This window comes from Scomber japonicus, chromosome 3 (assembly GCF_027409825.1).
Source record: "Scomber japonicus isolate fScoJap1 chromosome 3, fScoJap1.pri, whole genome shotgun sequence".
NCBI lineage: Eukaryota > Metazoa > Chordata > Actinopteri > Scombriformes > Scombridae > Scomber > Scomber japonicus.
The window spans coordinates 25,508,802-25,652,980 of record NC_070580.1 but is presented as its reverse complement, the minus strand read 5'-3'; the positions used below and the strand labels follow the sequence as shown (position 1 = coordinate 25,652,980).

General features: G+C 38.3%; 1 protein-coding gene across 1 annotated transcript; it reads right to left on the bottom strand.

The window, feature by feature from the left end:
- Nucleotides 1–51,070: 51,070 nt before the first annotated feature.
- LOC128355311 (uncharacterized) lies at nucleotides 51,071–140,154 on the bottom strand. The gene is given in 5 exon segments (XM_053315556.1): nucleotides 51,071–51,683; nucleotides 51,718–51,822; nucleotides 51,824–51,939; nucleotides 137,475–137,637; nucleotides 140,015–140,154. Coding segments are annotated over 5 exon segments (1,080 nt in total). The 3' UTR covers nucleotides 51,071–51,127.
- Nucleotides 140,155–144,179: the final 4,025 nt, after the last annotated feature.

Here is a 144,179-nt window from a genome sequence, read left to right as displayed (position 1 = left end):
CCCCCGACACAATATTTACAGTGATTTCAAAGACTCTGCAGTAGTTCTCAAGACCATAATTTGACTTTCACATGTCAAATCAATTACATGCACAATTAACTTTATACATTGCATTTGTGGTTTGTTTGCACAATAAAGATTGGTTCTGCTCTGACCCATACCCTTTCCTTTAGTACCAGACATTACGACTCCACAGAGACAACTCAGCAGTCAGGGATCAATTTGTCTCCTCTTTTGTGCCCTCAAATGACTGATTGGAATGGCAGACCAACACCAGTCATGCACTGAGCATGCCACTACCTGCGTTCACTAACAGGAGGGGTGTGCTTTTTGGCAGTGATAGGCCTATTTTCCAGCATACTCCTCAGATTGAGCTTTTCTCTCACAGCACTGAGACAGAATGTGACCAGGCTCTTCTGACTAAGATCCACCACTTGCCCTGCAGAGGATGATAGCCAATCCATGCTGCCTGGCTGTGGAGATGAAACACTATTATCATCCTCTGCTGAGGCAGAGCTGTGTCCGTCTGCAGCCAGGCCACCCCCATTGTGATGTTAAAGAGTAAATTCCAATATCTTCCGTTCCACATTCATGTCAGACAACATTTTGGCTGGCTGTCTCCAAAAGTCACTAACTGTCATATCACTGCCTATGACCCACCTATTGCAGTGCATCCCACCAGAGAGGCAAAGAAACTTGGGGTTAGTTATCTGGTGAAAATCTGAACAATGTCTGGCTTCTCTGCCATCTGGTCAGGTACTGTGGATGTGCCTACACCAGTGTGTGTGTCTCTGTATGTGGTCTTTCTCAGCAAAAAAGTACCACCTGCTCTGCAGTGAAGTGGCAACTGATGGTAGCATTAGGACATTCCTACTTGCTCTTGGACTACAGTCTCTGCTCCGGGAGAGATGACATATTCTGGTTTATAGGGGACATATTATGCACATTTCCATGTTTCCATTCTAGTGCTCTCCTGGAAGATCTCTGCATGGTTTAAAGGTTTAAAAAAACACTCCTTATCTTATACTGGTCCTGCATTAACTGAGTTCAGCAGCTGCCTGAAAAAGGCCATTTAGCTCATGTCTCTTAAAGGTCCCACGTCCAAAGAGCTCACTCTATTCTGCTCTGCCAGGTTTGCAGCTCAGGTGTCTATATAAATAAATGGAAGTAATAGGATTTCACTTATTTTTCTCATTCTTTACTTGAAATTAAAACTTTTCAAATGCATGCGTACAAATTCAAGCCTGAATCTGGTCCGAAATATGCTAGTGGACAACAAGAACAACCTTAGCAACAAAGGCTATGGAAAGGACAGCAACATTTCAACATTGTTTAAACACAAGTTTTGGACCATTGATAATGTTTAACATAGAGAACCAACATTATAAAAGAGTGGAAATAACAGAAAATCACCAAAAAGCCTAATATGTCCTTTTTTAAGTAACACTTCATTGGCCACTCAAATAAAAACAGACCCTAGGTAGATTACCTAGTGTGTGAATGGTGTAGCACTGTGCTAATTCTACCATTTACCATGCAATCATCAAGCAGGATTAGTTGAAGGATTAGCCGTGACAAGTTTCTAGAGACGTAAAATTCTGCCTCATAGGGGAATAAACTATTGTGCAGTGTCTGGGCATCTAATAACCCTTCAAACTTGACTCCCTGGATCTTATTTCATTTTATCACTGTTACTTGTAGCAACACACCCACACCAATTTTTACACGGGACTCCTTAAAGCAAAGTGAACTAAAAAGTTGTTTATTAACATAATTTTTGCCTTAACCTAAACATACAGGAGACCTCATTCTTAATTCTAACTTCAAACTTGGATGAGTTTTTGTGATCATCGATAAACAAACATAACAATTTTTCTCCTTATGCTCTCATGGTTGCAACCGTGAGTTGACTTCCCTGCAGATTTTCAAATTTTTTTAATTTAACTGCTGATAAATTATCTTGACCATTATAATGTTATACTGGAAAACTTGTACAACTAAATATTGCTAAAAATAATAATAGCATTTAGTTGGACTAAATTATATCCAACAACAAAAATCTACTCAGATTGGGTACCTGTATTCTGAAGTCAATTAAGCATCTTGCATCAATTGATACGCAGCCCAAACAAGCTTACAAGGCACATCATCAATTTTCAATGTAATGTAAGTTTCATGTACATCGGTATGAGACTAAATATACAAATCATGGGAAAACATTTTACACTCTGTCAAACTTCTTACTTTTCATCAAACCACTATAATTCAGGATTTTTACTCTTCATTCTTAAAAAAGTATGTGTGAGTCATCATATAAAGTAGCTTGCAATGAAACTAAGGGCAATTTAATTTCAACATCTCTCAGGGTACAGACTAAATACACTCTACTCTCACACACACACTCCTATTACCAGATGTAGGTTGCCTCTTCTCAGGCAGACACAGTTAAGGGATCCACACCAAAGGGTCCTTAGCATGGAAAAGTTTGGGAGCTACTCATCAAACATACATTTCAGTACTGATGAGAATATTACGCATATGTTCATATATGGCATACATGCACAAATAATATCTCATTGATTGTATGTATTATTCAGTGTAGTTTGACGATTTCACACTCTGATGCTCGCACATGACTCTGGATAGAGAGACACATTGCATTGTTTTAATGCTGTTTTGTAAGGCAGTACAATTTTGCATCCATGTCCTATTCAGTACAGAATAGACAGCTCTGGCTGGTTGTAACATGAGTTAAATGCTTACATAGTATAATAAAAACATATATATATTTTTTTTTTCTTTTTCTTTTTCAATGTACACAATGTTCATAACATACATGTACTGAAAATTGTTTGAGTGAATTTCTTGTTGCACTTTGAATGACAGTCAATCAAAAGAAAAAAAAACAACCCTCATCTTATGTCCCTCGCTTGACTTGAATTGATCAAAATATATTTCAAGTTTCCAATTAGATATGTCTGAGCTGTGGAGTGATAACTTCAAAGAAATAAAAACATACAGTACTGTTTATTCCTCTCTGCCTCAAAGGCAAACAGCATTGGGAGGATAAAATTAATTCGTTTTTGCCTATCTACATTTTCCCTGTTCCCTTACAGTAGATGACTTAACAGTGCAGCAGGCAGCTTGAATATGTTTAATTAGTGAGCATTTGTATCAAGTATTTTCCCGCTGCACCATCGGCCCAGAAGTTGCCTTGCAAACTGAAACATTTGCTCAACACTGACTGCTTGGTATGTAAAAACAAAATTCTCACTCTTCCAGCAAATTTCCTTCGCCTTCCATTCTGTTTCCCTACTTGGGGAATTTCATTAAGTGTGTACACATTTACTCATAATTAAGCCTAAAAGTAGGGAACTCTAATGAGTTAGAGAGGGAGACTGAGACAGGAAAGATTTATGTTAAGTGCGCTCCGGTTTCAGTCAAAGTTGGCTATCAGTGCAGTGGAGTCAAGGCCCCCACTAGCTGAGGCAAATTAGTGGCATGTCAATTACCACCCTTTCTTCTATAGCAGTGGCCAGCAAAACTTGTTGTTGGGGATAAAAATATGGCTGACATATCTGTCTCTCTCTGTGCATCTCTCTCTTCCCTCTATCTCTTTCCACTCCCTCCTCTACTCATTCGGCACTCCAAAAGCTATTGGCAAGCACTGTGCAGCCATTCGTGACCTATTAAGAGTGCTGGATTGATTCTAGAGCATGGCTGCAGCCTCTCATCAGTGGGCATGCCCAAAGCAGGCCGTTTGACAGCTGGCAGTGGACAGACGACAGGCAGGCAAGACTGATCACTGCGAACTGATAGGCATGGGGCCAATGGCCAGCAGACAGCCCCCTCTGTCTCTTTGACACACATTCTCTCATATGCACACACATGTGCAAACATTCACAGGCATGCAGGCACATAATGTAACTGTGTGTGTATATTACAATCCATTTGAGCAGGCAATGTCCAAAGTATGGTGGCCATAGTGGCTCAAAACAATGACTATTTTCCATCCGTGGTTGAGTTTCCGTTTTGAAGCAAAGTAATAATAAGAATAATAATAAGAAGAAGAAGAAGACGAATAATACTGATGATGAGAATATAAATAATAATAATAATAATAATAATAAAAGTGCTAAAACTAAATTGATTAAACAAAGCATTATTTTAGAATAACAAGACAAATACAATGATTAAAATTGGTCATTATTACTATTATGATTCTATTGCATAGGATGTTCTGTTCATAATGTAGGTGATGTAATCATCAGTTATGTTTGGGTTTGAGTTTTTCTTGAAACTATAATGTATACACACTTTTCTTTATTAGTTAAGTTTTTCTCCCTTTTTTTGGTTTATGTGATTTTGTTTCACTGTTTGCCAATACGTCTTTGTAATATGTATTAAGATTTATGAGCATTGTGATAGCTTTTATTTTGTTGACTACTGGTTTCATTACAGCTAGTTGCTCAACACCGTGACAAAGTGTTTATTGTACGTAGAGGTTACAGGCTAATTGTTGACTATAGGTTAGGTAAGGTTAATGAGCTTTACAAATGAAGCACCGTATTGTTTATAGCAGATTGTTTACAGGGATCAGCAAAGCAAACAGGTGGAGGATTATGACATATCTATTAGCCAGTTTACAAACTATATCTGGAGTACATACTCTTCTCTCTGTGCCTTTTGCTCATCTTTGAAATAAGAATGCCTTTAAAGACTAATAATAATAAACTAATAGTAAGTTTAATATACCTTTTATAATATAGCCTTTTTTAATAATTATGTGGTTTTGCTTATATCATACTGTAAGTGAACAATGCTGTTTTATGTGGTGATGAATGAACAATTCTGTGCAGTATTTGAAACTCTCATCAGAGTGGGCAATTTGAAGGCAGTGGAGGAAAAGTGGAATATATACATAAAGTATAGATTAAAAAATACCTTTCTTTAATCAGGAAAAATGATCAATATTCAGGAAACCCAATATTTAAAGAAATATTGGAACATAATATATTTGCTTCTCTGCTCTGCCATTAGTAATATGGCATACTGGGCATTTTCCTAGTTGGCCAATACACCTTGGGGGCGAGTATAATTTTGACGTAGAATTTTATTACTTAAAAAAAAAGAAGAAGCCAGCTCATAAAGCAGGGCAGCGGCCCATTGGTTCATTTTCCTTTCTGTCCTCTCTGTTCTTTCTTGTCAGATGCCATTGTTCAGAGCCAAACGTGTGTGAATGAAGGAGGGTCTTTGTCACTAGTTAAGATGGATAAGCAATAAACGAAAAAAGGGGTTTGTGGAAAGTTGCAATGCAAAAAAAAAGAAGAATCTAGATGCAGATGCTGCAAAATATGCAATCACAGATATGTTTGCTTCAGGGGCTGCAGCAGTACAGCGACAGCAGTACCCACTATTATACAGCAACAGGTGAAAGGAGGAGAGGTAGCCATGGCCACTGTTAGGGAGAGGAGCAGGCATACAACATGGAAGCCAAGGAGCAGAGTGAAGCAGGGAGGCTGCTGGGAGGCAGTGTGTATACCATGCCATAATGACAATTATGAATGTCCATTACTTTAATTAATGACGATAATAAAATGCCATAATCATAACGGTATCATAAAGTGACACTGTTAGCTACTGGCGAGGCTCACTAGTCAGTCAATGCCATATGATGGATTACTATTATTACTATCTGTGGAGTAACAAAGGTCTACATGGAGTCTACTCCAGACCTTGATAATAATAAGGATCTTTATTACACACAGAAGTGGACCGTTTGAATGGTATTTATGAATATGACTTTATATAAATTCCTAAACACCATTCACACTTTCCACATTTGTGTTCTTGCCTTTGATATTAAGGACTCTTTAATATTCTTGGTTGCTAGTTTTATTCATTATTTTAAAAAGGGAAGGAAGAGTGACATACAAAATGTGTTGGCCTTTTTTTCACCTGTATGTTATCTATGCATCCAGCTCTTTTTTTTCTGGTCATCTTTGTAATTCTTGACAGCCTGTCTTTGTTCTCAGCCCTCAGATGGTCATACCATGTGCACATATTACAGGTTAAAACACTTTCAACAAGTATTATGTTAGTAGTCTCTAAAATGTTCTTGCTTATATTATATGAATCCAATTTCCTGATTAGACACAAGCACTGCTTTGCTTTTTTTGTTTTTTGTTTTGTTTTGTTTTAAGTATTCTGCGTTGGCTGTAAAATTTAATGTGCATTCAAAAAGGGTCCCTCAATATTTAAACTCCTCCGCTGCTCCAATAGACCGATCATTAATCAAAATGAATGAAAAATAATGACAGGCATTGTGATGACTCATAATAACCTGCTCCTTAGTCTTTCTTTTGTTTATTAAAAGGCCAGTGTGTGTCTTCACACCACTTAGTAAGCTCATCAGTATGGTGGACATATGTAGACTGATTAACTGTCCCCTGTCTGCATAAAACCAACTAACACTATGTCATCAGCATATTCATACAATGTATTTACTGTTTAAACAGCAGTGCATTGCAATAGTCGTCAATGTCAATATTTGGACATATGAAATCTGTATGAACTGAATGGTTAGTCTAAATCTAATAAGACGGAACAGCTGCATGCATTAATTGAGTAAACCAGTATGGTATTGTTTAAACTACACAGCTTTTGCAAAGATGTTATAGAATTCCAACAGTTCTGGATTTTAATATCCCACCCTATTACTCATTTCTCCCTTTTATGTGAAGTGAAGCCAGGTGTTTTAGGGGGCAATGCCTACTGTAGACTACTTTGCCCGTCCTTAGTCTGCTATGATGCAGGTGTTCTTAAATCAGTCAGTCAAGAGTAAGTGAGTACACTAGTCCACAACACTTACTGTCCTGTCTTTGTAGTGTTTTAGTTTAGTGTAGTACAATATGCATATTTAAGGAGACTGCAAGGATGGTGTACTGGTGGATTTAGTTTGACCGATTGTGTTCCAAAAAATGCCAGATATTTTTAAAATATTATTATTTATTTATTTATCTATTTATTTTTGTCGCAGCCCAGACCTGCATTAGCCCAGACTATCTTCTCAGGCCTCCCATCAAATGAGATTCTGTGTGGAGTGAAGCAGAGGGCACATGACTAAATTACTAACTGAAAAATACAAGGTTGCTTCTTTTTTCATAGAAGCACCTTTTTAACTTGGTTTGAAAATGATGAATCAATCTCTGCAATGTTTTGTACCAGTTGTCTGTGATTTCAGAGTGAACAGATCAAGCCGGCTCATTTTTAAAGTACTGACAATTACAGCAAACACACTCCCCAGCTGTGACAAAAGCCGGCAAAGCAGGTAGCTGACAACACCTCATCAAGATCCCATAATGTTCTGGCAAGACAGAGAGAGCCCTACCTGCCTCAAGAAATTCCCATATTTAGTGTTCCCTCTATGTTATTGTTTATAAGTAGATTTAAAGAAAAGCTTCAATCAGTGCATTACAGGGCATATATTTCAAAAGCAACAGGAGACCGGATTAAAATATCTCAACAGATACGTCATGGCATGCAATAAAAAGAGTGGCAGCTGGTGACTCAAAAAATGGACAGGAAAAAAACAACCCACAGCTTCATGTTATTTTACAATAGTTGGTTATCTTTTTATTGTCACGTTATGCTTTATTCATATGTTCAAATGCTGGGCCGTGCAGAGATCCTTTGAGGGCTCAAAATGAAAAAGGGGCACAGGAACAAGATTTTCTAAAACACCATACACCAACAAAATCTATAGCCAGGGATGTCAATGGTTAATCAGTTAACTGCTGATAATATTTATAACATGTAGGGATATAGGTTAATATGTATATGTGTGTTATATATGTGGTTGTAGCCAAGTGCTTCCTTTGTATTTTCTTACTGTAAAAACCACAAAGCTTGTAATCTGATTGAGGTACAGATCAGTGCTGAATACTAGAAAAACATTCATTAACATATCTAAAAGTGTAGGTTCACATCAAAGTATTAATGCATGTATCAAATGCATGATTTACACACTCTTCGTCTATATGCAAGACATCATACGACATACAACAAAATAGCCTACAAAGCTGACAGTGTTAACACTCCAGTTACTTTTAGTATGTAAAGTCTTAAATGTAGTTACTTTAAGATTATTACTCAATATACACCTCCGCTTAAAAATCTGACAAGAATGAAGTAAAGTAAGCAGCCAGACCTTCTGCACACTCATTACACATTCACAAATCAACAGGTGACTGAACAACCAGCCAATTAAAAACTGGATGAATACCAAATGAGTCACACTTTCCATCTGAGTCTGGACAGCTCACTGTAACTCTTCAACAGCTTCAGTGTCCAGATGAACTACCTGTGGCTGTTGGTAATCTTGTTTGTTTACAGAAGATTGTCATTGCTGGTTAAAGCTAACTCTCCCGATTGTTCCTTTTATATAGTGCTAAATTTGGACTCTGTTGAAAAGGCCTAAATATAATATTATCATGATTTGTAAAAGTAGTTTGCAATTTGCATTTTGTAATTTCTTTTCTAATATGCATCCGTGTGAAATATGAATCAATCTATCACTTTACCGCAATTCAGGGGTAGAGGACATCATCATTGGACCAATATGAGTGGTTAAGGGAGGATGTTTTCCATTCGAATGACATTTTACATGTTGGCCAATAATAGATCAGTATGAAAAAAAAGGAAAAAAAAAGATATGAGATCCCACCCTCTGGTCTACTTTCATTGCTTCATACACACGCTGCCCTTTCCCCTCTTGCCTGCTGCAGTTGTTGCTGTTTAACCATTTGATCAGAATTTCAGTAATTGATTTTATCCAAAGATAAGACAAAAAATATTTTATCAATGATACTGAGGTTTGGTAATGGCTTATTTCAAATGTATTTTCATCTGCCTCTTACCTCTCAAAAATAAAGGAGGACCAACCTCCTCTGTCTCTATGGACCAGTCTCTAGAGGAACATTTGTAGACAATTCTGGTCTCAAGAGGATGAATCCAACTGACTTTGCTGATTCTCTGACTTTTTCAGAGATGGAAAATGTTCACTTGTGCAGTGAAATAATATAAATATACTTGATGGGTTGACACAAACTTTGGTATAAGCATTCATGGTTCCCAGACTATGTATCTTAATGAGTCATGGTGGCCACATGACTTTAATCTGGCGCCACCAGCAGGTTTATATTTGATGGATTGCCATGACATTTGGTTCAGATATCCATGTCTTCATCATGATGAATAGTCATAACTTTGGTGAACCCCCCCGACCTTTCCATTCCATCACCAGGTCAAAATTTCATTTTGTTCAGCACTTTGAATTATGACCAAATACCTGCAAAATAAACATTGTGCTATCAGCCTTGGCTGTACCTTAACAAAGGAAATACAAGTTTGAGTAACACTACCTGCAACCCCCTCTCCACTATTTATTGTGTTACAGTCAGATTGTCTTTATTATGTATACTACAGTATTTAATACATTTGCTTTCCTTCACCACAACCCTTTAAATGGTTCTTTTAAATCATATTCTTAACGTTATTAATATATCATTCATTCATATTCTTCGGAAATGGAGAATTGTTCCCTCTAAACAAACAGTAGCAAATTATTAGCAAATACAGTGTATAATACATGATCAGGCTTTGCTAAAGATTCTCATCCTTCCATTTGTGCAGTCCTCATGTAAAAACATATGCAGTTACTCCCACAACTGGCAACACCAGCCTTGTGTGTCTGTTTAATAAATAAAATGTGTGTTTCGGTCCAAGTGCATCACATCGGCAACTGAAAAGCAGACACAAAAACCTTAAGAAATCTTTTTTTTAATAGACTCAAAACATTATTACTAAATGGCCATGTACCCTTAAAAGCAAGGAAAAGTCTTTAATCTAGTTTTCATACATTTGGCCCTGATCGGTCTCATTGACATAATAGAAAAGGGAATGCTACGACATTAATAGATAAAGTTTTTAAATCTTTTAAGGTCATTAAAACATGAGCTAGAAGAGAGTCACATGAATGAAAAATGGTGGTGAATGTGTCCAATTTATCCATTATATAATTCACTACATGGGAAATACAGCTGTAGTGTACTGGAGATAGTGTGGTAGAGTTTAGTGATGAGTTTCACTGGCAAGCCAACCCATCTGAACTTGTAACCCTAACAACAGTATTGAGTCTATACTCAGTTCTTCCCATCAGAAAAAGGTAGAGAACTGAGTTCTTACACGACAGTCACTAACAGCTCAGCTCAATCAGTCCAAGAGTGCAGTGCAGCTGTGAATTATAGCCTGTAGAACCAAATTTCAAACCATGAGATGTTTTGAGGTAGGGAAATATTAAACTCCCCACATGATTGAAATTGCACATTAGTAGAAAACGTCATGCTTTAATTCATAATTCATGTTTTCATAGATATTAGCGTGTGTTGGAACCCGTCAAAAATACAGTGTTTTCCTGCTGGGCTGAAACTTTTACCTTCCCGGGAGGCTGGTACCTTTCAAAGAACTTAACGCATGCAAAGACGCATATGCAAAAACACACATATTCGTGTTTGCACATTTTTAGAATAAATATATTCACTGAAAAATGTATGCAAACTTAAGCACAAACATTTGATTTTGATAATGCAAGCATGCACACCACACATTCAGACACATTCTCCCTACCTCACATTCAAACTTTAGTTCTTTCCCTCACTCTTCCCTTCTCATCTTCCTTCACTATCCTCTTCTGTATTCCCTGCACTTCTTTAACTCTCTCTGTCTTTGTCTCTCTCGGCCTCCATGTCTAACTCACTGTCAACAAGTTCTAAAACCTATTGCTTTTCAGCCCTGCACTTTCTCCTCTTTCTTTGTCACTTTGTTTTGTTGACTTTTCTTTTGGCTTCTACTCAGTCTTTTCCTGCATCAACCTGCCTTCACACCTTCTCTTTCATCCCTTATGCTGTCTGCCCATCCACACTATCCCTCTCACTTATTTCTCCTTTGCACTCCTATGTCACTTTTATTTGTTCTTTTATTGCCTTTTTTTGCCTGTTGCCTGCTTAACAATCTCAGCATTGCTCCCTCTGCAGTTGAACTGTTTGTCCTTTTTTCCAGCTGTTTTTTCTCTCTCTCCTTTCAATCCTGTATATCTTTTCCAGTTCTGTATTACTTTAAAATCAAATTTTCTCGCTACATTATATGTTGCTAGCTTTTTCAAATTAATGATCACTGCATTTAAATGAAAAAAACATGCTCATTTGCACATATCTTCTTTTGTGTTTTCAGTTTCACTCTCACAGATATGTATAAGTGCACACATATATTTCTCACTGCACCCACAAACACACACCCAAACATACAGTGTGACTACCCAGTTGTGCCGGGTATCCTTAGGGAACATCGTTGCATCTCTCTCTAATAATAATGTCTCATTTCAGGGGCCACGGTGACCAAAAAATGGCACAAGTGATTACTATCTGAGGGAAGGAGTTTATATTCGGAAGTTAATAGCCTGAGGTTAAAACATGGCCACATCTAGTCCCCCCAGGCCCACTCGCTCGCCACAGTATATCTCTGCCTCAGATTGATGTGTGCACTGATTTTGCATTGACTCAAAACCGTCCCTGTGCACACAGCATGCACAGCTTAGCGCATACACGCACACACACACACACGCACACACACTATAGATAGCGAGACAGACCCGGCTCCATTTTCCATTGCCAGAATCTCCCCATCAGATGGATGAAAGCTGCCATCAAAGCTGGGCCCAGGAGGAGTTCAGACAGTCTGCTTATTCGAGTGAACCCGACACCAGAGTCCAATCCCCTCCGCCATGCTTATTAAATAGCCTATTTTGTCATTTCCAATCCCAATTTGTCACAGTCACTTGGCTCAGCGGCCCCGTGCCATGTCATAGAGGGGTGAAAAAAAAGGGGGAAAGAAAACCTAAAAAAACAGAACCACAGGCACAACAGAAAACATGTCTGTTTCTGTAAAGTGTTTATGTAGCAACAGTAAAGTTTTAATGGGGTGTTTACAGTTAGACTGACAAAAAAGAAAGAGAGAAAAAAAACCTTACAATTTGCTTTGGAGTACAGTAGGGTTGCCATGAAAACAAGTGTACTGGCTCATGGAAGTTGTGTAAATATTCAGAAATGGGCAGAAATGTTATGCCTGCTATTCAGGCAAACATGCAGTAATGAGAAAGATATCAGCATTCTGCACAGAATGCTACAATGCTAGATATAATGTTGTACACTGTACATGATGTTGGTAATGTTTGGTAACATGACATACATAATAATATTTTGTTACTAAGCACAGTCATACATAAAAACAAATCTAAAACATGGCGCGTAACATTGTTCAATGAACTACAGATGCAAATCATTTGCAGCTTCAAAGTACAATACAGGTCCAGTGCTACTATTGACTGAACATCAATTCCACCTGACCGCAACATAATCCCCCTATTCAAACCACCTTTGCACAAACATCTAACACATTACATCTATCTGAATGAATCAATCGCCCTGTAGAGTGAAACAGATCAAGACTCCTTTTCTGTTTCACTGCCAAATATCCAGCTCGTCCTCACAAGAAAAACAACACTATAGATTTAAAATGCAGGACAGCAAAAAGGACCTATAGTCACTACAGTCATTTATGTCATCAAACAGCAGTAGTGTGATCCACGGAAGTGACGCAGTTCAGATGACGTCATTATAAAGATGATGTGGACACATTTTTTTAAAAACTGGAACATTGAGGTGTTTACTGTTGCCATGACAACAACTATTTTGTATTTCCTTAAAGCGTAACTTTAAGGAAATATAAAACACATTTTAAGTGATCATTTTAACCCAAATCTTGATCTTTACCTCAACCTAACCAAGTGGTTTTGGTACCTACACCTAACCAGATCTTAAGCATAGCATTGTCACTCCACACAACGGTAAATTGTAGTAGCTTTGGAAAGCGAGAGTGTGTTACTACAGCCACTAGATGGCGTAAAAGTAACTTTAGGTTGTTTTTGGCGGCCTGAATGTTAAGCCTAAGCTGTTCTTTTATGAGGCTGTGTTATGTTTTTATCAGGATGTGTTGTCCCATACCCTAGCAGCATGCTAGTTGGACCTTGCTATTGTTTGGGTCTCTCTCTCCTGGACCGGACTCTATATTCTGAATCCAAAACCCTGTGTCGTATTGGCAAGTCAATGATATGCAGCCGAGCGTGACTGGGGAGAACAAAATCTGCATTGACACAGGGAACTGTCTAGAGAATGGGTGCTGCCTTGCATTAGGCTGCTGTGTTTGCTTATGGGTTATAATGAGAGGTGACATATTGTCAGTGCCTTGCTAAAGCTGGTCTCCTAATTACACTAATTGCTGCTTTTCCACCCCCGTCCTGCACTCCCTCCCTTTCTCTTCAACCCCCCCACCCCTCCACTTTCTCCCTTGTTCCCTCTCTCCCTTGCCAATACTGCTGTTACTCTTCAAAACTCAAAAGCCTCCACCCACATACCAAGATGAGCCTGCACCCACTCTCTTTTTTTGCTCGCTTTCTCCACACATCTATTAATTTTTCTTAAATTTCTTTTTCAAGAACTGCCACTGTTTCCAGTCAAATCTCTCTTTTCTCTGTCTGTCTGCCTCTCTCTTCCTGTCTGTCTTTCCCTATTCTCTCCCCATTGGACTAGTCTTTGTGCTCATACATGCCACAGTGTCCACTACTGCTGCACAGGCCTGGCCTGCCAGCTGCACAATTACTAAATCGCTCATCTCACGGGTGGCTGGCGCTGTGTATCCCCAGCTTTGGCCAGGAGAGAGAGAGAAAGAGAGAGGTAGCATATAAATGAAACAAACGAAAAGAAAAGGCCAGTGGGATCTGGAGGGGTAGACCTGACTAAAAAACACAGCCAAAAGCGTGCTCCTTTGTGATTCTCTGTGTGTGTTTCTGCTTACACTTATGTGCTTGTGTGCAAAGGAAATATTATGCATTCGGGTATGTGCGTTCTGTGAAAGACAGGTGATGGCCAAGGTAGTTGACAGCTGTCAGTACACATGGGGCCTGGGATGGTAGAAGAGCGCTGGTGTCTGTCAACACACTGATCTGACTCTGCCCTTAGCTTCAGGCCCACTTCACTTAAGACCCTCTTAGGACAACCTGAGACCACCAGTACCTTTCAGAGCAGCTTCCAGCCAATGCAAATGCAAAACTAGGTACGTTAGATGGAGTGCCAGGATGTCAACAAGTTTAGTATTTTGCAGAACAAATAAGTCAGGGTTCTCTGCTCTTTGATGGCAGGCTTGTTGCATCGTGGATCATGAGACCAGTCTGGAGCGGGGGGATTTGTATCATACATAGAGCATTTTAAAGCAATGTTGTTGTTGTACGCTATTGCAACAGCTTCTGGTTCACCTAACATAGAGTCCTCATAACATCTACTGTACCATGAGCTATCGTTTCTGGTGTATAAAGCACAGGAAAGACACCAGTAGACAATTTTTTACAAAGTTTGTTCCACTGTTTAAAAACATATGTTGGTAAAATATGTAGGAATGTAGTACCCATTTAGTCCACCATTCCAATCCACCATTTTTCCCAGTCATTTTTAATCCATTCCACTAGTAATGTCAGAATTCATCACATTTGTCACTGGCACTGGGTATTCTCACCTGCAGGTTTTGGTCAGTCTGTGTTTTTAAAGAGCCAAAAGGAAGAACTGGAGGGATAATATTATTGGTTTTATTCCAGCTATAAAATCTAACAGCTAAGTGAGGAAATTAATGTATAAACTTAGAAGCAGGGTTTTGGGAAAGCAAATAAGGACTTCACTAAATGACTGCAGTGTTCCTTTATAATCGTATAGGCCTGGCAGGCTGCCAGACAACGAGAACTCCTGTGAGGCCAAAAAAAATATTGTCTTTAATACCAAAAATAACGCCAACTATCCATTCACTGGGAAATCAATAGCATTTGGGAGCGTCTGTATAGCGCTGTTCCGAAACGTGAGTCAACCTTTGTGTCATTGCAAGGGAAACTCTTGGTAGTGTAGCTCCGTTTAAGGAATGGGCAGTGTGATATTTGTGTGTAACGAGTGAGAAAAAGGATGGTGAATGTGAGCGGAACAGTGGAAAAGGTTGGTAAGTTTTCAATCTAGGAGTAAATGTATAGTACAAGCTCCAGTGTGTCAAGACCAATAGATCTCTAGTGTTTCCCTACCTGCTGGAAAAGTGAAGGAGATTAGCTCCAAAGTTAGCGACAGTGGGTTAGCCTAACCTGATGATGCCATACAGATACATGGAGAACAGAGAAATGTGTGGCTGTTAATGAGACTGTTAATGTGTGATATAACCTCATCTTGCTGACCTGGCTGAAATTCACATATAACGGCACTCTAACCACACAGAACTGACCTCACCTGTATTTTTCACCATTCACAGATGAGATGATGACATGTTATACTTAGATGCATGAGCTTGAACCCTCTAGCCTATAAAAGGTTCAACTCAATACAAAGAATATACATAAAGACTGCATGAACTACAGGATTATATTTTATTTAATTAATGTAAAAGCAGACAAGCAATAAGCAGTGGAAAGCAAGTGAGTGAATGTAGATCAAAGGTTAAAATGAGAAAAGTGGAATAAATGCATATTAGCTATCTTAACTCAGTGACCAAATCTATTCAGGTGTATCTATTTAACCTCTCATATGCCAGTTAACATTTCAAAGCCAACTACAATTATACTGTAGATAGACCATAATAGTTCACTGGCAATGGATAACTAATTAAAACCAAATTAAATGAATAAAACATGTATCCCTTTAAGTCTTTACTTTCACTCTTACAAAAAGACTGCAGCCCTGAAAGAACACTAGTGACAATAAAAAAGGTTAGGTCATGTTGTATTATTGTTCATTTGACCATTTTTAGTTAATCTACTCTCACCATATTTGGCTTCTGAGCCGGATCAAGAAAATCAAAACACTTCATTGTGGTTTTCAGATCATATCTTGCTTTAAAACTTAAATGAATGCTTGCACTGTGTACTGAACGTGCAAGAGTGGTCGTATATCAATAAGAGCTACGGATATTTATTAAGCAGAGCTCTCATAACTTTTCTAAAAAAAAAAAAAAAAAAATAAGAAAATCACACCAGCCAAAACCTCAAAAGTAATAGCAAAGTATGCTGCTAATGTTTTGTTTTCATTAATGAAAAAAAAAAATCTAATTCTGGAGTAATCTCTTAATCCGTCTCATAATTTCTCTTTATCCCTCACCTTTTCCATCCTTCTGTGTGTATATGTGTGTATATGTGCGTGTGTGTGTGTGTGTGTGTGTATACTCTGTCTTACTTTGATCACACTTCAGCTGCTTTGTTCGTAATCATGTTACATACAATCTGTAATCCTTTCAAATATTCAGAGGAATAAACATTTCAAGAAGACTTCAGCGGCAGTAACATGTTTGTTTTACTTTCCTCTTTATCACAGTGTGAATCTAGAGGAGCAATATGTTGTGACAACAGCCCATCTCAAACCTCAAAGCACAGAGTAAATATGTACAAAGTAAAAACAAGCAAACACTGTACACAGATTCACCCCAACTGTGTACTGAGGCTTTCGCTGCCAGCAAAAGCAAAAAAATAATCATCTGTGCCAGAAATGAATGTGCACAGTCAGTCCAAAGAACCAATTAATGACCATAATTGATTGTGTATGGTACATATGTGTGAAAAGACAATCTCAGATTTAATTATGTCCCAGAAAGAGAAAAGAAACACATAACATTTGACCACTATTACCAACCCAATAATGTTTCTCTTCCATGCCTCCTTTTCTCTGCCCCCTTCTCCATCCCTCTCTAATATACCCCTACTTTTCTTCTGGGTGAAGTTCATTTTTCCTTCTGTAATCATTTCACTGGGTGACCATACATCCTGACTGTGAGGTGTGTGGTGCACTCACCCATACAATTCCCATTAGGCCAGATTGTGGTCAGAGAGGACCAAATGCAACTTTTTGTGTGTGCTTATGGTTGTGAAATTGTGTGTGAAGACCCCCCTCAAATGCCTCTATTTACCAAGACTGGACAATCATTAGAGTCCAAAATAGATAAAAAATAAATTAGAAAAAACAACATATCACCCATATGTTTATTTTGATTTTTAACTACTTAATTATTGTGTGATCATATAATTTAGATGCACTATAATTCAGTTATTATTGTAGATGTTGCTGGCTTCCTTTCCTCCTCACATACAGAAAGACACATTACCACACTCACAATCCACACAGTTCATGTGAGATGACATGTGTTTTTGTGTTTGGAGTGCACAATAGGAAATGACATGCCTGTTTTCACATTAAGAACACGCTGCAGAAAGGTCAAGCCTCCAAGCCCGGGGACACTTTGTATAACTACTGTAATTATTATGTAGCAACTCAAGAATTAAAGGGAACTTGATGTCAAATGTCAACAGCCCAGGACACCGGCTGTTTGAGTTCTTTGCAAATGTCATTGTTGAAGAAGTATCTGCGGAGTAAGTAATTAATTTGTCAATTGTCAGTATTGTCATTAAGTTGTAATGGGATTACTTTGCTTGGTACTCAGTTCATCACATTATTCATTCCTTTTATTCTGCTTTATGTTCCAAAAGCGTATCTGTAATTGTCACTCACATCACTCGAAGAATTAGTTTGAAAAATGTGCATTTCCTCCCTCACACAGACACACATCTCTACATTTACATTCTACAAAACTGATCTTTGCAGCACCTGTGTTTGTGTTTGTGTGTGTGTGTGTGTATATACAGCTTAGACAAGATAACTACTTAACACATATGGACACAGGTTTGACTTCAGTGTGTTGTAATTATTGTAAGATTTTATTTCTAATGCACACGTTTTTTTCATCAGGCCAGTAACTGTAATTTAATTAACAATTAAACAAATTCAATTGTGTTACTGGGGAAACAATAGACCATTATACATTATTAGTATTTACTCATCTGCAAGTTTGTGTTTAATATAGATTAAATAGACAGTTTTTCCAAGTATGTCATAAGACAATAGTCAGGTGTCCAATTGAACTTTAACTTTTTTTTTTTTTTTTTTTTTTTTAACTCTAATCATTCCTCATTTGCATAATGGCCATTAAGATATCATTTCATAATGCACTTGCAATGTAACTGATGGGGGACAAAATCTTCAGCCCTGCTAGTATGAGACTTGAGTCATCCAGATTAGTCAAATCAAGTCAATAACGCTCAAAGTTACTGTATTTTTTAGTGCCATTACTTTATTACAATCCGTCCACTGCAGCTGAACAGGAAAACACTGTCCATCAAAACACAAAGAGGGTATTTGGCACTAAAAAGACTATAAATGTGGAAGACATCCATTTCATTTGATTAACTCAGACTGAATGAATGATTACAGCAAGCAAGTTTTCAGCAAAAAAATGTTTCAATGTTAATACGGGCGCCTAACTATTGTTTTAAGACAGGCTATATACAATTGTAAACATATCCTATTAAAATCGTAAATCTTTAAGTATATGCAATAGTCTGAGAAAGTGGCCTAACCTCCCTCTGCCTTGTATTCACATTGGTTAATATTGAAAGTCTCCTGCAACTGCTCAGAATTAGCATTGTTACAACCATAAACTTTTATTTGAAAACACAGGAAATGGTGGATTTAAAATTTTGCGAAGGGCCATGAAAAAAAAGAAGACGATTAAGACAATTCTTCTTGGAGATAGAGCAATTATAGAGGATGCACCTGTAAGCTGTGTTGAGGTACTAGTGTTATACAGCGTTTATAGGGGATTTGAATGAAATTGGGTGCATCCTAAGGAGAGATGCAGTCTAAGCTGTTATGGAGGACTAGAAGCAATGACTATAGAGCACACACTGAATCAGCCAATGACAACTGATTTCACATAATAGCCACTTCACGGGACACACCTCCTCATCATCTCAGTGAGAGCCTTTTCCAAAATCAATAGTTGGCTGAAAATTCACTTCTTCATAGTTCCACACACATGAACACAAATGCCTCTCTCTTCCCTCCTCTCATGTCTCTGCAGTATACACACACGCACACACAAATACACACTCAAACATACACACCACTGCCAGAACCATTATCTGAAAAACACACCTTTAAAAATGTTCTGAATTTTATAACAGTTCTTTTGAAACCCTATAAATATTTTAAGTTGTTCCCCCCCAATTTCTAACAACCCTCTAAGGAAATGGTGAGATCCATGTAAAGACATAAGGACACAAACACTGAGACACACAGGGAGAGAAACTCACTAGTTATCCACCCTCATCGTAGATAAACAGGGCAAACATTCTTGGATAAATATACATAGATCACATCCTAAAACTGATCTCTGCTGGAGAGGGTCATTACAGCACCCATTTGTTTTCTGTAGCAAACCTCTTCTGGGTTAGGAGAACCAGAGTTGACAGTTTATGGGGCGAGAAGTCAAATAAAACAAATCGTTGCAGCTTCGGATACAAGCGAATTTACTCTCCATGCCCAGCAGCAAAACAAATGTGATGGCATGCAGAGGGTTTCCTTTCCTTTTTTTTTTTTCTTGTTTTTTGTTTTATAATTCACTTGTTCACACTGGAAATGACTCGGCTCTGCACATGGTCACTCATACAGTATGTGTATGCCACATGTAAGGCTGTACTGTAGTGAAGAGTAATATAGTGTAAGGGTTGTGCATGATTTAGAAATACAGCATGTGAACTGCTATCACAATGTGACCCTTAACCTGCAGGGATATCTGACATCACAGATTCAAGGAAAACAACCACAAAAAAAAAATCATCTAATTATGTTTTTCCTACTTGTCAGTTTCTTGCACGTTAATAAAGATGCAACTGTTCATTCTTGTCATTTGGAAGCCTTTGTTTTCAAAAGAGGATTAAAGAGCTCTTAATTTCACTGTTAACAAATCCAACAGCCATTCCTTTGATGTGCAGTTTGAGTATTTAAGTAGACATCATTATATATATATATTCTTTTAGATGAATGTGTACATAATCAACACATAAATAATAGTTAACAATAAATTAATAAACCCTCAAGTGTGATGTGTGACTGTTTAATTCTATAATATTTCAGTGGATCTTCTTTGACTCATCCTAGAACAGTTCTTTTGCCCTTATGTGCCCATCTATGAGGAAAGTAATTCTGCTGCCTGGGCGCATTTTCTCTGTCAGACACTGTACGCTGTATGATTGACAGGCTCATTACCCTATCCCCATTACGATATTGCCTAATCAATCTATTCATTGTATTCTCCTCGAGGCACAAAAGGCAATCTTTTGCATGAAAATGACCGGGCTAGTGCAGGAAGGATTCCAAGGAGAGAGAGGAGTGGATGAGTGTTAGGGTTCAATTTGCGGCTGAGCAAAGTAGTGGCGTTTACTGGCGAACTTGATCAATATTAATGTCAAGATGAGCTCAGTGTAACTTTCCTTCGCTGTCCAATCCAAACGGGCACTGCAATGCATGCCAAAGATCGCCTTGATAGTGATATTAAGAAATGGATGGCCTATCTGAAGAGACATTATATGCAAGTATACACCCCCCCCCTAAAAAAAGTCAGCCTTTAAGTACGACCAGTTAACTGTGCTGATATTGAACTACAGGATCAAAAAGGAGATGTTCACCAAGAAAATGACAGTCACCCACGTGTGCTGCAATGCCCTGCACTCCACTGTGAGGTAAATCATACCTTTGAAGTCAGCTTGCTCACTCCCCGCTGAGGTTGCCGCACGGCTATCAACACACAGTTGGGAGAGTGAGTTCCCAGCATTATGATCACTATCATTAGGACGGTATTGAAGTTATTATTACCATCATAAAAAGAATAATGTCCATCAGAAGTCAATCAGAATCCCGGCATGCAGCCAGAAGTGGACCGGCGGGAAGAGGGTGACTGTGTTAGTGAGGGGGGTTGGGGGGGGTCAAATTCAGATGGAGTTAGGTTGACTTCTTGGACTTCATCAGCAACATTTCAGTGGTGTGTATAACAGTATGCAAACGGAACATTACTCTATAGATTGCAGATACGGTGATTCTGTTTTTCTATTGTTGTAAAATAATCTAAGGGGAAATTGAAATGTTCACATATTGTTCTACAGCCTTCAGAAAAATACAAGAACGGAACTACCAACCATGTACAAGGGAGACATTAGTTGAAGTATATAGTACGTGTAGTCAAATGTGAAAGAACAAGCTGCAATAGAAATTGTAATAGGAACACAGATGGAGAATGGATGCATGGTGTGCAACTTTTAGATTGTCATTATTTATAAGAGGAGTATAGAAGAAGAAAACTGTTTAAATTACACAGTGTAGTTGTCTTACTTAATAATGGGCTTGCAAATAGAAAAAAAAACTACTGCAATTTACACACTAATACCCTGAAATGAGGGGAAGTGTTACTAAATTAAGACGTGAAAATATTTCTAACTGTAATGCAAAAACTAAAGGTCAAATATTACACTTGGCACTGAGTTAGTCATCCATTTAAACTCTCTTTAAAATGGAGCTTACACAACCAACCTATTCCCTTTGGGATATAATAATATGCATAGGATTTGACTTAACTGTTAATTGCTTTGATTATCCAACCACCGATGGTAGCTATTTTTTTATATATATACTGCCGTCCCTTTTAAATCCTTGAAAAACAGAAATATAACTCTATCAGAAAAACAATGTAATCACACAGCCAATAACCACTGTGATTCCTGTCATCTAGCAAATGATGACTTCATTTATGGATAACAACAAGCATAAGAGGCTATGGTCTAATCTGTGCTGTTCAGACATTAGTTAAGACTAGTAAAAAATGTAGTAGTCATAACGAAAGGGGTTTATGTGGTTGGAGTAATCATGTGAAATTACATACACTGTAATACTTAGTAAATGTTGAGGTGTTTGTTCTCTTTTTTGAAGGCTCTAGAGGATACATCTAAAAGCTTGTCAATGAAAACATAACTGAGATACAGAAGAGCATTTTGAATACAAATACAATTGTGTTTCCATTTTCAAGGACAAACTCTAATACTGCTAAATGCTTAGAAAGTAAATTACCATAACAATAATAATATACCTAGTTGTTTGCACGTCTATATAATATTTAATACTCCAAGGTACATCCTTTTCTTTCTGAGGAAGGTCAGGTAAGCTGAAAAAAAAACAATCTTTTCCTTTCTTACTAACTCTTTTAAACCTCTGGTTGACTTCTAATGAATGACTTCTGATAAGGAGGAAAAACACATAGGAACATATTTCCTGCAGTTCTAATGGACATAATCCTAGGTGACTCCTAATACTTTTTTGAACATTTACACTAAATTGAAGCTTATTTGATACAAGTTCTATATATGTTTGTGACTGTATGAATAAAATGAGTCTGGATCCACATATTATAGGCACCCAGCATTGTCAGGAAACAGTGTGAAAAATTGGTACCTGAGGCCTGGGTTGTAATAGTACATTTCTGAACACTTTTCAAGAATTCCAGCTGTGTTCTTGACAAGAGTGAAATTTCCTTTATGCTGCACCAGCAGTTGAGCACAACTCTTCATTCAGAACAACATAAACAGTAGCATATTACTGATCATCTGAGGTCAGCATTTCAGCCTTGTATGTGGACTTTAAAAGCATTTGTTGTAATAACTTTCAATTTAGTGCCCTTTTTCCGTATTTCTGGGTATTTATTGAGAAATCTGAATGGGTTGCGAGTGACCTTTAAGACATTGTGTAGGCTGGATGTTCACCATTTGTCTTCATAAAAAAAAAACAACTGCGCGACTGTCTAAGATGAACACATTCAACGGGAAATGGCCAACTCCATTAGCTTCCTTTTTCACCTGAGCTGACAAAAGCAATAAATAAATGCTTACTTGACTTCAGACTCAGAAGACTGGGAGCAATGAATGAGAAAGATAGTGTGAGATAGACAGAGATCTTAGGGCTGCAAAGACTGAAAAGCTAATGAGACTTGAATTAAGAAGAGTGTACTAGAAAAGTATAGCCTACGCCATACTCCCACGTCAAGGAGAGGACAATTATAGTGTGCATCCGTGTCAGCTTTCAAACTCCACTTCCTTTCATTTTTCTTAATTACTGGGCAAATATTCTCTCCCCTTCTGCTTCATTAGCTACTTTGTTGAGCGTTGAGTGATGTCAAAGAGATGATGGAGGGACAAGGCACTGAAGCGAGAGGGGGAAAATGATATTACCAAGAGCCCTTGTCTTTAGTCTGAGATTAGGTCCCTTAAGAAGGCCTTCTGAGTGCCGCCAGCCTCTATAACTCAACCAACAACTCTGACAACCAAATGACTATAGATTATGGTTTTGATTGGTGACCCACTCCTGTCTGGCTAAGTTAAAGGGATGCTCGGGCTTTATAAATTTTTAGTGGGTTATCTCTCCTCACCAGGCGCTTCTCTCATTGTGGGAAAAATGTCTTTATATTGGTACTTAGCCATTGTTTCGGATGAGGAATGTAAACAGCGCAAACAAAACATATAAGACAAATACAGAGACACCCCACACCAAACACACACACACACACACACACACACACACACACACACACACACACACACACGAAAAAGCATTGCCTTGTAAGTATTAACATTCAAATTGCCTATTGTATCCTATTAGAGAACAAAAGATATGGTCAGCAATCAACCAAACTTATATCAAATTCAAAATGCATCAGGAAGGAAAATAACTGTTTTAGTTAATCAGTGCTACTTGTCTAAAAATACTAAGCTTTATCTTTCCTCAAAACCCACAGGGAGTCTGACTATTTTCTCCAATTTAGAAAAATCTTGTTAAGTCGGCCGCCCCTGGAATCTGTTCACTTATGTCTGCCTCTCTTTCTCCCTCTCTTCCTCACTGTCTTTGAGATTTTCTTTGTCTGTCTCTTCTCTCTCTTTCTCCCCTCTGTCTCTTTCTCTCTTTCCAGTGCCTTCCCAAACGGTGCAGCAAAATTGTTATTCCCAAGTCATTATCTTATTTGTGCGTCTCCACTCAGCTGTAAATCCTCTAGGTATTCCTCTCTATTCTCTATTAACTCTACGGCAGTCAAGCTTCAGCTGCCAATCACAAAACACTGCTGAGGGAGAAAGGAGGAATAGAGACGAAGACAAGGAGAGAATTGGAGGGAGAGAGAGAGAGACAGAGACGGAGAAAGAGAGAGAGAAAGAGGGGACACAGGAATGTGGTCAAGAAGAGGAGAGGCACAGAGGATAAGTTATTGGAGTTACAAGACAAAAAAAAAGAGAAAAAAAAAATGACCAAGAAGGAAGGAGAACAAGAGCTACAGAGAAGAGAAAGAGTATTTTAGGGCTAATAGGGGCTGTAGGGCCAAGTGAGAGTCCAAATTAGGGGTCAGAGACACAAGTTTGCTGGCTGCTATGGAAACGACTGGAACGGGAGATAACTCTATTCCTTTGCGTTTTCCACATTTCTGTGGTAAAGATAAGACTCGGCGTGCTGCAAATGCAAAGAATATTACATACTAATTGGATCCTGGGTAAATACTGGCATTAGGGGGGCTCAGGAGACTAAAACATTAAGACTGTGTGGGGCTGGGTTTTATGCACCGGAGAGATGATAGGTGCTGCCTTATGGTTTTGGAAATCAACATTCAATTTCATTCACATGAGATAATGCTGATGTCTGCATGTGTGTGCGTGTGTGTGTGGAAGGGGGGGATACGATGAGAATTGCTTACAGCGTGAGTCTACACCACGTAATGAATCTCTGTTTAGGAAAACACTTAGTTCCATCACACACAAATACAAAAAAATAATATAATGAAGACAGCCGGAAATCTATTTTCAGAGCTAGCTATTAAAATGCTTTTTCAATTGTTAACCTGTTATGTTTCTGTCACATGTTGATAAGTACCATAATAGAGCATTGACCTGTGCAGTCTAAAATAATCCAGTACCAATGTTTTCATATTATATTAAAAGCTTTATTTATTTAGTTAGACACTGTAACATCTCAAATGCATCATACTGAACCAACACCTCGTCCATGTCATTTTGTAGCTATCTACTGTATTTAAGGGGACATATACTTTTTGTGGTTTTCTGTCATTTATATACTATTACAATGTCACATGTCGATGTTAAGCATGGTGAATGTTCCAAAACTTGAGCTGAACATAACCTGCATGTTTCATTTCAGCTCAGACATGTACAGATGCATTTGAGAAGTTTATATTATAAGTAAAGAACATAAAAAATAAATAAAATCCAACTACTACTGTTTCTGCTGAGGGGTGGGTGGTGTCCAGAAGCTAATCAATCAGAACAGAGTGGGCTCAATGGGACAGGGGCTTAAAAAGACAGTAGCCAAAACGGCCTGTTTTAAAAACTTGTTGCAGACAGAGACTGAAGCTTTTTTTTTTTTTTTTTTTTTTTTTTTTAAGCATGCAAAGATATTCCAGTAGCGCAATAAAATGAATTAATGATTTGTTTGTTAATGGCTATGGTAGGAATTATGTCTGTATTAAAATGATAGAAATACAATTATAGAGCCAAAATGAATGTAGCTTGGTGTACACACAGTAAGATATTTTAGTGTGTACCAGAGTTTTTCATTGATGACTTCGTGACAATAAAACAACAAATATAATCCAGAAACTCATTCAACTATGTCTACATTTGATGATGTTTGAAACTGGCGAGACAACATTTCTGCAGGCTCCTCAAAAGTGCTTCAGAAGCCAAACTCAGAGAATCTCTGCCCTCACTGCCAAAAGGATTACTAAATTTAGGCAACCGATTAGCACCGCAGAGAGCAGAGGATTTTGAGAACTAATGACCTACATAGAAACTGTATATATGGTCTTCTTTTGGAAAAGCATCACCTTTTCACAAATAATTAAATAAATATTTTTAAAAAGTACCCTGCATGATGCACATACCAATAAGAAGAGACACCCAGAGCTCACTCACGGTGGACTCATATATTCCAGAGTGTAATATACTGTAGCGGTTCTGAAATTCAAATCCAAGGTGATGTTTCTTTTTAAAAACAGAATGTGTGGCTCTGAAACCCAGCGTTGGTTTCCACTGCATTTCAATACAGCACAGAAAATAACATGCGCTCCAATATAAATGAATGGTTTGTGCAGCAAGACAACAAAAGGATCAACATTTTCTTACAGCGTGGTACACAGTGGACATGGGTAAACATCTCTGGATTTTATTCTTTGTTATGATCAACTACAATTGTTACTTCTCAGAATAAACTTTAGAATAACTACTGTATATCCCCCCCACAACCCCAACATCCTAAAAAAAAAAAAAAAAAAGGAATAGGGTAATGGTAGCAACAGCACGAGGAACGTCTTTAATCAAAGCATTAAGCAATTAGATAATAAAAGAAAGGTTTAGCTCATGACATATCTTAACATATACAGTTTTATTCTGTATAATATTTGTTTTTTGTATCATCTCCCATCAAACAGTTTAGCTAAATGTCTAATCCTCTGATTTATCATCTCCATTTTATAGATTTGGTTTTGTGTCCTTCCATTTGCTTAGTTGTAGTGCCGCTGGTTTCAGCCAGTTTTTTGTTATCTGCTTAAGTGCCACTGCTCTTAAATTCTAAAGAGATAAATATCAGTGTGTTGAGAGAGCGGCTGTGAGGTTCAACCAAGTAATAATTGCTTGGGCCCCAAAAGGAGTGTGCACTGAAATATGGTGTCCAATTTCTGCAAAACAGGACAGGAAAGAATATATGAGTGTAGTTGGTTTCTACCTCTACAAATCTTCTCCAACAGTGCAGTGTTACCTCATTAGAAGGCAGTGCTTTAATAACAGGTGTCTAAAAAATCCAAGAGTGCTCTTTCCAAATTAATGAACAGTTCTTTCCCATGTATTATTACTCACATATGTCCTACCATATTTCTGGTAAATGTTTTTCTTTCTTTTTTTTTTAAATATATATTTCTGACTAAATTTAGTTCCTTCTGCCAGCTGGTGATTACTTACATTTTCTAACTTCTGGATTCCTCATTCTTTACATTTTTTTTGTGTTAGTTGTTATTATACGAGCTTTTAAAGGGCCTTCCTTCACTGTATTTAGTACTATATCTTTTAGAACATAACTTTTTATTTATGAATGTCAAAGTTTGGTAGGTTATATAGTTTTGATAAACATCTCAAATGTATCAATTTCTTTATCTGTAACTATCTGATTATATCCAGTAAAGCATTTACCTGCCCAGTTTGTGTGTGTTGCTGTTCAAAGTTTAACTTGCCTGAACATTGCAATCTCTTTCATGAATATTATATATTATATATTCCTTCTGAATATCATTTGGTTTTTCATTTTTTGTATGTCCTTAATAGTCAGTGTAGCATATTTATACATTTCAAGTGTTTACCCATGTTTTAAATGTATATCTCTTTCCCCTTTGCTACTGAATAATGGATAACCAGATGGTCATTGGGTAAATGAAAGCAGCATAATACTAACTGACTCAATTTGGAAGAGCCAGTTCCCCATGTAGTTTGGTTGATTTCATCATCTTAAGTGCTGTACAAGGTTTTCTTTCTCCCCAAATGAACGTATTAAAAGTGTTAACACATAAGTACTTTTTTTTTTTGGTATATGAATTTGAAGTTTTCATATATCTTGGCAAAAAAGTTGTTTTATTGATCTCAATTCTCCCTGTTGTTGTGATCATTATCCATTTATTTTGGTCCCCTTTTAGTTTATATTTAAATTATATAGTTTTCAATATTGACAGCCATGGACATCGCACCTGTGGACAACAAGAAATACAGCTCCCATCCTGACATGTTTACATCCTAACAAGTCCTCTAAATTGAATAACTCATTTGTACCTACCCTCTAGAGTGACCCACTACCATGGCTTTTGATTTAAACATATTCAGCTCATATTCAGACATTGTGCTATATTGTTTTATTGCCCCCATAATTACCTCCAGCAATTGTGGCATGTTCATACTGTAGTTGATAAACAATTAAGTTCACATAATTACTTATTTGTGTTCTTCTTGTTCCATTATCAATCCTTGTATTTTAGAAGTGTGTCTCATTTTGTCTGAAGATGGTATCATGGCCAAAATGAAAATTTGCCTTCTTCCTCAAAAGAGATGGAAGAGATCTGAGATTGTATTTATTTGTATTCTTGACTTTGATATATTATGTATTAATATATCAAGATATTAATGATAATCTTAACCAATTTCTGAATGTATTAGAGGTAAACACATTTTCATCCTGAAGTCCAAATAGAAGATGTCTTTATTAACTTCACTTTGAAGTTAATTAGAATTATAATTTTGGTTGCACATTGTGTCATATATGTTGTTTTTTTTGGTCAAGAAAAACTATGTCCTCAGCAACAAATGATGTGACATATTTAGGTTCACCTGGTGCTGTTTGTTATACACTTACTGCTACAAGCCACATCATCTTTGCAGATGCACTGAGAAGTGTTGTGTATTAATCACTTTACAGCTTATATTAATGTTTCTACCTGAATTTCACTCTTATTCTTTCACATTTAATGTTTTTGTTGTGCTTTTTCTGCTTGTGTTTGATCTGATTAAGGATTAGATTAATGCATTGATAGTACCTTCATTAATTGCTGATAAGCTCAAAGAGAGAAGGCTATAGGGAGTCTCCAACATGTAAGTAAACTTGAAGGTGAAGATGTTGAGGCCAAACAGATGCAAACAACACTTAGAGATATAATGTTTTGATCTACAGCAGAACAATGTGATAGACAAGGAGAAAAAGAGCTGCCAGGGTAATCTTAAATGTGTGGTAGATGATGGTCAGAGGAAAACAGTGGCAGCCGCAGAGATCAGCACAAGGACAAGGCTGTAAGATATGTAAGGAACACCCTTGAGGAATATGAAAAAGCCTCCTGAGTGTGTGTGTGTGTGTGTGTGTTTATGAGAGAAGCAGCTGAGCAGAGTTGCTAATGTACTGCGCTTCCCTTATGCAGTGTACTGGAATGGCCCCTAACGAAGAGCAGCCGCAGGGTGCAGTGGATATAGTCCTGTCAAAGCAACAAAAGCAGACAGGCCAGGCCGTAGGACTGCATACTGCCTTCTGTGTTGTTTTTAGATTTCAGATTAATAGATTGAAAGTTGGATTATAGTATTTATTTATTTATTTTTGATTTAACTTCAGTCTATTAAATACAAGATGTGTTGTGTAAAAAGAGATGGAGTCTTCTTGGACAGTACACAACAGGATGCTTTCATTTCTGTAAAATGCTTTTTTTCCCCCACTCAGTAGATCACTGCCATTGTCCCAATCCAATCTGCACAAATCAGATTGTCATTGGTATCTACACTATTAAAAGGTTCAAACTGGGTGATGTGAGGAAAATAGAGAAGCAGAGGAGCCTCACAGGGATATCTGTATTTGTTTTCATATTGGCAATTATCTTTCAAGCAAACTAAAAAGTTATGTGGAATTACAACAGTCAAATATTTTATTTGACTCCTACTCTCTCCCATTTGATCTAATTGACACTGTTACTTAAAAAAAAGATCCATAAGTGCTTTGAACAAATGGTTGAAGGTGCCAATTACAGTAGGGTACATTTTCTTTGTGCCAAGAGAGAGGGTGAAACTTTCTCATCATCTAGACCTCCAATCACAGAAACCCCAAATCAGATACCTGGTGCAGTTATGGTTTTACAGTTGAAAAGCCACGTCACAAAAATTACAAAACATGGACCAGACGAGATTACCAAATTAAAAGACTGCAAACATTAGAATGTTTGTGTTGTGTTATTATAAATTATAAATTATAAATATATAGTAGACACACATGTACATTTCTACAATGCTTTGTTTGTTTGTGTTTGTTTGTTTCTATGCTTTGCTGATATCTACATATTATATAATTTGCTCCCATTGAATATGCCATTAAAACTATTGCTTTTTTCTGAAGATCAAGATTGAGCTGGGACAAAATTATCCATACGAGCCAATATAGGTTGTAAAAGCTGAGCCCCAATGTCAGCCCCTCACAAACCTATCTAATACATCTTTCTGTCTCCACAGAAAGTATTTCACTTGTGTTTTCCAGTCATCCATCTCAAGTACATCTGACTGAACGGTCCACTTCTATTTTAATCAATACAGTTCTGTACACAGGACATGTAACATGTAACTTTATACACATATAGGGACCCAAAGTGTATTTTCCTGCCTCAAGTCTATATTTCTCTGTTTTATGCACAGTGTGTTGAGCTCTGTTAAAACACAGATGAAACACTCAATACTGTACCTGAATGCATCCTGTGCACACACATAGATGTAGCACTGAAGCTGCTGCTGCTCTGCTAACATGCTGCTCATGCTACACCTCCTGTGTAGACATGGTGTTAGTGTGGCCCACATGGACATGTTGACTGGGATGTTTGTGTTCACTTTTAACCTTTTGAAAATATCACCAGGCACTGGATACACACAATGATGTAGGTATGTTGACTTTACACACTGGGGCCCAGTGCCCAGAGGACAAAAGAAGTGCCCTCTAAGGTGCCCCTACACTAGGGCTGGCCGACATTTAGAAACTCTAATCGACTTAATCTTGCTCATGTCAATTAATGGTGGTGTTCACTGTTGCCATGACATTAAAGGTTGCATATCTTTAAGGAATTTGAAAACTTGTCTCCATTGATCATTTTAACCCAAACCATGATCTTTTCATAGTTTTAATCAAATGGTTTTTGTGCCTAAACTAGACATTAACCACAGCGTCACACCTTAAAACATCATTATTTTCACTCCCTAAAGATACTCACGTGCGAAAATATCACAAAATATTGTGTGAGAGCAGCAGTGTAATATACAAAACAAAAGAAACTGTGAAAATATGTAATTGTTCATCAAGGGTGGAGATAATAGTTCATTAATTGTAATCGAGGTTAAAAGTTCAATTAATTTTGATTTTTGCCATAATCGCCCAGTCCTACCCCACAGTATGACAAAATGCCCTCAAAGGTGACAACACAGTATGAAATAGAGCCCTTTAAGGGGCCTCCACAATATAATAGACTGCCCTCTAAGAAGCCCCAACAGTATGATGAATTGTCCTCTAACAGGCCCCTACTGTATGATCCAACATGCTCTAAGGCCCCCTGCAGTATGAAAAAATACCCTTGAAGGTGACCACACAGTATGATAAAATGCCCTCTAAGGGGGCCCCACAGTATGATAAATTGCCCTCTTAGATACCCCCAGAGTATAATAAAGTGCCCTCTAAGGTGCCAGCATAAAGAAGAAAGTAAGTAAGAAAGTTCAATACTGACTGTCGGTATTGACTGTCTTAGTTATGGGTAAATATAAGTGACAATCTGGAATGAAGTGCCCTCATGGGTGCCCTTTCAGTGGAAGAAAATGTGTCGTGTGAAGAGCCCACAAAAACAAGTAAACATGTGCCCTTTAAATGAAAAGGATGCAATAAACTGTCCTATGAGTTGCTGTTGTATCGTGGTGAAGTTGAGGTTCTGTATGGGTGCCCTTCTAGTGAACAAAAGGAAAATGGGAGTGGCATGTGCAATTTAGGGTTCCCTTGAGTCTAACATACTGAAGTGCATTGGATACCCTTTCAAATGAAAAAAAGTGTACTGTATGGGACAAAAAAAGGTGAAATGCACTTCCAAATGGTAAATGGAATGTACTTATATAGTGCTTTTCTAGACCATAAAAGTTATGACCAGTGAAGAACATGTTATTTTTTGACCTAAAATATGCCCTTATGTTGGAGTAAACAGGCCATTATGGTAGACATGTATGTGTCTTTTAGGCTTGTCCAAAGCCCTATAATATGTTGAACAATAAGCTAGATGGGTAGTAGCTGGCAAGCAAGACACATAGTTGGCCATCACTATACTAAATATTTGGTACAAACTGGAAATGAGCTTGTGGGGTAGTAAAGTCATTAAAAGAATGATTAGGGCATTAGAGTATTCTTAATTCAAAATGTGTTTGCAATCTTTTAAATTGGATTAACTTGCACATGTAGTGAGATGGACTAGCTTGGGGTAAACTATGATTACAGAATGCCAAGAAGATATAGAAAATTCAAGACAATAGAAAGGGAACTGCAAAATGCAGCTAGGGGCAGCAAGGGAGGAGATGAGAGAGGTAAAGGTATGTTTGCCTTTGTCATTAACGATTAGATAGAATGCCCAGCAGAAGTTAAAACTGTGCCTGGGCATATTAAAAGTTTATTTAGCCTGTCATGAAATGTCATTACAAATGTGAGTCCAGTTGTAGTATTGTATGTGAGTGCCTTATCACCCCAAGTAATTGGCGAGGCATGAAAAATGACAGTGCTGCCCAGGCAGTCAAGGATGCTTGCCAATTATATGACATGGAGGAAGACAGTATTGTCACTGAACTTAAGGTGCTCCACCCTTCTTATGCCCTCCCTAACAGCAATGTCATAGCTATGCTCACGTGCCTTAAAGTAAATGACGTGGACACAGTCTTTCCAAAGCTGACAAAACTCTTCAAAATATGTTACATTGCCAGTGACAGCTGCACCAGTTGAGCAATCATTCGCCAAATTGAAGCTGTCATGACCCAGCTTAGTAACAGATGTGGAGAAGGAAGGCTCTCAGATTTTCTGCTGTTGTCCATTTATAGAGACATCCCAACTGACCATTACAAGGTCATTGACATTTCCTCATGACCAAAAGAATTCTTTCATGTCGCCAATCCTGCTTCTTGCCTCCCTGAGACTGCTCAAAACAGCTAATTCTCAGAATCTTAATAGTTCCATGTTGCCATGTTTACTGTAGATGTGTTTGAGAAATAAATATTTAAAGCATTAGCTGTATTTTATTACAGAGATATTTGAAAAATCAATGTTCAAAAAGTGTTTTTATTGCATACAGAGATGTTTTCCTTATATTCTCAATCACCCTATACAGTGTTCATCTGAATTGGGGATGTAGCCTTTTTACGCAACATGCACCATTGTTCTCTGATGATGGGGTGGGGGTGGGGGTGGGGGGGACTGAATGTACCAGGTGCCCTTTATATTTCTTCGCCCCTGGCCCTCAGCCTGAGTCCATCACTGGAGCTAGTACTTGGTGTTTGTTCTCCTCTTCTATCTCAGATTGGTAAACACAACTGGTGTCTGTGCTCTGCATAGGAATCAGCTGGGGCGCCTGCTCAGCCCTGTCTGCTTGGATTAATCCTTAACAGGTCAAGGTCAGACACATTACAACAATGCCAGCCCGGTAATAAGCATGTCTGAAGATTTTGCGAGCTCTAATTTAATTCCTTGAGCATTATGTGAAGCGATTGAGGGACAGAAAAAGAGAGAGAGAGGGGTGAGAGGAAAAGAAGGAGAGAGTGAGAGGCAAAGACAAGAGGTGAAAGAACTTAGTAGCTGAATTAATGGCAGGCTGCCGCAGGACCTCGTAGCTGCACTGCTAACAGTTTTCCTCTCTAACACCCTCTGCACATCTGAATGTGGCAATCAGCTTCATTGGAGAATTAACAAGAGCATTAGAGTGGAGGACACAAGCAATCAGTGTCATCTAAGTTTGTCGTGTCGCCTTGCCAAAATACAGCATTAAGGCTTGTCTGATCTTACTTCAGAGAAAACACATTTCACAGACAGCAAAGATACAAACGGGGAGCAAAGCTTCAGGAGAAAAATATGTTAAATAAAGCATGATGTTGATTTAATGCAGGGATAGAAGACCATGCATTTTCTGTTAGTCTTATGGGACCTGTGCTCTTCCTTGTTTCTTGTTGTTCTTGTGAATGGTAATGACCTTATACTGTATATCCTGCAAGGCCAAGGTTGTTAGCAGAGATCTTTACTGGAAATCGAAAATGTCCTGTCAGGTTTCAGGAGTTCATGTGAGGAAGGGTATAACTACAATGATCAGTGAGGGCAGATTGGCTTCGTAGATAATTTGGTCTTATATTGTTATTCAAAAGAGAAAGTGTCTATTTAAAGATGAAGCAACACATTTATGCTTTGCCCCACTTTCTATATTTTAACATTTAATTGGATTTTGATAATTCAACTGTCATGTCCATACTATTATTTCATATAAGGAGAAACTAGAAATACCACATTGCAGTTGTATGCCTCTTCCAACCAATCAAGTTGCAGTATACATCCATGTAATTCCAGACTGACATAATGTATTTAGTGAAGACATTGAAAGAATCAGGTTTTTCTAAAAGTCTATTTTTCTGCTATGTGTTAACATACTTGGCCAATAAAGCTGATTGTGATAGAACACAAAGTTGTAGCCATGACCGGTATGTTTCAAAGAAGCTACATATTCCAAAGGTTGAACGCTTCACACACATCTTCAACCCAGCAACAAAGAAAATCTATACAATCACCACAATTTTAGTGTGGGCACCCAAGGTCTCTCTCTCTTCTCTGCCTACCTGCTTTTGGTTGTTTGTTGCCCCTATTGATTTTCTTGTAGCCTGGTATAAATTTCATACCCGCTCAGTTTCCGGTTTCCGGCCTCACCTGACCTTTCCATTAGCTTTGAGGGAGGGGATCATAGGAGAATGTCTTTATTAAGAGAGGACAGTTGGGCTAATCTTGTAATCTTGTAGCTCTTGCTAATGTTGTAGATGACATGCATAAATAAACTTTTTGAATCAAAATCATCAAATACAAAACTGTTTTTTAAAATTATCATTATTATTATTGTTATTATTTTTAACAATGCAATGACCCATTCAGGTGGCCCATAGTTGATTGGCCCTTCTTGCATTTGCACGATTTCCAGATGTCCAATCCGTCACTGTCCTTAGGCCATAGCTGTTGTCCCCACTGAGGCATATACTGTAAAATACTTTCAGATTCTGAATGCTTTGCTCAAGAATTGAGACACACCTGCAGTCTTGAGAAAAATAAAATGATTGATTGGTTCCAAACACTGGAGACAGTACAGGCCTGAAGGCGTTCAGTCAAAATGTTAGTCGAGTGTGTGGGTTGACTTTCTGATCCAAGGCTGTGATTAACCAGCTACATTTCACCTCACATTGACCTCACAACTACAAGGGTCTTGCCCTACCTACTGACAGAGACACATGCTTAGTAAAGCATACCTACTGCCCCATGCTAACCAAGCTAGAAGCTAGTACTAGGGTCAGCTCCGCCCTCTCTTCCAAATATGGTCACTTCCGGCACTGAAAATCTAAGATCGTAAAGAACCAGTATAAGATAAATAAAGAGTTTTTGAACTGCAAACAATGCAAAGATATTCCACTAGAGCAATACAAATATAGACCTGGATATAGAAATGAAGCCTCACATTGTTGTTTTATTTTATTTAATATTATTTACCAATATTATTCCAAAATAATAAATAGCCTCAGTATAAGGCATAAAGGCAAAGTAGTGAGAAATGTGAATCTGAAGACACACACTAATATTGTCTTTTGACAGTGAGGGCAGTCTCAAATAACATGAAAAAGCCTCATACTGTACTGGTGTTTTCCACATACTGTTTTTTAGCGTGTGTTTTTCATTTATGTGGAATTGCAATTAATTGAAAAGAAAAAGATGAAAAACGAAGAAAGAAAAAAACACTACAAACAATCAATATATCCATACCAGTAATGATGTGTCTGACCACAGAATGTAGTGCTCCCGCAGGGGCCAGCCAACCATTTCATTTTAAGGCCACACATGCAACACAGTAGTAGACATTCATCATAGAGCAATGGGAGGTTATGGACCCTGGGAGAAAAGAGCATTGTAGATTACACACATGCACACACAAGCCCACTTGATACATGTTACACAAACAGATGCATGATAAACACACACACACACACACACACATATGCAGTGCACATTCCTTTTCATACTCTGCACATACACAGACACAAACGCAGCTGTGATGCCAATGTAACATAGGAGAAAAACAAATAGCCACAGCTGCTAGCCATATAATGACACCCTGTTGGGTTACTTTGACAGTAATAGCCCTCCAAGCAGCAGGGGGATATTATGGCATGTCACACAATACTATGAGCAGAAGAATTTCCTATAGCCAGACCCTGACGCTACAGTTAGGTGGACAAATGCATGACCTTTTGCATCATTAAAGACGTATAGCTCAATTTACGTCAATCAGCCAGTCAAGTTTATTGGTCACATGTCATCATATAAGGTACAATCACAGCGAAAGGTAATCCTGTCAGTTCCTTCAATTTGGGCATTATAAAGAGTTTAGCGGGGGTGGAGCACTGCCTATTTTATATTTAGCCAAACAAAACACTCTTTGCGAGGCCTTTCAGTCCTGTTTGGTGCTGTTCCCATACCAAACAATGATGTTCCCCATCAGGATGCTCTTGATGTTGAAGGAGCAGAAATTCCTCAGTATTTTAGAAGATATTCAGAATTTCCTCAAGCGACCAAGATGAAACAGTCTCTGCCTTGCCTTTCTTACCACTGAGTCAGTATGCATGGCCCAGGTCAGGACCTCAGTGATGTGGACACCAATGTACCTGAAGCTGTACATCCCTCTGTACTGACGACGTCTTGATAATAAAGGAGGTCTTGTTTCCTCTCAAAGTTCACTATCAGCTCCTTAGCCTTGATGATAATAATGAGTAGATTGCTGTCCTGACACCAGCAGGTTAGGTCCACTACTTCTTTCAGGTAGGACTATTCATGGTTATCTGTGATCAAATCAGAGGATACAGCAGTGCCTGTTTACACAACCGTGTCTGTGTGATCAGCCTTACTGAAAACTCCAGCAACAAGGAGTGCAGCATCACAATTACCGGCCTGTGAGCAGTTAAAGTCTTTGCAAAGATCTGACAGGGCAGCGCCTGCTCTGTAATGTAATTCCCTTGGTAGAAGTTGGTGTGGTCTGCATTTGATTGACAGTAACTCCCGATAGGTGAGGAGGAACGAATAGCATTTTAATCTTCTCACTGTCACACCAATCCTTATTTACCATCAACCACACCCTGCCTCCTTTTTTTTTCTCACCAGAGTCTTCTGTTCTGTCAGATCGATGTACAGAAAAAGAGTCATCTGATTGAATAGCACTGTCTGATATTCAAGGCTTTTGCCAAGTTTGAGTGAAGCAGAGTACATCACTGTTCCTTATATTACACTGAAAAGTGATGGGTGCACAGGGGTCGTCCAGTTTATTATCCAACACGTGTACATTGGATAGCAGGGTGTTTGGTAGAGATGATCCGTGTGGTCTGGATTATAGCTGCTGTTTAACCCTTCCACCTTTTTTCTCATGTTTCAGAGTCAGCAGGAGGAGAATTTACAAAGTTGTGAGTACACTATTTCCCAATACTGAACTAATATTGTAAAATTAAAGGTGAATTGGAGCAGCAAATAGATAGCTCTTCGACTTGAGTTATTTATGAAGCCTCCAATATACACTTAAAGTTTTGACATTCCTTTTGCTCTTTAAATTGTCCATGCCAAAAAATGATTTTAGCCAGAATGATAGAAATTACCTGTGCTTTTCATAACAGAGTGAGAGACAAATTGTCTGCCAGAGGCTCAGATAATGTGAAAGGCAGAGTCAAATTGTTATTTATAAAATTACTCTGAATTAGGGTTTTGTTGGAACAAACATATCTATGATGATGCCTGTATTATTTAGTTCTTGATAATTGGAGCTTGGATTTTGACGTGGGCAGTATTTGCATGGTGTTTTCAATACTTTTTTAAAAGGAAATGTGTGATTTCTGTAAAAAGCAAAGTTTACTTTTTATTTGTTTGACATGAAGCTTCTTTTTTCACATCTGTCGTGAATAACTAGGATGATTAAATAAAGGCCAGAACAAAGAGACTTAAAATGAAATTAAATAATGAATAATTTGATCCACCACTAAACTGTTCTTATATTATTCAGTATTCAGCAGGCAATTGCTAAGTCTGATATTTAGTATAACATTTTATAAACTTAGTGTTGACAAATTCAAGGCATAGCTCATAGCACAAAGGGTTTAAACAACTTACAACTACAAGATACCTTTCCCTTTTCTTCAGACAAGCAAAGCTATATTTTTAACTTCCAAAATGGATGTGTTTTTTTCCCCCATGCACAGAAACTGATCCCTTTACATAAATCCATTTTGTGAGCGCATTCAGCACTTACACCTTGTGAAAAGTGCCGGCAGCTTGAGTAATAGCTTGGCACATCTTTCTTATGACACAGAACAGGCGTTATAAAAGCTACTTGATAGGTATGGTAATTGCTGCCAGCCCAAAGACTTGAAGACGCCAGCCTTGATTCTTTAGGAGGTGTAGAGATAAATAAGCCTCTTTTAATGAGAATCTAAGTCACGCTGAGCTTATACACTCATGCTCAAGCAACACAACTCTTCCCCTGTAGGGATTATACTTTGTGTAGTTCTTCTGTTAAACACTGCCATTCATCTGCAGAAATGTCTATGAGTGATGAAGGTTATATTGTTGCTCACAGTGCACACTTCACTGGTATGGAGGTGTAGTGTGTACTGTGAGCAACAATATAACTTCTCTATAGCTTCATTGAATTGCCCTACATAGGTGACCGGAATGACCCCACATATAAATTATTCAGAAGTGTGTTTTTCCAAGTCTAATATTTGATTATAATGTATTTATGATTTCAGAATTTCACTGAAAAGCTTCTCGTGTTGTGTAGTGTCACAGGTCATGAATGAGTGTAATCAATATGTTGTTATTATTCTAGATTGTATTATAAAATCTTGTTAAAGTCGTATCTTCATTCCCTTTCTCTTCCCCTTCCCTCCTCCATATCTTCATGATATTTGGTCTTTAATTTATTCATGTGTTTCACAGTTCTTGGAAGAGATTATAACCATTCACATTTGATCTAACAGAGCAATTGACTAAAACTGCTCTTTAGAACCTATTACATGACCATCCGTTTCAGGACATTCATGGGCCCAATATGACACAGAGTCAGCAAAGATGGAGAAGAGTTGTACTTTCACATGATAAGACTCACTGAGCACAGCCATAAAAGTTGGCTGGCTGATGATGACTGGCTGCCACATTAAAATAGATACACTAGATTGCACAAACCACAGAAACGTGGGTGCTGCAATACACCCATACAACCACAACATGTTGACTCAATATATTCCTTCCCTAGATTCTATATTGCTGTAGACACTACCTCACTGCTGCCATTTATACAAGTCAGAAAATCAAAGGTGCACCAGGAGACTGGGCTGAACAGATGAAAAACAGTACACAGAGTAGAGGAAAATGAGGAGATGGAGGGCATTTCCTCCTAATTTGGAAACAAAAGGACAACAGAATAAGACAGTGAGTGGCACTAAAAGACAAAAAAAGGGAGAGGCAGAGAGAGACAGAAAAAAAGATGCATGTGTGAGAGAGAGAAAGGAAGATCCAGAGGCACTAGCTGAGTGATTGTTTGTGTCTCATCCTTTACCCCTGTGGCACAGGACTCAATCAAATTCTCCTCATTCTTGACCACGCATTAGACTAGCAAGCAGGGACCTTGTTTCACTCCCTCAATTAAATGCCCACCCGCACATAATTAACAACTGTTTTGTCCACAGATCAATAAAGGGCCTGTTCATTAAAAGTCCCTTTGCTTCCTCAAAGATCCCTTTGCTTAGTTCACTATTGCATCTGAGGAGGTGGCAGCGCCTGGCAGAATTTCCATTCCGGTTTCATGTCTGTGGGTTTTCTTTTTTCTTTTTTTCCCTCTTTTTTTCAGCTGGTGAAAGACAGAGAAGGGAGTCAAAGAAGGACTGAAAGCTCACAGACTGTGAGGAAAGCTTTTGAAACCGAGAGAAAAGACTTATGGGAACTTATTAGTTTGAATGTAAGAAATCACAGGAGCTGCCCTAGCGTGGCTGTTTATCTTATAGTTATTATAATGCAGCAATACAGAGGAAACAACATGTACTGTTAAAAAAAAGAGAACAATGGGTTCTTGATTTGTATCACGGTAGGCCTTGTTACGTCTATCCAACATTTACCCCCCAAAGATTTCTTATTCATTTATTTTTGGTTGAAGAAAAAAGTACAGCAGTAAAAGCGAATTTCAAGGACTTCTCACTGATTTCTACACATATATGCAGCAGCTATATCTATACACCATGCTCTAATGATTCCCAATAAATGTCTACATCAACTTCACAGCTTACAACCACCATCAGTGTTAGAGACGCAAAAATACCTGTCTGTTGCTTCTTGAAAGATAAAAGATCAATAAACGCAACAGGAGCTGGATTTAACATGGAGCACGCCTGACTGCCAGCCACCTGCCATAGCTAACACACCAAATGATTAGACCAGCGGTTGCTTCAATCTCGAGGATACACACACACACACACACACACACACACACACAAACATACACACAGTTTGCCCAATGTAATGAACAGAGTGCACTACGCTGTTGCGTCTTACCTCTCCCATCTGCCACGGAATCACAGCATCTCTGGAGATGGATAACAGGGTTTGAACACACAGTCAGTCTCATGCTGGGTTGTGTTTTTATTGTGTTTATAGGATTAGCCATCTGAAGCAGTGTTTTCAAATTACAGTTCAAAATCATTGAGTTTCTTTGCACCAATGTAGCTCAAAAAAGTCTGACCATTCATATCTTCAAGGGTATTACTTCTGCAGGTCTGCACCATGACTGGTTCTTTGTAACTTAGTTTTGTTTATTTTCTGTAGGTGACAGCCAAAGCTAAGGCAGTGTCATAGGTTTGTCACTGGGTATTAAAAGCAAATAGAATGACTGAGTAGCCTTTGTAAGGCAATATCTCACATATTTATGCAGTACATGCTTCTAAGCTGCTCAGGCCATACTGCTCTTTCTCTATGTGGCCTTTTTTAAAAAGCTTTTCCATCCAAGTATACTATGTTGATATTCTGGCCCATGCTCAGTTGAAAAAAAAAGTATCTCAAGAGACTTAAATAAATAACTAGCCTCTGTCATACTGAATGTGATAATGTAACTGTCAAACCCTTATCAAATATTATACAATGTTAACAGCTCACTGTGGTTCTTCAAGATTTTAGAGATTATTAGAAAACTTTTTTCATTAGATTTGTAACTGCTGGAGGCCAGCTTGTTGATATGTGTTACTTGTGTTTCATGAGTAAATATTGTGTGATTAAAAATACAATCTATATTGTATGTGGTTCTGTTACACTGCATAAGCCATGTTTCTGCTGATTTAACAGTGCTCTGCAAACATGTTGCAAAATTAAAAAGAGAACACATAGTTTACCTCTGCTCGATCAGCACACAAAAACAGAAATAGTTAAAAATGTCTAAGCTGCATCTGTATTTTAGCCTGTGATGGGAACAGGGGATTCAGGGATCAGATTATTTTTCATTCAAGCGGGTGCTGTAGCTGAAGGCAAAAGAAGAAAAACCTTCAAAAATGCTATATATTCCTTAAAAAAAAGGTTTGAGATCTACAGCAAATCCTAAGCATTGATTCCATCATGATTGGACTTCCCACCAAATGTGATTGAAATCTGTTGTCTAGATTTTGAGATATCTTACAAACACCAGGCTGACACACAGAGCCGATAACATAACCTCCTTGGCAGATGTAATGAAAAAGATGCTGAATTAGGCTGGCAACCGTTTCTCATAAAACTCTCTCTCTCTCTCTCTCTCTCTTCACTAAACATTTACTTCATCTGTTTTTATATGAGGACCCAATTTTTCAGAGCCAATTTAGGATCATTCCACCCTTGGTCAGCCTTGCTTCAGATGGATTCCCTTGTGTAACATCTGGCAGTCTCTAGGCAGCGTGCATCCTCTATTCACTCCCTTGCTCATAAACTGGTGTAAAATTGCCCCTTTGAATCTTCTCCACAGCGGATTCCTCATTCAGAGAGAGAGAGACCCGTTCCCTGCGCACAGTCAAAATCTTTCTTTATTTTGTGTAATATGCTAAACACAACCACATAAGTTCTCTCTGTCTGTTTCTTTAGACTGATGAATGTGGCAGAACGGTGCTGAATTCCCCAGCTCCCAACGCTATGATGTGTGCCAGTCTCCTGGATTATGAGACACATGGAGGCATGTGAGTACACCAGCATGAGCAAATGAACCCCGAAGCTCTAACACTTACACACACACTCACACGGCTACTAGTGTATGCACTTAAACACACCAACTGAGGAAACACACACACGGACATATATAGGCATATTGATAAAAAATACACTTTTTTTTTTTTTTTTTTTTAAAGCTTGCACATTACACATTTCATTAAATTGAGCTATGGGAATTTGAGATTTGGAAAAGCCTCTAAACTCCCCCCTAACTCAGACATGCAGACTTTACAGTCATATTTTCATTTAAAGTTAATCCAAATCTTTAGTTGTTAAACCCCTGGGGCTGAAGCACCATACTCAGAAGACTACTTCCCATCTCCCATCATCCCAGTGCCCTCACCCAAACAAAAACAACAATAACAACAACACAAAAACCTATTCCAAGGGCTACAATTTAACATGAACTTTTTCCAACAGTATCACTGGTTAAAATCAAAACATATATATTAAATCAATACTTTTTTTTTATGGTAGTCTGAGGGCTGTAGAAAACCCTGCAATACTACCATACTATCTGTAAGACCAAAGGAGCAAGAACAAAATAACAATGTTTTGGCCTTGTTTGTTGATACATTATTGATAATACTGCAGTTAAAAATGGATAAAAATAAATATAGAGTCAGAGACTGTGATAAAAGAGAGGGACTACAGTACAACAACATCACTGGCCACATGGTATGATGTACTGCTGACAGTCATCTGGCCAGCAAACGGTGCCACAAAGGTCAGAGTCATTGCTGTTATTGTTCAAGTTATTGTCATCAAAGCACAAGCTCCTGTGTGTGTGTGTGTGTGTGTTTGTGTGTATGCTGGACTGTGTGTGTCGATTAATGCACTCGTTTCTCTGCGTGTGCACTAAGTTTGGTTTTGATCAGTGCTGAAGGATTTAAAGCTAGTAATACTGTATCCTGGCTTGGTACCAGTGACATACTTTTGACTAGTATAGCTCTTTGAACTGCAGAACCTCTGTGGGGCGAGCGGGGGAAAAAAAACAAATCGCATGTAACATTCTCCTTTTGTATCTGGATACAGCTTTGAAGTCTACTGTAGGCTTTTTTTGTTTTGTTTTTGATGACAAATGCTGTTGCTGAGCCTTGTATAAACACAGAATGCATTTTCCTCCAGTTACATTTCACATTGCTGGTAGGTATTAATTTTGGGTTTATAGAAACTGGTTGGATATGCATGCAAAAACGCAGGGTAAAAGGTAGAAAGGTGAATTTAAGTTTACATTTAAGTTCCACGTTGTGTAAAGTATACTTATTTGATGTCTTAATTAAAAGATTGATATCTATCTTATATTTGTCTGTTAAATACAGTGTTACAGCCAGCAGCTTCTTAGCTTAGCTTGGCATAAAGTTTGGAAACAGGGGCTTTGTCCAAAGGTAACTATTACCCCTTTTCCACCGAACTGGAGCTGGTGCTGGTTCAGAGCCAGAGCCTGACTAAGCACCGGTTCTTTGCTTTTCCACCACCAAAGCTCCAGCCCAACTCGACCACCAACTCTTTGCTGGTCTAAAGCAAGAACCGATTACGTCAGCAGGCTGGGGGCGGGGCTAACGTTTATTAACCGGCTAGCAGGGTTAATGTTTATTAGCAGACTAGCAGGGCTAACGTTTATTAGCCGGCTAGTGGGGCTAACGTTTATTAGCAGACTAGCGGGGTTAACGTTCATTAGCAGACTAGCGGGGTTAACGTTCATTAGCTGACTAGCGTGGCATTTACAGTACAGAGGGTTAAAGATTTGTTGATTAAAATTACTATTTTTATCATTTTTTTGCCAGAGCTATCGTCTTCTTCTTCTTCTTTGTTTCCGGCAGGCTAGATGACTTGCGACATGTTGCTGCCTCTCACTGGTGAATCATGGAAGTGCTTCAAAGGCGCGTGCTGGCTACGTTATACAGTGGCGTAATCGCGTGGCTCCTTGCCGGTGGAAAAGCAACAGGTTCGTAAGAGGTGCTTGGATTAGCACCAACTGAGCGCTGGCTCTAGCACTAGCTCGGTGGAAAAGGGGTATCTGAGCACCTCCAGAACTCATGTTAACATGTTAAATCTAGTTTGTATCATCCATACAAAAAGTAAAATTTAAACACAATAGGTTTTGCACTGGCTGCACTACTACTAAGGGAGGTTGCCAGTGAGTAACTATACCCACACAAGAAATAGTTAAGCACATATTTACATGTAAACCCACAACTTGTTGGTTTGATGTTTTGTTTTCCTTTTATCTACTGTATATAGTTCCCTCTGTAGAATCAATGCTAAGGTACATTTTGAGCTGTTCTGGAGGCACATTGTAACTCCTTAATAAGACAATTTATGTTGTTTTTTCACCCTTCATCTTTTGACTGATCCAGGCAGCTAGTTTCCACTTTATTTCAGTCTTTAATATTGCAAGCCATTTAGAGACACCTGATTGTAATAGGAACAATTTAATAATCTCAAGTGCTGATATGTTTTAGCAGCAGCCTTGTGCCCTGTCAAAGTGTCCTTGAGCTTGACACTGAACCCTTACTGTGCCTGCTCACTCATCACTCTACATGGCAGCATCAGACCAAATTGTTAATGTGCATGTCAGGTGTAAGTGTCAAATGCTTCTGGTGAGAGGGGAATGAGAACTGTGGTGGTCAATGTCCACAGCGAGAACCCACTACTGCATGACAAAAACACAAAGCCATAAAGAAATATAAGGCAAAGAAAAATAATCATCAGAAAGTAATAATCAGATAAAGGGCTCTGAAAATCAGGTCCCCTATCCAAAATAGAAAATAACAGTAGAGCAGCAGTATTAAGCTGTTGCTAGTAAAACAAATTTTGCTCATTTGTTTCTAATTTATTTTTTTTTAACATATACTGATATCAATACTGATATACAGCACTTAAATTGGGATGTGTAGCATCTCTCAATACCTTAATGAAATGCAGTGGATATCACCTTAATGAGTTAAGACTTTAGCTCATTTAGCATGATTCACCGACCAAGTCCTGCAGGACATCTACAGGCTATTTTGGATTCCTACTGGGCATCTATGGGCTCTATGAGGTACACACACACACATACAGTACACACATACACGCACGCACGCACACGCACGCACACACACACACACACACACGCACACACACACACACAACACGACAGCAGCAGCTAAACATCACCCCCGGATGTATCAGATTATACCATGCAGTACATTCAATTACATCTGATGGCAGATGGTGCAAACAAAATCAAACACACATAATCTCGATGATTGGATCCTTCAGTTAGATATTAACCCTGATATCCAAAGACCTGACACAGGACGAGACATATTAAGACAAGGAGCAGCCTGCAAGGGTTCTAAGCTGATGACTCAGCAGTTTTTGGATGTGGGGTAATCCAGAGCAAAGGGAATACACAATACAGTAGCAAAACCCAAAGGACAACAGAGTATTGAGTGCATCACACATTGACTGGAAACAGTGTCTCTCTCCTTTTCTCTCTCTGTATTAAAATCGACCTGGCTTTAAGAAAATGATTTATTTTTATTATGATAACATAAGTGGTGATTACCTCAAATGTAGCACAGCTGTTGTCTTGTGCATACAAATATGCTGTGAGTGTAATAGATTGATTAGTAATAATGGATCCCATTAATGTATTTATTCAGGAAGAGATTTTGTTTGATTATATGCTACTTAGACTTGCCTCAATGTTAATACTACCTCTTCTGTGCTTTAGAGAGGAACTAATTTCTTTATTAGGCCTAACTTTCTTAATCCAGACCTGTAATTTTATGGCCTGTCAACCAATTACTGTATGTTTTACTAGAATGAAGTCTTATGGCTGTTATCAACATTAATCAAACAGCTTGACAATAAAATTATAGAGCTTGTATTTTTCTCTTTGCACTCTCCAAAAGATGTGTAGGAATATCTTATCTAAGCCAATGCATGCGTAAAAGTAGATAATTGCTGGGCAAATTAAACAGTCTACTGGTCAGTTTACTTATGGTTGTCTTAATGCTTTTTAAAATGATTAAAATGGAGAAGCTAAGCATAACTTGTTACCTCATAGCCCAAAGCATATGCAAATAAGAGACTCACCATCCCTTTGCCAGATGACCTTGTTGCCACTCTGTGCAAATGATGGCTCTCAGGTCCTTCAGGTTGTCTTTACCGTGCCATCCAGCATCAGTCTCTCTCACGCTCTGTGGCTCCTCTCAGACTTCTGAAAGATAAAACAGACCCTGGGGTGAACTTTATTGTTTTTCCCAGTTTAAATGAATACATTCCCCAGTTAGAGTTCTAATGGAAGGGTTAGTGGGCAAGCGAGGAGGTGGAAACAAGGAGGAGAGAAAGAAGGGAGGCAATTTGCTAATGGAACATAGAGAAAAATGGTGTGGATGAAAGAAGAGGCGGAAAAAAAAAAAGATAACCTCGGTCTGTCTGGAGAGAGCTGGAGTGAGCTATAGGGCAGGAGCTAAAGTGGTTTTAAAAAACACCATCATTAACTGTCATCCTCATCTCAGGTGCAAGGCTAGAGAGCGAGGGATGGAAGAGGGAAGCCAGGAGGGGGGGAAGAAGAGGAGGTACTGTATTTGCCCACCAGATCATTCAATAGCCTACAATCTTCTTTTAATTGTCTGCTTTACATCGCCAAACCTCCTCCTCTCTCCTCTCCCACTGCCCCTCATCCTTTACCTTGACTATAAGATGCAGGGGTCCCTGGAGATTGTGGTGCAGCTATTTAACTCTGTTAATTACACTCTAACTTGAATCTAATCAACCAAACTTTGTCCTTACGATGGCATTACAAAAAGCTCCTGAAACACTGTGACTGCATATCCAGATTAAAAGCCACAGACTCTTGTCAGCAAGATGAAGCTCCAGGATTTAGGCCTCTTAATTCAGAGGAACATTATTTACGACCTTCCTCAACTGGGTAGAATGGAGGGCCTTTGAACTAGATGTTTGGTTGACTAAAATGCAAGTACAAACACGGTTCAAAGTGCTCTAAATGCACGAACATGTTTCCTTTGGTCTGAGCAGTTGATGTTGCAGCTGTAAGAACTTCAGGGAGATTTTACATAATGAGAAGAATTCAACAAATTATGCAGATAGATATTTTACAATCACACCTGGTGGTGGATTAATTCACAAATCAATTTCACAGTTTCTGTACCTAATCTCATACGTGATTGTGAGGTGTTTTGTTCAAACTATTTCATCACTTGCAGTTGCAGTGTTGTGTTTCAATGTTCTATCAGTAGTCTGCTGTGTTGTTTATTTAGACTATATGCTACTCTAAGAAGCACATAATATTATACATAAGCAAAGACATGGTGATACACAAGTTGCAGACGCTGAGTGCATTTACAACAGAGCAATGACCCAGTACCACTGCTGTTTACATCATCATTATAGACCTCTGTGGGCGATATCACACGCCTGGTTAACCATGTCTTTCTAATAGCCTGTCATGTTATCTGAGAATACAGGTGATTTTGATCAAGTGGATAAGTGGCTCTGGTCGATAAGAAACAACTAGCAGTCTATGGGCACCAACAGACCTTGTCTGACGTGATCAAGTGAGTGTGAGTGGAAACATTTATTAAAACACTACAAATGACAATCAGATTCATGGGCTATAAAACATTGTTTGCCCATTGAATACTGCAACACTTTAATTAAAATAAGGAGATAAAAAGGACGATAGAATAACAGATGTAAATGGAAAAAATAAAATATTGGCATTGTGGCACTTTTAACATGTGTATTAACATAAACACCAGTGAACAATCAATTGGATTTATCTCAGTTAATTGGATCTGCCAAGAAAATCGTTTTTCTTTGTTTTCTCTTGCCCTGCTGGGCTTGTGTGACATGAAATAATGTTTGATAGATTACATGTTTACACTTAAAAGCCAGGTTTGCTTAGGACATGGAGTTTTGACGTTTAAGCATGACAAAAAGTCAAACTGCTTTTTGTGAAAAACAAAAGGAAGCTTCAAGAGATTATTGAAAGGTATGTAGCACAGGACCTTGAGGAGGTGCTGAAGCTCTGAGCTTATCCTGATCAAACACCAGCATGCTGTGGATTCCTCACTGGGCCTTCACTGTTTTTTTGCTTCTCTCATTACTTGTGTGTTTTGCTGTGATGGTGAAGTGTCTTTTATCACTTCAGAGCATGTTCCAGGTATCAGTTTCCTGTCCACACAATAACAATTTGCCATATTTTTTTCACTGTAGCAGTGATTAAGTCAATGTGAAATATTTAATAGATTTATAATAATCATTTTATAATTTTCATTTCACCATTATATTATCCATAACCACTACATGCCAAACCTGAGTCATAACTCTAAATCTCAAGCTAAGCATTATTTTATAATTAACTGGAAAACAAGTGTCAACCACAGTATTTAATGGTTTGTTTTGTGGGGACCAGCTGTCCCCATCTGGAGACAAAAAGCAGGAATCTTTCAGCATAATCCGAGAGGAATTTATTATTTTAAATACACATGCGCACACTCACACACACACACACACACACACACACAGAGAGAGAGATAGAGAGAGAGAGAGAGAGAGAGATACAGTAAAAGCACCTTAGTGTGTCACTTCTGTGTGGAAACATCTTTTGCTGTCCAGTTATTATGACCCGCTGCTGACACTTTTAAGTCTAACCAAAGAGCATACTGTACAGTTGTCCAGCACATATTAGGACCAGTTAGATGACAGCACCTCTATGACACTCAAGTCAACTCATTATTGGCCATATCCAATGAATAATGGTTCACTCTGTTTAAAAATAAATTTGCAGGGTTAAGAGGGACAGTACTGGGGTTAATGTGCAAAGATATGAAGAAGAATGTCTGTGTCTATTCTGAAAAAGATGACTTTGTTTCAGGTTTTCCTCAAATAGATTTGGAAAACAAGAAAGCGCTGTATGTTCTGAAGGGATTGTATGTGGCAGCAAAGAAAAACATGCTGGCCGGCACAAATTTATTTTGCTGAGATGGTCTCCAGTAAAAACAAAAATGTTTTCTACAGTTTGCCAAACAGTACACTTGTTATTTAGTTTCTAAAGAATATTTTGAGATATTGGCTTTACAAGAACACATTTTTAAAAATTCATATATAGTAGACTAATTTCATGATCAGGAAAACCCTGATAAAAAGGAGGGCTAAACACATAGAAACTGAACTTTCACATCTTACATCTTTATCCCTCCCCTTAGGTATTTTTCTTTCGTTGAATTAATCATGTAGCCCCCCCTGAGAGCAGGGACATGGTCTTGTGTGAAGCAAATCCCATGCATCCTCTCCACCTCCCAGTGTGTATTTTTTGCTGCATACTGTGGCTCTGGGGGAATTTTACACCAATTCCCAGCAGGCATAAGTCTATTTATACAGGATCCTAAAACACAGTAGCTGTAACATCCCCCCCCCCCCCCCTGCCCTGCTTCCCCCTCACGGCAGCAGCTTTAGGTGACAATGCTGACACACAGCCAAATGATAGTCCAATCTAATCTTTTAATCGCTCCGGTAACTTCATGTCTGCGGGTGAGTTGGGGCAAAGTAACGGTGGGGATGGGATATCGTCTGGAGAGATATGATATGATCCTTGAACACATATCAAAAAGCACACACTAACTCACATGCAGACTTACACACATCGTGCTGCTCAACCCCACCCTCAGAGTACTATGGTGAAGCCTCATGTATCTGTGGGTATTAACAGATCAGCGAAGAGCAGCAGCCACCCTGCTTTAAAGTCTTTTCCTGAGGTAGTGCTTCAGAAGCCTGCTGCAGAGGAGGATAAACGCGCAGCAATCCCCCAGGCCCAGCGCCTCCTCAGCTCCACTCAGCTTGTCTCTTTGCTGCCCCCTCCTCCTCCTCCATTCCTTGCTTATCCCCACTTTCCTTCCACCCCTCATTATTTCCATCCCCCTTCTTTTCCTCAGCATCTCATGCTTTCTGTCCCAGTATCTGTCCCCTCTTCCCCTCTGGCCCTTCATATAATTCTCCTTTCCGTGCCTTCCTGCTCCCCTCCCAATTTGTGTCCATCCCCTTTCTCCTTCTCCTGCCCTCATCTTGCTGTCTTTCTTCAGACTTCAGTAATGAATGAGGCTTGCGGCCTATCTTCGCAAGCGCGAGAACAAAAAATTGATGGTTATGCATCGTAACCCTAGTTCTGTTAAAACAGACTGAGCAATGTAATGGGACTCGAAAGCCTCGGCCCGTCGTCTTTGTGCCTTCATGTCGGGCTCTGCTCCCCCAATCCCTCATCCACCAAGGCTTACAGTGAGTGACTAGTGGCTCATTAGGGAAAATGGTTCAAGGGCAATGAACATATGTGAACATACACAAAACCTAACAAACATGTCCTGATTACATCAGTGACACAGTAAGAAAAATGAAAGAATTAATAAAAAGCAAAGCATCTCCAGAGCTGTGGTCAAGACCAAATTAATAATAGTTCTTGAATGAGCACAACTATGACTTAATAATCTTTTGATGTCTGGCTTTGTTCATTCTGTGACTTTTGATTTTGCTCAAATGACTTTCTGATTAGACAGAAAAGCTGCTTTGAATGGAGCCATAACGACAAGTGTGGTTTTGCTTTTGACTAAACTCAGTTATTGGTGTGCAAAGATAATACACAAATAATAACATTAATTGTCAGAAAAGGATGTGACTTGAAAATTATTAAATTATTTGCTTTGTAGAAATGTTTTTGAGATAAGATATTTATACAGAAAATTGACAAACACACACAGTGAACAATGAATTAAAAATAAGTATAAGTATAAGTATAAAAACAATAAAGTACACGTAAAATGAAATAACACAATAAAACGCATTAATCATATATTAAAAGCAATTCTAAAGAGGTGGGTTTTGAGCAGTGAGTTGAATGTGGGCAGGTCGGTACAGTCATGGATGTGATTGGGGAGTCAGTTCCAGAGGGAGGAGGCAGCAATGGAGAAGGCTCTGTCACCCCAGGTCTGGTGCTTGGTATGGGGGGGTGGGGACAGGAGGTTGGCATCAGCAGAGTGGAGATTGCAGGAAGGTTTGTCGCGGTGGAGTAGGGCAGTAAGGTAGGAGGGGGCCTGGCTATGGAGAGTTTTGTGGGTCAGGAGAAGGACTTTGAAATGGATGCGTTGTGATACAGGGAGCCAGTGGAGATTACAAAGGACAGGGATGATGTGGTCACGGGAACGGGTGTGAGTGAGCAGGCGGGCAGCAGAGTTCTGTATGTACTGGAGTTTATTGATGATTTTGGATGGTGAGCCATAAAGAATGCTGTTGCAGTAGTTGAGTCTGGATGTGATGAAGGCATGGATGAGGGTTTCAGTGGCAGAGAAGGAGAGTGATGGACAGAGACGAGCGATGTTTTTGAGGTGGAAGAAAGCAGTCCTTGTGATATGGTTGACGTGGTCTTCAAAGGAGAGGTTACTGTCAAGAATAATTCCGAGGTTGCAGATGTGTGAGGAGGGGGAGAAAGTAGAGGTGTCAATGGTGAGGTGGAAGTTATGGGTGGTATTGGTTGGGACCGATGATAATGATGTCTGATTTGTCGCAGTTCAGTTTGAGGAAGTTGGCTTGCATCCATGATTTTATTTAAGTGAGGGAGTTGGTGAGAGTGGGTGGAGATGTAGAGCTGGACGTCATCAGCATAGCAGTGGAAATGGAGACCGTGATGATGGATGATATTGCCAAGGGGGAGCATATAGAGGATGAAGAGGAGAGGACCAAGCACCGAACCCTGGGGGACACCTTGGAGCATAGGAGTGGTGGAAGAGGTGGAGTTATTGATGTTGATGTACATTTATATATATGGTAAATGGACTGTACTTATATAGCGCCTAGTCTTTACATCCACCCAAAGTGTTTTACATTACAACTCATTCACCCATTCACACACATTCATACACTGATGGCAGGGGCTACCACGCAGGGTGCCAACCTGCACATCAGGGGGGAATTTAACCATTCATTCTGGTGCAGCAACGGGAACAATTTGGGGTTAAGTGTCTTGCCCAAGGACACATCGACATGTGGACTGGAGGAGCTGGGAATTGAACCGCCAATCTTCCAATTGGAGGACGACCGTTCTACTACTATACACTCCTTTTTGGGAAAAAGCTACAATATGTTTATCTGTTTATTGTAAGAATGAAGATTTCTATGTTATTCACAACTGAGGACTGAAATGAGCTTTGCGAGAGTGTTCAAGGGGGAGAAAGCTAAAAATGGGTGGAGGCACAACTTTTCCCCCGGTGGTAATACAGAGAGTGATGGCTAAATAGTGTCACATAGACATACAGGGAAACAGCTTGCCATTCAGGTAGACAGACTGACAGACAACCATGCAGACAGACTGATATGCAGCCCAGGGAGGGGTAAGTAGGCTGAATCCAAATTAAGCTGATCGGAGCTCACTGTGAGTTAATCTATTTATGTGGATAAAGGACTTCCCTGTGGCTAAAAACACATCAAGTTATGAGTCAGTCAATGTGTGTGTGTGTGCGTGTGTGTGTGCGTGCGTGTGTTTGTGTGTATGTATGTGTGTTTAAGCGTTGGAGAAAGAGAGCATGTGTGGCTGCTCTGTTTGTATCTGTTTATCCATATTTAAATATACCCGCAGACTCATAAGCCTAGAAAGCTTTCCTTTACAACTAACGGAGGAAATCTGTGTTTTGTACTCCACTCACTCACACTTTCAAACAGACTAGAGCACACTTCAACAAGTGACTCAAAAGGCAAGAGATTTATTGATTTGTAAGGTAAAACTATAGTAATTATAGACAAACTGTCAAATCTGATAAGACTGACATGCTCTTCACTCAAGTGTTTTTTGTTTTTTGTTAAAGTCAAACACATCCTCATAATCAAATGACCACATAAGTCGATTATACCTGCACTCAATAAAAAAACAGAAGCATAATTTGCTGCTTTTCAAAAGCGTTTTAAGTATTATGGTGTGACAGCGCTGTGGTTATGGTCTGGTTTGGGTTAAATGATCACTTTAAATGTTTTTTTGTTTGTTTTTTCTTCCTTGAAGTGAAAGTAAGTTCTGGGTTTCCTGGGTTACAGCTGCATAAATGTAAATTTAGGTCATTTTTGCCAGATGAATATGTTTTTCTTGTGATGACCTGCTGTTACATCTGCACATTGTGTGAATTGTGTGAGTATGTCCATTAGTGTTTCTGTGACTTTTTGCATGTTTATATGAGAAAATGTGAAAGTGACTGCCTGCTGCCAATATGTAGGAGTGTGTGGGAGGGGTGTAAGGGGAGTGCAAAAGTGAGATTTGTTGGGAATTTAATTTTCGAGAAGCGCAGTCTAAATGAATCTACAGTACACTGGAAGCTTCAGAGACTCACAAGAGTTTACGAGCACCCCCTCTCATGTGAATACCACTTCAAACAGCAATTAGAAAGCAAAATAAATATCCAAGTCAATCAGACACCTTTTCTTCATCTCTCTCATCCAGCAATCTCCGCCAAAAGACATCAAGGGTAAATGATTGCAGGGATGGTTATCAACCACCATAAATTCAGTAATACCAATGCATTTGATGAAATTAGGTCTCAAAGAAGAAAAAGACTGAGAAAAAAATGAATACAAATTCAATCAGCTCTGTGTACACTGCCTGCATATCAAAGAGAATGAGGAAAGCGGAGGGGCTGAAGTAGAAGGCCAGGAGATTTAAGTTTGAAATAAGCTTCAACTTCAAACAACTCCTGATTTTCATAAAATGCTTTCAACACACTGTTGAGTTTGAGCATGCATGCAATGAAAAAGCATTATTTACTACTGTGAAAAGGAATAGGAGAGCTCTACAGTGAGTCAAAAAAGACAGAGAGAGAAGGGGCAATTTCCCTTGCCTTTTTTGGTTGGCACAAGGCTCCCTTGTGCAGAGCAGAGAAATAAAACATGGGCTCAGCAACATGACAGTATACGATGGAAGTGAGAGAATATGCCTTTAAGATAACACGGCCAAGGAAAGGAAAAGGTTCTCCTAGCTGTTCTGGGTTATTCTTATCTGTTTATGGCGCCAGGCTGAGGTGAAGCCCTGTTAAATTGGTCTATCCAATACAGTGAAGCTGAAGACTGAAAATGTTACTGTTGATATTTAAGTCTCATAGAAGAGGCAAGTCTCAAAAAAGATAAATAAAAGAGATGCAGCCACAGCATTCAGTCAGACTAAGACTATAACTGACTGAAGAAAAATAATCTACCATCTAACCTCAAAAATAATCCTTGACTCTATTTCTGTGTTTTTGTTCAGGTATTGATTGAATGTCTTGTCATAAGTCGTAGCATGAATTCTTGCTGTTCGATTTCTGTTTTCTATGTTCCAGCTGAGGTTTCATGCCCCTTCATGACTGTCAAGGCAGAGTAGAGTCTCTGCTTTAACCTACAAAGTAAAGGAAGGAAACCCCAAAAGCAGTTTTAATACAAATTTAATGCACTATACATTTTCACACTAACAACCTGCTTTCTGTATGTCTGACACAGCTTTTTGCCTTTTTCAGCGCAGGAGCTTTAAACTTCACCTCCACAAGGCATCTACTCCCAAACACATTTGCAGTTCTTACTTTTCATACACCTCAAGTGTAAAAGTGTGTGTGCTTTACTCTGTTACTCCGAAAGAAAACCACATTAAGATGTTTCTGAAAATGGCAGCGAAGAGGAGCGAAACCATTTCTGAAACACAAGAATGATAGTCCTGTGTCTCCACCGGTAATAGCTTCTTTTTAACACATAGAAGGGAAAGGTTTTTGAGAATTGTGGAGTATTATTAAATCCCAGGGTATGGGCTATTTAGCCTCATGCAGCATGAGTAGCTCTGTGTGTCTAAACTGAGATTTGAAGTGTAGGACACTAGATTTGGGTGTTACTTTCTAAAAGTGTACATGCTTTGTAATTGAAAATACAAACATCATTTTTTATAGATTATTTTATCTTCTTCTGTCTGTCTCTGTCTTTGCCTCTCTGTCTTTTAAACACATTTTCTTGTCTTTCAAGCTCTCTTGCTAGACAGTTGTCAACAGGCATGGACATAAACAGTTTTACTGTGAAATGGGTTTACTTGTCATCTTGGGTTTTAGACTGAAATACTGTAGGTGTTAAAATAAGACTGTGCCTAATTAGAATTTAACGACTATGACGGGCTCATTACTTTTACACGTACCAAAGAAAATAATACATTTAGTGTAGAGGAATATATGTAGATGTCTCTGTACACTCCTGTTTGTCCCCTTTTATGCATTGATCCTTCATGCCTCTCTTTTCTGTTGTTCGGCCATCATAGGTGATGATGACACGTCCTTACAATGTTGGGTTTTGGTGAGTGTGCAGATTACTGAACAGACCAATCCTGGTCCTGAATTCTCTGTGGCACACTGGACAAGTCAGGGAGGAAGTAGATTTCTGAAGTTCAACCACAAGTCTGTGCTTGGCAGATTTGCACTGGTGCGTCTTCAACATAGCTTAGGAGCTTCTCCTACACAGGAGCTCCTGTACCTTCCTGGACTTTTCCTTTCCAGGCAGGTCAGTGCTGAGCAAGGGGTTCCCATCTTTTCAGGTCAAATCCAAAGCTCTTCATGGAGGCTTTCAGGATAGGCTTGCAGGGAGGTTTGCAGCCCCACTTTTCAACTCGCCAAAGAAAGTTTTGCAGTCTCGCGGGGGGTATTCATATCTCATGTACATTGAAGTAAAACTGTACTGAATTATCTGTACAACATCATTTTAGAACCAATATTGTAAAACTTTAATATCTCCTTTTTAAGAAAGTTAGGGCAAAATAACTTGTGATGTATTTTAGCGGCATAAAATCACTGCTTCTGTGAAGACAATGTGACTTGTGAATCACTGGGAAATGATAAGAGTATTAATGGATGTCTCACTCATCCTCTATTAATCCTTGCTTTTGTCTTTTACATTCTTGTATCACCACCGCTCCCTACAAACATCTGATGCTAAAAAGCACTTAAAACGTAATAAAATACTACATTCAATAAACAACACTGTGAAGACTTAAATGCTAAAACAAATTAATAGTAACAAAGAACCAAATTAACCATGCTTTCACCTGTAATTATAATCCACACATTTATGTTGGAAAATTGGGTTCTCTGAGTTTGTGTAAGTTAAACAACTGTTCAAAGCCACAATAAGCACACCAAGCACGTACAGAACAGGACTGTGGTGGAAATGACAATCAGACATTCAGATTAACCTCTCTGTCTGAGAAGGATTTTTTTTCACACAAACCAGGATGATTTATGTGATGCTTTTGGACAGATATGAGGCTAAGTGACGCCACAAAGTGATATTTTTATGAGAACACTAGCATTTAGGGTGAATGACCATCATTTTAATTGTGTAAATCTGACAGCACAAAGGCTTTGTGTCAAACACTCTGCTTGGCCTAGACTGTAATATAATTTATATTAAGCCTTAAAACAAATAAGAAAAGATTTGCTCATTCAATTTTATTTCAAAATGTGTTAGTTCTACAACTTTACAGTAACTTGATCTGTGTTACTAATCTTTTTTTATACTGTTACATAGTTAAGAGATAGTGGGATGTTACCTTCCAATCATTTATTGCAGATTTCATACATTGTATAGATTCAATTCAGATGGACCCCGGTGATTTTCTGGTCTGGGACTGATAGTAGTATTCTAGCACAAAACACACACATACAGTCAGTATTTGTTATAATTTGTTTAGATTATGCATTAGAATAAAGCACATTGTAGTTCTATTAAGGCCATAATGGTAGAAAGAATAAATTAACTGATTAAATATGAATTAGCCCAAATTTAAGGCTGCCTTAAATGGGGAGAAAACCTGGAAAAACGACTTAAAAGCAAATGTTTGCTGGTCATACATTAACAATGCAAAGTGGCGTGGTCTAGTTTGTTGACTCTTTATGTCTGATGAGATTTGAAACAACTTCTATCATTACAGAATTTGCATAAGGCTGTCTACAGTAAGCTGTGTTGTTTTTACTTTAAAGTAGCCTAAAAGTCATCCGATATTGTTTTCCGAGCCAAAAAGGACATAAAAGACAAACCATTTGATGAAAGGAAATTGGTTCACTTTTTGAAATTAATGTTAATGTTAGGAGACCTGCTCATAAAGGCCAGCCTCCTTGGTGAAGGGCAAGTTGTCCGGCATGTTCAGTGCTGATGGGAAAACAAAGACGGTTCAATTCAGGTGCTGATGGTCTGGAAAAAAATCACACCTTGAAAGCTTTTGTGAATGGCTGTCGAACAGAGAAAGTGTCAGAAATGTGCTTCCAGTTTGGTTGTCTGAGGGCTCTCTCTCTCTTTGCCTCTCTCCTTCTGTCTTTGTCTCTCTGTAGTTGTCTGTCTTCCCCCTGAAAATTGAAGACTGTAGAGGGAATTGCCCACAAACTGCTTTACAAAAATGGTGGAATGACAATGGGGCCGTTAAAACCACTTGGCCATCCTAATGCTCATCCTATCGACGTTATTGATTTCCCATTCTGCTAGCAAGCTTATAGCCTTCTGGATGGAAGACGAGCCGCCTCACCCCTCGGTGATGGTCAGCAAAGTCAGTTTCAATAGATACACGGACCAACATATCCCCTGACATAGACACTCACACACACACACACACACACACACACACACACACACCATCCAATGGCTCCATGTTCAAAATAGGGGTCAACACATTATTGACCTGGCTGATCACTGAAAACGATATTCAGCATTTTTAGGATTATCGGATTGTCTGTAAATGTGTGAATAATGTTTTTGTGTTTGCAGTGAATTAATGTTAGTTAAGATAATGTTGATTCCCTTAACATCAAAACTTAATAAGCTGTACTGTATATTACTATAATAAAATAATATATTACTATAATATTATATTATTATATTACTGTTACGACATATTATTTCCTGCATGTCACTTAGCAGGGTTGGTAATTTGTCTCAACCATGGAATGTATAAAGACAACTGAATACAGGGAAGGCACCGGTTTTTGAACCAAATCTGTCATATAGCGAACAAAACAATGACATCATGTAATGCACACTGGCCCAAAAATACTTTTTCTTATAGACTTAAATTGTGAAAGAGATCAGTGGATGCATTGTTTGAGTGTCACAGACCTTGCAAATTAGCTAGTTTCACTATAAGAATTTGACCCATTCGGACTGATCACATCGAGAAAGTCCAGCAGAGCCACAATAGTGAATTATTGTATCCCCCATTCTTTTCAGCTGGGGGCTAAACTAGAAGTTAGCCATCTTAGCTGGTATAAGTCCCTTGTGAGCATGTCCCATGGGCTCATGCAGCCCATAGAGCGTCCACACTATGTATTCATCCAGGCAATTTCTTTACAGCAGGAAGTGGCTTTTTTGTTTCATGTGCCACTGAGCAACTTTCATAGGAATGAACAGGGCCCCAACTTTGACACTGTATCTGGTTCTCTTTGTACATCCATGGTTTCAACCCATGACGACGAGTAATGTTACTGAAGTGTGCCCTGAAGCTGTCTCTGACTCTGACTGTTTCTTGTAACTGTTTCAAGTGGTGCAGGATTGTTGTGAGAGACTGGAACTGCATTGAAGGCTTGTGTCAATCCATACACGGACTGCTTCGATTGTGTACAGAGTTGAATAGTCACTGATATTGCTATTGTAAATTAATTTATAGCAATCATTAGTAATGAAGTAGCCTAGTTGTGAATTACAGGTTGCCTGCCATCACATCTTGGTAATATATAACATTAAGTAATTGAAATCAACCCAAGGCCTCCCAAAGTTGAAATGTTGCTGTAATATAGAAGCATAATTGTGGAATCTAAATTTTGACACCAAAATGTTCAGTTTTAGATCAAATGTATCAGTTCTGAATATCAGTTATCGATCTCATTGATTTCTAATAATTGGTATCAGTATCTGCCCTGAAATAACCATATTGGTCGAGCGCTAGTTGAAAAGCAGCAATGACCTATGTCCAAACTTCAGACTCCTCTCACATCAAGACCTGCCAGTCAGGGAGCAGAGCAGCTTTCAGAGAGAACAAAACGTATCTTGTTTTTAGGCTATTTGCTCTGCCTCTTTTCTACTTCACTTATTCTCCCATGGCAGCCAGAGGCTCTGACCTTGTGTAATGTCCTCCAACAAACTGGCCACTCAGAAAAATCTTCCCACTTAATGAGAGAGTGTCACCTGTTAGCTAGAACCATTAGCTCCAGCCTCTGTCTCCAAATCTACCTGAGAGAGCATGTACCCCCTAATGCATAGTGTTACACTGACAGCTAAGAGAAAACTCACAAAAAAGGCTCCATGAAAACATCTGCAAACATAATTAATATGTACTGTTTAGATTTTAAAGCACCCCAGTTAAAGATGCTCTGAGATACAAACAAAATTCAATATATAAATGTATATTTTTCAGTGTAAAAAAAAAACATTGGGAATGAGGGAAATGAAGGCTACATAGGAAAGATGAAGACTTACAGGAGAAGTGATTTGAAGGTAGAGTAAAAGGGAACAAACTAAACACAGCAGTGTAGATCAGATAAAGACCAGGCTTAAGACAGTTTCAGGGAAACAACAGAATACCAAAAACTAAATTATTGTAACTAAATAAGTAATGCGCTTGAGCATTGTTGCCATTATGAATTATCAGGTGCATTTTGAAACAGAAATTAAGAACAGTAGCTATTTATTATGAGATGCCACAGAGGTTTAATTCTGTAACTTTGTCCCCCCAGTCTGCTGTTATAAGGATTATTATTATTAGTAGTAGTAGTAGTAGACAGTAGTAGTAGTAGTAGTAGTAATAGTAGTAGTAGTATTTGAGGTGGAGCCAAATCTGAATATGCATATATTCACAGTGTTCACAAAGGGATTTATTCATTTAGAGCTTAGTTTATTGGTTTGAGTGTGGATTAAGAACTGAATGTTAGTTTTAATTATTTTCTTTTAAAAGATGTTTCAGGGGTATACAAGTTTATTGCTGGGTTTATGAAAACCACACAAAAATATTACATTTAAATGTTTTAATAAAAACAAAACCAGGATTGTTGCACCTATTTCCACTTTTGTTCAAATAAAATTATAGTTAATTTTGCTGCCTCAGTAAATAGAGATCTATACAGGCTCTATGCACATCCATCTACCAAAATGATAATAAATATTTCCTCTTTATGAAGATAGAAAATGTAATCCAGGCAGCATTATGTTTTACCTAAACATATTTGCAGTTGCGGTTACAGATAATATCTGAACAAGCTTTACAGGTAGTCTAATGACATTAATTGACTAATCAGGTCTGCAAAGAAAATGATGAATATAAGTGTTTAACTGTTAAAGAAAATATTTGTATTCAGCATGTTGGTGTTATTTCCATGTTATAATTAAAATATTTCTGCATTAGAAGAACAATGTTCCTTTTTAAAAGATGATAATTATTAATTCCAACTACAAGTGCCTCTGCTCACTGTTATCATTGTAATTCATTACCACATTACTTTTGTTAGAAGTGGAACATTGAAAAATTTATATGAGAATGAGCAGTCTGCTGAGTACAGGCCTGGCTAATCACAGCCTGCCAACATATGAAAGTTACCTCGTCTCTCCTCTCTAGAAAGCAAACACAGATGCTGCTTTGGTGTCAAAGTGTTGACTCTCTAGGAAAAGCTCCCTGGTAATGAAATGCATCTCACCTTATAGTCATGAAGCTTTTATCTTGGAAATATGGTTGGTTGTTTTTCTTTTTTTTTCCTGAACCTCATATTTCCGGCCTCTCAATAGAAAAAAGCAGTGCTCTAAAATGACCCTGCCTCAACTACCCTTGATCGACCCACCAAATGGGACTATTGTTCAGCAGGAAAACTCAAAAGAGTGGCTGCAGCTCCTGTGGCCAACAAAGTATGAAGAAAATGATAGCTGTATTGTAAGAGGTCTTTCAGACTTCACTGTCTCCTCGACCATGTTCAAAACCGGGTGGTACCCATTAGTGCACATTGTATCTACTGAAGAATCTATAGAACAGGGGAGTCAAACATGTTCAATAAGCAGGGCCTATTCAGTCTGTGCAAAAACAAAGCATTGTTAGCTACATGTCAAGAGTGCACTGGTGCACAGCAAACATACTGAAAGCAGTCTGACTCACAAAGTCTCTCATCTTGAGAGCCTCAGTAGTCAGAGGATAATAATCACCAAATCTGACATTTATAGCAAAAAAAAAAAAAAGAGAAAAATTATATATATACATATATGTAGAGGTCCGTGTAAATAACCACTGACATTCTGAGTGAAGTCAGTCCTTTAATCTAAGGCAATGTATTTGTAGAACATAAATGAATGATCCTACAACAAAGCCATGGAGGTTTTCCAACAATAACACTGGTTTACAATTTAAATCTGTGTAAGAAGCTGGTGTTTGATTCTCATTCACAGAACCATATTTACACAACAAAGCAAAATCTGCTCTTATCAAATCTTATCCAAATTGATATAATATACTTGTTTTGTGTATTTTTTGTCATAGTACCGCTATTGTACCCCAAAGTTAGACTACAGAGTTTGATTTTCAAAATATGTATTTTTTAGTCTTCTTAGGGATGTGATTCATCACTACAATCTCTTGCTGCTTCTTTAGAAATGGTTTGGTCTAATGAAGCCAAACATGCCCAAACTCTCTCTCTCTCTCTCTCTCTCTCTCTCTCTCTCTCTCTCTCTCTCTCTCTCTCTCTCTCTCTCTCTCTCTCTCTCTCTCTCTCTCTACCTCTCTCTCTACCTCTCTCTACCTCTCTCTCTCTCTCTCTCTCTACCTCTCTCTCTCTCTCCCTCTCTCTCCCTCTTTCCAACAAACAAACACATCAAATGAAAGGTCAAGGTCAAGATTTGCCTTACTCATACTTCACCAGGCTCTGAAAACTCTCAGAAATACTCAGAAGTAAAGTATTTGCATGGACCAAGTGAATAAAGGGAAAGGTCATACAACTTACTGCAGTTGAATAATACACTAAATTACTCACAGCTATTTTTGCTATTTTTCAAAAGACTTGTCAGACACTTTCTGAAATGGAGAATTGGATTTAACGAGGAAGGCACTTTCAAGAAAAAAAAAAGACAGAGGTGAGAGGGGTTCAAACTGTCAACTGAAAGATCACCAGGTTGTACCCATTCATTGCGTTGTATTGTTGTTTTTTTTTCTTCTTCTTTTTCCATCTCTAGTGCAACAAATTGCTGTGTCCCTGGAGAGGTGACCTGCTTATGTAGTGTGCTCCCCCTTTAACCTAGCTGTAAGCCATTCTCACCTGTCAGATCACTGCCTGGATGTACGCTTATGTGTGTGTGAGTGCGCAGTTTGTGAGTCAAGGTTTGTGTGTGCATGTGAGATTTTCTTCAATTTTAGTTAGTTTTTGGTTTTTTTTGCATACAAGAGGAAAAACATTTTTCTCAACCCTTGTCAACAGCCCAAAGCCATTCAAATGAAGCTTCACATTTTTATCTTCCTGTGCTTCATTGTCTCACACACACACACACACATACACACACACATACACACACACATACACACACACACACACACTACAGTATGTCCGCAGTAGAGAGGCTAGGGGCACAGTTATATCTATAGCTGCTGCATTAATGAATAAAGCAAGTGTTGTCAAACATGTTAGTCTCCACTATGTGGTGTACGTTGTATGCATGACACTGTGTGTCACATTTTGAGTGTGGGTTTGTGATTGTGCATGCGTGTTCATACACCTAGCCCAGTGTTGTTTACACAGTCTGGCTCTCAAGCATTTAATCAAGGGCAGAACATTGAATGTTTTTTATCTTCCACAGTCTAGCTGAGGTGCAGTTTATATCAGGAAACGTCACTAACCCGCCCCACACCCATTCCCTCTCTGTTCATCTACCACTACCCTTCTACTGGTTTAGCCCAGTGTAATTATTACTGTAATTACAATAGTGGGACTCATATATTTCATTTGAAGCTAGGACAGGACATTATTTATGAGAATGTTTAGTGTACAGGTACATAACACTGAAAAACTGGAGGTCAATATGTCACCATATATTAATAACATGTTTGTTTACTATAATCTATAAGAAAACATTGGGGAGTAGTTGCAGGTGAAGTGTCAGCTACACTCGTTTCCTAATATAAAGAATGAGCAGCTGGGACTTTATGTACCACATTTACTGTCCAACATGTCCACTGAATTTTGAGTCTCAGAAATTCCCACAATGGAATGAGAATAGTGATGTCCATGGCATGTGCACTACTTCCTGTTAATAATCCTACAGTGTAATTTATTACATTTAATAGATACAGAAATTATCAGTTGCTTGTCACAATCTCTTAATATTGATGACACAAAATATTTGAAATGTACTATTGAGTGTTTATTATATAAGAAATAGTGAATGAGTGAACCAGGGAGTGGTTTTGGACAGAGCCTCTGTGTTTTGGCTCTTCACAATGTTGTGTGTCTTATCTCTCTGTATTTCTGAGAACATTTTAAAATCACAACACTGTGGAGGTAAACAAGGTAGCTCCTGCTGTCAACACTGCATCTTCACTTTAATGCTGAGGAATAAAGCCAAGCTCACAAGCCAACCCTACGATAGCTGGTTAGTTAGGTAGCATGCACGCTATTGCTGAGCTAAATTAAAGTACTGTATGTGCACTGTGTTAATTTACAGAAGCAGCCTCCAGTCGGTTGACTCATTATGACCTTGCCATTGATGTCGCTCTAGCTAACAAGAGCTAGCTGACTAAATGTCGGATGTTGGTAACAGCTGATGACCCTGCTAAAAGGCAGAGGGTTCATATGAATCGCTAAAAAGTGATGAGGGTAAATATGACAGCAATGGAGTTGGCGGTGACATTGTCATGAAAAAAAAGACAAGATTTTGTAATAAAATTAAAATGAATAACATGTCATAAGAATTACTTTAGTTTTCATAATTGTGTCATTCAGAATGTCTAAATTTCTGCTTTGACATGCTTTAAACTGCCAGAAATGACATGAGTTGGGAATACTTGCTGTAAATACTGACAACATCACACCAACATTTCCCCTTTTGTTGACAATACGTTTATTGTTTTTGATGACTAATTAGAAGGAGCAAATAGTACTTCAGTTGGGATTGTGCCACTAAATCCTTTGGAAACAAACTGAGTAAACATTTGATAATTGCACCAGTGAGCAAACCTTTGTTGCCAAGATTTGCTCTACCTGCAATGTTCTCCAGATAGGCATACACGTTTTCAGTAAATCTGCAAACTTACATCAGTGTAAAGGTCACTGTTTATTTTTCATTAAGTGAAAATGCAGTAATCTTTTAAAATGTGAACCTTTTCAAAATTACAGTGGGTGGGAAGGGGGACATTTCCACCAAGAGTTTTGCTTTGCCTAGTTCTTCTTTTGAAAGCTAATTAGCTAAATGTATTCACACCATTCCCTTGAATGTGTCATGCATTTGGAAATATTTTTAATCATTATGTTGTTCAAAGGCTGGAACTAAATGTGTGTTCTTTTCACCTCGTGTCTTCAGTGTCTATGCCACTTGAAAACACAAGAGGACAACGTGCTGAAGGTCATACAGTTGTCAAAACCCACTATGCATTTAGTCACCAGTAAACACTGCAGTATTTCTATGGTCATTTGTCAAGAGCAGTTGTGGAGAGTAACATCAAACAGTGAAAAACCTCTCAAGTTTTTTGCAAATTAACCACATGAGAATTAAGCAAGTGATTATATTTTGATTCCAGTTAGATGCACAAAAAAATGAACACAAACACACCCATGCTTGTGTCTACATAGAGTACACTCACACTCACACTCACACTCACACACACACACACACACACACACACACACACACACACAAAAGAAAATAAAAAACAGTGTGTGACCGAATATTGCTTGACAGCCATGGTGTATTTGAAGGAATGGAATACTTTTTTAATTTTAAGCCCCCCACTGTTAGCAGATTGTGATTAGACCTTTGTGGACTAGCTGTTCAACCCAATATCATGCCAAAGTGTGCAATACACCCGCCGATCCATGAGATGATGTCAGCATCACGTTTTGCCTTGCCTAGGCATGAAAATGACATGTGTGTATGGCTTTCAGAGAGACTGTCAAGCTGAGTAGATAGATATATCCTAATTTGCAAAAAGTGGACTTAATGGAAACTGCTTTTCACTTCCTACTTCCAAACACGAGTTTCACATTTCCGACCACAAGATGGAATGTTTTTTTCTCTTTCTTTTTTTTAAAGTAACTACGATTGTTGTGGTGTTTACTGTAGCCATGCATGACAATGACGTCCAGACCTTAACCACAGCATTGTGACACTATAAACCATCATTATTTTTTAACAGTGACTTGTTATTGTTTGGCAATCGCAGAAAAATTATGTTGTTCTGCTTTCGTGACTATTTCACTAACTGCCACCGCCCCCTGCTGGTACTGCACTGTCATACACGCGCAACACTGACATGGTATTCTCTAGTGGATGGGTGAATGTATTACATGCATAGGCGTGATACTGGGTTGAGCTGTACGAGAAGCAGAGGGCTTTACCATGCATCCAGGGAACAACCCCCCCCCCCACCTCCCCCCTTCCCCACGTCTTGTCTCACCAGTTGAACCCCATGTCTCTCTTGCCTCTTTCTTTTCAGGGTTGGCCAAGTGAGTGTTTAGAAAACAGTGTGTAGAAGTGTTCTGTTATCCATACCGCCTTGCGGGTCTGAAGATGCGTAATTTTCTCACAACAAGGGATCCCATGATAGCTCTCTGTTTTGAGTAGCTATTAATGCCCTTCCTTGCTCAGTGGTTTGTCAAATGCATTAATCTGGGGCTTGGCAATGGATAAGAAAAAGGCAGAGAAGAGAAGCTGCAGAATACAAGGAGAGGGGAGAAAAGGAGATATTATGATGTTATGTTTTTATCACAGATAATCCTCAGTCAAAGCAGATATGTGAGCACCTGACCAATAACCCTCTAATCCTTTTGAACCTTCTCTCTGTCTAAACGCTGACCTCTCGTCAAAGAAGCAAACATTGCTTGAAATTGTCTGTCTATGCTTCTACGTAAGATGATTTCTCCCTCATTATGGCAATTTGTTGTTTGGAACTGCAAATCTACCAGATCAAACATGATCTGAATCTGCTTGAAAAAGAAACACACTTCTTTCAACTTTATACACTGATTGCTCTTTATTTTTGCTTTCCCTTTCTTTTCTTTTTATCTGCCTTTTGTTTTGCTGTTGTGGCTGCATATCTGCATAGAGTATGAGGGCTTTTCAACACTTTGAAGAAAGTTTAAGTTAACGGCAGTTCTCTTGGCTGTGCCTTGTTGAAACTCTGTAAACTGCTGCTTGTTCAATAAAGCATATTTATTAGAGGCAACATAGCTAATGCAGTGACAAGCTCAATGAAGTGACACTGCAGATCGGATGAAACACTTAGTGCCCCTGGCTGTCTTCCCAAAAAATGGCTCCAGGAAATGCAAGCTCAAAAAAACGTACACGTTTGGCAAGACAGAACAGACAAAAAGAACAAGGTCCCCTCACTCATCACCTTGTAAATATAAATAACATATAACATTGTAATTGTATAATTATTATAAATAAGTAATATATAGTGACTATGTGAATATGCTGCATCTACAGCACCCTTTCTTTTCTGCCACTATTTAAATCACGTGCTCTGACTGCAGTGTCAATTTATATGGCAATGATTATCTTATTAGAAAATTCAGGAAATTAGACTCTGATTAGCAATGTCACAAGATCAAAGCAAATAGTACACATTACTGAGGTTTGCAGTTTAAACAGGATGGGACTACCCATGGGATATGTTGAGGTGAAGGAGATAAACACACAAACCCAAGAACTCCACATCTCTGGGTAATTACAAGGGACTACAGGGGCTCTTTGTCTGTGGGAAATGAGTTGTGTGTCATGTTCCAACACACTAAAACAGTCTCAGGATTCATTAGATTCCATATATAAACAGAGAATAAATAAAATAACATGAATGTACAGTAGCTGTGCCATAGTTATATTTTCTACTGATTTTATAGAATTACACAAGAAAAGCCAGACATGCATAAACAAGGCGGTAATGACCTGTTACACTGGGCTAGCCGTCATCAAGAGAAAATGTATCTTTAAGGCATTTGCTGCTAGGTTTTTTTTCCAGCTCAGTAAAAACGAGAGCAGGGAATTAATTCAAAGATGCCTTTCTAATAATTTAATATTAAATTATTAATATTTAACATAATTCAAAGTTTGTTTATCTTTTTTTTCTTTCATGAAGGCATTGAACCCATTTACTGTACATGATGATGATGCTGATATCTTTGCTACAATGCAAAAGCTTAGATATTATAGCTTATTCGATATTGACTCAAAGACTATTTGTATAAGCATGACTTGCTTTGGTTTCATGATCATTTAGGTTATTTGTGATTTTAACTCAACCTAATGCTGGTGTATGCAAGCCAATCAATCCCTTGTTGGGTATTTAGCGCTTGGCTTCAATACAATGTCACCTTCTGGCTCAGGGGCTGAACGGAGCCTTACTACACACTGTCCTGCATAGCAATGACACAGAGAGGACACCAGTGAGGTCTCACTGATTTCCCTCACACAGTTTTACCATATACTCCAAAGGATTACTGATCCTAGAGTGTAGTAATTGCAAACCCTTCGCAAAACAAAATGTTTATACATGCACATGCATACCTAATTTCTACCATAAAATATTTTTATAGGCTGCAGTTCATTTGTGTTGGTTTGTTTTTGTTTATTTGCTTTGTCTGACTGATTGATGTCTTCTATTTAGCCAAGGAAGGAAGGGTGCACACTGGGTACATTTCAGCAAAGTACTCACCTAATATCAAAACATTCAGCTGATATGGGTTTCCCATCGCATTGCCTTACATTAATAAATTTAATTTCATGGTAAATGCAAAGTTTATCAGCACTAGACAGAAGTTGTTGTGCAAGATGACCCACTATGAATAGCTTAAATACGCCATTATCGAAAATGCAAGAAAAGAAAGAGAAAAAAAGAAAAAGAAACAGCATACTAAAACAAGGCAGAAGGATATAGCGCTACTGTGCTGACAGCTTTCAAGCAAGAGCCAGTGGAGTAAGAAGAGGGGCCATCATCCCTCCCTCCTCTCCTCTCCTTTCTGATCTGACCCCCACAGTCACTCCCTCTCCACCCCCCACCGCCCCCACCTTTACCTGAGCCTTGCATTTCCCAAGGGGCATTAAACTCACTGGCCCTGTTTGATTTAGGCAGGTCGGGTGTCAGTGTTCGCTACAAGCCCATGGTGAACCATGAATAATGGATCTGCCACGGGTCTGAATCCCCCCGGGACTTCCAGCTGCCCCCTTCCCTCACTCCTGCTGTGACTGGAATAGTCAATGTCCCATTAACAACCAATGATTCATAAAGGTTCTCACTGTCAGGACACAAGTAAGAGAATATATGAAGGATAGAGTGTTGATGGGAGACAGATAATGAAGCCGATATATGCATTGTACTTATGTGTTTGTATTCGTTAATGAAACCAGAGATATGCTACAAATATCAGTGTAAAGACCATTAGATATGTGGTTTTGTTGATGGGACAAACATCTGGGTGCCAGGCTTCAAAGAATAACCAGCAGAGCAACCAACAGTTGGTGTGCTAATTTACAAAGTACATTTTTTAAGCTTTTTGATGTAGACTTCTTATGATGCCCTAGAAGTACGGAAAAAGGCTGTTGCATGAAGGATTTGAACACTTCCAGCTTCACTGTTATCCAGGTCATAAAACTCAAAGTCCCGCCTTGAGCTTCAAAAGTCCCTGTAGCATGTTTACATAATCTTTTGTTGATCCCGTTCCTCAAAGTTATGCAGTTTCCTGAACAAATCTGTGGGTGCCCTGCATTTACGATGTATTGTTTTACAATTTATGTTGAAGGACAGTTTTATCTGCACAAATCTAGGTTCGATACCTCTGTTGGAGAGAAATCGTTCCAGCTGCTTCCTGTCTTTTTTTTTTTGTTTGTAATGTGCTTGTTTACTCTTCCCTGAGGTGCAATCTTGAAAAACTACAATAAGTCCTCTTTCACAAACATGCATGTGAGAAGCAAGTAAGAGCTTCCCAAATAGTGCTTTACTGAAATCTGTCTGAGTGCCCACTATTGCATTTTTATATCTAACAGTCTCTGTCATTTGCAGTACTAGGTATATTTTACACCTTACATCTCCTTTAATAATACAATCAAAACATGAAGCATATTTCTATGATACTGGTGTTACAGCCTTTCCAAACATCCATCTGGATTGAGTACTATATATCAACCAAGTACATAAACCCTGATGAGGGTAAAGGTGGGAGGAAAAATAGAATTTAGATGAAAGCAAAAGGTATATGTGTATGGCACTGGTTCATCAGATACACATAAGATCTAACATAGCTGTCTCATGTGTCAGTACTGTGACATTTCATTGAGAAAGATTGGGTATGTCAATGGGTTATCAACTAATTTATTTAATGTTTTTTATGTAGTTTTCTTGAGATAAATCTAAAGCAATACAAGACTTTGAATAGACAGTATACTACACCAACAGATAATCCTTAAAATCAACATGATCAATCTTATCATGGACAGGGATGTTTACTATTGTGTCTTCCACTAATCTCCTGCAGCTATACCAGCCTGCAGTGACATTTACTGTATACTGTTTGTCATTTCACCTTCAACTCGCTTATTCTCTTTTCCATCAGTCCTCCATTCCTCCCCCCCATCTGCCACCTACACCTCTTATATGAGGAAACATGACCCAAACGAACCAGGGGACAGTCTCTCCATCACATGGCTGATAACTTCATTTTCCCATAACTGCAAAACTGAAGGAATAGAAATCTATATTTCTAAGTCCCAGATAGGTGAGATGAATTTAACAATCTGTTGTGGTGAGCATTCAAAGGTTGTTTCAACATTTATGACATGTTTGCTTTCAGCACAATCACATAGTGCTGGGATAGAAGTTCACAGACATGCTAGAGCCTTGCAACATAATTTCATGGGGATGAAAGGAGCAGGATGCAGGCTCTACCTAAAGTGTCATCAGTGTATTATTACAACTATGTACAAACAAAGACAAATGAACCCGAGTTACTCAGATGGTTCTATCTTGCTCACAATGGTGATCATATTCAAAGAATTATGACAGGTGCATGCACAATTGTAATTCAGACTGACAGACCAGTCACTGTGTACACCAAAACCTTTCAGACATCAAAAAAAGACCCAGGTGCACACACATATGTACCAACACAGGAGGTTTCATTGTTTTTGCATGAGACATGCCTGCAAGGGCATCAACACACAAACAAAAACAAGTACACACAGAGTTGAGAATCCAATACTGATATGTTATATAAAGTCTGCAGTGCCACTTAATCCGTCATAAATATGCAGGTAGGAGGGTCTACCCCCTCATAAAGCTGGAACCTGTCTGTCAAGTCACATCTCCACTAGTTCTAGTCCAAGTGAAGAGTACAGAGGATAAGTAAGTCAGAGTAGGTGGTAAAAAAAATGTTGTTGTTTTGTTTTGTTTGTTTTTATTTGTTTTTCTGTTAGGCCAAATGCCTGGTTGATAAGACTTAATCAGACGGTATCTCACATTTCCACAATAACTATTTAAAGTTGGAACAGTGCACACAGTAGAAGAGGAGCATACCATACTGGATAACAAGTAAAACATGCTAACCTATCATAGAGGGAACTGGGACTGTGAGTCAAAACAATTCCCTTTATTAGAAATTAAAACCTATGCTGTCTGCTTTCATGTACTGTACTTACAGACAGACAACTCTGTCAAGGTAGGGTAAAGGTACATTGGTAGGTAAATGAAGGAAAATAAAAAATAATATGGAAAAACTGCAAGATGTATGGTTGGAAAAACTTGACATAAATAGATTGTGGCCAGTAAAAGACTGACAGGCTAGTTTCACTTTTCTTTTGCTGCCTCTTCATTATCTTAATTAACTGGATAAGCAAACTGATTGGGTGAGAAAGTGACTGACTTAGTGTAAAATTTGCTGCTGTAAAATTTTTGAGCATACTAAAAATATAACCACCACCTGCCATGAGGAATGAAGGCCAGACAGTTTGTATTTTAGTGCCAAATGTCCTTATCAATACAAGCTAAAGGAGCTCCAAGCATAATTGTCCTGTTTATCAGTTCTATTACAGGCTTTCTATAGGCATCAAGCTAGAGCAATAAATAAACACAGGTACTGTAGAGTTACAGGGTAATACCCCATCTCGTTTGATAGATCTCTAATAAACAGTGCATCCCTCACAAAAAAGAATTATGCTATTTCAATGCCTTCTAGAGTGCAACATCTTCCATACCAAAGCAATTACCAGGAGAGCCTCATACACACTACTGGCAAAATCATCATTTATAGGCTTTCCTCTAGTTTTATTGTTATCTATTATAGAAGTTATGAAAATGGAACAAATAATTTCAGTAAAAAATGGTTTTGACAGTCATAGAGCAATCTGAAATTAAAAGTTTGTTACAAAAATGACTGAAAATGGATGAAAAATGAGCCATGTAAATGTATAAAGGAACATATAACATTTGAGTTCATAATAATAATTACGCAGATAGTGGAAGTAAGGATCCATCTTTTGCATCAGTATGTCATTACATCAGGTTCATCACAGCGGCAAACTGAACATTATGAGTGAGAAATTGACATCCAGGGCTGCTACAGAAAAAAGGACAAGACAAACCTTTTCACGACAATTATCCCCCATTGATACAGTTTAAAGTAAAACTGTCTTTATGGAAATAAATATGTTTCCACCAATAAACTCCACATAGTTGTTGTTGCACCACAGGCCAGAAACGGGGATGAAAAAGACACAATTTCAAACTGCTGCTTTTAAAACCGCAGGCAAAATTATTTACCTAATTGTTTTTTCTTTCACCCTGCTGGTTAACAGTATAAAGAGTGCTGTTGAAGGGTGCTGTAGCATAACATAGGTCAACAACACTCTTTAAAAAATGTGCAAGCCTCCTCATCAGTTGTAAATGAAACAGACAATTAAAGGTCCACGTGGCCATTTTTCAAACAGAATAGTTTCATTATTATAAGAAAAGGACATAACATTTTCCACTGTATCTGTGTCACCAGAACTCGACAACACCACCACTTTCTGCCACATGGTATCTGCCTCCAGCTTTAATTGTGTACTTTTTTTAATTAAATCTCAACATCATTCAGACATCTTGTTAGTTCACTAGTTTTTTGTTTTTATGTAACTTATTTTAAAACATGTATTAAAGTTAATAAAAATTTAACAAGGCAGAAATGTTTTCTTCACAAACATCAAGACACCAAAAGACATACAAATAACCGCTTGGAAATAAATAAAATAATAAAAATAAAAATAAAAAGCGAATAGGAAAGAAAAACAGACTAACACAAAAACACCCACACAACGTCAAACAGACAGAGGGCAAATACAAAATATCGCATCAGGAGTCAACAAGTATAGTGACTAAATCATGACCAACTAAGAATGACTGTGCCCAGTTATTTTAGACCATGCCAAACCAGTCAAGCCCCTCCGAAGGGCATGGGCCCCATCTTTCCCAGTATAGTTCTAAAAAAGGGTTCCAGATACTGAAAAATTTGAATGGTTTGTTTTTCAGCCAAAAGCTTGTTGCTTCAAGAGGGATGAGTTCCAATATGCTCCTGAGCCAATGCGAGACAGTAGGCGCAGTGTCCGATATATCTCCTTGCACTAAATAACAACACCTGAAGCAACTTAAGTGAGAAGGGAGCAAGGTTCACTGCAGTGGATTGAACAGCCAGGATACAGAAAATGGGTTCCAAAAACAGCTTCCTCTGAAAAATAGCATCAATTTCATTACACACTTTATACTATAAATCAATAACAAAAGGGCAGTCAAAAATACAATGAAAATATGAACCTTCGTTGATTTTACACGTGTTACAATATTTTGAAAGCTCACTAGTTGTGGAAACTAACATAGCTTTAAACAACAGCTGAGAGTGACCTTACAAAGTTTTGTAATGTTACAGTATATTATGTGTGCACACTTAAAACAAACACATACAGTGTGCTAAAAACATTATGCTAAAACAACAACTAGACAATTGTTGTGCTAGGTAGCTCAGAGTGTGTGGCAGTAGCTAGCTAGCACAGGTTGAGAGCGTCAACTTGGAAAATGATATTTTGCTGTCAATTTTAGGATGCTTTCAATGCCACAAAAATCATGGTGAAATTTGACAAAACATGTTTGTTTTATTATTTTACAATACATTAATATTATTATTGGAGATTGGAGGCACCTGATTAGAGTTATTTTCAAATGATGGCGTAATTTGTCCTTCATTGAACTATGAGTAATATTTTGGATCACCCTTTTTTCCATTTTCACTACAGAAAATAAAGGGCTACAGTGCCAATCAATGGCTGCTCAACAATAACACACTGGCTACCAGTAAGAGCTGAATCCTACTATGTTTTTTTTTTCCTGCTGTGATAAGAATGAGGATGAACCTGTTTTGACATTGAGTGTTATTGTAGGAGTGAATTAGAAGGTACAGAGAAAACAGCTTAGAAACTGAGAGCAAAGTGATTAAAAAGAGAGGAAATGATAAAGTGAAGAGGACCACGGCAGCGATTAATATCATTTGCCGGTAAATCCAGGTTTGGTGGTTTTCCAATCATAGCTGAAGCTTGGAGCCAAAGCGGTGCTGCGAACTGGGATGGCTTCACAATCCCCTAGCTCAGAAGTATTGTTATGTCTCTTGGGTATTATCTTACAAAGCCCATTATTCTGCAGAAACAAAGAGGAGAGACAGGCCCAGAACTGTAGTAACTCTTGTGTGCACACAAACATACACACACAACACACACTAACACATGCACACATAGTAGTTTAATCTTTGGAAAGATATGTATTATCACTACAAATCCAAGCGTGTCCCCCGGATTACTGTGTGCATGCAGCTGTGCACCATTAAAAACAGATGTGACATCTTCATATCATAAATTCTCTGAGACAGATAATGTGAGTACAGCAAATTCAGCAATGTGTTAACAATACATAAAACACCACATAACCCACTGAAGCCTGTAATTTCTTGCGGGTGCTCAGTGAATTAAGCCTGCACAGTCCTATTCACTGGTGCTGTCAGAGGCATATGCACTTCCTCATTCATATGTGAGCCTGCTGCAAAATAAATACATGCACTGTGCACAAAATTGAAGATTGCACTGCTGTTCTGCAATTAAGATTTAACTGCTATGGTCGCAGTCACCAAAGTGGTAGGTTTGTGTCAGCCACTCAGCTCTCTCATTTTCTATCCAACTGCCATCCAGTTCAAGAGGCCATTAACGAGTACAAGTCATACCCTTAATATATGTATCGACTCATGATCTTAATGAATGAGTGATGTTTACCCATTGACTTATATAAATCAAGTTGAAGTATCTTGCACTGTGCAGTATATGGTGTACTAAAAGCTACTGAAGCTGTGTTGTTCCCAGTAAGAGTGTACACTTCTGCTCAGAATGACACAACCATGGCAACTGTTCAAAGATGTTTCAAATCAGACTGCCATGAATCTTCAACTAAAAGCTCAACTTATCTATGTTTTAGAGTCTAGTCAACACTTCTATGTGAAACGAGCCTCAGCTCACTGGAGAGGGAACTTTCCAAACCGTCTTGGCAGATATGCTTTGTAACCTTACTAACTCTGTTGGCAGAGCCTCTGAGAGATTTAAGGTTTTTGCAGGATTGCAAATCTGGGAAGGAACACATTCTTGAGGGTGTCATGCAGTACATGATCCAATCTGATGCTGATATTGTTGTCTGTCATTTTCTGCTCTCTGGTTTGTTTTATAGCTTTTAAGACCAGAAGTACCGATGCACAGTTAGGGTGACGTCGAGCATTACAATGACTTTTCCTCCATTTTTCGACAGTTTTTAGTTGCTCAGGAGCAGGCTTCAAAATGAAATAACCTCATTTGTTTATTATGATGACAAAATCACACAATATATTCTTTATGATGTTATTCATGGCTTGGAACATTATTTACATGTATTACCTTCTGTGCATTTGCTTTAGACAAGCCTTAATTACACAATGTATTTTTTTCTTTTTTTCTTCATCTGCAGGTTTAAAAAAAGAGACAATTTTAGACAAGGTAAGGTAAGCCAAAGTACAGGAAAGGGAAAAAAAGTAATTGCTTCTGTGTATGACTCCCCAGAGCTGCTAGTGTTGGTGTTTGAACCTCTCCAGTGTTATATCTACATTCAAATTTGAAAGGTTCTTTCAATTGAAAATTGGGTTCCTAGCATACTTTTTCTAATACTGCCGACAGTCCCAAAGCAAGCATTAATGGAGAGATTAGGAATATATTAAACAGTCAAACAAACCCACACAAATAACACACACTGTCTCCCTCAATTTGTCTCAAGTTACCCCCTTTCCTTCACTTACATTGCCTTTCCTTGTTGTTGTTTTTTTGTTGTTTTTTTTTTATTTTTTGCATTTTGAACAATCCAGTTAGTTTAATGAGTAAGTTAGCTTACTCATTGACTGGTATAAACAAGTAACCTGTATCTGGATACATTAATTAGATATTGGTATTCTCTTTTTCTCAATTGTGCCTTGTCTGCTTTGTGATCAGATGTCAATATCCAAATGAGCTAGATCTGGTTGGTGGACCACAAACATGACACATCCCAGGTTAAGGCAACTGCTGCTATGAAGAGATGTCATTCGTTTCTAAATCACTCTTCACCAGGGAAGATTAGCTACTGCTAATGTTTGTACTGTTTGTGGGGCTTCCTTTAGGTGGCAGGAAGAGGCGGAGCTATAGGTGACATTACAACTTACTGGGTTGATTTTTTTCTTATGAATGTGGCCACGTGGAACACACTGTATTTACATTTAGCTGCGATCTGATCAAAATGCGAGCTAGATCACCTCTAAATATGATCTGCCTGATCCAATCACAATGCTCTCTGAGTGCATTTACACTTTGCATTAACAAGCATTTTTCTTTATCCAGATAAAGATCACAGTAAATACTGTAGGGTGTTATTGTCAGCCCACTGCGTTTCTTCTTCTGCCTGCATTAAAGCACTAGCAATATGAACAAATTGTCTGTTTAAATGGACTGTGACAGGTATCTTATTGTGATTCAGATTCCAATAAACCTTATTGTGGAGATCTTACATAACTGTAAACTTAAACATCAAATATTGCCATAAGATAAATCCATGTCATTTTCATTTCCATGAAAGCCTCACTGCCTTTTTGTTAAGTGCTACAGTCATTTTCATTCTGCTCACATTTGGGCAGTTAACTGTAAGATGATGCTGTACGTGATAAAGAGAGCAGATGTACAATTCCCTTTAGTTCTACACTATATTAGATAATAAAGAATACAATGGGCAACTTGGTCATTATTGTAATTTTTCCCTTTCTACCACCTATCCTATATTAACTACTGATGGAATTGTATGCATTTGGCTGATATCAACCAAAAAAGTTGTTGGTGTGTGACACATCATAAAACGCATCATATCATCACAATTGCCTGTCAATTCATAAATTTGTAATTTACAATTTTAACAATTCATGACACATGTTCTAAAATTTGTATCTGTCTGGCATACTATATATTGATTTATTGTTTGGAAATTTTATAATACACTCAAAAATGAATGAATTAAATCTTATTGGATTTGGTTAACAAGAATATGGTCATAATATACCATATTTTTGCTACTAAGGCAAGAGATGTGTCAAAATGGCCAATAATAGTAACTTAAAAAAACATAAAAGAATATGACTCAGAATAGCAAGATGATGGAACTACAGTTTGAGGTTACTATGTGATTAACAAACTGTAAGTATGGTTATTGATTTACTGGAATATGTCAAAATTTGGCCAAGTTTCCAGATGTTTGACTTTGAGGCAGAGACATGGAACTACAGTTTCTGAGATTATCAATTATTTTGCTCATTTTTGGTCAACAACTATTGCACTTTTTAGTGAGTAATTGAGATCAATAAAATAAAAGTTAATCCATGATTGCAATGCTCCGACAGCACTGATGATCTTCAAAATGTTAATGGTGCTGTTGGAATTTCTTAATTATGGTTTGCTATGATTATTTGCTCTTTTGATAAAACATGGTTGCAGATACAAAGACAGTGCTAAAACCTTTATATTTTTAGCTGCGAAAGAGGATGAAAATATGCAGTGGCTAAATGGAGGAAAAAATTATTGGCCGCGCTCTTTCACCAGGGCTTAAATTAGACAGTGGAATAAACCTTAATATGTCATCACTATGACTCAACATGGCACCTCAGTGGTCATTAAGCAGACAAATGATGGTCTGGACTCAGCAGAGCTAAGACTGTCGGAAATGTTGCAGTTTGTTGCAAGAGACACACACACAAAAAAAAGAAAGAGACAGAAACATCCTTTATCCATCTGGTCTCTAAAAAGGTTACACAGGTCAGGGTCTGTGGTGCTGGAGTCCATCCCAGCATGCATTGGGTTACAACTGTAGACAGAAAAACACATGCATACTGCAGGGATCTTAACAGTTTCCCTCACCTAACCTGCATGTTGTTCTGTGGACTGTGAGGAAAAAGAGGAGTACTAGTACGAAACTCAACCACACACACATTCAGATAACAAACTCAACACAAAAAGAGTGAGGATGAGTGGCATAATCAAACTCATCTTGATCTAAGTCCATTCTAACCACCTGTGAACTACAGATACAGACCAAGAGAAAAGAGGGAGAGTCAGAAAATAATTATGAATCAAGTCATAGAGACAGAGAGAGTGTACAAGAAAAGGACAGAGGGTGAGTCAAAGAATACAGACGGGGGAAAAAAACGCAAGAGAAAAGGCCATTTTATAATCTTGTATTAACAGGCAACTGTGGACATAATTTCAAAATGTAGGAGCTGAGCATTTTATCTCAAGCCCTTGACTGAGAAAATGGCAAAATGGGTGTACACAACACAAAATTACAGTGACCTGAATGCAAAAATGGTGAAAATGATCCACATTACACATCAGTTTCCATTGATTTAATTTAATTTTGGTGACATTTCAGCTAGCTCATCTAGCATTGATTTTTATGTAGTCATTTGAGACACCAAGCGTTCACAGCACAATTAAAGCACTGTGATACCCATGAATAAGTGATACTTGGGTGTCATGCAAGTTTCTCATTGTCTACTTCCAAGGGAGCCATGAGGATTATGTCAAAGTTTCATGACTTCTTAACAATACCGCTTTTTTTCAAACCCTCTCGGGTACATGTCTGGGGTTTATTATTGAATTATGTTCTATTATGAGTTATTGTAGAGATTATGCTTTTCCTATTGAAAGGACAAAAATGAACTACAACTACATTATCAGCTATTTGTCCAGGATGTTGAGCTGAAGGCTTTGTTGTCCAGCACAGACAGCTCAATTGATGGATCCCTGGCCATAATCTGTGATGCAGGGTGATTACTCAAGCAGACTGACCTCAGTGCATGTCCCATCACACAAAGAAGCCTGTTGCAGAGTGAAGGGGTCAATAATTTTGATTATAAGTAATTTTAAAATGCAGGAATCATGTTGATGGCCATGGAAATTTCATCACAAATGTATGACAGGATTTTTGGGGCCAATCACCGATCACCGATTAGTGAGTTTAAATAAACCGATCACCGATCCGATCACGTCTTCTTTGTCCACACTCTGTTTCTTAAACTCGACATGCTCTTCCTTATGTTCCTTATCCAGGTGCCTGATTAAATTTGTGGTGTTGAAACATTTTGCAGATGCTCCCCCACGAGGTACTTTAGTCTTGCACATATTAGCTTGTGTTTTATCTGTCTCATTTACTCCGAAGAAGTCCCACACGACCAACATGTTTGTTTGAATCCGACAGCTAATCATTCAAGATTCAAAAAACTTTATTGTCCTTCACATCGTGACAAGGCCCAGAACTAGCTGTCGGATTCAAACAAACATGTCAGTGTGGAACTTCTTCGGAGCAAATAAAACAGATAAAACACAAGTCACCTGCAATCTATGCAACGGGAGCATCTGCAAAAAGTTTCAACACAACAATGACGACATTGATCGGATCATCGAATTAAAACATTACAGTCGATCTCACAAATTGCATAAAATGCTAAATATCGGCCGATCCGATATAGCCGATCAGATCGGCGTAAATCCTACTTGTAAATGCAGTAAATATTATTTGTTTGTAGCAACCTTAGTTTAGAGTTAAAATTGGTTGGCTACTGCATGCAAAAGTTCACAACTTTTACCCAAGAAGGAAATGTTTTCAAAAGGGGAGAACTTTTTGAACCTTTAAGGAGGGAGACTCGCTATATTACTCTAAATGTGTGTGATGTCTCTCTCTCTTTCTCTCTCTCTCTGAGTGTGTGTGTGTGTGTGTGTGTGTGCATGCTCATGCACTCTATTTGCGTGTCTCCGTGTGGGCCTGTTTTTTTCCCTCACAAGTCTGTGTAAACATGCTTCACCCAGCAAAAGCTAATACCATCAGTAAGAATGTACAGCTATCCCCAAGAGAGTGTTCCCAATGCATAATTCAGCAAACACATAAAAACTTAAAAATTTGGATGCTTTTTGGTGTTTGTGTATGTGTGCTAGTGGGTGGCAGGGAAAGGACAGAGCATGAAAGAATACTTGATGAAACCATATCATGCATCCATACCTAAACTATTCAATCATTCACCCCATTCAGACAGAGTCAAATTTCACAACACAATCAAACGTGTAATATTTGCATCAGAGCACACTTTATGAGGGATTTTCACATGCCTGACAGAGATTTCGTTCAGTGGCACAGTATCACTTTAACCACAATTATTTAAGGATGTCTTTTCCATTTTGCCTCTGCAAGGTGCCAACAGCATCACATTGGAAAACAACTTAGTTCCACTCCCAAGGAGTCCCTAAAAGGGCTGTAATAAGAGTTATTACTTTGCCCGGAGGAAGTGATATCCATGCAGACTGCAGACACATTTCTTAAAGCTGCCACTTACCCCACACCTGCTGTTATTTCCTGTCAGTCCAGATACAATGTAACTGTTTTTTGTGTTTGTTTGTTTGCGGCGAATTAAGCAATGACATAATTTTTGTACTCTCTACATTTGCATATATACATACTCCTACACATACAAATATATACTTACATACACAACATAGACATACATACACAAATGTGCACTTCCCCTCTTACATATTGTGAAAGTATGGATGTTTTTTAATTCATGAAATACTATGTAACTGTTAGAGAGAACAGTGCACACATTAGTCTGAGTCACTGTATGAGTTCTACATTATGCAAATACTGACTATAACCTAACTAATGCTACACATTACCTTCCATGCTGAATGCTGCAAAGCAGAAATGGAAAAAAACTTGTATTATAGACTGTAAGGCAATTGACTCATTTGCCTTATTATGGCATATATCACTGTTTTTGCAATCAGTCAGTCAGTCCCACATTGCATAACAATTGTCACTATATCACAACTATTTTTCAGCCACAATATTAAAATCATACCTGAAAGAAATGGAAATGAGAAAGAAGCAAGAGAGAGAGAAAAAAGAAAGACAAAGATGGGTAGCCAAAGCCTGTATTTACCACTCACATGAGCCAACTGTCTGTTGCTAGGCTGCATTACCACACACTCAGTGAAAAGCTTTGGAGGGTAATTCTAACAAATATACAAATTCTGTATTGATGTTTGCTCTTTCATCCATTGTCTTATTGTCTTATTCCTACTCAGGGTTACAAGGTGCTGGAGCCTGTCCCAGCATAGATTCTACAGAAGGCAGGAAAATACCCCTGACAAGTTGCCAGTTCACAGATGGACTAACGTAGATACACATTCACTTGCACCCACATTCACATCAATAGACAATCTGTAGTCTCCAATCAGCCTCAGGCTTTGTTCAGACTGCAGGCAAATCAGATCATTGTTTCTCAAATAAGATCTTTAAGACGGACTGTCCACACTCTTATTTGCAAGTGATCAGATCTTTGTGTCCAGACATCACCAACCTATCTGCATGGGTTGCTGTGGTAACAATGTAGGCGTCAGCAACAACAAACGCTGGTGATGTGGCTTTCAAGCGCGGAAGCTCCATCATATCACCCTTCAAACAATCGTGCTGTCAAGTTACAGTGCAGAACTCTGTTGACTTTTGCTCTCTGTGTTGTCCTCCATACCACTTTGCTAGTAGCAGCATGGGTTCTGCTCAGCCGCTTCGATGCACTTCCGTCACTCTAGATTTGACGTCATCGTTGTGTATCTCGTTGCAAGAGACGCTAAAGATAATTTGGAATCTGATTTGAGAGAGGCCAGAGCGGCTGCACTGAGCAACATCTGTATAAATCCAATAGGAATTTCAAAACACCTTCAAATGTGCTTTGGATCCTATTTGCAAACATCTCTTTTCATGTTTTTTTAATTTTTTCTTGGTTTTTATTTGGTGCCCAGCCAGACTTTCTAAAATCAATATGGATAAAATCTTACCAAAAAACACATCTAGGCTGGCAGTCTGAACAAGGCCTTCGGTGCATGAATGTGAACATTGCTGCATGTTTGCCTCCGTGGAATTACTGCTGTGAAAACAATGATAGCATTAAAGTGTCATCCACACCTTTCTGACATTATTTATCTGGACCTATTTGTGGCAAAAATACATGGTGTTAAAAGTGAGATCTGTCTAGACTGTTAATTTTACTGAAAGTTGAGGAATAATTGAAGTGCTTGACTGAGCTTGGGTGGTCTGCTGTAGAGTAATTATTATTTTTGTTTCCCTTTTGCTATAAATCTAATTAAAATTGTAAATTGATCACAAAAAAGGTAATTCTCAGTTATTGTTCCTAAATCCCTCATTTAGTTACTAAACTACAAAATATGACATTCAAGGCTGCCACTTTATCATCTGAAAATAATTCAGCTTTTAACTTACTGAAGTTAACTCATTAAATACATTTCTTTTAATAACGGAGTGTTTCATGTTCTAGTTTGCAGACCATCTAGAGAGAGAGTTTTTTTTTCTATTATGGCTGCACCTGAGTCACTCTGTAAGTCTTTGAAACTGACAGCCCATCATAAATCTCATTTCAGGGACACTCATTGTCAATGACCATCTTCGGTCTGCAAAAATGTCACCTTATACTGCCAGTAGATAAATGGAGATGAGACAAGAGCTGAAAAAACATGAGCTTTCCCTGTCAAACAGAATGAAACTCATATTTACAGGCATTACAGACACTTGCTGAGTAAAATTAACTACTATTGAGTGTAGACTGTTTACTTATTAAAATGACCCCAAAGCCTCCTCTCACACTGAGTTGCATGCATAAATCTGAGAAGAGCAAACAAAACAATGTGGTAATAACATATTCTTCTTCAGTTCACCTTTAATCCTTTGTTCATTTTAATCTCTGGCATACAAAAAAATCCCCTTATATCAGTGCATGTCTGTGTGTGTGTATGTGTGTGTGTATGTGTGTGCATGAGCATATGCGTGTTCTGCCTCACTTTGCTTGTGTGTCTCAAAAATGTGGATGACTTTCCCTACCTTGGCAGCCTTCATCCCTCCAAAGCCGACACTGATGCAGAAATACACCACCGCATAAGCTCTGCCACTGGTGTTATGCCAGACTCTGAGGAAGAGTCTTTGTGAACCGTGACATCCAGGTGAAGAACTGCCTGTTTACAAAGCAGTTGTTCTTCCCACTCCAGTGCAAGAGGCGCAAACTTAGACCAGCAGACCAGCTATAGAAGGCAGATTGAATACCTGTATCCCATCACCAGAGATAGAGTCCTGCCTCCAGGAAATCATGCACATTAGCTAGAGAAGCTGAGGAACAAACACTAGGCACACTAGGAGCACTGAACATCAAATGTATTTCTTCAAACATAAACTATGTAGTGTACATCAAATACAATATGTTCATCACTCTAATTAGGATGGCTCATCGTTCTGGCCCAAGAAAAGTCTTGTAATTATCAGCTATATTCAAGGCTGATTGTTTCTTAAGGTTATAAAAAAATTGAAAGAATGACCATATTGTGATTTTGTTGAAGTAACTCACGATTAATCGCACATTTTTTATTTGTTCTAGTTGTACTTTAAAGGGATATTTTTCAAACTTTAAATACTCTTATCAGCATGGGAGAGGACACATATGCTTGTATGTTTATTATTACTGGAACAATACAGAACAATGAAATACTGCATGCTCAAAAGATATGCTGAAACCATACCATGACAAACCACCTGCTGGCCAAGCATACAGCTGATGCAGAGAGCCCTTCCCTTGTTCGCCAAAGGCAGACCACACTAGTTAATTTGCAATGGAGATGCATGAACAGCTCTACAAGCAACAAACTTTCACCAGCTATAGCTAAACTGGTGACTACAGCATGCAGGCCGGTTAACATTGTGGAGGACAAAGATCTGCCTTTGGCGAGTGGGAGGAGGGCTCACTGTATGAACTGTATACTTGACCAGCAGGTGGTAACTGAGACTCAACATACTCCAGTGGTGCCTGAATTTACATTGACAATTAATGCAAATAAATTTGGTCTTGACTATAGAACCATCTGGCAGGGCTTAGAAGTTGCCATTCATAAGACCCTTTTCTTTATCCATTTCTGCTTGTTATCCAAAACGTTACTGTTGCATCGTTTCCTTGCCAGCCCAAGAGTCAAAAAGAACGTGCATGTGTTAATCACTTGTCAAAAAAATGAGTGCCATTAAAATTAATGTGTTAACGTGTTATTAACATGTTATTAACTATGACTGCCATAACAAATATCATATAAATTCAAGTAATGTAGGTTTTTCCTCTTATCTATGTTGAAGCAATGTTACAAGCACATGCAACAATCATGCTTAGAATGAAGGCAACTAAAACCACAATGCTTGCAAGAGGCTGAATGTCAAGACTTACAACAAAAGTGCAGTGCTTATGTGATACAAAAAAATAATCATTTCTCAGCGGTTGCAATAGTCTACCTAAAAGTCCCTTCTTGAAATCACTGGCCAAAGGTCATTTGATGATTTCAACACGTCCTCATAATTAAATAATCAAATAGGTCAATTGCACCATGCACTCCAGAACCAACCATGGGAGTGTTTTCTAATTTGCCGCCTCTGTTGGCAGCTTTCCAAACCATTACAAATCACTATAATAAAAATGAATTATGTTTAAAGATGAACAAGGCTGTGGTCAAGATCTGGTTAGGTTTAACACTTGGTTAGGGTTAGGGAAAGATCATGGTTTTGGGTTAAAATGATCACTTGAAACATATAGTGTGGGTTAAAGTTACTTCTTTGTCCTCATGGCAAAAGTAAATACCCAAATATTCGTAGTTTGAAAGAACTTTTCCAACTCACTCTGACCAACATTCACGGTTTGAAATGGGACATAAACAGCAGTCTCCTGCAGCAATGTCCACTTTTTTCCATCTATCTATCAAGGCTAATATAAACTTCATCTGAACTTAGTCACTTCTTCGGGTCATAATTACTACAGCCACTAGATGGCATCTGTCACTCAAACTATTTCTATTTGTATAATTTTTTGGCAACTGAAGAAATGTGTGTCATATCAACAGATCATGAAGATAAATTAACTCAGTAGTTGTCTGAATCCTGTTAGTGTCCGTCTTTCTCCTCTTGTTGCTTCGCTCTTTGTTGTTTTGGTTGGGCTGGGAGTTACAGTAGCCTACTATTTAACTTGTAACCTTTAATAATGTGAATCTAACCAGTGCAATTTCATCCTAGTTTTTTGGTACCAAAAATGATTATTATTATTAAAAGAAACATTTGAGTTGCCTTCAAATTTAAGTATAAAATCCTCAAAGCACTCATCTGATCCAGCATATGAGTATTAAAAATACAGAGGGTGTTTAATAGTGTCAACATTTTGTATTAACTGTCTAAATGGACTGAAAAATAACAGAATTTGTAAATAAATTAGGGACTTAGCTGATTTTGGACAATATATATTATTATTATTATTATTATTATTATTTTTATTGTTATTATTTTTTTTTGTATTTATTTATTTTTTATTTTTTAATGAATGTTGAAATGCATTTAAAATATCAAACGGCATTGTACAGAAGCAAGAACTCAAACTTCAAGGACGTTCGACAGTTTGGGAAACCCTGGAGCTACACAAGATGATTGTTACCACTCTTGTGTCTGAATGCTCTAAGTACAAAGCTACAGGCATTTAGCTTTGGACACACTGCCTGCTTGACGCAATGTGTGTGTATCGCAGAAACTCTTGCTTTTCATTTCAGAGCCAATGTTAACATGTAGAGCACCCACTCAACCTGCGTAAGCCGCACGTCATCCAGACATTCAGTGTCTTGCCTGGTTTTTTTCACGTGACGTATGTGGCTTTCTGCAAAAATAAAATCAAAATTATCTGTTGAAAGTCATATTGACATTATACCAGCAACATTACACCTTTCACTATAGTTGGAATGTTTATATCTGTAGAATATGTTGCACATGGAAAAAATATAAATTGTATGCCGGGGCAAGGAGCCTCTCTGGCAGGGAACTCCAGTGTTGAGTCAGTGACACACAGAGCATCTTGAATCCTTGCTTTCAGTGTTCAAACCAGGGCTCATGCCTGTTGTTTTAACTCCTTCCAGACAGAAAATAAAAAATCACGCTATCTCTGCTGCATGGAAGGTTCAGCTCCGCCCCCTAAGACAGAGGACAGGAGCAGCTATCTCTGCTGCTGTTTGCTGTCACTTCTCGTCGAGTTGCAGGAATACTACTACTTTATTCCTCCTCACTGTTCCGTATTAAAGTCCAGACACTGAATAGGCGGACAGAGTTGCTCCATCAGTAAGCGGCTACAGGACTCTGTTATTAGCAGCTGTGGTCGAGCGAGGTAGAGAGTGAATGAAGAGAGAGGGCTGACAGTAAGAAAGCCGGTGAATCAGATCAATAAAATGTTATTTTCTGATTGTTTCACAGTGGTTACCTTCAACAGCACAAATAAACTTCACCACACACCTCCACTCAACCCTGCAGCTCCACCTTAAACCTCTGAATCTGGAACACCTGCCTGCTGTTTAAAACACAGCACCAGCTTTATGCTGCTTTAGTTGGTTCAGTTTAAAACATCTTAATGAGAGATGTTCTTTATTTCCATCTTTACAATAAATCAACTCTGATCCTGATCCACTTCTAAGACATCTGGAAGTATTTTATTGATAAGCAAAGACAGTTAGTTTAGTTATTTAAAGAAATACAATGTAGAAAAAGATATACTGAAAAATGTCAAAATCTAATCTGTTTCATATGTTCCTAAATAATAAACAGTTAAACTTAGTTATCACTTCTGCGTTCTTTGTTCCAAATATGGACATTAGTTTTTTAATGGTTTGTTTGGAACATTTATTAACTGGTAAAATGTATTTCCTGTGCTCTGTAGGTGTGTCATCATCATTCATACCTATACAACCAGCAGTTAAATGACTAAAACTCAAAAAAATATTCTAGATATAACCTCTCAATGTTGCTCTCAGAGTGCACCAGAATGATGCATTTGACTTAAAAATGTACAAAATTTGGACCTCTGGATTTGTAATATCAAATTAGAAGTGTGTTGTTCTATTTGTGTGATATAGGATTCTTGCAATTTACTTTTATTTTATTGGCAATATGTTATAAATCATAATAATTAAAATAATTGTATCATAATACATATGATATCTGCATGAAAAGAGTGGCCTGGAATGGAGTCAAATTCCCAGGCCTGAATTATTGTCCCAGTCCGCCCCTGCTAGTCAGTGTGTTTTTGAAGTTTAAGCAGAACCATGCTAGCTGTTTCTCCCTGCTTCTGGTCTTTATGCTCAATTTTCTTAACAAGAAAGTGAATATAAGCTTATTTCCAAAAATGTTGAACTATCCTTTTATGACTTGTGACAAAACATGATAGTGCTGATGTAAACAGCACGATAGACCGCATGACAGGCGCTAGCTAGGATACACAACCTCACAGCGACTTAACTACTCACACTGCTGCAACAATGACAAAGAATCCTGTATCAGTAGCTATTTCATCACGAGTAGGAGCATAAAAAAAGCTGGTTGAGTTTTCTCAGCAGAGGCACAGTGCTCTAAAATTGTTGGATCAAAGTGTTGCCTGTAACTTTCTCCTTGAAATCAGGTGCAAACAGGGCTGGTAAATCAACTATGGAACCTGTCCACAGCCGCCAGCTCTCTATCTCCTCCCTCCTGGTGATTTCATCACAGAGCTCAAGAGTTAATATGGTTGATGCAGTCCCTGCCCAGAGGGGGTAATGAAGTGACTAAGGGCTGACCGTCCCTGACCAGCGACAAGACAGCAGGTGTGAGCAGTGAGGAGTGTGTCTGTGAAGATGTGTCTGTGTGTGTGTGTGTGTGTGTGTGTGTGTGTAGAGATGTGTGTGTGTCTGAGAGACAGAGAGAGACAGAGAGAGAGAGAAAGAAAGAGAGAGAGAGAGAGCCTATACTAAGCTCCCCGAGATGAACCAGGCACCTAACCACAGGTCTAGATCAATTAGTTGGCCTAATCAGTCCCCTCTCTGTTAGCCATAAAGATCCCCTGGTTTACCCTTGAATCTATCATCTTTACTGCCACACCACTTCCATCTATCAGCCTCTCTCTCCTTTTATTTTTATTTTTGCCATTCTCTCTCTCATTTTTTCTCTCCCTCTCCTTACATCTATCCAAGCCATCTCTCCTTTAACACTACATTTATGCTCCAGCTTGGTAAACGGTAATCAATGGCTCACAACAGTGGACTTCTTCATCTAAACGATTTTTCAGGAAAAGCTGTGTGTGCATGTGTGCGCGTGTATTTGCGTGTGTATGTGCGTGTGTGTACAGTACATGTATGTGTGTGTGTGCGTGTGCAGTTTAGTAAGTAGTGATTGTGGTTTAGGTTAGGATAAGTTTCCAGGAAATGAATGCAAGTCATGGTAAAGTCCTCCTAAGTGAAGGAAACACAACTGTGTGTGTGCATGTGTGCATGTGTGTGTGTATGTGTGTGTGTGGGTGTATGTGCCGCAGAGAGAGGGAGAGAGAGAAGTGACCAAGTGAGAGACAGAATCTTAACTGTTTGCACACATTACACATAGATATTAGTATTAAGAAAGTTTTGTGTGCAAGTAAGCATCTATTTTTGTGTATCTATGATATGTGCGTGTGTGTCTCTCTCTCTCTGTGTTTGTGTGTGTGCGCATGTGTTGGAAATGTGTGAAATGCCTGCCTCGAATTGGCACTGACTCCAGAAGCTCACAGTAATGCATTCACTTTTAGTACATAAATCACAATCAGCCCATTCTGCCATCTGGGTTACTGCTACATGGCCCTTGTAATGTACACGCTGGTTAGACCACCGGCTGAATAAATGAGGACTCCAGGATACAAAGCAGATACGTGTCTGTAATGGACAGTAAGGTGGCAAATATATTGCTTTCCCCTTTTGTCTAGTAGAGAAAATGTTTTATATTCCATATCACCAATCAGCTCAGCGAGATGGAGTGTATGATAGAGTGTGTTTAGTATGTGCAAAGATATGTGTGTCTCTGTATATCTGTCAATCTAACAGGGCTGCAACTAACAATTATTTTTAGTGTCAATTAATCTGTTTGTAATTTTCTTGATTAAAATATATGTCTGTTAATGCTGATGACATTTTTCTAAAACTCAAGGTGAAGCAACAGTCATAATGCCATAATGTAAGGCCAATTCTATGTCCATTTTTTTCATTTTCACTTGCAAAATAACAGTTATCAAAATATTAGCTAATATATTTTCTGTCATTTAACTAATTGTTGCAGCTCTATAATCACTCAATGTTCACAGAGCTTTGTCACAAAACAGAATGACCACTGTAGGTTTAGGTAAGATAGATTGAGTGAATAAATAGGAAATTTGACAGAATTATAAAACAGTGGGACATTATTTCATCATGACAGAATCTGCAGAGCACTTTGATTTTAATATGTCAAATTGTTTTAATATTGCTTTGTACACCCACATCTTCAGATACTTCTACTCCACAAAAACAATATATACTACTGTAATACACACTGTATAAAACAAGTTACATTGATTACATTATTAATAAGAATAACTATAAGAAATTCTTACAATTAATGATGGCGAGAACCTTAAATCATTCTGCCTCTAATCTTACGCCAACCAATTCTCATCCTATACCGTAGCCTGCAAAATCAGTTTTCCAAATGAATCAGTTTTCCAAACACAGGGTCAATAAAGGTCATGGTCTTAACCAAAGGTCCTGCCTCTTTGACGGATTCCTGTACAGATCAGCATCTAATTGGAAAATTAAAGTTATTGATTGCCTATTGGGACAAGAGGCATTTCTCTCACTTTCACAAACACCAATTAGCTCAGGATAAATGGTCAACTGAGACTCGCCGGCAGTCTCACAAACACATACTGAGCACATGTAGATGCATGCACGCAAACACATACTGTACACACACACACAAAGACACATACGTGTGCTTGTACACGCCAATCCGCATAGCCAAGAGCACAGACACCCCAGAGGAGTAAACTTGAGCATTTCTAACCCCTAACCAAGGTCACTCAGTAATATCCAAGCTTAAAGTGTATTGTAACCCCACGGTCACAAATCATATTCTGCAATATGAAGAAAACATACACACAAGTCCACCTGTTGGGAATAGGTTATTTTTCATCCAGATACCACAGAGATGAACAGTTTGTCTGCCTACAAAACACATAATAATATGGGGATGCCATTTAAAAAAAAATATTCTTGTAGTTATGATATGTATGGCAGCAGTGTCTTTGAGACTGCAGCGTTTGTATGACGCTTTTTCTGTGATGACAGCATGAGTTACCATTCATTTGTCTCATCACAGAAAATGCTGTATGCCAGACTGTTTTATGAGCTGAACAAATGTCAAATGATATTTAAGTAAATCTACTACAAATAATTTGGGTTGTTGATTTAATCAGCTTGAAAGTAAACACAGGTAACAAATCACAATGAAAGGTTGTGAAATGAGAAGCAGAATTTAAACAGACAGTAGGCCTAAACAGCTGGGAAAAAGGCATGTTGCACAAAATTTGTATTTTTTCCAGCAAAATTAAACAACAGAAATTGCTATTGATGCAAATTTGATCTGTGACTATCCATTACAGTAGATCCACCTGAAGATTAGATGATTATGATCTTAAATATGAATGAGTACACATGAAGTCATTGATCGTAATCTCGATATGTGGAGATCAGTGATCACTGTAGTAACAAAAAGAGAAAGGATAGTCCGTTATTTGCCTAATTTTCTGCAACGACACTTTTTAATCATCTGCATCTGTGAGGGATTATCACAAAGCCGGATATACGCGAATCCTATTGTTTCCTCGTGAAACTGTTTTGATGGTAGTATGCTTGTAATTCTGCCTTTAGTCATTCAACAGCGTGGCTTTAGTGCTCTGTGGCACACATCCAACTTCCCCAAATGCATCCTGTTGGCGCATCAAGTGGCTGCAGTCCTCGGAAACGCATCCCACTGTGCAGGAGGTGCGTGCAGTCATTTTACACCCCTGTAATTTCATTTACCAAAGTCGGCAGTGCTGTTGCCACTGTGGGCTGGCTTCACATTTACACCATAGTTACACACATATTTACATTCTTGATTAGAGGTAGCTAAAAAAAAATGTAATCACCCGAGAATTAAAATTGTTTAGCCATGCCACATGGAATGCATGCGCACAAAACAGGACAACCGCTGTCCAGTCTCACTGTGGGCATTTCACTGAAATTGTGCTACAATACATTATTACGTCGAAATCACTAATATGCAGTCATTCCACAGCGAGCCGTTTTTTTTACTTCACTGTAACCTAAAAATCGTTGCAATTAGCCTGTTTTACTATCTTTATCATGTTGCATGATAAGAATCACGGCTGGACTCCTGCGCAGCGCTCATTACAGACTGCACTTACACGCTGTTAATTGTGTTACAAGTGGCAACAAGTTAGACGGCGATGTTCAGCTTTGAAGTAGAGATGATTACGGCTCAGTAAAATGCAAAAAGCTCACCCTTTTACATCATACACATACACGCACGCACACAACAAGCAGACAAAAATCACTGATGTATGTGCATTTATGCCATTTCCCTCTATTACAGTACACACAAAACTCCCACTGTGCAGTATCGAAAGGCATCATGTCAAGTCAAGTGGAGTTGTATATCACACGAGCGAGCCGCCGCACAGTGAACTTTCCCATTAAATAAGAACACCCCCAAAGTCCTACCTGTGTATCTGGGTGGCGGAAACAAATGCCTTTGCCTTGATAAGTTGCAGAGGGATGTGGTGGCGGCTTCTCAACTTGCCGCTTCTTCCGAAATGAAAGGTATACGATCCCCTGTGAGATGAAAAATCAGAAGGACAGACGCTCTGTGCTCCCTGTCTGCATCCGCGTTGTGCGTCTGGAGTCTCCGTTCCGAGTAGCGCAGGGAAAGGGACGGCTGAGCCGCTCTCGGCACGGCGCGGTATGGAAAGCCCCTGGTGGTGATGGAGGGAATCAACAAAAGAAGAGGTAGAGAGAGAGAGAGAACGAGAGAGAGAGGGAGAGGGAGAAGGAGGGAGGGAGGGAGTGAGAGAGAGTAGTCGGAGTCACCAATAGAAAGGAAAGGTAATTATAGAGGCATTTTTGTTTTGATCCAGCAGCCCTTTTGACAGAGCGTAATCTCTTCTGCACACACTGTAAACATACTGTATGTCATAAAGATGTATGCATGTAAACTCTAAAAGCTAAATTCACTATAAGTTTTGTGTGTTTGAACAGTTTCAATCTTCCCATTGTTTGTACCCTGTGCATTATTACAACCATGACAATTACAGTCATCAGAGAGAAAAAAGCAATGTATGTATTGCTTTGTGCTGATAGAGAACAAACACAGAAATCAGAAACTTAAATCCATAACTTTCAAAGCTAAAGGCATTTACAGCTTGGGCAAAACAGTGGTTGTTGCAATCTGCTGTGAGCCTTGTTTTCAAATTCCACTTTGTTATTCACTTCAATTCCTCAACCTCATATGCAACTTTGCTCCTCAGTGGGAAGTCCATACAAAAGTGAAGATTTTGATTTTTTTGTACAGCCTTGTATGTAAATTATTGAATTATTGATTCTCATCAGTGCAAACAGAGAGAGAAGCTACAGTGAGTTTCAGCTGCATGCAGTAGGCTACCATTTTTTCTTTAAAAAAAGAAAGAAATCTGAATGAGTGTTAGAAAACAACAATAAGGGGAAATGAATAAACACTTGAGCACATTGGACTGTGATGAAGTCCTGGAGGTGGTTTTCAGATTAATTTTCTTTGGGTATTTGGGAAGGTGAAAATGTCAAGTATGCCTTCTTCCTTGAAGTGGTTCACCTGTTAATCAGAGCATGTGGGTGCATGCGTGCGTGTGTGCCTGAGAAATATGAGACAAGTGACAAGAATGTGACAAAAAGATAGAATAAGACAAAGAGGGAGAGAGAGAGAGAGAGAGAGAGAGGTTTCTGCTGCAGATTACCCACCATCGCAACCAGCTGAGAGGCTCAGTCAGCAGGGTTAGGAGGGTTAGGAAGCTGATGTACCAACAAGGATTTTAAAAGCCAGTGTGTAGAGGCTGTTCACAGAGAGGTGCTGAATAGAGGAAGATACTTAGAAAGAGAGAAAGAGGAGGCGGGTGAGGGGAGTCAGAGAGGGAGAGAGAGAAAGTGAAAATGAAATGGGTTATATTTGTTCTATGTAGCCATCAGGTAAGACTAGCAGGTTAGCAGTAACACTGGCAGGGTACTAATCATTTGTTGTCTCGCAGACAGAAAATTACATGGAAGCAGAAGCATTTGATAACCCCCCAATATAATACCTATCTTTTGACAATTGGAGTGGATGTATATGATTGGCATTGTTGCTGTGATTTTAAATATTCCCTTGACAGACTGTTGAATAATGCTCCTGCAATTTAGGCATAGGTCCCTTTAGGGTCTCTAAAAGTTCCTTCTCGATGCTTTGAAGACAAACATGTCTAAGTACTGATTTTCACATCTCTTATCTAATAGCTGAAATACTAGATTTGAAAATATGTTATTCCTTGAAAGAGAAAAAAAATAATTAATTTGATGAACATGTTTACACAAAGGTGTCATATTCTAATCTTTTTTTTCCCCCTTGTAGCTCAACCATTACACTAGGTTCAGTATAGTAGATGCCCCTGGTCCTTTTACATAGCGAGCTCTTGGGGTGGAAGTGCTGACTAAGGACATGTCTCTTGAATATTACATTTTTCCTCAGCAGCGAGGTGTTGAAACACTGCCCATGCCTATCGCTCAACCCCATAATGGGAACCGGAGACCAGCAGCTACAAACATAAATATCTGTGGATATACTACTGTAAGACACAACCAGCAGCAGATCAATAAAGGGCACTGAGAGAGAGAGGAGAGGAGAGAGAGTGAGAGAGAGAGGATCATGGGTAAAGGTCCATAGATTGTAAGAGTGGTGCTACCGGGACACTCTACTGTACCTACCGAAACTACAGTCTATCTCTTGTGTGGAAATGACTATAAAGTAAGGGACTAGTCAAAGGTTACTGAAGCAATCTATTTTCTCCCAATAAAGAGATGTTCCCCTGCCACAGCCGCAATTGTGAATTACAGCCATCTCTTCACATACTTCTATCTATTCTCACACTTTCAGCATTGCTTTGGCCCTGTTCTAAAACCAATAGCCTACAATGTTGGAACCACTTGAAAGAGACACAGTTGCCTCCTTCTTTCTGCATTTGAAGGCAACCAGCTGGTTTAACATGCCTCTTGCTTGTAGCTCTCCAATATACTGTAAATCAACTTGGCATGATTACATGTACAGCACAGAGCAGCTAGGCGCAACACTGTAACTGTCAAAATGTGTTGTAATAAGAGGCTCAGTAGGTTAAAAATGTTTTGAGGCTGCTGTTTATGGCTTTCTGCCCAAATCACTATGTACAACTCGTCATTTCCAAACAGTGGACTGAGGGAGAAAGCTGCTTCAAAGCTGAGCCCAAATCAGTACCACAGACAGCACCTCATTTTCAAAAAGAAGCTTGTGGTTCAAAGCTGTGCCGAAATCAGCACCATGGACAACTCCTCATCTCCAAATAGAGGATCTTGGTTTAAAGTGGATACAATATCAACTCCATGGACAACTCTTTATTTCCAAATATGAGATTGTAGTTCAAAGCTGGGCCCAAATCAGAACCATGGACAACTCCCTATTCCCAAATAGGAGCCTGTAGGAGAGAGCTGCCTCAAAGCTAATCCAGTATCAGCCCCATGGCCAACTCCTCATTTCCAAACGCAAGACTGTCGTTCATATCTGATTCCAAATCATATCCATGGACATCTAAATATTTCCAGCTAGCAGACTGTGAAGCTGAGCCCAAATCAGCACCATAGACAACTCATAACCAAACAGCAGACTGTGAGAGAGAGCTGCTTCAAAGCTGATCCCATATCAGAACCATGGACAGCATACGTTATTCATTTGGCCTTACAAACAGAATTTCTTCTCTTAGAATGGCATGGGAAGCCACTCATAGAGTTGTAATAGACAATAGTGGCTTCTTTATCCTCCCAAGTGCGCTCCCTATGGGCAGCTACAATGCTACAGTAGATGAAGACGTCTCGAAGCAATGCTCAAAATTTAACAGGTTATTTCTTAACTTTTTTCATTTTAAAATGACACAAGGCCATCAAATAATTGATAGTACAGTATATATCTGGAAACCAAATGCTGGTTAAAAGTGCCTACCTATCCTATAATCCAAAAAAAGAGAAAGTTTTGGCTCACTCTATGACAAGAGTGTTCCTGACTGAATGTACAATTTCTCAACAATAATATGGAGACATGAATATTATCATGAAATTATGATAGTGTCATTCATTTTATGTTCATAACCTCCTCTTGTGTGGAGGAGTAACAGTTGTTGACAAGTACCTTATATGTTTATGAATACTAGATAGGGAGACTTAAAGTAAAGTGCTCCCACCTTATTTTTAATATAACATTCATACAAGTAATGTACAATATAGGTGTGAAAAATATGCACTCACAAGATAACTCAAGTTTTTTTTAAAAAAGGAAAGATATAAGCATAAGGTTGAGAATATGATACAGACACTTGTGGGGGCTGGATTTTTCCAAGAGACACATAAAATGGAAAAATACAACAACATATATAAGATACAATAAAAGCACAAGTATAGAAAAAGGGCCAATGAGTATTCCGTCGCTTACTCACTTGCACACACTTTTAGAGCTTGCCAAGATGCAGAAATGAGCACTACTGTTTCCTAAAACACAGCACACCAACTCCATCACTTTTTTAAATTTAATAAGTTTTTGTCTGTGCTGTGTGTCAAATTAGGGTAGGAGACTTTGACTCATTCAAGGTTCGCTCCAGCCATTGCAGGGCCATTTCAATTCAATTTAATACAATCCAATAAACTTTATTTATCCCTGCAGGCAAGTTTTCATGGTGTATAAAAATACATTAAAACAACACACACGCTATGAATTTAAAGAGTCACCGATTCACAAAACACTCACTTCAAATAGAAACCAAGGTTTGCCTACTTATACACATGCCTCTATAAAAAGTACATCTAAATATTATCAATTAAGTCATAAATGTATACCAGCACAATTAGCAGTAAACTCTACTGTTATTCAGTCCATGTTCAAAGGCTGTTATCATCAAGTATTGGTGAATATCACACATAGATTAAAACAAGACATTAAGGCTCATACAAAGTAGAGCAAAAGTAACCTGGAGCTTCAATGCAGTTCTTCTGTCAGCAATACTCTTTATCAGATTCTATCAGATCTATCTATAGTTGTACTGGAGTATTTTCGTAGCTGTGTCAAAGTGAGCTTCAGGCCCCAGGTTAAAATCAACACACCTGCCAGACATACCCTTTTCAGTTTTCAGAGATCAGAGAAGAGCAACCGGAGGCCCAAATCAATAGTGCATCATCCCCATTTTTACTATGTGGATTTCAAGCCACTACCTTCTACTTGCATTCACAGTCTCCAGTGCTTTTAAACATGGTGATTCAGTATAAAGCAGTTATGGGTTAAGATTTGTTGTCAATTTTTTTTTTACTATTTTTAGTTCAGACAACTCTTTTCAATTTCATGCTTTTGCCTTACATTGGTTCAATGAATTTGATTTCTAAATGCTTCACCGGGAAGGCTAATTTATTCTTCATTTACCTGTTTTTGTTGTAGTTTCCGGCAATCTATTGAGCATTTTTGCAATTTCCAAACATCTCAATCTCACTTGCTCTGTTACTACTATTATGTAAATAAATAAGAGAAGTTTATCATTTTGTATCACTGTCTCATTCATGGTCTGGACTTCCAAATATACACTTACACTCACAAGATGAAAGGGACTCATGATAGCATGAACACTTTTATTTAGTGCTCACGGCATAATTCACAATCATTAAAGTAGTTTTACACATCACAAATTCAACATAGTCTCTGTATTTTTAAAGCCTACAAAGCTGAAATGTACATCAGAGAGAAGTATTTGATGTTAAATAGTCCAGCCATCCTTTTTTTTTTTTTACTGCTCATCTAAAGGGGCTTTTGGGAACTGCCGCCAATCTCAGCTGATATTGGGTAAGAGGTGTGGTCCATCCAGGACAGGTTGCCATTCAGTCACAGGGTTAATATATAGTATAGAGAAAGACAATCATTCATACTCACATTCACACTTACAATTAATTTACAGTAACCCATTAACCTGACCTGCATGTTTTTGATCTGTGGGAAGGATCCTAGAGAGTACCTGGAGAGAACCCACGCAAAATAAAATAATTATATTCATAATAGATGTGATGAGATCTGGTAAAAAAAATTTCACACAAAACGCCATTGCCCATATATCAATAAAACATTGTCCACAAATCAATAGAACAATTCATATCAAGCAACACTGTCCCAGTCGTTTTTGCTCAGGCTAGAGGAAAGCCCAGTTATCTCATCCATTTGACAGACATCTGAAGTATATCAGCTCCTATCTCTCTGTTCATCTTCTGCAGCATGTGGGTAGAAAAGACTTTCAGATATCACTGAGACTCCTGTAGCCCACAGCTAGATCACATTCCCCCAGCAGGGGCTGTAAAGTACCATGACTTGATAATCTGTGCAGATTTGATCCTATCTTATTGCAGGCATTGGGATCTCCTTCAAAGAAAACCTGCCAGTTGCAACTATCTGCAGATTCTATGTCACTGCTGCGCTTTCGCATCCATTCATTCACCTAAACAATGCTGAAACTCAACATCACAAGTTGAAATGACACAAGAGGAAATTTGAGAATCTGGCAATCAATCAACAAATCACATAGTCAAGGGGAATATGAGGAGTGAAGTACTATTCTCCTTATCAGATTTAATGTTAGTTACATTGTGGAGCAGCAAGCAGACTGACTCAATGCTAAGCAGTCCAGGAGACCTAAAAATAGTGTTTCATATTTACCACATTAATCTTTCTCTACACTCCTCTGAGACATTATATTGAGGGTAAAATCCAGTTATTTTCCCAAAGAGAGTTTCTTTAGTCACATAATATTACCAAGGCATTGCATTACATTGTGTGTGAATGTGTGTGTGTGTGATGGCGAGGGCTTGTTCGTAACACAGAGGCAATTTATTGCATACCAGTCTATTTTACTGAGATGTTCCGAATATGTGAAGAGGAAATAACAGCATTTCTTGTTCATAACGCAATTCTGGAGGCACAGCTCAAAAATGGAGAAAGTGCAATATTTCACCAAACTATTATATTGAGCTTGTGCATAAAGATAGATAGGAACACAGTAAGTATACTGTACATGTAGACTGATGCTGAATTTCCAGTGCTACTGGTTCTTAAATGTCCAAATACTTTGTGTGAATATACTGCTATTTCAAAATAAGTTGAAAGGTTCTTTGTACATTTCTGAACACTCCATTCAATGGCAAGAAGTCAAGGCTGTGAAACTGATTTTAAAAGATGTCCATATATTTATTGTAGAATGAGTACACTGTATATGTTGAAATTAAGACCTGAAGAGTTCGGTTTAGAACCTGCTCTATGTGTAAAGTGCCTTGAGATAACTTTGTTGTGATTGATTGATTGAGGAGCACAAGTCAAGGTACATCAAGTACATCAACTTAATCTAAGTGTGAGATGAAGTTTTATTTTCATTTAAGAAAGTTCTATCAGAAAATATAATAGTAGCAGCCAATCAAGGCCTCGCCAATCACAGTAGTGGAGTATTTACCACTATGGACCTATCATTAAAATTGGCTCCCTTTTTGGATGTATGGGACTTACAAGAGGCGACCTTAACTTTGTGTATCCATTTAGTTTTTTAATATTGTTCTTTTTTCCCACAAAAATGATCAACGTAAGAAGACATGAAATGTTATTTAGTTATATTATATATGTCCAAATGCAGGAATGTAATCTTTCACATCTTATTGGAGTCCATTACCTTGCTCATGTAATACCTAATCAATATATCTTAAGAACAGCTGATCACCCCACACTTAAAGGAACGACATCCTTTAAGGCTCTACACTTGTTCCACTATGTATTCTCCTGCTTGGCAACTCAAAGCTTTAAAATTAATTTTTCACTCGTATGCAGATGATACTCAGCTTAATGGTGCTATCAAACCAATTGACTACTCAGTGAGTCCTGTCTTTAAACTGTTAAAAGGTTGAGGACAGACATTAATTCTGCTAACAATTGTTCCTCTTACTTCCAAAATTAATTGGACCTTTCTTCCTCTGTGTGTCTTGTGCACTTGACCTGCTAACCCCTTCCTCTTAGAGGGGGTATTGGGTCATTTCTGTTCCCTGGAATCTGTGCTGTTCCTCTCCCTGGAGACTGTTTGGAAAGTTTGGTTCCCCTCCATCTTTCCATCCAACAAGCTGCCCTGTCACCAAATCCCTATGCCAGCATTCATGGCACATTGTTTGTATTTGTACAAACTGGTTGGACTTTCTTTGCGTTTCGGATCAATGGACAATGGATCACATGACTACCTGTATGTGAAAGTGATAAACCTAAAGAGAGTTATCACCACACTGCAGTTCCCCTCAGCTCTATAGAACATTTTAGTGTCCTTGAGCTCTTTTTTTTGGTTTTATGGTCCACAATTTTTATTGTTTTAGTTCAGTCTACTCAAATGTGCTATTTTTGTCTGTGGCAGGCAGCTGTTTTTAGTCAAAAGTAATGATAAACTCACTGTACACTTCCTGCCAAGCACAAAATGGCAGAAAGACAAAACACAAACTAGCTGGTGAACATATTGGAGCATTTAGCAGCCCATTTATTTCCCTCAAGAGTTAGTGAAAAGTAAAAACAGAACTAAAAGGAGAGTGAATATTGTACTTCCTCAGATAGCATGACTCCAAATGAATATTAATGTTATTTAATTTCTGCTTGATGTGTAAATAGGCAAATGTTTACCAACATCTTGTCCTGACCAACTTTAAAGGGTGCAACTACATCAGTTTTATGAAAAATAAAAAATGTATAAGATAGAATCACACATTATTTAGCATTCTGATATCATTTGGTAACTGCTATTTTGTGTGTGTGTGTGTGTGTGTGTGTGTGTGTGTGTGTGTGTGTGCATGTGTGCATGAGTGTACACAAATCTGAGTGTGGTGGTGAGAAAATGAGTCTGTCATATTGTCTCGTATGGCTTGTGTCTGATGATGCGAGAATGTGAGAGGAAGGGAAGGAAGCTGCTGACCTTAAACCTTCACCATGTTGGTTTCTTAAATCTAATCCCAAACAAAGTGCTTTAGTCTGGATACTGCTGTGTGCGGTGCCTCAGCGGTGGGAGAGTGGGAGGGAGATGTCAACACTCTGGGTCTTTAGAAAAGGCCACTAAAGTAAACTTTTTATTGTTGTGCTCAAGGGTGTATTTTCTAAGCATTGTATTTAAGCAGCAACATATGCAAATGAGTGACCTACAGTAGTATAGCATTACTCTTTAGGAATTTTACCCTATTATGCAACTTTTGATGTAGCACATTGTATTGATCTTGACAATGAAACCTTTGGGTTGTGGAAAAATTTATTTTTGTCCTCCGCCAAGAAAAAAGTTGTTCCTTGTTGCTAAGCAACATTGTTTTGCGTCTTTCCACAGCAGCCGGTGTTATGTCTGACAGTTAATTCTTACTTACTGTCAGAATCCATCTGAACCTGTTTAAGATCTTCCAGTTCCAGTGACTGACTGATTATACAGTTACACTAGTGTGAGAGGTACGTATAAAAGGGTCATGCTTTTCTTTGGCATTTGACTCATCCTCTTTTTTTTAGATGTACTCATTCTTTAAATGTCTCATGACTACACTAAAAACAATATATGCAAAACATGTTCTCTGCAAGTAATACGTATGAGTAGTAATACTAGAAATGATTAATGAGCTCAATGGCTAATAATTATGTCACATGCATGAAAACAAAGCAAAGTGATGATGCTCAAGCAGTCAATATGTGTCCATGCTTTACTGTGATGAGCATGGCTGACTCTAATGTCTCTCATGCAATCAAAATACACAGGTGTAACACAATATTGAAGTATGTAGAGTGTATACAATTTGTCTAGGTAGTTCTTGTGCAATAAATAAAATAACTTTTTTTAAATGTAGATTAAAGAATAAGCTTACCAAGATTGCCCTAAGAGCCAGAAGAATAGTTGGAAAACCTCAAAAGTCCTTGATTCAGCTTTTTATAGAGAGGACAAGGTAGAAAGTGAGGAGTATCCTAGCAGATAGTTCCCATTTTCTATTCAGCCAGTTTGAGCCTTTGAGCTTTGGGAGGTACTATATAGTTCCTCTGGTAATTGAAAATGTATTTAAGATGGTCTTCATCCTAAGTGCCATTAATATTCTTAACTCTGCAATGACTGATTCAAGCCACAAACATGACATGAACTGTTTATTGTGTAATGTGACCACTAAATGTGTTGCTATCTCTTGTAACAAACATGTGTAGTATGTATTTATGTTTGGATGAGCAGAAAACTATTTTCCACCCTGGTGGACAATGAAGATCTATTCTAGAAACAGCTGAATGTGTGGCTATCTATGGTTAATTACTGCTATCAGGATATTACTGAAAGTCATAATTTCATCCACTCCTTAAATGGACATAGGTGTGCCAGATTTGCAGATAAATAGCTTCAGATTTTTCTAATATGTTAAAGACTGTGTAAAGTGAATTCAAACATGTTCTTCTAAACACATTAAATAGGTAATAAATGTATTTCTAAAAAAGGTGTAAAAAGCATTTCAACCATTTAGATTTGAATTGTGGAGCTAGGCTTCACAAACTGTGTTTCAACATTTCTGTGTTCAGGATTTAGTGGTCGAGTCTGAAAATCATCCGCCCCTGCTGCTCAAGCTGTATAAATACATTCAGCGCACCCTACTACTACTTCTACTACAGTCTATTGTAAGCCAGTTAGCTGGGTTAGCCGCCGAGCTAGCCGCCGAGTTAGCCACCAAGCTAGCCGCTGAGCCAGAGCCATAGTAGCCATCTCTCTATGGCGCTGTGCTGAGCTAGCAGCTGAGCTAGCCGCAGAAAGCTCTCAGACGTAGCGTCCATGTTTCGGGTAAAGGTGGTGACTTTGATTGACAGGTGACACTTGGTAGGGGGCGGGGTTTCAGCGAACTCGGCGGGCACACCCACAGCGTTTGAGAGCAGAGAAATAGACTGAGTTTTGCACAACTTTGAAGCCGAATTTTTTAATCATTCATTAACAACACACTTTTCTGTGGTATGTCAAACTCAGAAAACATATTTATTCTTACTTTACAGGGACTTTAAATAATGGTGTGTGGATTAAAAAACATTTGACACCATACCTCTGGCATTAGTCCATTGTAGGAAAAAATGACTTCTTCTTGACAACCGTAGCGTCCTCTGTGTTACAGCACTGGAGCTGTCTGATCTGACACAAGGTCACGCAGAGCTCTGATTGACGTGCATGACTACTGCTTTTGCCATGGAGAGGTGTGTCTTGGCAGCACCCTCCACTACACACCTCAGACGGCGATCAGTCATTCACAAGTTCACTGCTACCCGACAGCCTGACATGAGCGAGCAAACTGATAGATTGACCGAATGAGAGATGGAGAGATTTTTAAAAATGTACAATACTGACTAAACAGCCACATTGCACAAAGACCTTCCCAAGAGAGCTGGACATGACACAAACAAATGTAAAAAGAGAGAGAAATTAGAGCAAAGTGACTTGTTTTTGCACATGTTGGTGTTCTTTGAGATTAAATTTTTGCTATGCAGCTTTAATTGATTGCTTTGGTTTTTATAGCTCGCTTGTGTACTCAGCATGAGCATCGTTAAAGGGTCACTTAATTCACAAAATAAAATAATGTTTTTCCATTTACCCTGTTGGAATCGAGCAAAGTGTCACAATCCCACCCCATGAGCCTCTGTGTGAGTGTATGTCCTATTTATTTTTAAGTTTCCTTTTAGAATGAATGCTGTGTGCCTAGTGTGTTTTGGTGTTTGGTTTCTCTCTCTCTCTCTCTCTCTCTCTCTCTCTCTCTCTCTTTCTCTCTTTCTCTTTCTCTTTCTCTTTCTCTCTCTCTCTCTCTCTCTCTCTCTCTCTCTCTCTCTCTCTCTCTCTCTCTCTCTCTCTCTCTCTCTCTCTCTCTCTCTCTCTCTCTCTCTCTCTCTCTCTCTCTCTCTCTCTCTCTCTCTCTCTCTCTCTTGACTTCTTTCTATTGGAAGAGTAGCACACCTGCATGCAATGTCGTCATTGGACTCAGGCTGAGTGCACACCTGTGGAGGATCGTCATGAGTAGTTTATATAAGTCGAGGGCTGCCAGAACATTGTAGCTCATAGTTTTATATATACAGTAGTCATGTGAGTATTTTCAGTATTTTCAGCTTCTCAGTTGTTTTAGTTATCTGCAACTTCTGTATACTGAGAGTGATCAGTTTCTTTTGTGCTCATGTTGTAATTTCTTCAGTGAAGAATTTCCACTTATCTCTGAGCCTGCATCTCAGTCCTTCAACCTACCTTGTGTCACATAGTCATTTTATCTGGCAAGACTTTAAACTTTCCATCACTAACACAACTACCCCACCACCTCAATACAGTGCAGCAACATGAAATTATGTTTTTAACACTCAAAGGCACAGAGAAGTGACTTTGTTTATTTTTTTCAGAGACAAACCTCAAGGTTATCAACAGACCTCATTGTGAACAGTTTTTATTGATAACTTTTCTGTGTTGAAGTATGCCCATTAATAGTTGTCTATTGACTGTGAGGTCTGTGAATTATATTATCATGAATAAATCCAACATTGATCTGCTGCAAGAGTTTTTTAAAATGTAATGGTTTACATTAAATGCTTTGAGTAGCACAAAACAAATACATTTTACTCGAACCTTTGTGTTGGAAGGTTCATTGAGGGTTAATGTCAAAATCTGGCCAAAAAACTTAAACTATCTCGCTATATGAGTGCTTTTAGTAATGTGCTCTTTACATTTACAGGCTTTAAGAAAACAGCAATTCTTAATTTACCTACACAGCCAAGAGCAAAGACATTTCTTTTAACTATTTTTTCTCAACATAATGTACATTAGCATCAAATGTTTTATTAAGATTCCCTACCTTTCAGTTTTCATGTGGTGTTAAGGCACTGGCCACCTTGTATCTTTAATAGTAAAATGTGGCATAAAAAGTCATTATACAAACTGAGCCATTACTTCTTTTTCCAGGGGTTTAGAACATTTGCATGAAATCACATATATGAGGGAGAAAATGATGGCAAGGCAGTTTTCACATTTCACTTCCAACGAGTCATGCTTCAGTATTATATGGCAATTACAGACGTGGTTCACCTCTATTGGCTTAGCCATGAACTCTAATTCTCACATAGTAGTGATTAATTTGATTTTCTGTAGCTTTAAGGGGAGCTTGGCTCCATAACATATTTAAATTTTTATGGGGTAAGAAAGTAAACCAACTTCAAAAGCCGCAAAAATGGTGGACATTTGCTAAAGCGTGCCATTAAATTGTGTTCCCCACAATAAACAAATATGAACTTGACAAATAAAAATTCTAATACCACTAAATAAAGATTCAAATAAATCCCCATGTGGGCTGATAATAAGACTGCAGGTTGTTTGGTATGCACAATAGCTTAAAGCTAAGTGTGCTATTAAAGTTGTTTGTGGTGCCATTACACGCCTGTCTCTAAAACTGGCATGTTATGACATTAATGTTGATGGTGGTGATTCAGAATCTGCTGACGGGGAAAGATCTGAGGTGGATCAATACAGACTGCATGTATGTAAATGCAGTCATTAAATCTCTCTCCAGTTAGGTGTCTGAGTTCAGGAAATATGCAATACCTATAGGGGAAGACACAAGAGGCAAATAATTCCAATGAGTGGGGAAGGCAGAAAGTGTCCCCTTTGGTTTCAGGGGACAGTAGGTGCCATTATATGATCTACATAACGGCTATTTTTGCATGACCCTGCAGAAGTGATTAAGTGAAGTTAAGCATATGACAACATCTGCTGTTGTTGAATGCAAATTTGCTGTTGTCCCACTCAAACCATCCACAGTATCAGCAGAAGCATGGTGTTGAATTCTTATTAACTAAGTCCTCATCTGTATGATGGAAATAAGGACAGCACGCATGAGCACATTTAATCAGAAAGCCCTGTAGTATCCCCGAAGCCTAAACATTAGTTACCTATGCAGCTTGCATAGTAATATTCCCATTCTTTTAATGTGTTTGACCTCAGGTACAGTACTTTCTACTCTGTGTTTCATATTCTGAGAGTCAGTGTTTGAAGTACGAAAAAGCAAGGACACTTGCAGAAGTGGAAATGTTGACTGCACAACACTATTTGACCTCAATTACTTTCCCTATAGATAAGATTAGACCCATTAGATAGCTTTTTTTACAGTGTTGGGAAATTAAGAGTCAAGCATGTTGGTCTCAGTAATTCTATTGAAATGTTTCTACATTTTTGATCATTTATACTGTATGTACATAAAACAAGTAGTTTGTGTATGTTTAAATACACAGATAAAAAGATAGCATAGTCACAGAGTTCCTGTAGTGTTTTTGAATAACAACGTATGGTGGTAATATTTTAATAATGAGATAATTATTGGAGTACTTGGTAACAAATTTTAATTGGGTAACAAATGGGCCAAAATTATTTCTAACCTGTTTAATAATTGAATAATTGCTACCCTCATTTTTTATGTGCGAATCAATCAAATTTAGATTTAATTAAAGAAGTTCATTATTTAAAATCTGCTTTATCTTGAGTGATAGTTTCACTGAAACAATGAGTTTCAGGTGATTTTTACAGTACTTTGAAACAAGAGCTGATATAGAAGTGCTTTGAGTGGTCAAAAGTCTAGAAAAGCGCTATATAAATACAGTCCATTTGCCATTTCATTTGCAGTCCATATACTCAGTATGGAAGTTACTGTTTATCTTGATAGGAAATAGGAAATTGAGGGAACAGAGACAACTGTTCTAGTGAGACTGGCTTGCATGACTCTGCTGAATTTGTTTGAACAGATGAAGATCAGAACCTCAGCAAACTGTACGCAGCTTTTCCACTTTTTTGAGGTGTAGAAATATATTGAGGTGTAATATATTTGTTGTCACTGGACTGAATTCTCCCAATAAAGTGTTTCCAACGCCCACTTTAAATTTCAGTTCAGCTTGTCAACTGAATATATAAAGATTCAGAATTAAACCCCAGAACATGGTGCCACTGTGCAATTTTGAAAATAGAGGGGGATGGCTTCTGGGAATGGTTAAAATGTTTTTGTGCTTTGTCTGTGCCATTCCAGTCACTTTAAACCTGCAGCTCTCCAGTTGCTCTCAGCACCACTGCGCTCTGAAGAGCATACAAGCTTTTTCATCTCTCTACACATCACAACTCCACGCTTGATCACCACTTGTCTTTGTAGATAGAGGGGAGATAAAGACATTCATCTTGATCAAGCACATAAATGGTTTACAGTACACATGTACGCTCAATAGGAAATACAGCTAAAACTCATAGCAGCGAAGGAGATTCATGTTCAAGTTCAAGTTATTTTAAATGATCGACTAATGAGCTGCATAATGAAATAGTCTTTTTGTGACCTGTGAATGTGCAATATATATCTTATAGTTTAACTCTGCACTCAAATATTTAGATTTTTCCTGCAATATAAAAACAGGCTTTTACGACTTCCAAGAGATTTTATGTTAGCAAAATTCTCCTTGTTTTAATGCCCACTGAACAGAAGAATCCTCATGATAAACAACAGCCAGCCGTCATCAAAGCAGACACATGCATGCATGTAGAAATGGCTAGGGAAAAGTGATGAAAATTCAGCAGCTACATGCTCTGAAATGGTTATTAATTCCCTTTACCCAGACTCATATTTTTGAAGAAAATTAATTCTGCTGACTGATTTGCTTTTGTAATAACCTAATAGTATGCCACTACCATGCTCACTCGCCTGGAACTGATAGAGAGAAGAAAATATCGATTGAGAGGTTTTCACCGCTTGGCTACAGATTTAATGGAGAGATTTAAATGTATTCTTTTTTTTTTTATTCATACAAATTTCTCTACAATTAGAAATATAATAACATAATTATTTCATGTTTAAAAATATACAAAATCAGGTGAACATTTTAAAACCAGATCCAGACAGAGAAAGGAACAAAGTCTCATATGAAGTCAAATAATACACCAGTGAGTGCAAAGAGAAACATAGCATTACATTATCAAAAGGGTTTTTTGTTGAAATTTATGGTGCTCTCACGAAGGTCTGATTTGAAGAAAAACACAATGAAACAGCTTTGGCCTTTTCAGGTGAGCTATGTGCATGACATTTCTGTCATACGCTCTTCGTAGCCAGAACTGGCATCACACTATATTTTACTCAGTTTGCAAGATGGAGAAGGCATTTTAAAAACAAGCACTTTCTCGTTTGTCATTCACACACGCCCACACACTCTGTTTGCTCCGGTCTCAACTTTGTCTCACAATGTTACATCTATTGTCCATCCACTGAATAAAATAAAGCCCCATGCATTAAAGAATGTCTTGAGGCAGTTTATTTATTTAATTACAAGCATTTGTTTGTTTTTTCAATGGTGTATAATGATGTCCCTGTCAGAATTTGTTTTGTTTTTAGTCTTTTTGTTTCTATGCCAAAAGAAGAATGGAAGGAGGATGGGTGTGGAGAAGGGAGTGCTACAGAGATGGGGGAGAAAAAGATGCATCAGCCTAGAATAAGCCAAGATATTTTCCTCATGCAGTTTTGTGTACTATTGTTTGTACTGTATGTGAGGCTTGATCTTGGTGGATGTCATATTCAATACACATACAGTAGACACTCTGAGCCAGTATCACTTTGTAAGCAGATTGCAGCTTGACAACAAGAGATGTAACCATTATAGGCTGTCATGTCACCCCGTATGATTGTGAAGGGGTGTTTTGAAGCATATATTTAGGTTGGGTGGTTTCACGGTGGAAGTCACTTGTGCCAAGATTTCCAAATTTAGGTAAAAATAGTGCACGATGAACTAATAAAGATAGATAGATAGATAGATAGATGTTGATGAGGACCTAACCATTGCAACTCATTGCACTTAGATTTACATTAATATACAACCAGAACTACAAGACTGTAGCCACTTATTCAAGTCTGACTATGAACTCAGCATAGTCATTGGTTTCTGCATAGGTGATTTTGGTGACCAATGATTTTCTGTGTCTGTGAAACACTGGCTTCCATGCAGGAGCACCAGAGACAAAGCTTTTTTTGTGAAAAAATCTCAGCTCAGAAGACCTTGTGTCTCCATCAGACTGTCAACAGGGCATGTGCATACCTTCAATTGTCTTTATTACACTCCAGCTGCCTAACATGGTTTACCCTTCACGGATTTCAGACTCTTAGAAGAAGAGCCTTTTAAGAGCTTACCCTTCAAGCCTAATGCCCATGTTGTGTTTATACCTAAAGCACTCCTCTTCACCCCACAATCAGAGATGGTTTCTCAGTGCACATCACCAAAAAGCTTCCACATAATGCTACATCAGAAGGTTTTATGTTGAAGGTAACTTAAGGCAAGTTTTGCAGATTTGTGTAATAAAACGCAAATCAATTGTTCAAACTGAAACAACAGAGAGAGTGTGGAACTAGATTTGTAGAAAACATCCGGCATTGCAGATTCATGCCCTTAAACACGATCAACAAAAATAGCTTTGGTACTACTAGCTTCAGGAGCTGTGTAGTTGAGCCCATGTTTTTAAGAGTTCAGCAGTTAGTGAGTATCTAGAGGGTAGATTTACAACTCTTTCCTTTGATTTAATGTATGAGGTATTTCTAAGTCCTCAACCCTGTGTATGCACGACACACTCTCACAAACACATACTCCTGACATCATCAGGCCTATACACAGAGAATGTGTTTACTCCCAAAACTCAGCTCAGCTCCCTCAGCTCAAATATTTAGACTGAGAGTCTCAAACTCTTTCCTTTGAATTGAAGTAATTGGTTGGCATTTGAATACAAATTTCAGAAGCAGTAGATTGCTACACAGTGTATTGGAGCCCAGAGCAGGATTGTATGGGCTTACAAACGTGTAGTGTGTGTGCGTGTACATGTGTCCAGCTTTATTAATATTCTGTCAGTAGAACCATATGAAAGTGTCGTCTCCCTCTTTTCAAGTCACCCCACCCTCTCTTCACTGCTGCTCACTTGTTCTCTCCTCTTTTCTATGCAAAAGGTCCTGAGTGTGCCCTGTGGGCAGCTATTAATGAGGAACTATGTGGCGAGTCTTATTAAACCTTAATGACAGGCAGGCACCTGCCTGGATGTCAATAGGAGTTGGGTTCAGCCAATCATCAACACAGAGAATCTTTAATCCACGCCATGTGGAAAAAAGGTCCTCCCCTAGGATGGATCCCTCTGTGATCTTCCATGTGAGGTTTGAAGTGAAATGGGGCATTTTCAAGTCATATAAACTGTTCGCATTAGATGAGATGCTGTTGTTTACTTTCCTTACCATTTTGTAATTGCATTGTGCAGACATTGTGTGGCTGATGCATAGAAGGAGAGCAGAAGCTATATTGTGTACGTCACACTGATAACAGAGAGTATTACATTATAAAGCCCTTTGGATAAATCCACACTAGGGTTCACTTCAGGAAGTGCTTCACCATGTGTCAGTTATGTTTAAGCTTCTCCTGAAGCAAACCCTGCTGTGATTGGTGCATGCAAATATTTCTCACGTGCATGTAGCCTGTGGCCTGGCAAACCATTTTCCTCGAAAGAATAGCTGGCGTATAGACATTTGGCTGCCAAAGACTTCATCCACATCTATTCAGTTTGTTTTTGGTAGGGCAGCTGTTCTTATTCACTTTGCCAGTGAATGTGGACAACATCACATAATCTAATCTCACCAGACTCCTACTGTACCATCATACCTCTTCTTCCATTTTCCCCTGGTGTCTGTGTCTGACCGATGATGTATATCCAATGTCAGACTGTAAACTATGACCTAATAGTGGTGATGAATGGTCACAAGGCACTCTGTGTCCCCATGCTTGCTGCATCTGCAATGTAAGAAACTTATTGTAAATTTTACAGTACCTAACTGGTAGCAATTAACAAGTAATTTACGGTAATTTATTACAATAATATATATGTATATATATATATATATATATATATATATATATATATATATATATATATATATAGATATATTTTATTATTACAATAACTAACTGGCAACAGTTGACAAGTAACTTAATGTAAAAATAAGTTTAATGTGTTTATATTTACAATATTGTAACTGTAATTAAAACGACAATGTTCTTTAAAATCAAAGGAAGAAATCATGACCGTAAAATGAAACGCAGTAATAATGATATTGTATCTACAGTTACAGTTGCAGTATGTAACTGTAAAATAAAACACAATAATTATATATTACTGTGTGTTGGATTACAGCAACAGATATTTTGCAGTAAATTAGATTACGGTTATTCATGTAATGCCTCAACCTTTCAAATCACACTTTTAGATTTCAGTAAATTAGTACAGAACCAACTCTTTAAGTATGTTTTAAGAAGTCTAATGGCCCTCTTCCATTAGGCAGAAATACCCACGCTAACAAGTGAACTGCTGCGATTACATCTGTGATACACAGTGCAAATGGTTTTCCCTCAGACAAGACAAAGAACAACACAACAGTATAAGTAGTTTACACTTAATGACATATTAGATATGCACTGGTTGGCACAAACTGTAGTAAAAGAGCCTGTTGCCTGCTACTCTTTGTTTACCAGCTCATTGTGCCCAAAGCAAGCCAAATGAGGATTGTTACCAGTCCTGCTTTACAATATTTACTGACCACTAATACCAGTGCAGTCAAAAAGAATAATTAAAAAACAGCAATACAAAAAAAAGAATCATGCTATAAAAAATAAAATTGACTTACACCAAGATATAAACTGTCAGAAGTGAAATAAAACACAGCAAAATATCAAACACTCATAATTCATTTGAACATTTATCATCTTTTTGATGAAAGAATATTTCAAGAAATTATTTAAAAGGCACTAAAGATGTTGCTTATCTGACCTCAATAGGCAAACTGTTCCATAAGGGCTGGTCACCCTTGGTCACTAACTGAGACCTAAGAATAACAAGCAGAGTCCCATCCACCGATCTAAGTGAATACCCAGGCACATAGGGGGTTAATACATTTTTGATATTATGTGAATCAAGGCCATTTAATGCTTTGAAAGTGATAGATAGATAGAATGTAACAGACAGCCAGTGTAAGTTGGCGAGAACAATAGTGATATGTTTGTATCTTTTAGAGCCAGTAAAAATCAGGGCAGCAGCATTCTGGACCAGTTGGTGTCAGTAAAGGCAATGTCAGCATAAAGTGCATTGTTGTATGATCTTAGGTCACAATCATGATCAGTAGGACACAATAATTTTTCACTTGAGCATCTATTCTAAAGAGAGATCTGCATCAAAAATAACAATAAACTATTTCAATAGGGCAGCCATCATTTAATATCACTGAGGTAGGCAAACAGATGATAAAGGCTGCTGAGGTTGTTGGTTTGAAGAAGGACATACAACTGCATGTCATCTGTGTAACAGTGATGGGAGATACTATGGTTCTGTATGATTTGGCAGAGGTGACACATGTTTATTGAAAACAGCAGTAGGCCAAGGATAGAGCCTTGAGGAACACCACTACTGAATGGGTAACAGAGGAACAGACTTTTGCTATGAAACAGAAGGTTCTATTACAAGGGTATGAACATGGTAGATATATAGCATTTCCCTTGAAACCAAACCTAAGACCAACCCAGGTTTCTAGATGGTGCAGGAGAATGGAGTGATCAATTGTGTTGAAGGCAGTACTCAAATCTAGAAGCACCAGAAATGTGCAGTCATCTCTATCAGCTGTTAAAACAGACATTTTCATGGGCTGTCTCTGTGCTATGGCAAGCTCTAAACCCTGACTGAAAACTATTAAAAGTATTAGTATTACTTATAAAAGATTTGAATTGAGCTGATTTTTTTTTTCTCTAGCACCTTAGAAAAAGAAGATCATTTAAAATGGGGCTGTGTTGAATATATTGAGTGACAGAGCATCCAAATTAGGCTTTTTCAGTAATGGTTGAATGACTTCATGTTTTTTTTGAAATAGAAGGGAAAATTACCAGAAGTCAGAGAACTGTTAATAATTAAAAGAATAAAACTACCAACAGAGGGGGAATATTTCTTTTAAAAACTTAGTTGGGAATATTTACACCACAGATAGAGGACTGTATTTGAGAAACTTTCTTATCTAGTGTTGAGATGAAAAGGTGAAGCAAGGTTATTGTTGGAAGTGGGTAGATTTCATGGATCAAGTGATATTTGAGAGAAAATGGTCTCTTCCCAATAATATGAGCAATGAATTTCTCTGGCCACTCATTTTCAGGAGCAAGATCTGTACTGGACGGACCATTAAAAAACACAATTGATTACATTGAATAAGTCTTTGGGTTTGTAATTAATTTTGGATACTATGCCAGAGAATGATGATCTTGCATCTTTTACTGCTTTCTGGTAGTTTTTCTGGTACAGTTTACATTCCTTAAGAGTATTGTGGGTAACTGCAAACTCAGGTAGCTTCCATTTTTGTTAAAACAGTAGATAAGAGTCTATTATTTGAGAGTTAAGTACTTTAAGCGTGTCTAAATTAAAGTATGCCATAAGGGAACAGGACCTGAAATAAGGAAACCTTCAGATTATGTAAAATTGCCAAATGAAATAAGAGGGAATTTAAAACACTTAAAAAATATATATAGCTAAACCTCTACCTATCCCAACAGGTCGAAGAAGATGGAAATGTTTCAAATTAGGGGGTAGCCTCTACTAAGGAAGCCAAGTCTGTTGGGGCTAACCATGTGTCAGTTGCCATAAGAAAACTGAAAGTATTTGAGACAATCAGATTATATGAATGATTTACTTCAAAGTAACCTTGCATTCAGAAGGCCAATTCTTTTGGGTCTGTTACTCAGATCTGCTGCAGCTGGACTTAGTAGTATTAATACTGCCAGAGGAGAGGAGAAAACAGTTTATTGATTTATTACAAAAAATAAATTATCAAATAGAATTGGCAAATGTATAGGTTTGCTGGGGGGTCCTAGCTCAACATGATGGCCACTTTAAATTTGTACCCACAGTTATACAAATCCTCATGAAAAATATTGACAACATTTCTTAAGCCCAATTTTGAAAAAAAATCCAATTACTGAACTTGATAATATACTAGACTCAGTAATTTCCTTGAAACGAAACACTTGGGTAGTCTAAACTCAGCTGTGGGATATGTCAAGTAACCAGGTGGACAGGCGTTCTTAGAATTTTTAAAATTGTGTTTGTGCATGCATACTTGTCTGTAAAGAGTCTAAAAACCCACCACAGTCCACTTTACAACACAAGACCAGATGGCTAAAAGGTGTTGGATTCTTGCAGGTCAGGAGCCTTGTGATTTTACTTTGATTGTCCAGGGTTCTTCAGCACACTGAATGACCGCTACTTTAGATGAATTACATTCAGTTTAACAGCCAAGCCATGATCAAAACGTGTTTTTAAGATAGCAAACATAGAAGTACGCTTTTGTACAATATGATTTGAATTACATATTTTAACAAAACATCCTAATAGCAATCTTAGCAATCATAGGGAAATGCAAGTAAAGATAATGTAAAGCAGGTATGATGTGATGTAAAAATATTGATGAGCAATTACTTTTGAACAATGATGCAGTTGTTTCCTCCTGATGTTCAATGGTGAACATATCATAAAATGTGATGAGGACAGCCAAGGTGATGGTTCTCCTTGATGAGTAGTGATCAAACACTGAATTGAAAGCAATTCTATTTGTTTTCTCTGTCAAAACTAAGAAACTTACTCAAAAGAGAAGGCATTGTTTGTGTGAGTTAGTGCATCAGAACAGATCTAAGCAGATGACTGCTGGGGTGCCTGTGGTTAAGCTAAAATAAATATAAAATAGTAAATATGTCTAAAAGAAAAAAGGTAATGTATAACAAACACAACCTCCACAAGAGCTGACTAAATTGGGTTTGTCTGTGGATTTTCAGAGATCTCTTCTTCTTGTTTTTAGCAAAAAAGTAAACATCCAGAGATCCTTTGTATTGACCTCCCTCCTCCATACTAAATGTGAACAGTACTTGCTAGCAGTGAATTTTGGAAGATCATGTCTCAGCTTGTGAGAGAAATATCTGGCTTCCAAAACCAAAACAGCATGTCACCCAACTAGTGAAAGAAGCTACTTTTGCTCTCCTAACATATCTTCACAACATATTCTATGAGTTTACATTTTGCTCCACTTTTAGCCGACATTTAATCAATGCAAGCAAAGCTTTAGCAAGCTCTTTATACTATAAATCAGTTGTCCCTGCTCCTGCCTAGTGCCTGGCCAAACAGATGCAGCCTCAGGCTCACCCTACTCCCAGCTGAAGGAGGAGGTGAGCAGCATTGTGTTGAATGATATGTAAGTCTGCATAATGGCGGGGGATCCATGGGAATTTCTTTTAATATTAAAGTTATATTTATTTTATGATATTCATTACTGTTAAAATACTTTTCCATTCAAGAATGTTCCTATTAAAATTACATTTGACTGTAAAAGATGTCCTTTAGCATGAATCTTATCGAGGATATAAGCCTTTGATCAAGTAGTGAATTTCACTATATGCAGAATGGTGCATGCATGTCTGCACAGTATTATATTTTCACAATTTACTGTCAGTAAATATCATCTGGTAAGTATTGGCCTGCAGAGAGTTGGAAGCCTGCAAAGGTAATTTAAAGCTTTGAATGGTTTAATTGGTTTCTGGAGGTGTGGTTACAGGATTTGCGCAGGGTTGATGTGGCCTGTGGTGGTAGGATGGTGGGGCCCAATGTGATATCTTTTCATTGAGCCAAACTCCCCAGTGGAGCCCCTTTTTGGAGCACAGTAATTTCACACATGCCCTGTTAGTCAAGACAGAGTATTTTAATGTTGAATACTCCTGCTGATTGTTAGTGACTCCTGCTTTTCCACATCGTTATTAACGTTATTCCTCACCACACTGCAAAATACAGTATCATATAGATTTCAGTTCATTGCAGCCTTATTTCTGAGTAGTATGCAGTCAAATGTTAGCTGGTGACGTTAGCAAGCTATAGGATGTCAACAAAGTCCACATTATTCATCTCTGGTAGCATCTGCCAACTGTATATTGAGCATAAGCAGACATTATTGCCACCAACTGTTGTTACATTCTTCTTATATCCTTGTTATCAGTCCTGCGTCTTGTAGATACAGTAGTTGCAGATATGCTTTAAAATCTAATTTCTAGAGCTATTTGCAAAGATTGTTTTAAGGTCCATGTGTTTAATCCCTTATGTTCCAGTTCGTTCCTTAATAACTATCTTTCATTTGCATATTTAAGACAGAAAAATGACATGATCCTCAGTCTCCATTTGATTGCAGACATCACATGTTCTGCTTGGATGCTTCCCATTGAGGTGTAGAGATGAATTTAATTTAGTGTGTCCCAGTCTAATCCTACTAATCAGGCACTCTTTTTTTCTTACTTTTCCCCAATGACCTTCCCTTTCCAACTTCTTGCTGGATTTGATACAAATGCCTTATTTTAGTATCTTTATCCCATATCATCTGACTTTGCATCTCAATTTTGTTCCAAATGAAAAACTGTGGTTTCTGCCTTACTTATTGGTATTGCCAACTCTACTTGATTTGCTTATAATCCATTTTTGGCCAGAAGGGCTACTGTTGCGTTCCTTTGAACGCCTACATGAGCTGATACCCATAAAAACTGTACATCAGTTCCTATCCTAATAATTTATAAAGACTGAAAAAATGTTGTACAGAATATCTTGGCCGCATCTTGAAGAGGTATTTTTGAGACTTGCCAGGGCTGCACTTAAGTCTGAACATTGTACTATTCGCAGAGGTTTAAGTAGCCACTGTAGAATGAATATAATTGCCATAATTTCAACTGTATATGGTCAACTGTTCTCTTTGACACATTAACTTTCAACCCTGGGAGAAAAAAAATTAATGCACTACTTGCTTTTCCATTCTCTGTAGTTTTAGACCCATCAGTCAATATGTGTGCGTAATGCCCATACCTGTCTTGTAGCGTAATGTTCACCTTCAGTGCATTTCTGCTTGAATGTACTTGAATGTATGGAGGAATCTATTATTGGTTGAGGAAGTAACAATGGTGGAACAGCTGACAGTAAAATGGCTTGACTGATGACCCAGTCATTGTCTTCTAATTCCTTAGTTATATCTAAAATTACAGTGCACAGACTCTCCTTTTTGATTTTGTGGATTTGCCAACATATGTGTACCCCTTTTGTAGGGAATAAATCCTTATGGGCAAAACCAGCAAAAATTAAAACATAAAATAACATAATCCAAAAAGCTGTCCCAAACCAGATGCAGTGATATACTTTGGCACCTAGACTGACTCAATGACGCATTCAAATTTGAGATCACCAATCTCACAACTTCACAGACACTCTGCCATGACCTGATAAACACTGAGACAAATTTCAATACTGTAAAAAGTGTAAAGAAACAAAGCTATCTTGAAGTATTGAATTTTTGTGAAAAAATAAATTATTTCAAACTAAGGTTTAATTTGCACCATGAATTTGAGGGTTTTATTTGAAAGTATTACAAAAAAAAATCTTCAAATTAGTGAGTTTCTTCACAAACAGGAAAACGCAGTATGTAGAATTTAGTGGTCTTACCTGAATGGACTTGGCAGAAATGGAATATAATATGAATAAGTTTGTTTTAATTGGTATATTGTATATTTACCTGAAAATAAGAATAGTTGTGTTTTCATTACCTTAATGAGCCTTTGATGGAGCCTGCCATGTTGTACTGCCATGTCATAGTAACCCAGAACAGACAAACCAAACAGTGGCTGTAGAGGAGCCTTTCTGTGTGTGTGTTTTTTCTAAGGTAGTATCATGTTATCATGTTATCATGCTGTGATCATTACTGTGTGTTTAGGCCTAATACATAGAACTGCACTGAAAAACAAGTCACAATAATTAACTGTGCAGAAACACTAAATTACTGTGGATTTCAAAGATATGTTTTATAGTGTGGGGTGTACTGTTAAGTTATTTAAGACCGTGTGTGTTGCTCTGAAAGTGTGTGTGTTGAGAGAGGAACAGAGACAGGAGTTATACTTTACCATAAATATGCAGCTCATGAGTTTCTTTAGCATAACCAGAATGCACAGCTCAAAGGATACTAATTTCAGAGAGTCAGAAGATTGAAAACACTTTGGTCCAGTTGTGTGTCAGTTGTAATGAGCTTGTAGGCCCTCAGTTTTCTCAAGAACCCAATTTGAATTACTAATATGGTAAAAAACCAAAATGACTCCCAAACATGTTCTCATTTTACAGATATCAGCATGCTGTGTTTTAACATTCCACTGTAGTGGCTTGTCCTTTCACCACTGCATAGCCGGAGGACATTTCAGGAAAGTGAGCGCTAATAAGTGTTTACCTCATTTGATTTATTAAATTTGACAATCAAGGCAAGGAAAGTGAATTTGTTTAGTGGCACCATTCAGACAAATGGCCATTTAAAATGCTTTACATAAGGCATGCAAATGGATAAAAATAACACTCAAGTGTGAAATAAACAGGTCCAAGTTTGATAAAAAAGCAGTGGCATACAGAAAAGCTACGCTAAGACGTTTCTTCTGGCACCTGACACTGTTCTCTGAAACATAGAATATGTTTTAATAATATCATACTACAGGATGGGTTTTCTAAGTGTCTAAATGGCCTGTATATTAGAGATGTTAGTATCACTTTTGAGTTGAATCAGCAAATGTTAGTATCAGATGTGCTGTATAATAACAGCATTGTATAGAACCATGAGTAATTAATGGAATTATTCTAGATGCAGCATTCAACGTCATTCAGATATGTTCAGTTTCAGTCAAATGGACACAGATATTCAAACTGTTTCTGGTCTTTCTACACAAAGAGACTCTTTTTCATACTCATCAAAAAAGTACATTCTGCCTAAAATGCCAGATGGTTAAGGGGATTGTCCTTGTAGGGTCCCAGCATTTGGGAGATTCATGCCAGGTCTCCACATCCCAGCTGGAGTGAAGAAACCTGGCATGACTCTGTGCATGCTTAGAGTTAGATGAACCATAATAAAAGCTGTCATGTTGGGATATTTCCTCCAGAGGTTGTTTTTCATATTTCCAAGAGCCTCGGGATATTTAGGCTTACCCTGACCAATCCAGGGTATAACTCTCAGATTAACACTCAGAGAGGAGCAGAGCAGAGATGAGTGGACCTAAGGACTGGATTGCGAAGGCACAGGGGTGTCTCTCAAAGGATCAGCAGAGGCTTTGGAAAATTTCTGCAGAGTATCCCTTCCTACCTAAGATTTTTATTTTTATGTGTATGTACATGTATGTATACTTGTATTAGTCATGTTGTGAGAACATAAATCAGTTCAGACTGTCACATTGTTGGGATTTGCCTCTCTCTTTAAGACAAAAAGCAAGTCCCCATAAACCTATAAACTATTAAATTTATAGATCATTAAATTTAGAGGCTGGAAGGTCACTGGTCTGGTAGGATCGATGTGGGTGATGAAAGTGTATGAGTGGTGTCCCTCATCAATGCCACTGAGGTACCATTGAGAAAGGCCTTTAACCCTAAATGCTCCAGTTGAGCTGCAAAGTGGCCAGTCTGCCACCATCATTTGTGGTTGTAATCAGTATCAAATTATGAGTCAAATATGTGTCTTTTCCAAGAAACTGTATTATATCTACTCAGAGATTCTGGGCCTCATTCACTAATATGTGCACAGAAATGTTCTTAATCTCTGCACAAAATAAGTGCTTGCGCAAAATCATCGCCGGGTTCATGATCAGAATCAGAGTCATTCTAAATTGACAGGAGCGTGTACACACTGTATATAATGATTTCCAACACATTAATAGTTTTGCACTTGAATGTAAAATAACCTTTAGGCTAGGTTGTTACTTTATTTTGCACTTTTTAAACATTGTAGCCCTTAAATTTAAAGCAAGTTCTTATAGAATTAATCACTAAGATAATAGGGATTACAGATTTGTATTACACACATGTATTCATACAGATTACATTTTATCTGCAATAAATATAAAATTAACAGCTCATCATTTAAATGAAATGACCACATAAGGCGATTGTCCATGCACTTTAGAACAACCCATAGGAACATTGGGTGTTATGCCTCCATGCACCCCCAAGTGACCAACTTGAACATTTTCTAATATGCCACCTCTATCGGCACTAATCAGTAAAATTGTTAAAAATCTAAATAAAATGAAATAAAAAAATAATTATGTTTTGTGATGTGACAATGCTGTGATTAAGGTCTGGTTAGGTTTGGGCAAAAAAATCCCTTGGCTAGGGTTAGTTAAATGTTAGCTTTGGCTTAAAATGATCACTTAAAACATATTGTGGGTTGTAGTTGCTACTTCAGTTAGGTAACCGTCATCATCATGGCAACAGTAAACACTATGACAATTGTAGCTATGTTTTCTCGAAAACTGTCCCACTCAATGTGACACTGGAAACATGAAGCAAACACCAATCTACTTCATCTAAGTCCACTTTTTGCCATCTATCTTTCTAGCCATCCACCCAATCTCCCACCTCCTAACAAAGACATGTTTCACCTTATACTGACATCATCTGATCTGAAGCACTTCTCCTGGTCATAATTACTGTGACTGCTGAATAACATCCACCACTCAAACATAACAACAGGTTGTTATTGACAATTACATTTTTGACCTATTCTGTTGTTTTTCTTGTGAAGACAGGCTGAAAATTAACCACTCCCCCTGCACTATGTGTGTGGGTTCTTTTATCTGTCCATAAAGACACAGAAACCACAGTGCTCCGACCCTACTGATTGTGACATGTCAATCACTGTAAATCCACTGCTGAAGTAGTTATTAATCCTTTTGACCTTAAAGACTGTGGTGGAAATGTATGAGATGAACTAAGGTCATCTTAATGGGATTTAGCCTAACATTTAACCGCAGACCCAGTTGACCCTTTACTACCAAGTCAGGGACCTGCCAAGGAGCTAACTTAACCTCTGCCCATGTGAGAGCAAGCATGATCGATATGTGTGCAGAAAGTGATAGACTGATGGAAATGTTCATGTGTGTGGGCTGCAACTCTGTGCAGCAGCAGCATCCTATTTTCAAGTGGAATAAATGTTTTGTACGTCTGGTATCATGACAGCCTCAGAGGGCCTCAGGGGACATTTTGACAGGGGCATAGACAATGATACATCTGTGACCTTTCTGTTCCTCAGATAAAAATGAGTGAATGCTGAGACTTACACACACACACGATAAAAAGAAATAGCACAAGACAAAACATTAGTCTCATTTATAGAACTTTATTAGGTTATGTAGGTTTCCTAAACTATCATGAATCAATTTCATTAAATTAAATTTAGAGCTCAATACAAAAGCATTTTTAGTGTACCATTAATTTATTCTGAAATCACCATTGCAGAAATAATCTAATTAATTCCCACACTGCAATAATTCCAGCACAGATATTTGAAAGGATACGGAATAAATACCATATACACTGAACACAAATATAAATGCAGTACTAATACACTTTTGGTTTTGCTCCCATTTTTCATGAGTTCTTACAACATCTGTGGCATTGTGTTGTGTTATAAAACAGCACATTTTAGAGTGGTCTATTATTGTGACCAGCCCAAGACACACCTGTGCAATAATCATGCTGTGTAATCAGCATCTTGATATTCCACACCTGTCAGGTGGATGCATTACCTTGGCAAGGAGAAGTGCTGACAAACACAGATTTAAACACATTTGTGTACCATATTTGAGAGGAATAAGCTTTTTTGTGTGCATAGAAAAAGTCTTAGATTTTTTTCTTTAAACTCCTGAAAAATGAGACCAAAAATAAAAATGTTGTGTTTATATTTGTGTTCAAAGTGAGAGAGAGAAAGAGAGTATGTTTAAACATAAGTGGAAAGGTAATCTAGTGTAACAGTCAGCTAGTTTGTCTTCTGCCTTTATGGTCATACGGTAACAGTGATCTTTGGAGACACAGATTGGCATGCATCAGGTCAGAAATATATAGTGGTTGCACGAGGAAGTAAATAAATAATGGCCCTTATCAATATCTCTGATATTCTTTAAAGCTCTTGCTTTTTTGTTCTTTTTGTTGTTTGTTTATTTGGGGGGTTTTGCAATTGGTAGGAATTCTATTTCAGTGAGACTCCATACAGTACCTCTGTACCACACCTTATCTCTCCCCTTGCCTATTCACAGACAAAATGCACACAATAAACCACCCCTCCAGTCTACATGACTTATATTATATTATGTTATACTCTATATGGCTCATACACCAATGAATTCTATAACTCAATGTGTCAGATTGCTACAATAGCTTCTGGCTGGATTCCATTCCCTCACCAACATTCACAGAAGAGCAGGTAGCCAAGGTGTATTGTGTGTTAATGTTTCCTCCTCTATTCTGTGTATGAATCAGTCAGCGCCAGTAAGCTACTGCCAGTAGATGAAGGAAACATGATTCTCTGGGCATGTGAAAATATGGAGTGGTGGAAATGTAGCATGTAAACTCAAGAGATGTTTTGGTTTTGCTGCATTGTTGAATGGAGCACGGGAGAAGAATGAGGATAGATAAATAGATGGACAGATAGATAGAGACTTATGTGAGACTTAAGCCTGGTAAACAGTACTGTGACATACCTTAAGAGGTACCCTCCTCCTCATCTATAATGGAGACTATTAAACTTGGACCTCTTCTAAATTATTCATAGACCCTGTGAGAAGCCATAGGCTACTTCATCAGTCAACCCTCCCATACTGCATTAGTCTGTTGAATTTAAATACATCAGGCTATGTGGTGTGGCCTTTCATTAATCCAACATCTAAAATGGGCTATTTTTGATTACTGAAGTGGCAAGTTATTGTGTGCCATTGGCTGGTTAACTGTCGACCAGAAATCAGTTTCCATGTGCAACACACTGATACTATTTCAGGGTTACATTCTAAATGGTAAAAATCACATTTGTGTATGAATGTACGAGAAACTCAAATTTCCTACATACATCTGAGTGTCAGTTTTCTTAGCCATTGGGAGCAGCAGGAGCAAGCTATGAACACAACCTTTGCATATCATCACCTTTTCAATTGATATAGCAAACCACTACTCATCAAGTAGACAGGTAGACACCTGGCAAATCTGAGTCCAGTAGCTATTGTCTCTCTTTTAACTCTGTTTTTGGTCTCTACTAACTCCCGAAGGTGGTTTATTCAGCTAACTGTCTTTTGGCTGGTGTGACAGTGGGCTTTTAGAGCTCTTTTTGCCAAATATGGCAACTGCATACGAAAATAGCACTATAGCAGTGAGAGTGAACTATAACACTAATGTCGTGTGATTGACAGCTACACAATGAGCTGAAACTTGCGTCAGCTTCATGAAGCTGAGGGGAGCAGCAGAGTCGGGTGACAACTATATAAACATATTGATTATAACCAGTGTTAGTATTTCCATATAGTATATTTTGAGTGTGATTGAGCATACAGCAAAAATGCAATGCATTCACATACAGTATATTGATGGATATTTCTGTTAAAAATAATAATTTTAAGGATAAAAAAAAGTAATAACCAATATCTATAGGCAGTAAGTGTTTCTGTCTGTTATTGTCATATTTCTTGGAAGAGAATCAATTTTCTCTACTGTCCTCTCAATGAAAAAAAAACAACAACTGGAAAAAATCTGACAGTTACTTAGCAAACTCACTGTACCCAATCATAATTGTTGGCAATTATTTTAATGTTCTAATAGTGGAGAGAGAGGGGGGCAGGCCCTGAAGCCTTTTGACGAGTTCTCTTTGAAAAGCCAGCGTAGGTGGTTTGCATTGTTCAATGCTTGCTTTTCCTGGTGCTTTGATTAACTACAGTATAACTGCAGCATGTAAGTCTTTGTACAAAGACATTCCCTTGAAATGACAAGTTGTCATTGTGAACACCAGCTATGTTCAGTGCCCCCTTGAAATATTCTAGCATACGTAACAAAAATTACATACAACCTAATACTAGAAAATATGATATGATGCTCCCATGTTGTGTAACCTGATGTACTGTATTAAATAAAACATTTAACTTTGGATATTCTGAAAGCCCAAGAAGAGCTGGCTGTTAATACTTTTTTTTTGCCACCGCAGCTTTCCATAAATGTCATACTATATGTGCTGTTGGCAGTGAGATGGTGCATTGTAATATTCAAGTGCATATTGTTTTTGTGTATCTATTCTCAGAAAGCAACACATAGAGCCTTGCAATGCAAACAGAGATGCAATTAAGTTCATATGTTTTCATCAGGGTGGTGACCAACAGAATGACAGCATATAACAATGAATTTTATTTAATAACATTAATTGTATTTAATTTAGTATAATTAAATAAAATATATATTTTAAAACCACATAAAGAAATAGAACCTTGCTATGTATCTGCATGTGCAAAATGAAATAAGCACGCCTGTAAGTGTGTCCATATAGATCAACTATAAATGCATCTGATACCCAATGTGGTCAAACTACAGGTCTAAGAACCATTCTGATGACCATAAAACAAGCTGTGGCTAAGCAGCCGTGCTCACAGACTGGGAAATGATGCCACAACAAGAGTAGAGCAAAATAATGAGCAGCACATTTGACACCTCATATGGATCAGTTCATTGTAAAGGACATAGTTGATGTGTTGCAATGAGCAGAGTATGTCACGTGACAATATTAATAATTAGAGAGGCATAACTGTTTGGCTCTGACTAATTTAAGTAGTTATAGTTAAACTAGGTAATAGGTTTATAGAGTGGTCTATGTGGGAGAAATTGACTTTAGCATTAGAAACTGTTCACCTAATGAAAACTTTTACATGAACACTGAATATACAGAAAAGAGCCAAAGGTGAGCACATCTATCATACGCACAGAAGAATTGTCTGATGATACTGTAAAAGCCAGTTAGAATAAATTAAAATATCCAGTGTGTCAGTAGCTCTTTAAAAATACAGGAGAGACACATACATAAACATGACTCAAAACAGTTTTCACTGCCTGATCACCAACATCAGTAAGCTTTCAAATTATGTTTGAACAGTATCAGAACTTCTTATGTCTGCATAAACTAGACAGACTTAGCAACTCCGGGGGCATCTCATCCAATTTTGAGACGAGAAAAACAATAACTTGTAGTGAAACAGATGCGGGGCTGTGCTTCAGTCATAAGGACAGGTGGATTAGCAAAAACACAATATTGACTACAGGTTGCTAGTTTTACCAGGTGTCTCAGAAAGATGTGGAAATGGCAGTTTGTAATATTGTCTTTCCATTTGTAATTCAGAGAGGCATCAAGAGGGGGTAAAGGGTGTTTTGGAATATAACAAGACATAATGAATCACTGCTCCCAGTGAAGTAGCCTATTACTTTTGAAGTGTGTGGTACCATAGAGGAGAAGTATAAGGTTAATATTTTTGAGCAAGTACAGTTTCAACAATAACATACATGAGGCAAAACTATTGACCTTTACTGGGTCTCTGATGGAAAAAATTTGGGGGCTGTAGGGATGGCAATGTCAGTCATTTCAGCACTTTGGCCGAGAATAACATATTTCAACAACTATTTAATGGATTGCCATTAAATTTTGTACAGACTTTCATGGACCACAAAGAAGGAATACTATTGACACTGGAAATACCCTGAATTTGTCTCTAGTAACACCATGAGATTGATATTTATGATCCAAAGTGACATGTCTTGACAACTGCTTGTTGGATTGCGATGAAATTCCAAAAGGGTCAAAAAGAGTTCAGAGAGAATAAATGTTCCTATTCCCTTACTGCAATCAGCAGGTCAAAGGTTTCACTTATTGAATGAAATATCTCAAAATCTACTTGATGAATTGGCACAAAATTTGACAGAGACATTCATGGTTCCCCGATGATGCTTCCTAATGACTTTGTTGATCTCTTGAGTCCTCTAACACTACCAACAGGTTAACAGATTGTGAAATATCTGGACAGCTGTGGGATGGATTGCCATGAAATATCGTGCAGAAATTCTTAAACCCTAGAAGATGACATTTTATCTACCTGAACCCAAAAATGTTGTCCAATAGCTTTGTTTCGGACAAGATACAAAAAGGCTGATGGCATTCCCTTCAGCCTTTGCGTTTAACTCTAATTAGCAAATGTTAGCATGCTAATAGAGCAAATTAAGATGAACATCGTAAATATAAAACTTGCTTATTAACAGGCTAGCATTATTGTTTTGAGCATCTTACCATGCTGTTGTGAACATTTAGCTCAGTGCAGTCTCACAGAGCCGTTATGTCTCAATATTGTAATAAGTACAAACATGAGTCAGTTGCTTGTTCGGTGTTGGATCAGCAAATTGTTTGGACACTGGAGTCAGTTGTGTCAGGCCTAATGAGAGTATCCCTAATACTTTATATAATGCTATATGCTCACATATTCTGAAACATATTAGCTGTACAAGTAAATGCTATCATGATTGGTACAACAGTACAGTACAAGTCTGAAGACACTCCAGGGTAGTTCATGCAGACAGTATTGGCAGGCACCCTGGCAGCTGGGTACATCTGGGCATAAATCATTGCACAATCTGAATATGTGAGGCTGAATGTGCTTCGCTGACTGCATCACAGCACCGGGTGGGATGTGTTATCTCAAATGGAGTTCAGTTTCATCCTCATGCTCTTACCCAGTGCTGTGTTGAAGCTCAGCCCCAAAGCAGAGCCAGCCTATTTTAAAAAAATATTTTCTTTTCATCCCACCTGCCTGCAGTACTTTAGTCCAATCTCCCTCGTACACCACTCCAAAACTACTGCGCTGACCACTGCTTATTCATAGAACATGGAGTTTGTTGCATTCACTGAAAATCTGTCCCTCTTCAAGAAAAATAACCTATTTTGAAATCCGTATACCCTGCCTGACTCTTCTTCAAGTATCTGTGTTTTTAGACCAGTCTGGTTCAGTGCCTTTATTCCTGCATTCTTCTATCTGACAACGGGGGAGTCATCCAACGGCTAGCAGGATGCCTGACCCTGGGTTGAATTTAAGGTGAGACGAACAATAGAAAGAACAAGGAAGAGACCACTTCTTTCTGAGGCTTTGGATTGTCACACAAGCGGACAAACTGTGGCCTCTCTAAGGTGCAACTTCAAATCCAGGAAACTATGGCATTGTGAGATACTGCTGCAATAACAGAGACTGGCTCAAAGAAAAAAGAGAGTCCTAAGACTGTCTGAGCTTTGATGGCTTATTCAAGTATCAAGACCAATGACCTTTCAAGATAAGTGGCCATCAAACTCAAGCTGGAGCCAATTATTATGCACACTTCATTTTTACTTTTCATGCTATTCATCCAGCCCCAGCTTATTTATACTGTACAGTACGATTAGGGCCCATCATAAAAATGATTTGTAGTCATTCTCTACAAAATATACTCTGATGTTTAGAAATTAGAATACATTATACATCTAAAAGTTGCTCTGTTTCCTGCTGCAAGCACTGTTACCACTGTTTAAGATAAACAGCCTTTTTGTGTAATACTGTACTGATTGTGCCTCTACTAATACAAAGTGAAGAGAAAAATTGAGGAAAATGCAAAATATCTGCTAGTCATGTGCCACCATCCCTCAAAGTAATTATAAAATAATACATTATAGTAATACTACACTGGGCTTGAATAGCATATGCTATTTTCAAAATCCAATTTTCACCTTCATTTAATATTGGGTTCTTGTAATAGTATATTTAATATTAACCTCATTTTAATAATTTCTAAGCATTTTCATAAAGAAATAAACACAGATGAATTCCCACATTTTCTTTTCTAAAAGCAGGAAAACCAACATAATGAGCTCTAAGCATAATGAATGTGTGCCAATACAATACTTGGATAGTCTTGAAAGCAAAGGAGAAATCAAAGAATGTAATTCTCAAAATGGTTCACTGTGCCTCTGATCCTTATTTCCACCTTGGCATGTTGGATTAAATTGTGTGGACCAAGTACATAAAGTCGTCATCAAAGGCTGAAAGTCTTGGGAGTGGGAAAAGGTCCCTTAAGAGGAGTGTGTTGGTACGTTTCTAATTTCTGTATTATGTGAGATGTTGTACTGACCTGGCTGTTGCCAGGGCATTCAGGAGTAAAGGGAATGGAGCAATAAGCCACACTATCATCGGGCAGATAAGGTGGGCAGTGTAAATGTGTATGTTGACCTGACGATAAGATCTGCTCACTAGCAATTGGAAGTTTTTATAGCAATATCCCCACCTTTAAGAGAAACAGATGAGGATGCATTGCTTTAACCCAGACATTACCTCAGTTTATCTTTCACAGCAAAGTCCTATCAGTAACTTTAAACACACCTTGCCAAATGCTGGGGAAACTATTAGTAGGGGAAATACCTACACATAATTATTTATGAAGGCAATTATCCTCCCAAAACAGTGTGTGTGTGTCTATCAGACAACGGGTCAGACAGAGACTGAGAATGAAAATATAGACAGTACAAAAGGTGTGGAAACACAGCTTTTAAGAGAGAGTGAGAGCCAATGAGGCCACGCTGTTGTCTAATGCAAAACCATTGGTCTTTTATCTGGGTCTCAATTATTCAACAAGAAAGCAGCCTCCCCCTCTGAGAAGAGAGTAGATATTGGACTCTACATTACCTTTCGACAAGGGAATAGTGGGACTGCAGTACATTCCACCTGAGAGGCTGTTCTGGGACCAGGCACCGGCTGTGCCCCTAATGACATCATCCATTTCACGGGGCCTCCTGGAACACGATTATGGTGATTTACAATTTATTCACATCTGTTGTTGTGTTGAATTCCTTTCTACTCTGTTCAGCTGTTATGTGAGCTCTGTGATCTACTTCTCTGGACCAGAAGCACTGCAAATAGCCAGAAGTGGATCAGTAAAGACCATATTAAAACGTGTTTGGTGCAGTTCAGCATTCATCTAATCATACACAGAGCCACCTGTGTCAACCCCCCATCTGTGCTGTAAGCATACTGTATGTACTCTGTATTGGACAAATATTATCATTACATTATTGAAGCATGTCACATCTGTCACTGTAAATGAGCTGCATGATAGAGCAGTTATTAAGAACTACAAAAATTCAATTTAAAATATTGAGTCAGACAGATGTCACGTGTATCATCCTCTCATGAATCAACAGCCCACGCTGTGCAATATGACAAAAGTGGATAATTCTCGAGTTGAGTGTATGATAATTATGTTGACAGTAAACATATCAGAGGTGTAGGCAATATAGTATTTGAAGTAGTGTGAAAGCAAAATGGGCCAACAACAGAATTTCATGATAGTAGATTTGTGTTTTAAGCAGGAATTAAAAATCTGGCCATGAATTTCCAATCAGACATTGAAAAGGAGATGAAATAAAGGTGTGATGAACCCTAACACCTAACCCTATCCTACTTTGTGTATTTTAGAAAATTCCTCATAAAAAAGTAAATGGAAAATAATGACCACACAGAACTATTGACCTGTGATATTAAAAAGTAAAATATGCCTGTTTTTCCTCCTGGTTCTACCTGCTCGTTGTTGTTAGTAAAACGAGGTTGAGTTGCAGTCTTGAATAATAATGCTCATACTCAGTTATTTCTTCATGATCTCTTTGTGACACCAGAGAACATAAATAAAAACATAACATGCAGCGTGACTTGCTGTTGTGCCGGAAGTTGATTTCCCCATGTGGGTCCACATAATGCTGATGATACAGGATATGACAGTCAATCAAAATAGTCCCACTTCTTGTTGACCCCTCATGGTTCATTTGTAAAAAAAGCTATTGTGAAAATTACCAGACCAGAACAATAAGTATGTGTTTTTCCTTTGGTACAGTCCAAACAAAGTATAGCTTAGAGCATTTTTTAAATTACTTGTGCAACACAGTCAGCAAACATGACCTATCTTGTCACTGGGGAGGTACGTGTCATTACTACCAGTCTGATTTAGCTATGCCTTAACTTGGCACATGTGTATCAATATACAAAGACCAGGCACACTTGTAACAAACTAATAACTTATATTCAAACTGACAACAGATGGCTAATTACCTAAGACACCTCTCCTGTAGGCAATTTCAATATACTGGCTTGCACATGATATTATATGAGGTCTGGATGCAGTAGGGATTATTTATATCATGTTGTTGCCAGCTGTTGACTTCACCTTGGCTGACCTTTCCTGTACAGATGACACACCTCATGAACGTGCTTAGTAAATGAAACATGCCTATATTACCATCCCTTACACACACAGCACACATTATGCGCATAAACACATATCACTAAGCCTGCCAACATAATCTAGTCCATCTCCACTATCTCTAATATATTACACAAGTGTGAGTGATGAGCACAAGGAGAGACTGAATATGACTGGGGCAGAACTAATTTAAATTTTGCCAGAAGAGACTGTGTGAAAGGAGGAAGGCACAGTAGAAACTACAAGGGAGGTTTATCAATAAACACAGAATTCATTTGAGGATGAACTTCATTCTGTGGATTTCAGTCCCCTCCCTTATCTCCCAGCCTGGAACTGATTGGTTAAACAGGCATGATGACTATGCATTCAATGACTATATAACACTGTTCATATCATGTACCCACGTAGGGGAAAGAAAAAAGGGTTGAAGGATAAAAGGCTCATTTAAATTTCCCCACAGACTCACTCCGAAGACACAAAAAAATGTGACAATGTGGTATGTGACACACACCTGCAATGAATGCTCCTGGATAGATAAGATTTTATCAAATGTACAGTGAAGGCGCCGAATGAAAAACGCTGCTGTGCCACTTATCGTATCAGCGTTCATGAGTAAGACTGTAAGAAAATAATACCTTAATAAATACCATAATAAATTGCAATTGTAATTAGGCTATATTGTTTTCCACAAACAGCCACTAATGAATTGGTGGGGTCCACTCTGTTTTTTGCAAGCAGTTTCAATTATGTTAGCTATGTGTTTAGACAAGAATGATTGGTAAAGAATCACTGAGATGGAAAATGTGGCTAGCCATTTGGGAACAGAACTGAATTCAAAAGGCTGCTCTTGTCATCAGAAGTTGCTTTGATGTATGTTATTTAACCTAAAATAGAAATCACTTAAAATGACAAAAATATCAGAAACCGTTACACTGGGCTCATAATTTTCTCGTTTTCTTGTGAAGTGTGTCCGAGTGTACCCAGTTAATCAAGTTATCAAGCATATATGTATCCTACATGTCTGTGAGTGTGTGTGTGTATATATATATATATATATATATGTGTGTGTGTGTGTGTGTGTGTGTGTGTGTATGTGTGACATTTGTGTGTTTCTGTACATGTGTCACACATAATTGAGTTTATATGAATATCCCGGCTGCACACTTAAAAGAGCAGCGGCAGCAGCGGCAGCAGCGGTGAAGCTCAGCAGGGAAGTGACTCAGGCCGTGTAAGGAACAGGCTGCCTTTTTTTTTTTTTTTGGGCCAGCCATCTTGACAGAGTTTGAGCTCCCTATCCTCTCTCTTTTCCTCTCACCCCTTCTGCCATCATTCCTTAAGGCTATAGATTCGGCCCCAAATTGAAGATTGTAGATTATCTTTGAGACTTGCCCCACAGCTCAAGCAAGTTCCGTGTAATAAAAGTTTATACCATAAGGATAAGAACACTCTTGGCTGAAATCCTAAAAATGATGTCCAGCATTAATGCCCATGTGAATATTTGGCACTGTGGGTAAAGCATGGATTACAAAAGCTGAGTGACCAGGTGGCTCCCAATAAGAGGTGCAGCCCTGGAGTTAAAGTCTTCTTGAAATGACTTTAATAAGTAAAAAGAGCCCTATGATTTTAAAAGGGATAGTTCGACAATTTGTGAAGTTGATTCCTCACCGAGAATTTGATGAAGAGATTGCTCAATTATTGAAGTTGCTGGTTAGCTTAGAATAACAAGTGGAAAAAGATGAAACAACTTGCCTAGCTCTGTACAAAGATAACAAAATCAGCGCCTCTACAGCTCATTAATGTAATCAAGATGTCATATCTTCTAACCAAATTGTGAGAACAACAGGTTGTGGTTTTATACGGGTAACATGCTGGTGTATTTCTTAGACGGAACCAGACACCTTCTGGGGCCATTTTATCACAGCAAAGTTGCTTGGCAACCAATGGACACACAACTTCCCACTTCTGTTAATGTAAGAATTAAACAAACACAATATGACATGTTAATTGTTTAGCTTAGAAGTGTTGGGATGACTGTGCTAACTTTGGACAGCAAGCTAGCTGTTTACCCCTGTTTCTAGTCTGCTAAGTTAAGCTAACATGCTGGTGGCATTACTGTAGTTTCTTATTTACTGTGCAGACTGAAGAATGCTATCTAGCTATGCTAACTCTTAGCAAGAAAGTGAATAAGCATTCTTAAAATATCAAACAGTCCTTTTAAGGACTTCTTTAAGGAGATTGTTTAAGTATTTACTGAATAAATAAAAACAGGATAAAATCAGCAAATTAATGTCCCAAACTATGTGTATGTATAATTACAGTACACACAGCACCTAAGCAGTATAAAATGTTTTGGTTTACATGTGATGATTAAATGTATATTATATACAGAACTACTGAATGAAAGATACTGCTGCACAGTACAGAAATATTGCACATTTACAGAGCAGAAGAAGGTAAAGTAACTTAAGGTGAGGTAAAACTTTAATGTCCCTGTAGGGCAGTTTGGATTACAGCCAGTAGTGAATGAATACACAAACAATGGCAACATTAAAACAACATAAATGTACAGCATACATCCCACAGAACACCCAACAGCATTCAAGACAGAGCAACTTGACCTGGCAATCAGTGCCCTTTAAGAGCAGCTATAGAAGATGGAACAAAGGAATATCTATACCTGTTGGTGCAGCATTTGGGAAGGCTAAACCTTCGCCCTGAGGGAAGCAGCTGAAACCCAGCATGTAAAGGGTGCAGAGGGTCAGACACAATGAGCCGAGCCTTAAACAGGAGCTTCTTTACATGTAGCTGTTAAAGATCTTTTAGGCTAATACCAGTAATCTTACAACACAGTCTGACCAGCTACTATTGATTTATAAAGGTCTAACGTATATAAGTCTCATGATTAAATAATATGTATACTAATATGAACTACTTACTGTACTTATAAATATATTTAAAGACCCTGATCTTGATCTAATCCCACAAGCACTTAAGAATTAGTTTAGAGTTTTTAAGTGGTGGGTTGGGTGGATAATAATAATACTAATACTAATAGAATAACTAATAATAACAATAATAATAATAGCACAAGTGCACACATAGTTGTGAATATTTAAGGTCAGATGCCTACATATAAATATATATGCTTCAGGGTCCAATATGTATGCATGCACATATTTGGTACATATGCTTGCGTCTCTTTGCTTAAAATATCTTGGTGGCATAATGGAGAATGATAGCTCTGGTGACAAAGCTACGGGAATGCTTCAGCGCCCTTTCTGCAACAGGGGATGGTGTATTTGCCAGAGGCGAGTCTGATAAACATGTACAGCATTGCAGGGAAGAAAGGTCAGGGGCCAACTTTGAAGAATATCTCATTTCCATTTTCTGTACATATTCAAGTTTTAGCCAACACTCTTATAGAATAACGACTGTTGAGTGAGCAGATGAGAATTTAGTGTCCTGCTCAAGGACACTTTGACTGAATGCATTGTTGTTAATGGACAGCAGTTATTGTCAGAGTTGAACTAGTGACAGGCTCGTCTCTTTAACCACCAGACCAGAGGCAGGTCTGATAGACATGTGATGTTCTGGAGACAAGAGTTCAGTGGCCTGTCAGCATTGCACACTTCCTCTTAGCCCTGGAGGTATGCAGCTCTCCAGCTGATGCCAAATGTGAAGCGATGACCCCTCCTACACTTGTCAAAATGACTGCTGCTTTATTGCTCCCGGGAATAGTAGTTTTACTTCATCAGTATATAAAATCTGTAAGTTTGGGTTCAGTGTTTTTCTCATTGTTTTGAACTAGATATTTTGCAGTATTTTATGTTTGGCAGCAGTCATAATTTCTACTTTGTCAATGTGTGAAATCAAAGCATGACCATATCTGTTACTGTGTTGCTGCATTGATGTGGAAATCTAATTGAATGTACTCATCAAAATGGTAGGCCAGTCTGATTGGCAAACTATTAACACAGCCCAATTCCCTCAATATTACTTGACATGTGATTGTTGGATTCTCGAGTAAGTCACTGAAATGCACAGGCATGGCTCTCCAGGAGGTATTTCATTTGCAGAGGTAAATCATTTCTCTCCTTTAATGTCTGTGGAACAGACTGAGTGGTGCCTTTGATCATTGCCACTGTGAACATGACAAAATAGCCGCTGTAAATGAGCTGAAATGAATTTCTGAAACACCAACTTTTACCCATTAAAATACCCAGCACTTTATCATGCTTCTTTGCAAATGGTTATTGTTATTGCTAATGACAAGAAAAAACCCTCCACTGTGTAACTTTAAAATTAGTAAAAGGCCCTTTGACTTATAGTTTCTAAGAAACTTGAAAAAATCAAGGATTTGGCTCCCATCAATCAAAATCTTTTTTTCCATCAGAAAAAGTACATTTACGTACACATGCTCATGTACAGTGTACAGGAAGATAATTTTACTTAAATGATCTATTATCTCATGAGAGAATATCTTTGTCTATTCTCACTCTTTCTGGCTTCCTCTGACAAAATCAGGCTACAGGCAAATTATGAGACAGGGAGAAACTACCTCTGTCAAGCAGATACAATTAGTATTGATAAGATATGTGCTATCTACCTGCAACAATGGAGCTGCTATTACACATAATGCTCTCTGCCTGTCTGTGACCTGGCAGAGACAAGCAGGATGGAGTGGGCCTGTGTGATCTGGTGAATAACAGATAAAAGCCTGGGCAATCATGGCAGGCCCACAACATTAAAACCTTTTATAGATTTCTGCGTGCTGCCATTTTCTGATGAGAGGGACATTTTCAATGGGTTGTGATTGCTACTGTCAGAGGATCATGGCTTGCTGGTAGATGGTGGGTTTGAGGGATTCTGTGGATGGAAGGAAAAGGGGGAAAAAAGACCTTCGTTTTGATCGTCACCTCATTTCCACTTGATATTCATTGTCTCATCTTCAGCCTGTGTCTCTTGTGTTTCTTTGTGTGTGTGTGTGTGTGTGTGTGTGTGTGTGTGTGTGTGTGTGTGTGTGTGTGTGTGCACTTTATGTGCGATTAAAGGGGTTAGGCACTCAAGCCTGTTAACACTCAAAGTGTGGGTCAAAACAATACATAATTTAAGACAAAACTGACTAGAATTGTAATTTGCTATATCAAATGTCAACCCTGAGGTCCATACATTGACCATTATTCAAGGATATTCCAGAATTTACCATTATTAAGGCTCATGTGCACATTTCAGCACAGGCATGATTGATATTGGTCATGAGGACAGACTTATTCAGAATGAATTTTGATGAGCTAATCAAGGTATGTGCAGTGTGTCATCAGACAGTGTGTGAGATATTTGGTAAAACTGGTTTGTAAAATTCTACTCAAGCCCAATATACATGTAATTTCAGATCTTGTTGTTTTGGGGTGAACTAAAAGTTCACTTGAGGAACTCTAATTGTGATATTGTGACTTTGGCAGACATAAAAGGACAATCCAGAGTTCCTTATTCCTTATTCTTATCTTCTGCAGCTGCATATTGACATGACATCACAGACTAGGGGTTAGGAAAAATTTAATTAAGATAATTTATTTATTTTACAGTACCATTTATTTCTAATGTGAGACTGATTATAGATACTGTATATCTAGGGGTAGCCATCATATCACATATAGCTGTACAAGCTAATGCAATTCAATGCAATAAGCCTGCTTAAATCATTGGAGTTTTGTTGCAACTGTATTAACTCTAAAGTAAATATTGAGGCCTGCTGTTTGTAATGTGGTCGGGCTGAATAGTTTTACTTATTTATTTATTCATTTATTTATTTATTTGACTAGTTTTTTTTTTATTTATGTTTACTTAGCTTCAAATACAATTCAATGTACAGTGTGAAATAATTCATTTTTTGGTGTGTATATATATGACACACAGTATACAGTAAAAGAAAATACTAATATCACCTATGTCAGGGTTACCGTGTACACTCTAGTGGGTCTGACATTCCCTTTAAAGGCTTGGTTTGCAAGATCAAAGGTCCTGCTCTCAGCTCCACTTGGCATTCTGTGTGAGCAGCACTGACAGCTAAGACACCACACTGGCAGCATGAACCAGACTTCTATCTTTAGTCCTGTCTCCATCTATTATCCAAGAAAAAAAAAAGCTCTATCCTGTTTGAGTCCACAGAGTATGCATGCTATCTGCATATTACCACTGTGCATACTTCAGTATTATTACAGACAAAAGATGAATCTTGATTAAGTTGGATGTGGCTGACAGCCCCGACAACAAGCAGAATATGAAATAGAGCTGTCTTTAATCAAATACATGCCAACTTTAATTCGAAAACAAAATCTATAAAAAAAACTATACCTGAATTTCATCATTTAATATTTCAAAAGGAGAAATGATTCCATCCTCAAACCCCTAATTACTTTAAAATCAAAGCTCTTAAAATGAACTACTATTTAAATGCTTGTTTATAATGCTCTCTATTTTCATGTCACTAATTAATTTCACACATTTGGTGTAATGTTCCTCTTATAGTATACACATCACGTGGAATACAAATCTTCACATAGTTACAGCCTGTGTGTCAAGTCATGTCTTAACTGTCACTGATCCAATTACTTGTAACTCTCTACATAATAAATAATAACATATCCAAGTTAAGCATTAAGTGTTTTACTGTTGAAAAAGAGAGGCTGTCAAGAAAAAGAGGCTATACACAAATATGTGCCATTAATGTCATTCAGTGTTTCATAACAGACACAGAAAAACAGTTCTTCTCCCACATCATGGGGCTAGCCACTTCTTTTCCATTATCCCCCTAAGCCTTTGGACTACAGGTTGTACTGGAACCGTAAAGCTGAAGATGGTATGCATGAGAAAAGCCACCAAGCAGTGAAAAAAAACTTAATCACTCCCCCCTCTCTCTCTCTCAACCAGCAGTCATTTCCTCCCTACCTTCTTTCATCCTCTCTCTCAATAACCCAGCCATCTTATGCCAAAACCACTGAACCCAAGCCTGTAATTCCATATGATTTCCCAGTATGTATAATCCTCTTCTTCCCAGGCGACATTCCAGAGCACCATCCCAAGAGTGCTATAAGGAAAAGGGGCTGTAATCCAACACAGGTTCATGAAATCCTCTGATCTGACACTTCATAATCTCAAGGGGGTCTTGTTATCTTTGCAACAAGGTGCCACAATAGCACCCCATCCTCGGGTAACGTTCTTCCCTGATGCCAAGTCGGCCCTTATCAGAGCCCAGGAGGGATGGTGCTCGCACTCTGATCCACCGGAAAGGTACAAAGGTCAGAGGATCCCACTGGCCACATTCCTCTTATCACACCCTGTCTAGTGGGAAAACTACTCTGAAGAGCACCAAGATGTAAAGAAGTCTGGTCTGGCACAGTAGGGAAATAGTCTCTGAGAAGTATTATAAAAGTATGTTTTTATTCAAGTTTTCTAATCCAGAAGAGTAGCTCTACTGAAATCCTATGAACATCTTTCTTCTTTGCTTTATTTCTTAGATGGTTTTCATGCCAACGCTGGACAATAATCATTACGCTTAAATGTGAAATTGTAAGTATATACAATTTTTTGCATAAACTCAAATAAGTCACCATATCATGTACCCTGTGTGTATATTTTGTTTTGTTTCTTTGTTTGCTTTTGGCCTAAATAAAAGTTCACAACCTAGGACAAGAGTAAATACAGCAGCGCAACAGTCATGAAAGCCTTTTCTATAATCCTCTCTGCTCACACTGGGGACTCTATTGGAGCAGTGTCTTGCAACATCTGGCTACAGCTTAACCTTCCCCTTCAGTACCCATGAGCCCAGGGGCACACAGCGCACCATACACACAGGCACACACATGCCTCTAGGGTGTGATGCACGCTGACTACAAAGTGATTTTACACTGTGACCGTGTGCCGTGCCATATAGTGTGTGCGCCTGTAAGTGTGCTGATGGTACCCGGTCTGTGTAGTGATGCCAGTAGTCACACACCAGGCCGTCAAAGGCAGTGCTGTGTGCTGCCTGATAGTCCAGCAGCTTCACAGCCTCAACGTTCCTCCTGTTCACGCCAGTCCAGGAAGCAGAACACAGCCGCTGCTGCACCGGTGCCCACTGGCAGCGACTCCAGAGAGACACATAGCCAGGAGTGCAAGGGTGAAAAAATGGCTTCAGTTGAATGTCCTGTGTCAACATTTTCTTTTGACACTCTGCCACTGTGACCAAAGGCAATGGTTTGAACAGGTATCCTCAATATTTATTTTAGATTTCCTTTTCAGTTTTGCTAGATGGCTTGTTTCAGGATGACATGACATATAGATCGAAACATGAGTTTTATATTTTTTGTTTGCTTGTTTGATGTGTTTCAAAGTTTCATCCAGTTTGCAGCATCACCATAAAATAGGCTTTTCAGCACCTGAACATTCTCAGTGACAGCTGTGTGGGAGAAATCTTATACTGAAAATGAAAAAAGTCTTACTTTCATAAAAAAAGCCTCATAGAAGAAAAAGACATTCCTGTTCATTGACAATAACTAGAAAAGAAGGGTTACTTTTGAACAAGATTTACTACAATACACAACCATATTCCACCCAGGCCCTTTCTGCGTTCTGCGTAATGTTTTAAATAACCATAATTCCAGCCCACAGTCCAGAGCAGCATACAAGGGTGAAGAATGATATAATTGGTTGTTTTATGCAGCTCACCCTCTGCTCCTTCTCACTGCTGGCACATCTATTTCATCCAGTGATGCTTTTAAATAATCAATACAGCCCACAGTCTGATGCATTTAATAAACCTTGAAGACTAACTGACATATGGGGCTGGTTTTGGGAATTTGAACATATAGAGGAACTGAGGAGAGGATACATCAGCTTGCCTCGAAGTGACCTTGGAGACGGTATGTCAAGCACACAAAGACTGAAGGGAATTAGAGGAGATTTAGTTTAGAAACAGATGTGTGCTAAAGTGCTCAAAATTCTGAGATGCCAATATAATACATGTGAATTATAATCAACAAGTGGCATGTGGCTACTGTCAGAGTGCACTGAGGAGATTTATTTTATTCCCATAGTCATTGGGATGCAGAATGCACAGTGAAGCCATAAGCAGGTGGGCCTACGCCTAAGGCTGCTGCTTACATATCTTGTGAAGTAATTATCAGGTCTCAACAGGATATTTTGCTCCCCTTGACCCCTCACACATCACACACAATGCTGGCAGCTGATTTGTGTTCTGTGCATGAGAAAAGGCACAACTGCTTAAAAAGTCCTTCCAGAGTTGTTGCACTTAGGGCTTCAGTTACTTTACACACTGAGCTGCAGAATTTAAATTACGTCAGGGGATGAAGAAAGCAATGCAAACTTTAGACATTGTTCTTGCTGTCTGTGCAATGATAAAGAATACAGTACATTTGTATCACTTTCAGACCTGCTTTATATGCATCAAGACACAAATACACATTTTTAAACTATGTTTGTGATTTGAGGCGGTTGTTTTGAAAAAAACAAACATCTGGGACATTTTTCTGTAATTTGTTTTTCTATATGAATATTCTGAATGTTTAAAGCTTTGGTTTGAAATGAAGATGTCTCGTTTATCATTTTTTTATGATCTTGGTACCTTTCTCTTTCACATAGAGTATCTTTTCTTGTTACAATAATAGAGCGAGGGAGCCTGTGTCATTAATGGTGCATTTGCAATGTCCTTTAAAAATCTCAGCCTGTGGAGTTTTTCCCTAGGGACAATTGTTTCAATACGTCATACTGCCTGTTGGGAGTAGAATAATGTGTCCTACATTGAGTAATGTCGAACCAAAACTACCAGCAAACACTTCTGTACCCAGTCATTTTTCATAGTGTGGCTTAAAAAGGTTTCATCTGCTCCTGGACAGCCTGATGTCAGCTGGAGTTTAATCATCCCAAAGCGGGCACAGCAGGACAGAACCAACAGAGACAAATGTCTCAGTTTAGTATGATCACTGGCAGATCTGAAGCATTTTCTATTTGTATGAGACTTATGGAGCCTCATGTGCCTCCTCTCTCACTCTTGCTCTCGCTCTGGCTTTGGCACTGCATTATTTAGTGTAGCAACTGAAGATTTATACGTGGTAAACAGCGGATATTAGCCTTTGGCTTGGGAAGACCAGATGGCCGATCAATATTTCTCAACCCATTGATGGTGAGTGAAGGAGGGATCTAATATTTAAAAATGAGGCAGAAATGGATAAATTATGCTACACATGAGGATATTCATAGTTCTTAACATAGTTACTTTTTTTTCTCTACGCACCTTTCGGCTTAGATGAGTAAAATGATAAAAGATTTTTTTCTTATTATTTTCCTTTTGGCTGCTTCTCACAGTCCATCTCCTATGTCTGTTGGCTACAATCCGCTCATCTGCAAGAGATGAACTTTGTCCCTCAATCAGACCAACCTGTGTAAGAACCCCACGGTATATACTGAGCTTGTGATTGAATCAAACAAAAAGAAAACAAGCCTGACAAAATGCTGAACAACAGCCTGCACACTGGCTCCAGGAGAGTGGAAGGATTGGTGCTGGTGGTGTAGACATTTGGGTTGAATGTAGAAGCGGGGAGCAGTTTGGGGATTCCCTTGCCTCTGTCAGACTGCTGCAAAGCCATCCATCAAGTCTATTTTTATGGGACTAAAGAGCTAAACCACAAGCCTGGGGGGAGGATATTAAGAGCCTGACAATGTGAGCTGAAGCAATTGATCTATTTAAAACAGCAACGGCAAAGCAGCAGTGCAGTGCAAGATTTGTGGCGTTTTCATTTAGTTCTGCGTTTTTCACCTCTTGATTAGATCTGGATGGCCTGTGGGTAAACATTGTCAGTAGATCCTATTTACTCCCTCTGAGGACCAAAATATGAGGGAGTGTAAGTATGTCTGTCTCTAATGGCTACCCAACCTGGCATCCTCTTTTTCTATTTCAGCAACCCTTATTATAAGGTTATTGTAAGGTTACTCTCCCGAAGGATATGAATACCAACCATATTAATTCACTGTTTATTTTTAATGTTATACCCATTGTTGTATCTAGGGCATTTAATTCAGTAATACACTATGACTAAGTTTGTAATGTTTTAAATTTTGTTTTAAATGTTCTCTTCAGCTGTTTATTTGTGTTTATTTATGCCTATGTGTGTTTTAACAACCCTCTTGAAAACCCCAATGGATTTATCCTTGAAACTGTACGAATAGATAGATGAATGTTAAAGAAATATTTAAATGTTAAGACAGAATCATTGCTCTTTTTCCATTCAAATACATATTACTTCTTACACATACTCCATGACAACCACAGCTATTTATTGTAAGGTTGAGTATCCTCATCATGAGCACAAGGGCATCACGATCATGTAATATACACAAAGCACATAATGAGCTATTGTTTCTACAACATATGTGTATGATTTGATATGATATGTGTACTTAAATTACTTAATCAAAGTCATGTAACTAGTTAAATTGCTTAATCAAAGTAATGTAACTTATTACATTTGATTACTTTTCAAATTGTGTGTTTTCAACTGTTGGGGTAAGTGTAACCATTAAGCCCACCAAAATCTAAGTTCAGCTGTTTTTCATGGTATCGCTGTTACATGTAAGTTGTTACTCTCCAACACTGGTGATAGAGCACCAATCACACATACACATTATTATTGTGTATTCAGCAAACTTTAAGACATGTTTATCCTGCGGTTATAGTTATTGTTTACATGGGTAACTTGTGTTGTACTCAGCAACAGCAACCTATCCTTCCACAACCCAGTATCATGCCAAAGTGTGTAGTAGACCCGCCGATCCACTAGAGCGGGCTTGAGAATGACACTGCGGAACAAGGAACGCAAAGGGAAGGAGAAGCGGAGGCAGATTCAGGAGGAGGTGAGGGCGGCAGTGGAGGAAGAAAGATCAAGCAGAGCGGCTGGGTTGAGGCAACAGGGGGCTTGGACAAGGTGGGAGCAAGCCATGGATCAGAAAGTCACCTGGACGGACCTCTGGCAGGCTAAACCACACCGCATCACCTTCCTGATTCGGGCAGTGTATGATGTCCTGCCTAGCCCAGCAAACCTCTTCACCTGGGGTAAGGTGGAGACCCCGAACTGCCCACTGTGCTCAGCAAAGGGAACGTTGGAGCACATTCTGGGCTCCTGCCCAGCAGCAGTCGGCCAGGGCCGTTATACCTGGCGCCGTAACCAGGTGCTGAAGCCGATTGCAGAAGCCATCAGCAAGGGGATCAGCAGCTGCAGCTGAGACTGCAACACCACCAGCGCAATCGCCTTTGTTAAGGCAGGGGAGCAACCCAGGGCAGGTCACAAGAAGGCGGCTGCAGGGATCCTGGCAACAACCCAGGACTGGCAGCTCTCAGTGGACCTGGAGAAACAGCTGAGATTCTCACAGAACATTGTCAGCACCACCCTTAGGCCAGACATCCTTCTGGTCTCCAACAGCACTAAGAAAGTCATCATTATGGAGCTGACAGTGTCATGGGAGGATCACCTGGGGGAGGCTCACGAAAGGAAGAGGACCAAATATGAACATCTGGTAATAAACTGTCGAGAGCAGGGCTGGAAGGCAAGGTGTATGCCCATCGAAGTAGGCTGCAAAGGGGGGTCACTCAGTCCACAGAGGTGCGCTGGGCATCACAGGAGGAGCAGAGCTATCAAGAACATCATCAAAGCAGCTGAGAAAGCCTTGAGATGGCTCTGGATCCGGAGAGAAGGTCCATGGGGACAAGCAAATGCCACCTGAACAAGGGCCACGGTGGGGTCGTCTGGGAGAGGGTATATGATGTTGAGGGACCTGAAACACCCGATGACCCCGGGTTACATCACTGAGGATGTGTTCAGGTGCATCAGAGGATGTATTCAATAACTTGTTTACATGAGTAACTTGTGTTGTACTCAGCAACAGCAACCTATCCTTACACAACCCAGTATTATGCCAAAGAGTGTAGTAGAACTGCCGATCCACTAGAGAATAGAATTAGATTTATGTGTTTATCTACTCAACTACATTAATTATTACATTAATTTATAAATGAAAGAAAACTGTTATACCAGCTTTATCAGTACCATCAATCACTTTACAATCACTGATTATCTAATAATAATATCATTATTATATAATTGAAACTGTTTGTTGATAACTTCACAGTTGGTATATTGTACCATATCTTTTTAAAAAGCCAGATAGTTTGTAAAATCCCAAAAAGGGCTATACAACAATCAGGCCAGTAGGATCTTGTGCTCTCTGTTAGTGCATATAGAGACTGACACTTCTTGAGCCTCACCATAATTGGATGTTTTAGGTCTCACACATGGTGATTTTTATATGTTTATCTGATATATTTGAAATAATATTCCCAAAAAGTACCATTTTAATGTAGAAAAATGTAGACCAAATGTCCTGTCTGTGTGCCTTTGGTTGGACCAGATAAAACAGAGCAATGCATAAGATGATGAGTGGTAAAAAAAAAAGAAAGAAAGAAAAAATAAAAAACCTCCAGGCAGGATTTTCTCCTCACCAAAACCTCTGAACACAGATTATCAAAGGGGAGAATTTCCCTTGAAAATCAATAACAACCTGTACATGTTTGTTAGTATTCATGGTGCTTTCTTTCTTTCTTTCTTTCTTTCTTTCTTTTTTTCTTTCTTTCTTTCTTTCTTTCTTTCTTTCTTTCTTTCCATTCTTTCCATTCTTTCTTTCTCTCTCTATTGGTTAAGATGTTAATAGCCTTTGTGGATAGGATTATAATGTCAGTTGTTTTATACTGTACCCCCTTCCATTCAATAGACAGAATCACTCATGACCTTAAAGCAGAGCAAAGCTGAGCTCTCATGAAAACTGAAGAGCCATTATATGGTAAATATAAGGAAATATAATTGTAACAGTCCTCCAGAGAATGGACACAGGTATTACAGTTTCTTTCTGTGTACCCAAGGAGCTATGAATCCCATTTTTGATCTCTACTATCAATGTAGCTCATTCATGAAATGTGAGCAGAACAAAGTTGTGTGAGGAAAGCTCAGTAAAAATGTTCATATTGGATATGCAGCAAGGCGAGAAGTAAGAGAAAATGGGTGTATAGCGAGTGCAATTATCATACCTAAGGCTTACATTTGTGTCCAATCACAGACACAGAAAGACTTGGCACTGGATGTAGAACATTTTGCAAGATTGTCCTTCATTTTGGATGAAGTACAGAATTAATTGAAATGTTTTAGACAGATCTTGACAAATTCCTGAAATTAAGATTAATTATCTAGCTAATAACAGCTGCTAACATCCTCTGACAAAAGGTCAATTAATAATTATTGTAATAGCTTCTGTGTTGCAAAGTTTCAATCTGGATACAGAAGTGAGAAGCAAGCATCTAAGGGAATGATTTCTGCCCACTCCAACCTACATTCAGATTAAATCAGTGTCAGAGAGTGAATGTCTGATATCAATCTCCCAATCTGTCCCAATCAACACTTCCCCAGTGATGGAACCAACATGCAAATTTGCTTAGAAAAGTACAGCAGCAAATTATTCCTGGCATGCTCCTCTGGACTCCATGTTCGTTGTTGGCAGCAATGTGCATTTTAGTGATAACTTTTAGATCAAACCATTTTCTTTTAACTTTTTAGTGGCTATCTGGAAG